Raw genomic sequence first — 109,464 nt, forward strand, 5'->3', positions numbered from 1 at the left:
TTCTTAACATATTGTTTTAATGTGTTTTCTTAATTATAAACACACTGGTTTGTAGTGCGAAAAGTTTGTCCGTTTACTGCACTGTGATATTCTTCTCTATCTAGATTTCCCTATAGCGGCTAATGAATTAGAAGTCTCGTACGTTCACAGAAAACAGTTTACTTCTGCTTTGAAAAATAATGCTGATATGAGATATATTTATAACTTTATATTTAAAAAAGCAGACATTTTTCTTGTATTACTTTTTATTTTGATGAGTTGTTCGTACTGTATCTGTTAAATCAGGTTGTAAGATGGAGGAAGAAATACAGTGGGAATCCCAATTCTTTCAAACACTGCTTGCAAATGAATAAGTAGTTTTACACAAATCAAAACGGGACAGTCTAAATCTCAGTGGAGGATATTACATGCTGTGCAGGATTGTAAGAGTTTTGCCAAAGTCTCCTTTAAGAGTTTCCTAGTTTTTTGCAGCACTTTAACAAGATGACCATTTCCTGCCAGCCCAAAGAATCATGCTACAATTTTTTTAAACTTTCTTTTAGAAGTAATAGAAAGCAAGCAACTAATTCCATACTTTCACACGGTTCTTTTGGAGAAATGGCCCCTCAGCCATCTTCCCTTACAAGCCAGTGATAGGTAGGGCTCTTCAACTTTATTCTCAGCTATTGGACTCTGTAGCTCCTTCACAGTGATCGTTGACTTCTTTCAAACTCTCCTCCATGTTTGTGCAGAGAGGTTTAAAGGACAATAAAGGCAGTTTAAGGTGATTTGACACTTACATTTTTTTGTTTGGTGATTTGTAGCTTACAATTCATTTTAACTGAGCTAACTGTAGTCATGGGACATCCAAAACCTGGATTTTGTAACTTTGGTCTTAAAGTTCACCCAAAAATAAATCATCATTTGTCACCCCTTTTTGCTCCAAACCCCAACATTTCGGTCTGTTCCATACAGAGTTATTGTAGGGCTTCAGAAGACTTAAAGTCATATGGACTACTTTTGATAATACTTTTGACTTTAAAGGCCTGGGTATACTTCATTTTCCGTGTTCCGCTCCCTCCAAGTATACTCCTTTGGCCATGAGTGCAGAAAGACATTCGGCGAGTGCACACTATCCAGTGGCTTTTTTTAAGCGCTTAAGTCACTTGCACATGTGCTGTTGTACGCGCATGTGCAGTCACAAAAATTGGGCTACATGCAAACGGGGTGTGCGGACGTCCGCAAACCCTCCTGATTACGAAAATTACGTCACGCGGACGGCTGAAGTATACTTTGGGGTTAATAGTGCTGACCATTCACTTTCACTGCATAGAAATGAGAAGCCAGGACATTCTTCAAAATATCTTCTTTTGCGTTTCACATAAGAAAGTCACACTAGTCATACTTTATTCAATACTTTATTCAAACGCTCACCACAGAGGGATGTGCGGTTGACAACAAGGAAATTAGCCTTAACTGACATCAGTCCCACAAGTGTTTGTTTGGACATGCATACTCTTGTTTGCACATCTTCTCAATCAATAGGTTAATTGCAGCTTTGTCAGTGTGTGCAAGTATGTGATTAGTTGTATGTTCAAGCTGTGGGATTTTTTTATTTTTTATTGATTGCCTTCAACAATGAACAAGACAAGAGAGAGAGAGACTGTGGGTGGTATTGATTGATTGACCCCAAATTAGCCCCTTCTTTCCATCCTCCTCCCTCAGCCAAAGTACAGAGTCATTCAGGACAGACTCCATCAAAACACTGTAAAATTAAGCAGTGATTTTGTCTAGAATGGCAAAAGCTCATCAGCATTTTGCAATGAAATCACTTAAATATCATAGAAAACATGAGTCAATGACTATAACTGCAAACCATTGTTTGTTATTTAATTGAATAATTGGGCCTAAGTCAAGTCTTTCCAGTCATTTTTGTGCTCTCTTTCTCTCAATCGTGCTCTCTCTCTCTAAGCCCCCTCATTCCTCTCGTTAAACATTTCTTCACCTCTTAATTGTTTTGACGGAAGCAACTGTCATCCTCATTAGAGCTCATTGATTTCCTGGTTGTTAGAGCATTGATTTTTGAAACTTCCCATTGATCCCGGGCTTAAATCTCTCTGCCGTTCTCTCTCTCTCGCTCCCTTATATATCCTGTTTATCCACACACAACGGAGTCTACGGCACTGAAATGGAAGTGATGAGTCAATAGAGAGGTGGACAGATAAATAGATAAACAGAGAATTTATAGAATAATCAACATTTGCCAGCTCGTAGGATCCCAGAGAAGGAATGAGAAATAGTCAGCGAGATGGAAAGGAAGGTGATGGGATATCTATATAAAGAAAAAGAACTTGCTTTTTCTCTTTATTTTCTGAGTGATTGGACACAGCTGAGGGTGACCACTGATGAAAAGGCTGAGAGACCTTTCCTGACCAAATGTGAGTGTGTGGCCTTGTGTCTCCTCTGAAACAGTGTGTATTCATGGGGAATAGAACTGATCTTGTCCATTTGCTGTGATGTGCTCACAGCGGAATGAGAGAATCACACATTTCTTTTTCCCGTCATCAGGATTTTCATCTCGTTTGGAATGAGAATGTTTTTGGGGGGTTTAATGCAATTGATTTCTACTTTTTCTTTGCTTTTCCACACATAAGCAGTGCAATGTGCCATCCCCGATTGCTTAGATTGTCATGCGTCACCACTCCTCTCTGCTTCTTTTCTCATCGTCTTCATAAGCTGATTTCTGTGCCAAATTCAAATGCCCTTTACATACATTCTCTGGTCTGTTTGAATTTCCATTATCACCCTCATAATCAATTATTCTTCAATTATTATGTGAATAAAAGCTTAAATTCAATCTGTTCAGCATAAAAAGCAATCGTGCCTCTTCAGAAAATTCGGACTAAACCGCTCAATTCATATGGAATAGTTTTACGATCTCTTTATGAACCTTTTGAAGCGTCAAAGTGGTAGTTGCGTAGGCTGTCAATGGAGGGACAGAAATCTCTCTAAATATCTTTATTTGTGTTACAAAGATGAACAAAAGTCTTACGGGTTTGAAACGACATGAGTGTGAGAAATTAATGACAGAATTTTCATTTTTGGGTGAATAATACCTTTAATAATGTCGTTTGTTTTACCATATCAGTTCAAGCCAAGTCAGATTCTGAAAATGCCTCAAAATCATTAATTAATTCAAGAAATAAATTCTTGAAAAGATAACCTTAAGTAATTTGACACAATTTAAATGTTATTTTATAAATATTTTATTATTATTAATAATAATATATTTCTTTAATTATTAGGCCTATTTCTTTAATAAAATAATATTTTTCTATTTCAGAGTTAATAACACAAACATTTGTCATTTCAAATCCTTTCAAATCAAAGTCTTTTAAACTTATCATATATTTGATTCTGTATATGACACGACCGAGTTCCGGTTATAAAATATCATGTGGTGCTATTATATAGATATTTATGGATTAATAAAACGTGATAGTTGTTCAGAAATACTTTTTTTAATATATATATATGGCTACACAGCACAGCTTTTTAAATTCCTAATTAAATTGAAATCTTTTTTTTTTTAAATTGTGTAAAAAAAAATTCAAAACCATTTAAAACTAACAGAAATACATACAGAAATACATTTCTATGACCCCGCCACATTTTATTTATTTTTTATATAGATTTTAAAAATATTTTCTACTTTTCTTTAACATGGCTTTTACCTACGCAATTTCATGTATTTGTTCATTTATGTATTTATTTCTATATTATTTTCAGTTTGTTTTTTTTTCTCCGTGGCTGGTTCTCCAATGTGGCCAGGTTCCCATTCGCTTCTGCTGACCAATGAGTTAGCAGCACCTGCTGTGTCCTAGAGAGAGAAAGAAAGCGAGGGAGAGGGAGGAAGAGAGAAAGAGGAAATCGATAGGAGAAGTGATGAGGAAGGGAGGTGTAGATTAACGTCTGAAGGCCTTGGATCTGGGGGGGTTCGTGGGGGGCTGCCTTAGGACTTAGCCATGAGGCTGTAGCTCTCCTCAATAAATCTCTATACGCCACAGGAGCTAAAACACCCCTAAATTATATATCCGCTGAAAAACATTAAAGTGATGCAGTCAAAAGTAAAAAGAAATGAGGAAATCAAATTTAGTGCCACAGTCCTGACCAACAAACATTTCCTTCAAGTGACTGTTGCAAAATGCTTCTTGTATTGCAACCCCACCAAGAATCGCTGGTTGTCGAAGGAGAATATTGCGGTTGCACATTCACGCACGAGCACTGCAGCACTGCGGAGGATAATAAATATATCTAATAAATATCATTATTTTTGGACCAATCTCCCACAATAAAGGAAGAGCAGTGAGGGATGGCACCGGGGACTGGCTGGGATATTGGCAATATATCAGCATTGATTATTGAGAGTACTGACGGAGACAGAGAAGGAGAAAAGGGGAGAGGGAGTTCATAAAAACTAATAAAAGAGACAACGAGTGAGGAAGGAACAGAGGCTTTAGATGGATCTGCCTTTCTGCTCTAAAATAAAAAAGCAAAAAGTGTGTGTATGTGTGGATGACTGTCCATCAGTTTAGATGTACAAGACATAAATGCGTATGTTCACTTATACAGGCACTAAAATTGGTGCTAGAAATGTGATAATGCTCTAAATATGTGTCTCAGAGAATCTTTAAGACGTCAACTCTTTCTGAGCTCTTTGAATGTGTCTGTATGTGTGACGGAAAGAAAGAGAGCGCGAGATGATGTAGCTGAGAGATATTATTGATTAGACTTCCATTTTGTTGATAAAAGCGAATCTAATCTGACTTGCTCATCTGTCAACGTGGCATCATTGTTTAGCAACAGCAATCACAAACCCACAAGCACACATATAAAACTGCTTATTCTTACATTCTCCCAGCCTGCTCTTTTCCTCCATTAAATTAATCATACTTTCCACTCTGCTATATGTCTCTGTCTGGATAATGTGTGTTATAGCCTAAGAGAATTTATTATTTCCTGTGCGCATAAGCATGGAATATTTCTGCAGTTGTCAAGACGTGACAGTTTAATCATCAATAACAAACACAGCAGCATTAATCATGCATGCGTTTCATTCCACGCTCGTGTGGAGTCATTTGAAGATCTGCGTGCTAAAGCTGTCACCGCTCTTTGGTAGAGAGGCAATTGCTAGCAGCAAACTGTGTTTTAAGGATTCTTGTGATCTCATCTAAATAATTAATTCCAGTTGAAGCAATGAGCAAAATGACTGGCGACCGTTTTGTCAATTTTCACAGCACTGTGTGGAAAATTCAAAAGCTATGCTGTTTTTAGTAGTCGATCAATGAAGTTTTTCTTCATTGGGTTTTTGATAAACTCACATTTGTTCAGGATTTCATTTGGATTTTGATAACTGGATAACATGAAGTCATAAGTTGTATGTGTGTTAATATACGCTTAAAAATAAAGCTTCCAAGGTTTTCACAGCAATGCCATAGAAGAACCATTTTTGTGCTGTTGAAGAACCTTTTAGAGAACCTTAGTTGTTTTCTTAGTGTGAAGAACATTTTAATATTCTAAAGAACCTTTTTCCTCTATTGTGCAATGGAAAGATTCCATGGATGGTTCTTCATGAAAGCGGATACCAAAAAATAAAATATATTTACATATTTAAGAGTGTATTTAAGAGTGTTTTTAAGGGATAGTTCACCCAAAAAAGAATTTCATTTCAAACCTGTTTTATTTATTTTTCTGTGGAACGCTAAAGATATATAAGTATCAGTGTTTTTTACATTGAAAGTCAGTGTGGCTCCAGAGTTGTTTTGGACCCCATTGACTTGCATTGTATGGAGAGAAAGAAAGAAAGAAAGAAAGAAAGAAAGAAAGAAAGAAATTCATACATGTTCTGAACAACATGAGGGTGAGTAAAAGATTACAGATTTTTCATTTTTGGGTGAACAGAGAAAATAGTATCGACATTTTGCAAGCATATCACATTCACATTTTAGTCTGCTGTGATTCATTTGTGTAAATTCACTCTTGTATGTGAACATATTTAAGTGTGTATGTCAAGTCAAGCCAAGTCACCTTTATTTATAGCGCTTTTATACAATACAGATTGTTTCACTCAGCTTTAGTGAACACTTGTTCAGCTGAAGTCAGTTCAGTGTTGATTCAGTACCGTTGTAAAGATCATCAATTATTATTTCATTCGTTCATTTCATCTATAAAGCAGTCCTGCAAAAAATAATGTCATCGTTCAACTCAGTTCAGTTCTCATTCAACAGTGTCAGTACATCAGATCAATAATATTGTTGAATATTAAGTGTCCCCAACTAAGCAAGCCAGAGGTGACAATGGCAAGGAACCCAAACTGGTGTCAGAATGGAGGAAAAGAACCTTGGGAGAAACCAGGCTCAGTCACTGGGCCAGTTCTCCTCTGGTGTATGTGAATGAGAAACAGCTTTCCTATTACTCCAGGAAGCCACATAAACAATAGCTAGGTATATTTGGATGAGGAAAGCACAGCTATAGGAAGGAGGTGTTAGCTCCCTTTCCTTCGAACACCATCTTATTTTCCTCTCCCTCAATTTCGCACTCTCTCTTTCCCTCCAGTCCCTCTCTCCTTCTCTTAGATGCGCACAACCACACTATATTCTACAAGAAATAATTGCTTTTGTCTGAAAGGAGTACTGGAGGGAGGGGCCCTAGCGCCCCGTTACCTCAGCGCGTCAAGGGGGGTATGCGAGGGACAACCGGTCACTCCTTTTCATCTCTTTCACTTGACCTGCGGATGTCATCTGTCAATAGCGAGATTCAAGAGATGGACAGGGACAATGAAACACATCCTTTTATTGAACAAAGTAAGGACAGAAAGCGGTTTGTTGCGGACGTAGAGACCCCCCAAAAATGAACACAACATGGTCTTCAACAAGAGGAGTGATTGTATCACTTTTATTAATAATGCAAAACAACACAATGTCTATGTCATTATATGTGGCAATAGATTCCAAAATGCATAATTTGTGTTTTGGTTTACATCTCGGTCATTACCAAGACTTCTGAGCCTGAGCTCACAGAGAGTTTTGCTGCCTAGTGGAATCGATTTACTCCTATCGACTGGAGTGTTTAGCGTATAGATTTTTCTATTTAAAAATCTATATTGACAATAATCTTGTGTGTAAGTGCGCCGCAGCATGGTTTGTAATTGACAGGGCGTGATGAATTGGTGGTCGGAGAGAGAAGCAGCGCCGCTCGCTGATTAAGGCCCCGGGAGGTTTGCTGGCTATGTCGAGATTTCCTAGCACAGTGTTTCCCAACCCTGGTCCTGCACAGAGGCCTCCCCAACAGTACACTTTTTGGATGTCTGACACACCTATTTCAGGACTTTCAGGATTATAATGAGTATAATGAGGAATGTGTGCTGTCGGGGTGCGCAGGAACAGAGCTGAGAAACATAAAACACTGGCTCTCCTAAGATCAGCCAGTTTTGCTTCTGCTGTTGTTCTGTAGCATATTGGTAAACAATGTTTATTGACGGGAAATATATATAACTGTCTGTGGGAAGGGAAATTAAGGGAATTTCAGGTGTGTCCAAAAACAAATCCTACTGCATTTCTGCATATTCTGATAATAATCAGAATTCGGTCGATTTGTAGTTGTCAGTAATAAGACAATATTACAGTTTATAGAAATCTGAACACATCAGCTCACATATGGCTTTGTTAATCAGACTGTGAACACCTTTTGTATACCTTAACTTAACTTTCATTCAGAATTGTAGGCCTGCATATTCAAACAAAGGTAATTATATAATAGGGGGTCAGTCAACCTGAATTTACCCAATTAAATACATTGAAGAAACACATTTTTATCAGCAACTTTAAAAAAATCATGACCCAAATTTTGCCATTTACTGTGCTCTTGTTTGAATGAATCATGAATGAATGACAGTTAATGAGTTGATGTTAAAACTTTTTTACAGTCATTGTTACAAGTTAAATGTAGTAACTGTATTAATAATGATAAATTATGCATAATTAATTACATGCAATTAACCCTCAACCAAACCCTCATCCTAACCCTATAGTAACGTAGTTAATTATTATTACTCAGTACTTAAAGTATAATTACACTGTAATACTGACACCTCAAAATAAAGTGTATCTGAGTTGATTAAAAGATAGTTCACCCAAAAACTCTGTCATCATTTACTCACTCTGATGTAGTTCCAGACCTGTATGATTTTCATATAGGCTATGTGGAGCACAAAAGAAGATATGGAAAACAAAAGAAGAAAAATGTCTTTTGTCCATAGAATTAATGTTAATGGACTCCAGCGTTTTTTGAACCCCAACTATATATCTAAATGTCTTCATTTATGTTTTGCAGAACTAAGAAATGCATGTTTGGAACATGAAAGTAATTATGACAGAATTTTCATTTTTGGGTAAACTTGTTTAGGTTATTGTCCAAAATATCTATGGCATGAATAATTAGTATTTACAAAAAAGAGGTCATGACACCTGTTCGTTTATTCAAAATATTAACCAGCATGGAACGTAAAATGAAAATGGTGTGCATGCAAACGTGGTTACTGGTGGGTTGCCTTTCTTTTTTGTATTAAAATGTTAAAACTAGGTTTGCTGTATTAATGAACACCGTTAACGGTGTTTTAATCTTAGGTGAATTAGTAGTATTGGAGAGAGATGTTTGTAGCTCGTATCAGTCCATGTGTGATTTTACCTTTCAGCGAGGCAAGCACAGGGGTACGGAACCGAGAGAGAGAGAGAGAGAGAGAGAGAGAGTGGGGGTGGGGTGGTGGTGATGTGAGAGTTGTAACGGCTCCGCTCGCGCTTCAATGTTGCGGGCAGCGTGGAATCAGAGCGCGCGAGCGTATGGGAGGAGAGCGTGCACGAATAAGATATTGGGGTTCCCAAATAACGGGAACAGGCAGACAGACAGACCAAAACACGCAGGCGGATGGACGGAAATATAGGCAAGTGTTCTTAAAAACCAGCGACATATCGAGCTATTTTCCCCTGATGTTTTCGTGCTTTATTTATTTGTTTGCCTTATTTAGTCATGTATCGATTGATTGCGTTTTAATTACTGGCGTGTGACAAGGTGCGTGGGAGGAGGGGCGAATCCGGCGAGCACGTTGAGTTGCCTTATTTTTCTATAGATTTTTAATTTAAATGAGCAAAATAAGCAGACGATTTTAACAACGTTTAGTGACTTTGTGTAAATTAATGTGTAGCCTGTAGCTGCTAGAACAAGGAAGAGAGCTATAGAAGAGCTAAACCAAATAAATTCACCAAAAAATGCACCACATATCCAAGTAATAACAATATCCGCTGTCTTTTATACGTTATACAGTCAGGGTGTGAAATCTTTTTTTCCTTTATTATAATAAATGCAGAAAGGTCCGTTTATTTTACAAGCAGATAACCAAAGTTAAAGCGACTGCAACCAAGGGGTGAAGCAGAAGGCCAGCTGAACAGTGTCTACAAGGACAGAAACACTACAGGAGAGAACGGGAGAATCGAGATATGCAGTTAGAAACGTTCGCAAACATAGTAATTAGCCTATATGCCTTTGAGTGACAGATAACCTACATATAGCCTATATGTTCGGCAAGCAGATCGAACAGTTATACCAAATACTGTAGCTTAATACCAAAACGAATAGACAAACGTGAAGTAGGCTAATAGTGAAATAACCCACGTTTGTCTTGTTTCAATCCGTCTATCCGCCTGTGTGCGCGCGCTGGGAAAATACAGTCGGGCTGCGCGCGCGTCTGCGTATCTATGCATGTAGATCAAAAGTAAACTACAAGCGAAAAAGGAAAGTATAAACGCTATATTATGAAAAAACAGTTTTATGTCAGAAACGCCAGGATCACAGACAGAACCCAATGATTTAAGTGAGAAAAAAAGCCTATCTTGCCACAACTGCTAAAATAGCAAAAAAAAAAAAAAAAAACCAACAACAACAGCAAAAGAGCATCTGATAAGAACCAGACAAGAAGACGGATCATGTTTGTTCCTTTGCCGGTGCCGTTTGTCTTGCCAAGAACTGCCTCTGATCTCCACGCCTGGCGCCTCAAGTCCCCGCTGGCTCTCCGCTCTCACTCCGGTAAGGCTTTCTTCCACAACAACCACATTTTTTTTCCTCCAATCCCGAATCCGGTGAAACCTCTTTAGTTCATCCCACTCAACGGCATAATCCCCGTATTCACCGTGTGAATGAAACATCCTCATGTGTCGTTTTCTGTTTGTGTCGCGCGCGCTTGCCGCCTTTTCCAAAATTTCAGTTTAGTCCAAACGACGCGAGTCAAGTTTGTCTACAGCAAAACTAGCACTGCACTGTCGCGCTTCGAAATGCAGCGCAGGTCGGTTTTGTTTTGTTAAGGTGTTTCCTGAATATATTCCTGTCTCTCGTTGGGCTCCGCATCCGTCCGTCTCCTTCTCTCGCCTCTGCCTCTGCCTCCGTCTCCCCCGAACTAAACTCGCGGTGAGCTGGGAATATTCATGCCAACATATCGATCTCCGCAGGATCGATTCCGGGGCCGGCGGATCGAGGGGAGAGAGGAGAGAATCAGAGCAGCTGCAGAGAGCAGAGAAATGAGCATTTGTGCTATTTAAGCATCTTATGTTAGTTGGCTCACAAATATAAATGTATAGTGTGAGGGTCATGTATAGACATTTAGTTGCACGTGTGATCGGCTATAAGCGTTTTGAATTGATGATCACATACATCGTGCATAATGTGATTTGCACCTCGACTTTTGTTATTAGAGACGGGCGAAGTGCAAACGGACGACTTGGTCCGTTATTGTTTTCTTTGCGGGAACTTGCTGGTTGTTCGGTGGCCACGTAAAGATGAAAACAGAAGGAAGGAGGATGGAGAAGGAGGGCGGGGGTGGAGTAGGAGGAGATGGGTGTTGTCTGAATTGAGAAGAGGCATAACTGCATAAGCAAGCTGCTGTTTACTGGGCATGTGATTGTCTGAGAATATAATGAAAATGTTCTGTAATTTTATAAAGAAATTATTTTCTGGATGATTTATGCAGTAGCCATGTATATCCTATTATTTGGATTGCACATGGGAAAATTTACATTTCATTTGGTGTGAAATGTTATGCTTCATCTAAATCTATTGTAAACAGCATTTTGCTTTTTATTTTATATGTATTATTCATGCAGTTCTAATGAGCTCGTATTAATTGAGAGATTGCATGGAATATTTGGAATGATAATATTTGGCTACTTTTAAAAATATATATTTTAAATAGGCTACATGACTATTTGGTTATTAAATGGTTATTAAAAATAAGAGGATTTATGATACAAATTCATGTATAAATTTATTAGATCTTTATTTATGTGATCTTTCTCCTTATGATGAAAATCAAGTTGATGTCAAGTTCATCCATTTTTATGCATTCAGAATGTGTACAATGGAAAGTGTTGTGCCTTATTTTTGGTCAGACTTTTTTTGCAACCTCATTTTACCTACAGTGGTTAGTGGGATTGCATTGTTCTCTGTATGATTTTACAATTTCATCTTTTGCGTAACTTACAGGTAGCCTTAGAGGTATTCATAGGCTTTCTTTGGGACTGAAGAATGATACAGGATGGTTAAGGGGAAGGATAATGAGCCTCTTCCCCTCAGAGATTAACAGGGCCAGGGGAGAGGAGGAGGAGTTTCATGCCCCTTTCGCTGAAAAATAGCGAGTGTCAAAAGAAGATAAAAAAGAGGGCAGAAAAAGAAAAAGCTGTGGACCACTAAAGGAAAGTAGGTGCAGATGACAGTGAAAAATGGGAACAAGTATGGAAAACCGAGTTTGAGAGGGAGAGGTGATCTTGAGCTCTAGACTCAGATTGTATGGCAGTTGCTCATTAGTTATGAATGATAAGCAAGGGTGTAAACTTTGTTGTTTAGATATACATACTTAACACTTATTTCAAGTGGGTGATTGGCATATGGAAAAATATTTCATTAAAAAATTTACAAATTCTGGTTTGCTTAAATTTTTTTTATTAGGCATTAGACAAACCTTCACAGTCAGCTAAACCTCTAAAAAAGCAGTCAGCTAACCCACTACAATCTGAGAGCAGCAGTCCTTATTTCTTCATTTCATGATGTCAAATACCATTACGGCCAGCTGAAATATCCATATCTCATCAAAGTCTCTTAATCACCATTAGAGAGAGCAGAACCTATTTAACTATTATCCAGTTACTAATATATGCAGCTTGTACACCCTATTCCCATTAGAAAGCGGATATAGAAATGGACAGAGGCAGAGAAAGAGATAATCAAGACCTGTTCTTGTAAGTGGTCTCGGGAATTATTGCCATTAACTGCTCCATTAAAGTTTTATGTGTGTTACAATAACAGGCAGCTCCAGGAGGATGAGAAAATATTGACAGTGAGAGAAAAAGAGTGAGCAAAAAAATTTTTTTAATCTCATCAACAGAGAGAAATAACTACTATATTTTAGTCAACTAAGAGAAAATTACTTTAAAATTAGTGAAAAATAATGGTCTCATTGTCATAATAATTTGGTGAAAATACACTGTCAAAAATTACAAGATCAATAACAACATATGTTTTTACATTGCTTGAACTAAGTTCATTGTACATTGTAGTGAATAAGTTAAGCAATTTTCAACTTTTTTTTATAAGTTATAGAAGATTCAACTCATTTTTAAAGTCTGTTTAATGTAATTTAAGTTGAAATGACAAACATCCAAGTTCATTGTACTTAAAAATTTAAGGTAGTGTAATTGTAAATTACAATGACAGGTGACATTGGCAGAAATGGAATCCATATTTTTTGTAGGTATAGCTAAACGCTGTGTTTGTGTGAGCGAATGTGAAAGAAAGTGTGTTTATAGATTAGGGCGAGTCCTGGTGTTAAGATGATTGCCAATGACAAAATGTCAGCTTGGGTTTGTTTGTAACATAATGGGAAATAAATATAAAGAAGATATCAATACAGAATGTTTTACTGCATTTCACTCTTTGACACACACACACACACACACACACACACACACACACACATGTCGTCACGATGTTCATTTAGTGACAGTACTCCCACAGGTCTTTTAGTTACTGTTAGTTTTGGCAGAGGAGAAATGTGTTTGCATCTGTGTGGGTTGACCTTCTGTAGCGTATTAACACTGACGGCACCCTTTCCCTCATTAGCACTGCTGCTTTTCACTCTGTAAGAAATTCCCTAGAGTTCTTTCCACCCAGTGACCATTACAGGCACAAACACACACACACACACACACACATTTGTGCAATTGTGTCTTCATTCTGAGTATATATACAAACAGAAAGACATCTTGAGACTGGTCTCTAAACTGCTTATCAACATTTTGGACTAAACTCTCTCCATCATATATTTAAAGCTTAAAGAGACTCACAAGTGCTTGTAAGGCCGCACTGTATTGATATTCATCAAACATTCTGACTCTAAATATTAAACTTCTGATCACTAAATGTCCTTTTGTGCAGTACACTCTCAGAAAAAATGGTACAAAAGCTGTCACTGAGACAGAACCCTTTCATAAGTTTCTAATACATTTAGGTACTAATATGTACACTTTAGCTACGAATATGTACCTTTGAGGTACTAATATGCAGGTAAATAAGGTACAAAAGAGTATTTTTTAAAAGGTTACCACCCCAGTGACAGCTTTTGTACCTTTTTTTTTCTGAGAGCGTATTATGAACTTAGAAATTAAGAAGGTTGAATTTACATGCACAGTCTTATACCGATTGTACTTAATAAGCAGTGATGGGTGCATTACTAAGTATTTAATTACTGTAATTTAATTACTTTTCCCTTTAAAATTGAAGTAAGGGATTTCTTAGGATTTTTCTGTAATTTAAGTACAGTTAGGCTACTTCTGATGTAATTGCATTGAACAATTCTATATAAAACAAGAAAGATTTAACATCAAAATTTAACTTCTAATGATACAATTTATGTTTTTAATGTAAACTTTCAGTTTAAATACTTTGGTCAGATTAAGAATAATTTATGCAATTTTATATTTATTTAAAAGCATTTAAAGAGCAGTTTCATGTCTGTTCTTGTATTGTTCAACTGGTCGAAGTTGATATGGGATTTCGAAAGTAATTAGTGATAAGTAATGCAATAATTTTTAGAGAGAGTAATTAGTACAATAATCTAATTATACTGTTGAAGATGTAATTTGTAGCTAGTAATTGATGAATTTTTTACAGTAACTTACCCAACACTGATAAGAAGCCGTAATCATGTAGCCTAAACATTGTGTTCTTTTGTCACTTCATATACAGTACATAAACAGTTCATGTTTGTTTTGACATCAAGAATTTCAAATTCAGTTAAGTTTTTATAATGAACAAATTTTTCATAATTACATTTTTTTTTGTGCATGAAAACGTACTCATTGGTATAACGACATTCAAAATGTATACTGCACGTGAAGAGGTTGTAATTTTGCATACTGGGCGTCTTTTTTTAAAGTTGAACAACGTTTAACTTGAGTGCCATGTATTTAGAATCTGCATCATGCATGGGACACTTCAAAAGATGTAAAACTCAAGCAACGGTCCAACATGAGCATCTAGTCCATGTTTACATAGAAAAACAGTGGACTGCAGAATGGCCCCTTACACCACTGTTTCCAGGAGGCACACCAACAGTACACATTTTGGATGTCCCTCTTATTTGACCCATCCATATGGTCTTGGAGTCTCTACTAATGAGTTTAATCTGGTGAGAGTTTGAAAATGTGTTCTGTTAGCTTGCCTTCAGGAAAAGTGTTGGGAAACACTGCCGTACACTGCAGTGATTGTGTTGATTCTTGCGTGCGGTCGGGTAAAAATGACGCATGCAGCTGCAAAGCCGCTGTGGTGCAGCAGTACGCTTAGACTGTTCCAACCTCACATGATATTTAACATTATTATTAATCTCTCTTTCTGGCTCCTCTCTCTTTCTCATACAAAAACACACTCTGGAGGTGTTGGTGGCTTCATGATGGCGCAAAAGTAGGAGAATTGTTCAGACAGGCCCTTAATCAACACATCTGTGAGAGACAGCACCTGGTCAATACACCCCCTACCAGTACAGCAGCACTCACACAGATTCTCCACTGCTGTGTTAATTTAGTGTGATTATCTGGCTGCACATGTGTATTTGTGTGTGTATGTGCACATGCGTTGGAGAGAGAGACATTGTTATATACAGAAATGTGTGTAGATGGATGGAGGGATCGAGACTTGACTGAAAGATGAGCATAAATAGACATGAATGAATGTATTGATATTTTGACATGGCAGGTACATAGTGGCTTTACTGACAAACTGATGTACTGAGAGATATTCAGATTACCGTGTGGGATAATAAGATGGATGGATTGACACAGCAATACACTACTTTTTAAATCTGCCCCCCCTCCCCCCTTTGATGCTGTTAGGTGAAAAATTGGCTTAAACCAGTGTAATTTGTCCTTTCAGCAGCTGCTGTGTCTGTGTGTGTGTGTGTGTGTGTGTGTGTGTGTGTGTGTGCACATTTTGACAATAGAGAATGTGTAATAAAAGCTTGCTCTTTGATTATGTCCTTCACTCCTCATGAACAAGCTCAAGACCTAAATCTGTTCTCTTCCTCCATTTCATTTAAGATTTATAGCGATCAAGGTCTCCTGTTCACATGCAGGGCTTTGGGAATTTATTTCAGGGCTTTTTTTTACCCTTTTAATGGTCGTAAGGTTGTCTGGTGTCATGCTTTGATGATTAAAAATGCCAATTATTAGTATTATTAATCAGCTAAAATTCAAACAGAATTGTGATCTAAATTATAGGCCATAATCTAATAGATACAGTTTTTAGATTACATTAGTGGCCGACTGTTTCAGTGTAAGTGTTATTTATAATAATACATGCATTAATTGTTTGGCATATTTCTCCCTGGATGCTTTTGAGAAAATATCAGTAAATAAACTGTTAGGGGGTGACAGGATTACTCTTCCTTCTTTGTACCATTCCTTCATCCTTTCATGCCCTTTAGTTTTATTCATAAGTTTTTTTTTTCTTTTGGATCCTGAAGTTCCTTTTTCCCTGAGTACATTATTTACTGTTAAAGGGATATAGTTCACCCAAAAATGGAAAACATTCTGTCATCATTTACTCACCCTCATGTCATTCCAAACCTGTATGCATTTCTTTGTTCTGTGGAACACAAAAGAAGATATTTTGAATAATGTTGGTAACCAAATCGTTTTGCTGGCCATTGACTTCTATTGTATGGCCAAAAAATTCAAAATAAATAAAAACAAAACACTGAGACGGTGTTCTCAAAATATCTTCTTTTAATGTCCTACAGATGAAAGAAAGTCATGCAGTTTAGGAACAACATGGTGTTTTAATTTTGGGGTGAACTATCCTTTTAATCCTCACAAAACAGCACAAGCTGCAGTAAAATTAGGTAACAAATACAGTTTTACCCCACTTACAACCACACACATTTTTAACTGACAACACAAGCCGAAACCACCAGCCACCTACCCGTACAAATCTTGTAATTGGCCACATGCTGCCTTGAGTGACAAGTATGATCATCAATCAAATTAAGATGGAGAGAGGAGGGATGGAGCCCGACTCCCCAGACAGGCTCCTGTTAACAGGGTTTCCTTCAATCCGGGTTTATCGATCAATACGTGGCTTGCCAATTTGTACTCTGCACCTGAGTACATAAAATGCCTATTGCATCAGATTACTTTAAGTTTATATCCATTATGCAGCATGTTCTCATCACTTCTTTAAGAGAAAATTGTTTCCATTCACTTGCTGTAGTAAAAAGGCACCAAAATACAGAGAAGTTTCGGCTTTAATTGGACAACCTTACTCGTACCCTACACGCTTTGATGGGATAATTGTGTTCCCCGAAAGCAATTTGCACTGTGAGTTTATTACCATCAATGCATACTAGCTTGATTGGTGTCCAGCATCTGATGATGCAGATGGACATTAAACCAGGAATGTACCGTATCCGAGGAGACGTACAATGAGGGAGCTTAGGCAACATAGCAGAAATGATTAAAGTCGTAAAAATAGGTTGAACTGCAGAGTTTACACTCTCAAATGGTACAAAAGATGTCACTGGGGCGGTACCCTTTCAAAAGGTACATCTTTGTACGTAAAGAGTGCATATTAGTCCCTCAAAGGTACATATTACAACTTTTTTTTAAAGTGTACCGTTTCACTGACAGCTTTTGTACCATTTTTTTCTGAGAGTGTATGAGGAACTATTTTATGGTTCTCCGAAACGTTGATCATGACATTCAGTGGTCTGATATTTCCTAATGTTCGCCGTCATCCATGGCAACGCTGTGACCAGAAAACTGAAACCGGTGCTACTTTTATTTCTCTCGTATCACATCGCGTACTCGCAATCTCTCGCTGCGGCTCAGTTAACGATTGTGGTGAAAATAATCTCAGATGACTTAAAGGGATAGTTCACCCAAAAAAGAAAGTTTACTCAACCTCATGTCGTTCCAAACCTGTGCAGAAAAGAAGAGAATTTGAGAAATGTCTGTTGTTTTTTTTCTATAAAATGAAACTCAATATTAACAAAAACTGTTTGATTACCAACATTCTTCAAAATATCTTCTTTTTTATTATTATACAGTTATACAGGTTTGGAACGACGATCTTATCCTTTAAATATTAATATTACTGAAATGTTGTTGCATTGTTTGTCTGAGCTAGGCTGATTGTTTTGTATGTCGTAGTGGATTGTTTTTATTTTTTAGAGGAAGCTACTATGCAGGTAATATTGTAAAACCATTTCAACTCAATTTAATATGCCATATCTACATATTTCTTTATATATTTTATTGCTGATAGTCTCCCTGCGTCGTGGCCCTTATTTTCCGATAATAGCCGTCTGTCTGTTCATTATCCCTTTCAGACAATAATATGATTTCTAAATGGTGTCCCTCACAAATGCAGTTTGCCCTGTTTGTCTGTTCTCTCTTTATTGTTTTGATGTTACGGTGTGGGATGTTTAATGGGGTTTCTTTATAAAGGCTTATCTTCTACCCTCTGTCCTTCTCTCCGTATATCTCTTGCTCTCTCTCCTCCAGTCTTGGTGTGGCATGATGGAGGGATTTTTAAGGAGATTTTTTTCCGTGTTCATTGGACGTTGATGAGCTCCTCTGTCTGTCGCTGCTGGCCTGTCATAGCCTCAACGCTGCTTATAGCAAAATCAATCGGTCTCAGTCACAGAGGGTGAAAGAGACGAGAGCGTTAGCTAGCGCTCCGTTCACACACACATTCACGTATCCAAAGTTTATAGCCAACAAACATACACTTGCTTCAACTCCTGCCCTCCCTCACATCTTGAAGAGAAGAAGATGGGATGAAGGGATGGAGGGAAAACGCATGAAAGGAAAGGATGACAGAGGAAGAGAGGGAGCTATAGAGCGAGGGAGAGATAGTAGCATTAAAATTCATGGCTTTTTTTACTCTCTGTGCTGAAAAATCAATAGTGTTTACTATGAATGAGAGGAGCGCTGGACAGCAGAGCTGGGGGCAGATAGACGGGGGGAGAGAGGGAATGGGGAGCGGGGGGGTTGACTTCATTACTGGAGGCAGAGGCACGAGAGGTCAAGGTTAAAGACTCAACCTAGCGGGTAGAAGGTGGGGGTAGTCTACCATTTACCCACAATGCTGCAATAGTATTGTGGAGTCAGATACAACAGCCCTATCAGTATAAATGAGAACATGTCGGTTTGGGATCCCTGCTTTCTCTATCTCATGCACCCACCTCATACACTCGTGTTCGCGTGGATAAGCATCTGTAAATTCACATTTGGATGGTCCTGGAACTAGTTGGATGTTTTGTACCCAGCTGTGTTGCAGCTGATAGCGGCATCTGCCACTTTTGTAAGTTTTAACGAACCTTAACGCCTCATGCGATGCGAAACACTCCGAAAAGCTAAGGGGGAAAGTCACATACCCTCTATTAAAGAGCCTGGAAAAGGTTGATTCTTCATCAGCCTCTAGTTTGGATTATATATAGACAGTTAAGGGCCGTTCACACCAAGAACGATAACTATAAAATAACTATATTAGCGCCCACACCAGCTGATGATATCATTCTGTTTATTCTAATTATGGGTGCTTGTCTGCCACTTTAAATACTCAACCTCGGTACAGCAGGGTGGATTCTGATTGGCTGTCAATGTTTTAACGTTCATCAGCTGGATAAAATCGTTTCTCTGTGCCGTTATCGTTATAGCTGTGGTGTGAACTCTGCTATTCTTTAACATTGAGAGCGATTTTTAGAACTATATCTTTATCTTTATAGTTATCGTCCTTAATGTGAACGGGCTTTTAGACTGATTTAAATCTCTGGTGTGGGTTTGAATGCGTTTATATTTCAGTTTAAAGGAATATTTCGGGTTTTGTACAAGTTAAGGTCAATCGACAGCACTTGAGGCATAATGTTGATTAAATCAAACTGATTACATCACTTAAAAAAAAAAAGCAAAAATCTTACAGTGAGGCACTTGCAATGAAAGTGAATGGGACCAATCAGTAAACGTTAGAATACTCACTGTTTCAAAAGTACAGACACAAGACAAACAATCAGACCATTCACACATAACGTGTTTTTGCGATTAAAAACATGAGATGAAATACAAGGTCTAGAGATGCATGAAAGCGCTGAACTTCTTTTAACTTGAGCACTGAGTCATGCACAAGACGCTGCAAAAGATGCCAGCGCAACAGTCAAACACGTCCATCTAGTACGTTTTCAAAAACCAAAGGAAAAGCAGCACAGTGGACTGCAAAAAGGTTTTCTGTGTGAATGGCCCCTTACTGTAGGTGTTTTCATAAATTATAACCTTCACAGTTCTGCTTTTAAATTCTCCAAAAACTGGTCTGCATTTACCATTGTAAGTGTCTCGCCATAACCTTGATCTTTCTGGTATCAACATTATGCTACAAATACTGTTGACTGGGCTTAACTTGTATTGAACCCAGAATAATACTTTTAAGTATGAGATGAAGGGTTATTTTCTTGGAGGTGAGATGGCTACTGGAGTCTGCTCGGTCTAATGGCCTTTCAAATCTCCACCCCTTTATTTTTCTCATTTGGTGGAGAGTATGTGTTTTCATGGTGATATATACAGTACTCAAGCAGTTTGATATTGAAGGAGACTCATGAATGATGTAACAGGAGATGCTTGTCTTAGGCCCGGGTGGATGTGGCTGCAGGAGTATATGGGATATAAATGGAAATGTGAACTTTTACATCAGCATAAATTTACATTAAAGCCATATGATTGGAGAACATAGCACTGAATAATTTCCTCTATGATGGCTGTCAAATCTTTATTAATCAGTTTTCACATTAGTTAGATTGTATGTTGAGTTTTACAGATACTGAGATTAATATCAAATGCATTAGAAGCCCAGCGGCTCATTTCTTTCATTATTTTGTATTAGTAGACAGTAAGATGGATGTGTAGAACAGGTGAACAGGCACACAGGCTGCTCTGCAGGCCTTGACTTATATGCCACTGCTGCTGCCTTAAATAATGTAATAATCTAATATTCAGAATGTCATAATGTCTCATTTAGTTACCTTAACTTGCCCGAGCACATTATCCAATGAGCTGTATTTAATATGACTTATGTAATGTTGTTTATAATGTTCATAAGATACTATATTGTGTGTTACTATCTGCTCTTATGTCTCATCCTCTCTTTCTCTCCCTCTCTTTTGGGGCTTTCCACTTTATTTCCTTTGCACGGCAGCACAGGATGCTTTCTTATTCTCTTTTATTTCTTCCACTCTTTTTCACCTTCTCTCTTTTTCTCTCTCTCTCTCTCCCTCCCTCTCTCTTTCTTCGTCGTCTGTTCCCTTAGCGACCGTTTCCAAGGCACCCACTCCCTGGCTGGGGGAGGGGTCCTGTGATGTCATGCATGCATAACTATACACACCTGAATTCTCCTGTTTTTAATCTTTCTGCTGGACTCTCTTCCTTTTCTTTTTCAACGCTTTAGTATTTCAGACCCAGATGGTTCTTCTAATGTTGTATTTATAGCCTCTATTTATAAATTCCGTACACAAACTGCAAGATTATAGTTATTTGACCGAGTGTTTGTTTGTGCTATATACATGTAAATAAGTATTTACTCTGGTACATTACAATGCACGCAGACTCTGTGTCCTTGCCGTATCCGTTGAGATCTGATTCATATTAAACAGGCCTTTATCAGTGCGGGTGCTATAGTGTGTGTGTGTGTGTGTGTGTGCTCATTCGCTTAACCTTGCCTCATCTTAGGCTGTAAGGCTTGTCCCCGTGATGCAATCTGATCTCATGTCTAAGTAACCTTTAAATTATTTAGAGAAAAAAAATACTTTTCTTTAATTAGTATGAAAAGAGTAAGCTGTATTTGAATAGACTAAATGTAAACACCTAATTCTGGCAATCACAACAGCTGTAAGTGGCTGATTTAATGGGATAGTACTTTCCCTTTAACTCACTCCTGTGTTGACATCGCTCCACCACCCCAATTTCCACTTTTATTTTCTGTTAGTTCTATTTCTATTATTAATTATCTTTTGGTCGGCACCCAACAATGCCGTTAATCAGGAATGTGTGTTTCAGTCAAAGTACATTAAAGCCACAGTATGGAATTTTTCTCCACTAGGGGTCGCTAACCTCTTTACAATAACAAAGGCGTAGTTTGATGACGCAACACATGCTAAGAATTATGGATCTTGTCGTCAACGTCGAACCGACCGATCTAATAATGTTTATGGTTGACTGAATACATCGATGCTTTTATCATGACTGTGATATGAAGCAGTTCGGGATTGCTAAGAGACAGCTATCAGCTCCACACGCGACGCGAGTCCCGCGGATATAAAAGGAATATGGACATTTCATTCTACCGAACTACACGCAAGTGCAGAATTACAACTCGCAGGTCAGTTTATTAGACAAATTAAACTTGTGAGGTAACGCAGCGCTGTTTCATTGGTCTAACATTACACTAGCACACTAAACTGCATTTAAATGTGTTGAAATGTATGTGTTAGTTTGTCTGTTTGAGGCTAGCAGTAAACTAGATCAACATTAGAATAACATACAGATCATATTCTAACATTTTATCATTGTTGAACTATATAACATTGATTAGTTTTATGTAAATGTGCTCACCTGTTTAATAAAGTACATGTAGGAGCGGTCGAAGTCTCGGACGTGGAGCTCTCGTTTATATACTGTCTATGGGAGCTCTCGGCATCTCGAAACCACCGCGCTGATATTGATTCTCGTTTTAGTTCTCCTTTTTTATCCAAAGTCTGCTTGCCATGGTCCGTAATGTTTGAACGAAACAACAACAGCGTGCAAATAGACATTGCGAACTCCACAGTTGTCTGCGTCTGTCGCTTTGGTTAATCAGAGGGCTCTGCTCATAGCTCTGGTTACCATGGCAGTACGAGCGGAAACCATAGGCGGAAACCAGGGACAACGCGGATATGACGCCATTGACTGCGACAAAACGCAAATAAAGAAACGTGCCGTGTCTAAAAATTTAATTAAAATTTCTCCTGGTTTGAAAGTTGTTGGAAACAGTCGGGATAATGTAAGTACACAACTAAAAAAAAATATATAACATAGATATAGTGATTTTTGCTAATTTTAAAGCAAAAAAGTTACATATTGTGCCTTTAATGCGCTTTTAAAATTCTCAAGTGAGGAATGTATAACATGTTTACAGCTAGACTGCCTATAGAACAAGGAATAAATAATTCAGAAATATTTTTTATCAGCACCTATTTAGATAGCTCTATAATAAATAATAAAAGTATGAAATATGATATGCATATGGGTAGTATGTGTTGTTTGTTGTTGTGTAATGATTCTGAATTTATTATCAAAAAGTAGAAATAAAACAATTAAGAATTGTTTCTGCATACTGATTATCTGGCACTTAAATATAATAATAACTTGTATCAGTATTAGTTGTGAATTTCTTTTTTTAATCAGTAACAATGTAAAACAAACAGTTGTAAAAAAAAAACAACTTGATTATTTCACTTCTTCTGTATTATTTGTTTTTAAACATGCATTTAATGCATTGCATGAACAAATGCATTAACATGTTCATGTTTTAATAGTCTTAACCTGAAAACGCTCTCGTTGTTTAAAACTTTGCTTTAAAAACTCCAGCTAAGGTGCACTAATACATGCTTTTTGGACAATGTTACATTACTAAGCAACAACTGAGTCAGAGGATGTAATGAATGTTGTGTTGTTTCTGGTGTTAGCTGATGAGGGTCACGGTTACTAGGCAACGGCCAGCACAGTCCGTAGATATGCATTCAACTCCTAATGGGAGCGGAAAAGGGGAGTGTGTGTGTGTTGGGGGTCAAGTTTGTCTGAAAGGGGATTAATATTTTGAGAAGGGGCAAGCAGTGGCTCTGTCTGCACGGCTTGTGTCTACACAGTTCATTTGATGTTACTCCTCTTTGAAGCTTTTGTCCCGGTGTTTCACGCATTTCCGAGGAAGAGAAGTGGCCTTGGCTACAAAGTTCCCAACTTATATTCAAACTCAACTCACACATTCAGTCTGTATAAGTTGCACGCAAGTTAATGATAATCATGCACCAGTATTTTTTATTTCGACTCACTTTATTGATATAGGCAAAATAATACATGACCTAAGAAAAAATAATTTATTGATTTTGTAACTGTAAAATGTGTTAGGCCTAGTGGTAATTTTTGTTTATTGTATAAGGGCGTAATGTCAGGTTAATCAGTTCTGCATCTGAACATGACAGCCAAATTTAGACATTTGAATGCATGTGCTGGACGCTTATAATCAGTATGATGTCAATAAGAATTCTTAAACCTTAATACAGATCTTTTTATTTCATGCAATAAAAAGGATCATAAATATCATAAGATATTATAAATATTATTTTATAACCTGCCTCGCACATGTTCTCATGTTCACACTTGATTTTGTCCCTATCTCGTTCCCACCCTATTGACCCTCTTTCCCCAAACAATTCCCTCTCTCTCTCTCTGTCTCTCTCTCTGTCTCTCTCTCTATTGATCGACACATAGTGAGCTCTGTTCTTCACTGAGCTGCCTCCCTTTAATCAATACAGATAATTGTCTGCTCTCTCTCTTTGCCAAATACTCTCTCTCTCTCTCTCTCTCTCTCTCTCTCTCTATCAATGAACCCCCTAACCACCCTAAGTCTGGGATTCCCCCTGTCTTAATGACCAAAGGTAACCTGTTCTCTCTCTCTTTCCATCGATTGGCGTGGGAGCGATTGACTCACATGTGTAAACATGGTGCACGATTGTGCTGCGTTGAAGTCTCTTCAACTATTCCCATGTGGTGGTTATAGAGACAGACTTTTCAGTGTTTGTCAGGCTAAAATCATGTAATCAGATTCATATTGGAAGGTCACACCATACTATGACTAGAAAAGAAGAAATATCAAATATAAACCGTTATTAAAGATTTATATTTATAAAGTTTTAAACTTCAGTAGTCACTCTGATCATGCTGTTGCTAATAAACATGTTTAATATATTTTAATATATCACTTTTTGTGGATAGAAATAGTATTGATTAGAATGAGATCAAGGTCAGATTTGAATCTGCATTTCCCAAATGAGCAGGCTCAAACTTGATCGTTAATGCAGTTGCAAATATGACATTTTATTTTAATCATTTATTTTAATATATTTTGATTTAATGTTGTTTTGTTTTAATAATATTTTTTAATATTATATCACTTTTATTGATAGTGTTAATAGAGATGAGAAGAAATATTCTGGAGACTGGGATCCTGACATGTTGCAGGCCAGATTTGAATCTGCATTTCCCACAAGATCACCAAGGCTCAAAGTTGAGGAGTCACTTTGATCATGCTGTTGCAATTATTATATATATATTTTTTAGATTTTACACACACACACACACACACACACACACACACACATATAATTATGTCACTTTGTATTGATAGATACAGAATGAGAGGAAATGGCTTGGGAGACTGGGACCAGGACTTATTGCCAGCCAGATTCAAATCTCCATTTTCCACATGAACAGCGAGGCTCAATTTCTGGAATATGTGCACTAGACCACTGTATCTTTTAACTCACTCTATAAGGACAGAGGAGATGTGCAGATATAACTTTAAATTCCCCAAGGTCAAAGTTTAGTCTCTGCAGGTCAGGCTTTTTCTGCAAGGTAATAGAGAATTAATATTTATAGTGTACTATGTGTGATTTTGGATAGCCATGGAGGTACCAGAAAGCATTTTCTTTGTGATGGCAGTGTGGTTTTGTTTGGTCGAGGTGTGAGAGAGAGAGCAAGAAGGGGTGAATAGGAAGGTGAGATTCTTGTCTTGCCAAACTCTGATTCAAAATGAGGAATTCTGTGAAGAGGGAGATTACAGGTGATATAGGCCTCATTCCAGAGTGTGACATCCCACTGGGATCTGAACGCATAAACATTGTAGAAAGGTATTTCTTTGGTGTTAGACACAATTCAAAGGACCAGTGTACAGTCTTTGTTGTGCATCCTTGTGTTTTCACGGTTTATGTGAAATATAGTGCTAGACTTGCACATGAAATCACTGATTTCAACCAACATATTTTCATGTGCTATTAAGAGAAGATGTGGAATAACAGTGAGCTGAAAGGGGGATAAGAGAAATGTAGCACTTCATATGTATTCATAGGCTATTGAAATATTGATATATTTTCTTTGCTTTGTGTCTCTGTTGCCTCTTTCTTTATCAGATTACGTCTCCTCTCGCTTTCTCTCCCTCTTTCCCAGTCAAGCCTCAAGGATAGAAACCTTGAATTAGAATTTCAGAGGCAAAGAAAGAGAAAGAAGGGGGTAGGGTGGGGTTGTGCTCTTAGGGAGCGGTCGTTGAGAAAGTGCCTCTAATGGGCGTCTGTGCGCTCCCCCCTGCCTAGGGCCCCGATCGATACCGACTCAGAGCAATAAAGCTTTCCCCTGTCATCTCCACAGAATACAAAGCAGTGTGGGGAAAGAGAGAGAGAAAGAGAGAGATAGGTGAAAAGCTGTTCCGCTAGCCAGACCGATTTCCTACACCCCCCCAGCCCATCTACCCCCATCTAAGAACAGTAGAGCCCCTACCCCCTCTCGTTCCCTCTCTCTCCATCTCATAGTCCACCTCTCCTTTCCCCAAATGTAGCACGGGTCCCCTGTGCCGGCTCTGACTAGGTTTTGATATCTCCCTGCGCTCGGGAGGAGAGAAATAAATAATGGCAGAAGAAACTCTTATTTTAGTTATTATCACAAACACAGAGACAAGGACGGATAGAGAGAGACGTCCAAGTGGGGCATAAAAAGGAAAGGAAATTAAACAATAAAAGAGGTAAGAAATGGCAGCTGGAAATGTATGGATAGACAAAAAGAGAGAGAGAGAGAGAGAGAGAGTGATGTAGTTTAGGAAGTGAAATTGGATGAGAAGAGAACGAAAGGGGGAATGAAGTGATACAAAAAGGAGGGGGGCGGAAAGCGAAGGAGAAGGGGATTATGGGAGAGAGAAAGATGGATGTTGTGATAAAGATGGAAGGTGAGTGGGAATATTGATGAGTTGATGAGTAAGAATGCTAGACATGAGACCGTGTGAAGGGGAAAAAGTGCACTAAATAAAACTTTTTACAAAGAAAAATCTAATAAAAAAAATCGAGGTATACCAGTCAACCGCACTAGTTGACCATCGTGACCCGTCCTTCATGTCAAAGCGAACGGTTCCTCTTGAAAGTGACAGTGTAGGTGTGAACGTGTGTGTGTTTGTCCTCCATCACCGTGCGGTTGTGCTTTTTCTGTGTGACAGCTCTGGAGTTGCTCCGTCATTACGCCGCTGTCAACCTAATAACATCTCTTCCTCATCTCTCAAAAACAACACTTTCTGTGTGAATGTGCGTCTCATCTCTTTTGTTGTACCCTCGCCCCCCATCCTCCCCAATTCAATCCCTCATTTCTTCTTTTATTGGAAAAAGATGGGATGAATCCTTCATCTCTCTTGCAATGCTCTTCTGTTATTATACTGCAGTATAGGGCTGGGCAAGATAGCTAAAAATATTATAGTGGTCAATTTCAGGATTTTTACGTTATTTGATATATATCTCAAAATGTGTGTATTTGCTCTGAAATCTGTGTTTATGGTTCAGAGGACCCATAGTTTCACCAAAAAATCACTGTAGCCAATTAGATAAAAAATATTTAGTGCAAAAAAAGGTAAAATAAAGTAAAAAGTTAAAATAATAAATGTTTTCCAAACATTAAATCCATTTTTAATATATAAATATAAAATATCTTATTACTTTCATTTCTATGCACAGTATAGCAACATTATATAACAAATATAACAATACAGCACTATTTGACTAAATAGTAAATTCATAGTTAATTAAATAAATTAATAAGAAACTAATCAATACTAAAGAAATAACTAAAATTACTTGTTACTGAATTTAAGGCAAACCAAAAATTATGCAAATTAATCATTACATTTTGAATGAAGCATCATCAATTCATTGAAATGGAAAGTTTAAACTGATTCACAGACATTAATCAAACTTTCCAACTCAAAAGGTTTTGTGAGGTTTTAATCACAGTTAAAATTATATATATATATACTGTACTTATTACATTGTAAAAGTAAAATCATTGTATAGATATTGTGAATAGTTCAGTTCCGTTTGACCGGCCATTTGTAGAGACCAAGAGCACGGGATTGGTGGCACTTTTTTTCTGCTAACACACATTTCCTTCTACTTTCTAGTCTTATCTTCCAAGTTTTTCATTTATTTTCTCATCTCTCTTCATCTCCCCCATGTCCTTTTCTTTCCCTGTGAGATTTTACTATCAATTCTCCCACTGTGCACTTCTTTTTCAAGTGGCCTGACTCTCTCCTACATCCGCGTTCTTTCCTGTTCTGCCGTATGAATTCCTCTTAGCTCCCCTTATTTCCCCCTTTACCTCTCTGCACAATAATAATGCTACTGATAGAAAGAGGCCCAAGTGTGTGTGTGTGTGTGTGTGTGCGTGCGCGATTATTGTCGTGTCGGGAGTCAGAGGAATCGATCGATGCAGAAATATGAGGGTCTGTGTCAAAAACAATAACCACCTTTTCCCCAGACACACACACTTTCTCACACCCAGCTGCGTTCACACACAGATATAAGCCTAAACATTAAACATGCACACATTCATTCAGGGGAAACGATACTCAGCCCTCACATTACAGGAAAAATGCTCCATTTCAGATAGGAAAACTTATCAGCACAAGAGCTGCTCTCCGTTTACCATTTCACTGTCTGTCACAGGGGTAAAAACATACACATAAGCACAGACACACACACACACACACACACAAACACACACACACAAGAGACCTTTCACTGCTGTTGCCTGGCAACGTGGGCCAGTGACCAATCACAGTGCAGAGCAGTGTCCAGTGATGTCACAGCGTCTGCTGACCAGCAGGGGAGAAAGACAGAAAGAGGGAAAGAAAGAGCAAATGTCTGGAAACAATTTAAAAAGAGCATTTTTATCATTACATTACGGGACACGCTGATAGTTTAACAGCTGGAGGAGCGAGTGGGAAGTGGAGGGAATGGACATTTGTGTTTATGGAGGTGAAGAGGTGGACGTATCAGCCTGGAATGGTGGACGGAAAGAAAGCGTCTCTGTAACTTTATCAGCATTAAAGACTAAGACACATTTGTGTTGGAGTGAACGCGATTGCATCTACAGCGCGAAGAGTGTTTGCTGTGTGAAATAGTTAGTATCTAATCACTCACACACATACGCACGCATGCGGCTCCGAGCTTTGACAGCTGTGAGATTGATGGCTCTCTTGAGGCCTGGAGCTTGCACTCTTAAACAGACAGCTGATCAGATAAACATGGAGGGAAGGAGAGCGAGAGGAACGGACGAAGACTCATACTAGCTTTTAAAAATCATAGGGGGGGCACATTTGCTGGTGGATCATGAGATGTTCCTGTTTGTTTCACACATGCATCAGGCTGCAAGTCATCACATAAACTAAAACTGGTGTCATTACGAGGAGTGACGTTTCCACGTAAGCCATGTGATGAGGGGCCGGCCAAATGGCCTGAGACCCCCTTGACATATGCAGACATGTCTGTGGTGTGTGACCTCGGGGTCATGAACTTTAACCCCACCAGCCGCACTGCATTCGCACGGGCTCTCGATGACCGTGAACCTGACACTCTGCTCTCTTTGTGTGAAACCACAAAACACATAAGCTACCATCTGTATTCATTTGAAAATATATCTATATTTATACAGAGAGAATAAATGCAGTGTGAGTATAACCAAAAAACTGTTATTTCAGGCCTGTATAGGTATGAACTCTATAAGGTTATACAGCTGTCTTTTGTTATATTTGTCTTTGAGTGTGTGTCTGTATATTAATGAGAATCTAAACTAGATATGTTGTTTTCACTTTAATGTTTCTTTGAAATAACCAGTAAATTTGAAATGGAGCGCTTATCAACTGGGAGATTCCAGAAAAACTATGTTCAACATTCATAATAAAGTGGGGCAATGCCGCCTCTTAGTGTTGAACATACAGTACTGCAGTCTTTTATATCACCTCGTATGTCCTGGACTTGGACTTTACCTTGACTGTAAATAATTTCAGCAGACTGTTTCTTAAATCCCCAGAAAGAACGAGTCATTACATCTTGTTATTTTTAACTGTTTTATGTTTAATAAACATTCGGTATTTAAATATATCTAATAGTGATGAATCTTCAGGCATAAATGTAAATGCTCAGATGTAATGCTTTTACATCACTCCATCTACATTATCTATGCCTTAACACCCTAAAACTTAGGGTTTAAACAATATTTACTAAATATACAATATCATATTGTGTATATGTACATGCTTAAATCTTCCTTTCATGGAAATACAAAGCTTTTTCAATATATATTGTATTAGGATTTTTTATATTAATATTATATCTTTATTTAATGTTCAAATTAGTGTGATTAAATAGTCTTAAATTTTAAATTTTAAACATACAGGAGCAGTAAAATGTGACTGTTTCTCATGAACTTTTGTTTAAAATGCTCATGCTTAAATTCATTTTCTAGACAGACTGATTGAGTCGACGTATTATTTTCTTTACAAAAAGATTTTTTTAGTGATTTGAATTGGACCAAATAGTGAAAAGTATCTTCAACACTTCAAAAAAGCATCCCAGGATGTTCCTCTGCTTGTGTTGTTTCATAGCATATAATAACTTTACTAATTTTCTCAAATGTGAAAAAAAAATAAAAATAATAATAATTAAATAAAAATAATTATAATTATGTGTCCACACTGTTCTCTGATGTAGTTAGGACAGTTTAGACCTTTCTATTTCCAGTCACTGAACAGTACAGCTCACATTACACATTACAGTTTTACATCACAAATGTTATATATGCTTGTTTTACTTTTTGTGCTTTGTTTTGGGCTCCTACGGGGTGATTCATGCCCCAGTGTGGACGTGTGAGGTTGGAAAAAAAGCCGCGTGAGCAAAGCGTCCTCATTCTGTATTTTCTGATGGAGGCTTGTGTTGTGACAGATGTGTTGATATACAGTAGAGATACGGCGTGACACGGGTGAGCGAGAGAGACCGAGAGAGTCACCGCAGGACTCGTGAGTGACTCTTTCCAGCAACCCCAGCACTTTCCAGCGGCACAACTCTCCCCCTCTTTTCACCTCTATCTCAACATCTGCTTATTTTTCATCTCTCACTCCTCACTGCCGCCTTCCCACTCTCAACCTCTTTCATCCTCTCTCAGTTCACCTGACCCCACTCTTCAGCCCACCGATCGACAGTGCTTCACTTCCTCCTTCGCTCGCTCAGCATCCTGCCTGCCTTCCTTAGACCTTTATCCTCCAAAAGCGACCGTCACATAAATTCGCCCGATGAAACGACCTGTAACACACTCACGAGTTTAAAATGCATTGTTTTATAAATGCAAATGTGCCGTGTCTGCTCTGACCCGCTCCGTTCTTGCTGTCTCGGGGTCAGGAAGTGGGCAAGGAGAGGGCGGAGGTGTGGGTGGGTACAGCGTAGAGAGGAGGTGACGGAGGGAGGAGAGAAGGAGGAGTGGAGAGTTCCCCCCCACTTGTTATCAGTTTGTTCCTCCTCCTTGGCCGCCAAAGAGAAGCGGAGAGAGTGAGACAGAGAACGAGTGTGTGCATGTGTGAGAGAGGAAGAGGACCTCACTGAACGAGTGCACACATATTCATCAACATGACAAAGACTGGTCCTGTTGCATCCATGGATTATTCCCATATGTGGTTGCCAGGTATGTGTCCAGAGCATCTGTGTGGTTGCCAGGTTAGTCTCTTCTGAGTTTTATTGATGGATTCGTTAGAAATGCAGGGACGTTTGTGGCCATCAGACTAAGAAGGTCAGCTTGTAGAAACTGAAAGGAAGTGCTATGCAAAGTTACACAAAGTCTGAAATTCCAAAATATATATGTCTTGAATTTCAGAGTGTGTGTTTTTTTCTAGAAATAGAGGAGTTTATGTTACAATGCTTTGCGAATGGATTCAGATGCATTATCTGTGATTATTTTATTTCAAAGCACTGAAACTTAAAATGTTGTATAAATTGTTTCATTAAATATTTTTTAATAGTTAGAATTTTTTTTTTTTTTTTTAATTGTATTTAATTTAAATTATTATTAAAAATTATAATATTATACATTTTATTATAAATGTGACTGTGAGACATTTGGCATGCGTGGCGTCAGTGTTCGAATACTTTTTGGAGCCATTGTGAATCTCTTTTTCTAAGAATGTTCCCAGACTTCAGGCTTTTCGGGTAGTCAGATGATGTTTATGCGCTGCAGTTTTCACACGTTTGAATTTGAGCTGAAATCTGGGCCAATGTCGGACATTCACCTTCATGTTCGATCATCGTCCTGCTGAAATTTCAGTTCAGCGGACAGAATACGATTTTTGTGCTGTATTTCTCTGCGTGTTGTGCCATTTATTTTTCCATTTACTTTAAGATGCCCAGTGCCACCGCCCTCTTCACTGTGAGGGTGGTGTTTTTTAAAGTGTGGCCAGTATTAAATTTGCACAACATATATAACGTTTAGCTTTTTGGCAGACCCCAGGGTTTTCTTTTACATATTTTTTTTGGAGTAATGACATAGCTACTGAACTCTGTGGCTTTTCTCGCGAGTCTCTTGTTGCCACAGTGAGGTTTAGTGGGCATTTTTAAACTATGCAATCTAATGTTCTCATTGTAGCAATTTTAATTGAGTAAAATGTGAGAACTGGTCAATGATCTGATTTTTACTAAGCACTGCTTATCCTCTGATTTCTGTAATGCAATCCTCAGAATAATTTACATATCTCTGCATTAATTTTAAAGGCACAATTGTTAATATTGTTAAAAGATATATATTTTAATACCACATACACAAAAAATATTTTTTCCTCTTCTGAAATCTAGCTTTTAAGTGCTTTACATCAACTCCAATTTGGGGTATTATGTGCATAAAATCTTCAGGTTATTAGACTACCATTATGTAGGCTATATCTATTTTTTTATTTAAAAAATGCTGATCCATCAGGAAAATTATCACTTTTAAGTACTGAAGAGTTGATGAAATCATATTTGTTGACTGGAAGTGCGAGGAAACCTCTGGGAAACCCAGTGTGAAGTTCTTCATGGGGTTTCCCCCCTTCCTCCCAGATCCCAACCGACACTTGACCTTATTTGCACACAGTACAGGAACTTTTCCTTTAATATTGAAGGGGACTGGTATTCTAGCGGACCAATATGAGTATAGTGTACTCTGTTAGTATAGTGTGTGCAAAACTATACACACTATACTAAAACAGGTTATGAGAAGCCGTTAGGATGCTTCTTTGAGGATTGTTGCCTTCACTTGCTGTGAAGTGTCCAGCAGGTTGGCCAGCTTGAAACCAGTATCATGTTCCTAAAGAAATCTTGCATTATCATTACTTATTATCTGACATTTCAAACAGACCAGAAATCAGCAGTCAGAAGACTGGAACTCAGATACCTTTATATTATTAATTTGTATCTAAATGCATACACTGATGGAGATTTGAGATTGCCCCGATTATTTCACAAGATAGCTCTTCTTCTTTGCATGTGGCATCTTCGTCTTTAAGTATAGTTGAAAATCATGTAAAACACTATTAGCTCAGAAATAATTTCCAGTATGTGCAAGCAGTGTAAGCGTATTTATTTCAGTTTTATAATAAAAATAGAGATCTTTGTAATACAGAAGTTATGAAATGGAGAAGTTTGGAAAATAGTAAGAAATAGATCTGTGTGTGTCAGCTACTGTATAAAGACTGTATATGATAGGGGCACTTACATTCAAGTGTGTGTGTGTGTGTGTGTGTGTGTGTGTACACTGCAAAAAATGCTTTTCTTACTTAGTCTTTTTGTCTTGTTTCCAGTCCAAATATCAAAAATCCTTAAATCAATATGCATTTACTAAAGTAAAATGCCATAAGATATTATGTCTTGTTTTCTGGGTCAAAATTAAGTGAGTTTTTGCTTAAAACAAGCTAAATTATCTGTCCATGGGGTAAGAAAAATAATCTTGTTTCTGTTTGATATTTTGCTTATTTAAAGCAAAAACTCACTTAATTTTGAATAATTCCCCGAAAAACAAGCCATAATATCTGATCTAATTTTACTTATCTAGTAAATGCATCTTGATTTAAGAATTTTTAGATATTGGGACTGGAAACCAGACAAAAATTCCAATTAAGAAAAGCATTTTTTGCAGTGTGTGTGTATGAGAGAGAGAGAGAGAGTGAGAGAGAGTATTAATAGCTGGCCCGACAGTAAGTGTTTGGTTTAACACGTTGTGTTTGCCCCAGCCTGAGGGGAAACAGAGAGGGAAGTGAGACATTAACACCAAAACCATCAGGCACTCTTTCATATTAACTTCATATGAATGATGAACTGCACATGTACTTCATATAAGACTAAATTTGAATTCTAGATCTGATCATTAAAAACTGTTGTGGTGAATGTATATCAAATAAGCTATCATAGACTGCAAGGTGTCAAATAAGTTTGTGATGATTCACTAAAATTAATCCACGATTAAAAACATTTCTTTGACCTTTTTGCTTTAAATTAACAATACATGCCTCTCTGAAGACCTCTAGGCAGCTTAAAAGACCCTTTATTTTTTTAATTCAAATGAATTATGAAACTGAATCTTACTAAATATAGTCAGAACTTGTGTGAGGCAATCTGAAAATATTCTCAAACTTTTACCCTGAGCTATCAGAGCACCATTTTACCAACAGGCCGTTCTGTGGAAACCCTGAACTCTACGGCCCGCTCCCTGACGGGCCTCAAGAGGGGCTTTCCTTCCTTTTTACTTCCTTTCACCAACCACTGTGGCTGGACCACGGATTTGATCGCCTGAGGAAGTCGGCAATTCATCAGCTTTTTGGTGGCTTTTACACGAGTGACACAACTGATACAAGTGAAACTGGTTTCCTGTGTATCTTTCTCTGGGATTATTACTGGGATTATTATTTTTAAGTTGTACTTCCCCCTGGAGGAGCCAGATATTAATTATCAGTATCTGATAAAGGCCTCATTGATTCATGTAGTTGGCAGGAATTAAATATTGATGCAAGGAACTCTGAAAGTGTGAGAAATGAAGGGTGAAATGTGAGTGTTGAGATAAAGAGGATCAGACGAGATAGTGGTATATGCAGGTGGGTGATATTATTAGTCAGTCGTTGGCTTTATTTGCATTTTTCACAAAAGGGAAGTGAGTGTTTCTGTGTGTGAGTGAGCATGTGTGTGTGTGTGTTTATGCACGTCTATTTGAGAGATTATTTTTTTTACCTCTAATGCTGCTTAGCTCCTTTGAACAATGTGTATTGTAAAAAGTGCCATACAAATAAACTGAATTGGCTTGAGTGCATCAGAAACATACACACATGTTCAGTTGTGTGTTCTGGCTTAGAAGAATATATGTATGTGAATCTACCTGCTTCAATGTAGACCCAGAACTTCATAAAACTCTCAATTTCTTTTATTAGAATTCTTAGAAGATATATTTCACACACGTTAACTTTGCACACTCTGTTTCTCTCCGCTGAGGATCTGGGACAGTCCCATTTGGCTCGGTTACAGTTAAATTTGAAGTGATACGTCTGCGGTGATGTAATAGTTGTTTGTTGGATTAATCACGTCTCCACTTGTTTGAGAATGAAGGAATCTAGACCTGATGCGGCTCTATCATCAAAAATGTTTTTATTCCAAATATAACTTGTGTTCGTTAAACTTCCATTCATCATCATCAAAACTAATAGTAAATTTAATAATATATAATGTTATTTCATTACTCTTGTGTTAAACAGAAATGCATCAGCTCATGACTAATTTTATACCTCTCTGTCTTTTTTTTCCCCAGATATCAGAATGTCAAAGCCAGTAGAGGTTGAGAATCCAGCGGCAGACTCTCCGATGGAGAGCACAGGTATAGAGCTACATTATATTTCTGTATGTCTGAAACAGGGCTCAACAAAAAGGTTTTTCTGCTCAGATATTTACTTGCCCTGATAACATCTTCACTGGCCCTATAACAAACATGATAAAAGTATTTTAGCAGCATATTTTTATATGTTAACAATATACATACACATTTTTTAACAATATAAATAAATCAAATAATATATATTAACTCTTATAATGTTGTAACATTATATTGAATAAAGATTATACATGTATTTTGTTATGTTTGTAGCCAAGTCTTCTATTGTCAAACTAACTCAATTTAACAAACCAACTAACTTAAACTTACATTTACCAATTGAACTAATACGTTGCCTTCTCTTATTGTTTTTCTCAGACTCAGAAAGAAATGGCTCAGATTCAAATAATCAGGTAAGTGACTGGTACCAGTGTTATCTTTTATCTGAATACAGCATTTAAAAAATGAATCATATTTTCAATGTGTTTCCCTCCAACAGGTTCAGCTGATGAAAATCAACCCTTTCTCCCTTTCACCCACACTGAGTAGCGGCAACAAAGTGAGTAGATGTGTGTAAATGAATGTGATTTACTGAGTGTTTTAAGTGAGTCTGCACAGATCTGCACATTTTCTTTTTCGTGGGTTATGGCCAATTTAAAACCGGTTAAAAGTTAGGGTAACACTTTAATTTGATGGTCCCTTTTGAACATTCTGTTGACTATAAGTAACTTTGCAACTACATGTCAACTAACTCTCATTAGACTATTAGTAGACTGTCTGCTCAATATCTGCTATAACTTTATTTTGATGCTCCCCAACAGACATTCTACTGACTATAAGTAACTTTGCAAAAAGTCAAACTTATTCTAACCCTACTAGTCTACTAATACTCTACCAACACTCTAATGAGAGTTACTAGACATGTAGGACATGCAGCGTTACTTATAGTCAACAGAAGTGTCAAAATAAAGTGAAACCAGTTAGTTTTTACAGTTTTTTTCAATTTTTTTTTTCAGTTTACAGTTTTTCCACCTCTTTTTATTATTTCATTATCCTCCCTTTGTCACCCTCATTTAAATACCCCCACTCCCCGTGTCTCTTTTAACCCATGAATTCATCATTGATTTTTCCCTGTCTCTATGTCTCAGGCTAAGGTGGAGGATTGTGGTGAGATGTCTCCCGCTGCACCCGCTCAGACGGCCCTTTCCCACACACAGCTGATGCTAACGGGTGGCCAGCTCGCAGGGGTGAGACAAACACACACTTACTTTTTACATGTGCTGCTTGTGTGTGTCTGTATGGGTTCCTGCGTGAGCTTGCTTGCCTTGCTTAACATGTGCTTTCTTTCATTCACTTTTCTAACTCTTATTTTCACCTCATTTTCCTTCTCTGCTGCTCTTTCTCTCTCTCTCTCTCTAGTTGACTGCACTTTTGCCTGCACAGCAACAGCTGCTCTTACAGCAGGCGCAACTTCTCGCTGCAGCTGTGCAGCAGTCACATGTGGCCCACGCAGCCAATCAACAGCAGGCCCAGCAGCAGGCCAATCAGCAGGCAGCTCAGCCGCAGTCACATGGCCAATCGCAGAGCACACAAGAACAAACCGCCACCCCCGTCCCACCTCCTCCTCACCAGCTCCCTCTTTCTCAGCCAATCCAGCTCACTGCCCAGGTACAGCCAATCAGTGCTGAGCAGCACCTGAGGTGATACAAGGGACAAATTCACCAAACAGTCAAAATCCTGCATCTTATTTGCTTATTCTCAGTGAATTCCCTCCTCAGACCACCTCAGATCAGAGTGAAACCATCATGTCCTCTCAGCATCTGTTTCTTTTCTCTCTTTCAGGACATTCAGCAGTTGTTACAGCTGCAGCAGTTAGTCCTCGTTCCAGGACACACTCTGCCTTCACAGTTTATTTTACCACAAACGCAGCAAGGGCAGCAAGGTAGCTCATTCACTATTTGTATTCTCACGCTGTGTCCTAAATACGTTTCCTATGTCAGGTCATTTGTCCCTCTTCACTTAAAGCCAGACTTGTTGCATGTCAGTTGTCATGATCCAGCTGGTTAAAACAAAACATAGACAAGAATTTATTATTATCACTTTATTTTATAATTTTTCCAGGGCATAGTGATTGGATTAAAAAGCTGTGGTTGTCATTCAGATTTCATTTATGGGTAATAAATATAATCATATGGCTGTGTATGTTTCAGGGCTGCTATCAACACCAAATCTAATTCCACTACCTCAGCAAAACCAAGGAAGCCTGCTGGCCGGTCCACCCAGACTTAGTCTTCAAGCACAGGTACATCATCTAATGAAAGATGTCACATATGTCAGAGGGCACATAAACAGGTTCCAAGGGGTTTTTGCAAAGGTATTTCAAGTTGTTACAAACCTGAATGAACTTCTTTATTCTGCATGTATAGGTACCAAACCGTTGATGGTAACCATTAAAAATATATTAGTGCTTTTATTATGCCTTTACAAATATTAGTGTTGTCAACAGAATAAAATAACTGATAAAGTAACTGTAAAAGAATTGTCCTTATTTTCATTTCCTTTTTAAACAAGAAAAATAATGTCTGTAAACTTTGTAAATTTGTGTGGATACAGTTGTAGTAAAATAAGCACAACTGTTCAAAAGATTGGGGACAGTAAGAGTTTAAAAATAATAATAATAATAACTTAATACTTTTATTCAGCCAGGATGCATTAATTGTTCAAAAGTGACAATCTTTTGAACTTTCTATTCATCAAAGAATCCTGAAAATAAATCACAGCGCTACAAAAAATATTAAGCATACTTATTAATAGGTATTCATATTATTAACTGTAATAATAAACGTTTCTTGATTTCTGAAGGATCATGTGACTCTGAAGACTGGAGTAATGATGCTGAAAATTCAGCTTAATAAATAACATTTTAAAGTATATAATAGTTTTGCACTAATATTTCACAGTATTACTGTTTTTACTGTATTTTTGATCAAATAAATGCAGCCTTAGTCAGCATTAAAGTCCCTGTAAAGTCAAAATTAAGTATGTGTTCTGAGTTTGTCACACCACAGAAAAATGTGTTATTAGCCACCCAGCCAAATTTGAATGATAAAAAAAGCCGGCAAGTAGGCCTACATAAAATAAGCTATCAAAATCTTGAAAAAATGGCTGCGCTGCGCTGAAACCACGCCCACTCGCGGGAAAGCTGGGAAAGCGGGAAAGCTGCCGTCGCCACACTCAACTGTCTGTCACCGCTACAGCCGGAATGGATGCTCCTAGCAATGGTGAAAAACTGTTTAACGGTCTAACTCCACAATTCAGTACTTCACAGTTCACAGTGTTTGTAATATGGTTTAGCAATACATTTCTAACATTTATAATGTGTTTAGAATTTTTTTTTAGAATTGCCTTTACAGGGACTTTAAAGACATCTTTCATAAACCTTCTTACCCACCCCATACAAATATCTTACCAAACCCAAACTTTTGAACAGTAGTGTATGTGCACAACACTATATTCTGTGCTATTCTCTCATGTTTGAGTCTTGATGTGTGTCTGGTTCGTGGCAGAGAGAAAAGGTCGCAGAGAGCAGCGTGAACACAGTGACGCAAGTGACATCTCACCCTGAGGAGCCCAGTGACCTGGAGGAACTGGAGCAATTTGCCCGCACTTTCAAGCAGAGAAGGATCAAATTGGGCTTCACACAGGTACACACACATACACACACACACACACGCATAAGATTTGTATTTCCTTGTAAAGTCATGTTTGGTCTCTGTTTCCCTCTACAGGGTGATGTGGGAATGGCCATGGGGAAACTCTATGGGAATGATTTCAGTCAGACCACCATCTCTCGATTTGAGGCGCTCAATCTCAGCTTCAAGAACATGTGCAAACTCAAACCTCTGTTGGAGAAGTGGCTGAATGACGCAGGTAACCATCACAAAGAGCTCCATCAGATTTAACAGCTATCAATCTAATCATACACAATCCAAAAAGTTTCTATCAGTCTCGAATGCATGTTCTGTGCATACAATAATACTACAGATTAAGTGGCTACTTTATAATTGAAAAATCGAATGTAAAAATAGACTGTCAACCACAAAATGTTTTATATAACATTTTGCAGTTGAATCAACAGAAAAATTGAAATATCTTTTTGTTACTGGTTTACTCAGAAACAATGTCGATGGACTGCACCTTGCCGAGTCCCAGTGCTCTCTCCTCTCCCTCGCTGGGGTTTGAGGGCCTGCCTGGCCGCCGCAGGAAGAAACGCACCAGCATTGAGACCAACGTCCGCATCGCTCTGGAACGCAGCTTCATCACGGTCAGAACACGTGATTACAAAACCATTGCACAACATAAACTACCGTTCAAAAGTATGATTTTTTTAAGAAGTCTCGTATGCTCACCAAAGCAGTAGAAAATATAATAATTATTTATCTAAAATGCTATTTATTCCTGTGACGGCAAAGCTGAATTTTTAGCAGCCATTACTCCAGTCTTCAGTGTCACATGATCCTTCTTGTATTGATTTATAATATATATATATATATATATATATATATATATATATATATATATATATATATAAAACACTGACCCCAAACTTTTAAACGGTAGAGTATAACCAAATAAACATTCATATACACTTTCAAAATGAATGTCCTCAAATAATCCCATCTGAAACCTCTGAATCGGTTGTGTTTTCTGCATTCAGAACCAGAAGCCTACCTCAGAGGAGATCCTGCTCATCTCAGAGAAGCTCAGCATGGAGAAGGAGGTGATCCGCGTCTGGTTCTGCAACCGCCGACAGAAAGAGAAACGTATTAACCCCTCCAGTGCCACCCCTCCCTTGCCCAGCCAACCCCAGCCCACCTCGCACAAACCCCCCTGCTACAGCCCACACATGGTACGACCTGGCTTGCTCCCTTGGCTCATACCCCCATCTCAAATGACCCTGTGCCACAACACTCGACTAGTTTCTCCTGCATGAACAGTTGATAATAATCATTCCCATAATGGCACATCCATTCATTCCTGAATGTGGTTTCACCCGTCCTGCATTGCTTTGCATTTTAATGTGGAATAATCGTAATCCATTCCTTCATAGCCAATTTATGCAACTAGTTCACCGTCATTGTTGTAATACTATAGGAGGATTGAACCTCTGTTACTTACACATGTTTTTTGGAGGAATATTGCATGTATTCACTATTTCTCTCTGTAATTGAGGTTTTGTATAACTGAGCGAGTAGCATCTACAAACAGAGCACAAGCCTTCCAGTGTTTGACACCGACCTCTCTCCTTTTCCTCTTTTTCACCCTTCAATACTCTCTGTCCATCATGTTTCCCTTTTGACCTGTGACATCATATCCACATCTTCCTTACAGATGTCCAGTCAGGGACTATCCCAGACAGTGAGCAGTCTCAGCACAGCAGGTAGGGTGCACAAGTGGACATCTGCTGATCATAGACAAATATAATTGTTTAGTATATATATATATGATGGATGTTCTTTCTGTTATTATTTACTTCTGTCAGTGACCACCATGTCATCAGTTTGCCCTTTGACCTCAAGCGGGCCCACCTTAAGCTCCGCCTCATCACCTGTAACCCCGCCTTCACGTGGTGATGCCAGCCCCGCCCCTCCAACTCACAGTACGCTAAGTCTGAACACAGGGTGAGTTGATTTCTCTCTCATGTTCACACACACACACACACACTTACTCATCACCTTTTACTCCCTCTGGCTCAGCAAATATAGGTACCTGCAGTGTTGGTGTGTGTGCAAATGTATTTTTGTGTGTGGTTTTGTTATCCGCAGTTCATGGCATAAAAAGAATGGTGACGTTTCTAACTACATCACTGACTTTGCTGCAAGTTTGAGGTGAATACAACCAGCAGAGTCTGTGTTCTTACACACACACACACACACACACGTCTGGTTCAATATATTTGTGGGGACTCTCCATAGACTTAATGGTTTTTATACTGTACAAACTGATCTCCTTACACTAACCCTACCCCTAAACCTACCCATCACAGAAAACTTTCCAAATTTTTTTCAAAAAAACTCATTCTGTATGATTTATAAGCTTGTGTACCCATGGGGACCTCAATTTAGGTCCCCACTGTGACACGAGTCCCCATGAGTCTGTGTGCATTCAGGTTGAAGTCCCCACCGGGATAGAAAAACATGTACACACACACACACACACACACACAAATATAAAATAAACACACATTCACATAACATTTGTCATTGCCAAGTATAGGGAAATGTGTTTTAGGGCATAGGGTGAATTCTGGTAAATTGGCTTTGTTTTTGATATTGACTTGACCATTTATGACAACATACACAGTGCATTCAGAGCACCAGTGTTGTCACAATATCACGATTTTAGCAAATTACAGTGAAATATAATGTTCAAGAGAACAGCATTTATTTTATAGAAATATCTATTTTGTAACAATGTAAAAATTTAATTTAATTTTTTTTTAAATTAAAAAAATTACTGACCCCAAACTTTTGAATAGTAGTGCAAATATAGGCCTTATCTTGTTGTAAAGTAAACATTCCTTTATTTAAATAGTTATAAATTTAATATGTTACATTAAAAAATATGAATTATAAATAGTTTTTTTACTACTACAAAAAATTATATTTATATATTTTGATTTTAGTGTCCACTCAGTACACAAAGTGCTAGTATGTTTTGCATATTTGTTCAGAGATTTTCATATTTATTCAAAAGATTTAGTAAAATCCCACTACTATCTTAGTGAACGGGTTGTTACGGACTGATGCGTCACCGAGTTCTGCTGGTATGCGACCTGCATTGTATTACAAGAAAAGCCATGTTTATTCTGCAAAGATTTGTCTTCTTGCACTGTTTTTCCAGCTCTTAACTATGCTTCGAAATGTTTTCTCTTTTTCCCTTCATTCCTTTCTGTTTTCCGTTTCTTTCTGTGTGTTTTGTGGGATGGTTATTTGTTTGTGTGACTCAGGAATACGATGAGAAGCATTAACACAGGAATGAACCAAGCTCTACTTGGCAGCAACCCACTTGCTACTATTCAAGGTTTGTGCGAAAGGAAGGGCGAGAAAGACACTGATGAATTTGCCACCTCATATCAGTCATGTTACTTTGTCCTCTCTGTTTGAGTGTTTGTTTACGTCCTACCACTCCTATTCTTCTTTGCTCCCATTGTTCATATGTTCACACGGCACTAGTGCATCCTGTTTATCGTGTCACATATTATTGTTGTTGATGTTTGTGAGTAACACTGTGTCTCTTCCACAGCTCTAGCAGCCAGTGGTGGCCAGCTGCCCATTTCCAGTCTTGAAGGCAGCAGCAAGGTGTTAATGGGTGGTTCTGGGGCCCAAGGAGCAGGTCTTACCTCTTCCCTCTTCCTCAACCACTCCTCTTTGTTGCCCATGGCAACAGGCCCCGGCATGGGATTGGGCGGTTCAGCTGTTGGCAAAACCTCATTTCCTGTCGCAGGTGGCATGAGTCCCTCCCCTTGCTCGAGCCCCGTCTCTTCCTGCTCTTCCGGTGAATTGCTGCACAGCCCGCACTCGATCGGAGGGTCTAAAATCGAGTGATGTTGCCCAAGTCCAATCACAAACGGAGGAGAAGGAGGAGGTGAAACCTTACCTGTCAACCAAAGCATCTCTTGATCCCCTCGCTCCCTTTCGTTTCCTCTCGTTCATACTCTCTCTCTTCCGCTCTCCCACTCTACTGATGCCAAAAATACACAAGAGTAGAAGAGGGGAGAGATGGAGAGACAGAGTTGAAGGAGGAAGGAAGAAGAGAAGAGGGAAAACGAAACCAAAAAAACACCATGAGGCTTAGCGGGACACAGCCAAATACGTAAATTAAAGGAGAAGAAAAAACTATGTGAGTAGTGAAGTGAGACAAGAGGACAAAAGGAGATCCTTGAGCACCAAAAACAACAAAAAGTACAAACTTTACTGTGTTGTAGAACAACTCTTTGAAGAAAACGTGGAATACTGAATACCAAAAAGTATAAAGGAACTTTGAGAGACTCACTATGACAAAGAAATACAAGCATACCAAAATCTCAAATACCAAAAACAAACACCAAAAAATACGGATGGAAAGCTTTATCCAAAGGACCTGTAAATAGCCAACCGTCCAGGACCAGACCCAGTGACAACAATCCAGCCATCTCTGAGCTCATCACCTCATTTTCCATTAAATCATACCGTTTTCTTTAATTCAATGTTTCAGCATAAAAGATGAGCAAGTCGAGCTCAAACGTTCTTGTGTTTCTCTGGTTCTTCCTCGTTCTAGTCTATTTTTTTTCACATAAGTAGCAGATTTTACATCTGTCTTTATTAAATGTTTCAGTACATCAGTGTTTTATTATCATCATCATTACATGTCTTAACGAGCGTATAGAGAGAATTGGGTGTTTGGTCTTTGATGTTCATCATATTAGCACTGCATAGCTTGATGCACTTGTTTGTCCAATGACATGAATGTCGTAAAGTGTAATAAAAGTGAGACCAAGCTCCTCTCTCTAGCTTTCACTGCTCTAAGTGTAAATACTCTCATTTCTCTCTTAATAATTAAGTGCTTGCATGCTTCCCTCACTCACTTTGTCCCTTTTGAATACCAAAGCGATTCATTCATACATGATCAGTTCATCATTCACACGATGCAGAAAGAGATCGGGGACCCAAACCTTGACAAGGCCGCTCTGGTAAGACAGCATGGTGTGGGATCTGTAGCGGTGAAAGGGCTCCTATCCTCTCTGCTTCTTCTACAAGCCAAAAAATGAAGTGAAACTTCACAGCCAGCCAAACTTCCCAGAAAGGAAAACCAAAAACAAACCAAGCCAAAAAACAAATCGAGGAGCAAAACGAGTCACTGTACAGAAAAAAAAACAGCATCCCTTCATGCATCTCTGGACCGAGGTCACCCAGAACCATGTAGCAAGGGATCTGGCTCCGCCTCCTGTCATTCAAACTCTTTCTGGTCCTGGGTGGCGGGATCTTTGATGACCTCACTGGACTCATCTGAAGATGAAGATGTTTCGGGTTCGTTTGGGGGTTGGGAGGGTTGTTTCTTTTGTTCTGTCTGTCTGTTTTGTGGGGCTTTTCTCAGCTGTGTGTGTAGATTTGTGTGCTTTCATTTGGGAAAAAGGAATTCACGTATTTGCGGAAATCTCATTTTTTTACGTTCCTTACTTGTTCCTATCTAGTTGTGTTAGAGACTCTAATCAGGTGGTTGAAACAATACTGTGAAATCAGTTCAACAGACAAGAAACCAGGATAAACACGCTCAAGTACATCCAAAGAACCAAAGTCAAGTATAAACAAGCTTTAAAGAGAACCAAATATCCCATACACAACTATTCACATGATCTCATCCACCTTACCGTTGTATTTATATCGTGCTGAAACCTGTAGTCGGTGAGCGCTGCAGGTTCAACGATGGATAGATACATGAACTCAGTTCTCTACGTTACTGTATAGTCCGAATGGGTCAGTTAGTGCTTCTCTAGATTTTGTAGTAAATGATCTATGTTATAATGCTTACTAATTGCTTATGTATGGAAGAAAACAATGTGAAAAGATAAAAAAAATGTTGATATTTACTTAGACCAAAAATTCACACTATCTCTCTTTTGGGTTTTTCTGTTTTCTTCCATCCCCGTTTTAAAGAAATTGATTTTGTTATTTATCCTCCTCTTGCTCGTTTGTGAATTTTCTTAACAGACCTTTTTTATTATTAATATTATTATTATTTATTTAATATATTCCAAATGCTGTTTTGTAGTGGGTGTGTTTGAGGCACCAGATTGTATTCAAAATGTAAACTTCCTTTGCCAAGGCGACCTTTCAAACCAAATCCATCGACAAATGCAACCGTCGGTCCGATTGGACCGGCCACTAATCGACAGTGTAGGGGCAGACACTTGTCTTCTCGACCTCTTAGCTGTTCCTTACTGGACAGAGCCTGTGGAGGGAAACCTATCAGGGGAAAAAGCAGCACTGTGGTTCTTCTGCTCAAATGTTTCGGTAGTATTCATTCAACGCTGAAGTAACCTTCCAGAGTAAAAGCACGCACTGCCATGGCTCAGAAGGGATACGGTTCTGTAGGAACCTGCATTGTGTATGAACGTACAGTACCTGTCTCACCACTGCTGATGTTACCGATCGTGTTGCTATGGTTACTGTCGTGATGGCTACCGTGTGTGTGTGTGTATGTGTGTGTGATGGCGTTGAGCGCAGTGCTGCTGTGAGCCTTGACCTGAAAGCTTTAAACAGCTACAAAACCAAAAACTTTAGGAGAGAAAAGATGGGGGCATTTGGGGTTCCTGGAGAGAAAATACAGCAAAATGTATGTATTGTATGATAGCGGAAATGTATCAGTGCTCCATCTTCCTCTCTGCCTCACTCCTCCTCCTCTTTGTCCTACTTCTATTCCTGCTTTTTGTATTTATTTTTTAGCGTGTCTGTTGTTCTGTCTCCTGGCTATGGAGGTGTAGAAGAGAGATAGTTCCTCATATACCTCACTCTCTTAACAACAAACCAAATAGATGAATGTTTTAAAACGGAGAAGCGGGCTCCATCCGTCTGTAGGGGCCGGAGACGCGTGTTCGGATTGGCCAGGGAATGTTTAGATGAAAGATCAGCAGGGGCCAGTTGTATAAACATAGCCATTATGTTAAGACTGTGTCTTAAGAACTAGTGACCAACTAGCAGTTAAGTTAGGGGTAATCAGTCTTACTGTTCGGTATCAAATTAGACCAATCTACATTTTTATGTAACTGACTTAACAAAAGTTATGAACAGTCTTGAAGAGAAAAATGTAATGACTAAAGGCCAATTTATGCTTCTGCGTCGAGTGTTTGTCGTAGGCTAGGCACATAGCTGACGCTGTCATGAGCATTATACTTCTGTGTTAACCCGGTGTTTCACATGGGGTGCCCGCCAAGACAGGAAGAAATTAAACGGCAGGTCTTTTTTCCCGCCTGGGTCCCCACTCCTTGTGGCAAGTTTTTTTACGGAGGCGAACGTACTTGTTCCTGGAGTTCTTCCATCGCTTCATACATTCCGCTACCTCCAAAACAACGTTGGAGGAAATCTCTCTCCACGAATTCGCTGCCATCTGGCAGTGTTTGTATTCGGCTGAAGATGAGTAATACAGATGCCTGTATTTTCGCACCTCTTCAATTAATCGCTCGCTCACTTGGTCAATGTCCATGTTCTCCATATTCTTCACTGAACTTAAAAATGGCGGCGCAGAAGAACACGCCGGAAATGCATAGGAGGAAATGCGATGCTACCAAGCCGACCAATCACAGATCTTGCGTCTGCGACGTGGCTATGTGTAGTTAGCCTACATTTTTGGGGATGTGCGCGTTAGGGTATGGCAGAGGGTACACGACTATGTGTAGGCTACGCCGTACCTCCTCCGTACACTCGATGCAGAAGTATAAATTGGGCTTTACTTGTAAAACTAGTCAGTTTATGCAACCGACTCCAGGGATGAAGATGAAAGCACTCAAAGAACTTAATTATAAGATTGATGCTCTGCCATGTTCACTCTCCCTCGTCCCTTGGGACCACTTTTCCAGTCACCAAACACAGGGCAGGACACATACACACACCTTTATAATATATACACACACTTAATGTGCATGTATGTATATAAGATAGGTGACTGAGAGCGGGCGGTGACTGTTGTTGCTAGGTGACAAATATTATGTCTTAAAACACAGGAGATGTTGAAGAGGAATATAAGGAGAAAGCTTTCAATCTTGCTTTATATTTTCTATAGCTTTAGTTCTTACCGTTAGTCAAAACTTCACGTTGATATGCAAGTAATAACAGCAGCGTAAGGGACCGTGTTCAAAGTGTAAAAGTCTCTCAGTGGCGTGAATCTCCAGAGAATGATACCAAAGCAACACGCCAGTCGAGGTCCGAACACAACACACACGCTCCCTAAAGTCTGTACACAATCCTTGAGTTTGATTCGCATCGGTTTTCACTTTATTAATTAGTAACAATCGGATATGGGTGAAAAAGAAAAAAATCATAGCATTTGGAAAGACCTGACCAAGAGAACTGCAAGTCTGCGAGTCTTTTCCTTCTCACTTCACTCTCTGATTTATCTCTGTCTATATATTATACATAAAAAATAAAATAAAATAAAAATACCAGCTTCAGTCCAAAGGTGTTTGAAAAGATTTTTTTTTTTTTTTAAATAGCAAAGAACTTAAACACATCTAGTTAAACCAAAGAGCTACACTAACACATCCTCAGCTGTTTTCTTTTGTCTCTTTCCCTGGTCACCTAGCAACCCAGTTTCTGAAGGTAAAACCTCAACTATCCAAAGTAACATGAAGATAATGATGAAATGTATATTTTTAATTATTCATTATTTAGGGACAAATCCTTATGATGATAACGATGATCTTAAAGAAAATACTTAGTATGTATGTGAATCTTTTTTGATTATTTTTGGGGGGGGGTTAGTGATGTTGATCTGTCCCCTGAATCTTCTCCCTGATTTCACGTTCACTGCTCAATCTGCGTAATTGATAGCGCGTGATTGCGTCATTTTCTGTGCGTACATGTTCATGTGCGCGTGAACGTATTTTACACTCTAAAACGGAACAGATATGCGGTTATTTGGCAGTGTGGATATGTGCGTGAACGTGTAGTACGTCTCTTTTGCTTGTTGATGTGCGTTGCCATGTTTTTACCCTTTCCATCCTTAGTTTTTCTCCTTTGAGTTGAGCAATTCCTTTTTCTTCTCTTCTGTCCTCCGTGTCTCTTTTCCTCCTTATGGTGACAGGTTAGCCTTTCGGTGTAATTATCTCTGAAACCAAAAAAATAGTTGACAAATAACTCGCTTGTTCATTGTACAGTGTTGTTCATTTAAAGTCATTTTTGTAACTGGAAGTGTTTCACTCATCTGAATAAAAACGGTAGAGAAAAAAACAGTGCATGAAAATGTTGTCTTTTTCTTGTGAGTTCATTTAATCGATGTGTGACAACGATCTGTAGGACTGTGATGCTGTCTCTCCGCCTTTGGCCGCTGGGTGGCAGCAACAGCCACATACTCTTCTCATTCACACGAATGAATCATCCGTAGGAGCTTCTGCCTCCACATGGTGCCTCAACTTAGTCACCTTCTCTTCCCCTTCCTTCTTTCACTCTCTCTAGATCTGTTAGTTTCTCTATTTCTCCCTCTTTTTCCACTTTTCACAGCTCTCATTTGCTCATCTGACTCATGGGACATCTGGTCTTTGCCAGACAGCTTGTCCTTTACTCATGTTCTACTCTCCACTGTAGACGATTAAAAATCTCACCTTAAGATTTTCATGTCCTCACATCTGCTACTGAAAAAAATAAGAACATTAAGTTAACATCAACCAAAGCTTAACTTTATTAACAAAGCTAAAGCTCAGCTACATGATCAAATGTCCCTCCCGCATTCAAATGTAAATTTCATACCTGCAAACTCACTGACTTTTTGTGAAATTAGCATCTGACAGTAGACATGCAATAAATGTACAAGAAATGTTTTTTTGTTGCAATAAACTTAAAATATATTCTTTCTATATACATAATCAACATCTTTAAATCAGTAGTTTTATATCTCCACCATTTATTTTGATATCATTAGCAATGCTTCATGGCCATGGGATTGTAGTTGTTGTTGTTGTTTTTTTGCTTCAAATCAAAATCTGTAATATGATTCATCTTGTTGCTGGTTTGTTTGGTTCCTGGCTTTTTAACTCTTTAATAAAGACTGTCTTAAGTTAAAATGAATAGGAAAAATACTTCCAGAACCAAGGCTGCTGAAAAAGTTGTTCCACTCTATTGATTAGTCACGACATTTACCCCCGGTTTCACAGACGAGGCTTAAAGGGTTAGTTCACCCAAAAATGAAAATTCTGTCAGTAATTACTCACCCTCATGTTGTTCCAACCCCGTAAGACTTTCGTTCATCTTCGGAACACAAATTAAGATATTTTTGATTAAATCTGAGAGCTGGCTCACTCCTCCATAGGCTTCTATGTTATTGAAACTTGCCGGCCCAGAAAAGTTAGTAAAGACAATGTTTAAAATAGTCCAAGTGACTACAGTGGCTCAACCATAAGTTTATCAAGCGACGAGAATACTTTTTGTGCGCAAAAAACAAACAAAAATAACGATTTTATTCAGCTATTCATTTTCTTCTGTGTGGGCCTCTGAGTGAGTTCACGTAGTGTAACAGCGCAGCACAACGTCAGAACGTAGGCTCACTATTTTTCATTTTGGGGTGAACTAACCCTTTAAGCCTAGTCCCAGACTAAAATGCACGTTTGAGCTGTTTTAACCAAAAGCAACTTGCACGGACATATCTTAAAATATGTCAGTGCCACTGTTTTGTCTCAAGATGGACACCAGTATTGCTTTTTTCTAAGGCACGTTTATTAAAGCTACTTAAATGCCGTAATTGAACTAAGGCCTAATCCTGTGAAGCCCAGCCTTACTGTTCAGGTGATAGGCTCTAAAAGTTTTTGGCATTTTCAAATTGCGGATTTCCATTGAGAACGCCAACAGCTAATCAGTCTGCAGAAGCCGTGAGATGGGTACAGATTGGTCACAGGACGCGTCAGTCATCTCTGCTCCCACTCACAATCTGCCTCAGTCTGTACCCGCCCACTCACACAGACAGGTGGCCAATCTGTTGCTTCAGTGCCACAGGTGTGTGTTTGCATGAGTGTGTAACAGTGGTCCAAGATGGAACAGATGATGGTGGCATTTCAGGTGTGTAACAGGAGCACAGTAAATTCCACAAACATGGAGCTGGAGCATATGCTCTTTTGTTTATGTTAGATTATCAACCAATAACACTGTATCTTTGTTATGAAACCCTGCGACAGTGATTAAAACCTAAACAAATGCAGATGTCAGCGTGGAACTCATCTGATGCCAGAAGACGTTCAGTGGTTTGGAGGACATTCTCACACAGACGAGGAAATTCCCTTCCTCTACCTGTTTTCACACCCTGCCCTGAGCTGCCGCACCTGAACAGAGCAAACAAAGCGTCGAAAACTATTCAACACATGACACGACTCTTAAGCAGCCATTGTCATTCGGTCTGAACACACAAATGGTCAGTGATTAGCTCTATTAGTCAAACCTGTGACCTTTGTGAGGAATGATTGTGTGCTCATGATTTAGGCATAGCAGAACATTCAAAACCTCCCAAATGATTTATGACAGGGTTTCATGAAGCAAATTTAGCAGAAACAAACAGCGTCGACTGCTTAATACAGCATTTACAAGGTAACCTTTAATGACGTCCACAAAACCTGCAAATCTCAATGGTAATTTCTCTGTGTGACCTTTGATGGATCCCATTATCTGAAATCTGTTCAGTGCCTGACTGGAAATCCTACAGCATCATTTTATGTTAATTTGAACAGTTTTACACATTAAAAAATAAATTATGTTTATGTGAAGATTCATTTGAATGGTGTACACTCTCATAAGAGTAAAAATGTACTCATCATAATAGTTTTCTATAAAAAGTGTTTTAATTATATATGGTGCGGATCGCCCCCTCACTGTAATTTACCATGTTTAAATTACATGACCCGCAGTGTTTCACTAAATGTTAGAGACAATGCTTATGGTTATTGGCTGCCGCTTCTGTAGATGCTAGTAGCGTATTTGGTGATGTGAACATTAGACAATGGACTCTAAATACACTGGTAAACTTCATAGATCATCCCTTCCTGAGTTTGAACTGGGGAGTTTTGTGTTACTGCCATCTATCTTGAACACACCACCACCTCTTGTCAGTTAATACAGATCCTAAGAGCATGAAACGCAAAAATACACAAATCTGAGAAAATATGGGGGTGTCCCACATTACACATGGACTTGGTGAGTCATTAGGAACATCTAGTGCCCACAGTATGAATTTGGTACCTACACAGATTTCCTATCTTTGTGATTTGCCCACACACAGAAAGAATAATGTACATCTGTCATTGCATGTTACAGCAGAAATGTCTAATGTCTAAACTCTTCAGCTTCACATACCTCTTAAAGTCAATAGATTAATAGTCATATTTTGTTTTTAGGTAGTAGCTTGATGTGACTAAATGCTGAACGGATTTTAAATGATCAGAAAAGGTTTATCAACAGTTCTTGCAGCTCAGGAAATGCTATTAGAGGAAAGGATCAATCAAAAATGAACATAAAATAAATCGTTATTTACTCACCCTCATGTTGTTCTATTCCAGTATGCAGTTTTTTTTTTTTTTTTTGTGGAACAAAGTCAAACCCCCAAATTTACCTAAAAAAACAAAAAGGTTGTGTCATGTATTGGTGCTGCAATGATCGCAAGATGCAGGAAATTCAATAACAAAGTCTTTACTTTAACATTACCACACAAACGTTACCGAACAAAGAATTGAGGAAACAATACACAGGCTTAAATACAGTGAGGCTGAAATACACAGTTAAAGAGGGAACTAAATGAACCACAGGTGAATGTAATCAGTCACTAAGGAAACTAACTAGCAAACAGAAATCAGGCAAAGCAGAACAGGGAACAGAATGAAAACTAAACCAAAACAGAAACATAGCTGCAAGCAATCCACCTTCTGCCAGTTGGTGGCACTATCACTGACTCACAATAGTCACATCCATGTGATCAGCCTCCTACAATGAACACACAGCTGAGGTTTCATCAAAATCAGTCAATGTATGCAAAAGTTATAACACACTTCTTCCCTTTTCTTGCCATAAATTAGTTGCCTTCCTGTTGAGCTGGCATATGACTATGACTATGAGTGCTTGTTTGGCTCGAAGAGATCTATAAGTGTATGAAGTTTGGTTACTGTAGGTGAAAAGGGATGCGGCACAGAGCCCCTCAAAAACAACCATATAAAAGGGTGCGCCACCCAAATTTCATCTTGTATTTGCAACTCAGAGAATTACAAAACAGGTAATGCATTTTGGCAAATGCAGTTCTTTTCTAGTTAAAAATGACATGAATGTCTTTAAATTTCAATTAATTTCAATTCTACTTCCTTACATTCAATTTCAATTCCATAACCTGTTGTGCGCCTCAAATCAAATTCAATTCTGAATGGTGCAAAACGCTGGTGTATAGAGACATGCTTAAAGGGGTCATCGGATGCCCATTTTCCACAAGTTGGGTATGATTCTTTAGGGTCTTCATGTAAAGTTTGTAACATACTTTGAATGGTTAAAATTCCTGAATGGTTGAGTAAAACAACAGCCTTTTTACCTCCTCAAAAACAGCTATGTTCACAGCGACCCGTTTCGGTGCATGTCTCTTTAAATGATAATGAGCAACTGCTCACCCCACCCTCTCTTCAGTGGGGCATGTTGACACAAGACATGTAAAGTGCTGCCTTGGCAGACAGTATACAAAATGGCTGAGGGCAGAAATATGCTAATACGGGACAGTCCGTATTGTTCAGCGAATCCAAACGGCTTGATTCTTGAGAGTGTTTAGGCTTTTTGAGGATTAAAAAATAAGGAGTGAATGGATTTCTTTCATTGTATGGTGGTTGTGTCCACACACAGCAAAGACACATTTATACGCAAACACCATATAAAAGTGTATTTTGCATCCGATGACCACTTTAATATCCTAAAAAACAGCTTACAGCAAGTTCTTCAGATATTTGATATGAATCTGATGCATGTGTAAAACAGAAGTCCATTTCTGTTATCTGTGGTATGTCGTGTAGTGATTTGAGAGCTTGAGTTACATGAAGTTCAGCAGCTGGCATACCATCGGCAGCAGTGAGTAGCAGCCCTGTCGTGACCCCAGTTTAGGCCTGTCATGCTGCTAAATCGGACCTCAGATTAGCTCCACGCCTCTGAAATGACAGCTGTACCGGATACAGATCCATTTCGCGGGAATGAAGGTATGGAAGCTTCAGAGAGACAAGTGATAGTGGAAACAGTGAACTGTGCCAATAGGAAGAGTTTGATCCTAAGCAAGATACTGGAGACACTATCAACACACACTGTGTGCTTAATATAGCAACTGACATAGTGCAAGACATACCTCTCTCTCACTGCTCAAATATCACAGGCCTGTTACTCTGAGGGGCTTCAGGGTGGGTGTGCACCGACATCGCATTCTGTTCTTCAGCTTGTACTCTTTCATTTCCCGCTCCTCTCTCTCTTTCTCTCTTCATCCCCCTCTTTAACCTGTCCTCCTGTCTCCCCCTCCAGTCTCTGTCCTTGGCAGAGCAGTGTGTGGTAATCCTATTACTCTTGTGTGAAAGCCAGCTGAGAGAAAGAGAGGGAGATGGAGAGAGAGGGAGAGTGGGAGAGAGGGATTGTCAGTTCTGTTATAGTGGTGAGCAGACAAAAAGCGCTTTAAACTATGGAACATGACCCTAAAGACTGAGGGAAGAATACAGAGAAGAGAGAGGAGGGGCACTAAAGGGAGATGATGAGATTCCTGACAGTTGGAGCGCCAAACTTGAAAATAAACATGTTCTTTGATGACAGAGCCCATTGATATGCTCTCTCTCGTCCTTTCACTCTCACACAGACACACAGATAGAGAAACGCAAGCAGAAAGGCCCATCTAAAACAGTTTAGTTTTTCTTGTACATTTTCAAATTGTAATTCTTCATCTGTGATCATCAGTACACATATGGCTAAGTCTCCAGCAGAAATGCCTTCTTGTCTAATAACATTCAGGACAAATTAAATAAAATATTCTGGCCATATGGCAACATATGTTTCTTTCTGTTTCTACACAATTCTTATATAATATTATTTAATTTGGTCATTTTTGGTTCAGCATACACTCTGACATGGCAGCATGTAAAAATAAGATTTTTGTTTTATCCCACATTTTCTACATTCGTCATTATGGAAAATTACTACTATGAAATTTAAATAAAATGCTAAAAAATATATCGTTTTTTTTTTCATGCAACAATGTGAATGTCCAATGTACTCGACATTTGCACTCACTGAGCAGCATTTCATTTTACAGTAAAATATTACACACATTGCATGGTGAAATAATCACGAGTCTAACATTAAAGGGGTGGTTGATTATGATTTCACTTTTCTAACTTTAGTTAGTGTGTAATGTTGCTGTTTGAGCATAAACAACATCTGCAAAGTTACGACACTCAAAGTTCAAAGCAAACATCACAAACCATAGAATTTACATAAACCCCGCCCCCGGAACACGATTTATAGATTATCAAGACAGAATATGCTAATCAATGACTAGAAGGTAACTAGAACTAGAACTAAGATGACTAGAACTACACATAAGCTACATAAATTCATCAACTAACCATTCAGAAGTTTTGTCTACATGTTGTCACTTCTTCTTGAGTCTCTCCATGTTTGTTTAAACATAAAAAGCTAAAAGTTTGTGAAATTTTCAGTGCATGTCTGTGTGAGGTAATCAAAGCTGCTAAGAACAAGCTCTTGAAGCTCCGCCCTCTGTGCTGGAAGCAGCAGCTCATTTGCATTTAAAGGGACATACACACAAAAACCGTGTGTTTTTGCTCACCCTTAATAAGTGACAATTTTAACATGCTATATAAAAATATCTGTGGGGTATTTTGAGCTAAAACTTCACATACACACTCTGGTCACACTCTGGTGACCTTGTGAAAAGGGCATTATACCACCCCTTTAATGTGTAAGCTGCTTCATAAAAAACATTATATACATGTTGTTCATCACTCATTTAATGACAATATTATGTTAAAAAATGATGATATTAAACATATATTATTAATTATTTTAGTCAGATTATACTTCATTTTTAGTAATTTTTCAATTTCAATTATGCAACATTGATTAAAAAAAATTATATTCAATATTTTATGTGATCTAAATGTCCAGTATACTTAAATAGAATTTGACATTTGTTCTTCCCACAGAAAAACAAAACAAAACATTTTTCATAATTAAACATTAATTGTTTTTTTTTAAGTTTTCTATTTCGTGAATTTAATTCTACCAATCTAATTTTTAAAGCGTTGGTCTCTCCTTCCATCCCTTGTTTTTGAGGAATCACTTCACTCTCTCTTGCTCAGTCTGACAGATCCATTACATTTGTGTGCTTCACTCCACTAGGAGGCCAAAAGATAAAGAGTAACAATGAGGCCCTCTTAAACAGAGTACTCTCTCTTTTACCATCTACCTTGATAGTGCAAAAGCACTCATGGGTCTTATGAGTGTGCAATGCTAGTATGTATATTTTTAAACACCTCTGTACTCAGAGCTCTAATTTCTGAGAACAAGCGGTGTCACTCGGGACATGACTTAGTATTGTGAGAATGTACCTTCATTAGCAGCAAAATAGAGGGAGGAAGAGCGGCTGAACGGTGCAAGGGTGTTGGAAAGCACTGTATCACTCCAGCATCTGTCTGTCACTCCGATTTTAAATGCTGATCATCTCATAAAGAACAACAGGGAAATTGAGCTGGTGGCGTGGGGTAACAGAAGAGGGGGGGTTCCCCTATAATGCTGCAACTGAGTCACATGAGAGAAAATCACAGCATTACATTAAACAATGAAAAAACACTGACAAGGCCATTTCACAGAACATGTTGCCATATCTAGCATTATTTCTTATTTTAAACTTAATAAACACTTTACAATAAGGTCCCATTAGTTATCATTAGTTAATACATTAACTAAAATTAACTAACAATGAGCAATTCATTTATTACAGTATTTATTCATCTTTGTTAATGTTAATTAATAAAAAATACAATTGTTCATTGTTAGTTCATGTTAGCTTAGGTCCATAATTTTATCCCTTAAAACTCATCTTTTATCACCAAAATGACATATTTAAGCGGTTTTTTTTTTCCTTGAAAAAAAGTCTTCGTGCCTTAAAATAATTTGAATGTAACTCTACACTCTTGCCTCATTTAGTATACGCGGTTCTATGAATATGCAAATTAGCCCCGCCTCCACTCACTCGCACCAGCTCAGAGATACACTTGTGATCACACGTTGACATGATTGGTTACAAGGTAGTTTGTGACGTCAGAAACACCAGCGATTTCAAACCGTGTTTTTGAGACTGCCTTTGTTTCACTGCAGTTTTAAGGAGAAAATACTCAGCAATGGTGTCTTATGCAGTTGCACATGGTTTGTCTTTAAAGCATGTTAAAAACACCACATAGACATATAAACAACATTAAAAGCTTGATTTTCACCACAGGGGGACTTTAACAAATACAACTTTTAATTTAAAAAAATGTATTAGTAAATGTAGAAATTACATTAAGATTAATCAATTCTTTAAAAATAATGTTTACGCTGAGGCGGAAACGGCTTCCACGCAGTAGCACAAATATACAATAGAGTAGGTGAATCCAAACTTTTGACTATTGCGCTAAATGTTTCTCCAGTCACTCCAGCTTTTTCCATGTTTGTGGAAGCCGGTAGACTTGGTGAAAGTGCTGTTGGTAACATAAACACAACTGCGGAGGTGAAGGCAAGTTGTGTGTCAATACATAAACACATAACATATGAGAACGAGAAGAGTAAGGAACCTTTCTGAGAAACTGATTACCGTGAGTTTACTGTAACAGATTTGAAACAAAGATATTTAGGAGAGCGGAGGACGTGGAGGAAGAGAAGGTTGATGGTGTTAAATAACGGTGGATGAATAATACAAGTGAAGGTACAGTACAAGGATGAATAGGATGTATTGTGCTTTGGCAGAGAGATAAGATTTTGTTTGTTTTCGTGTTTAACTTCCCTACACTGTAAAAAAAAATCTGTAGAAATTACAGTATTATTGGCAGCTGCTTGCCAGTAACTTACTGTAGATTTAAAATGATGTTATTTACTGGCAACAGTTTGTTCAAAGTTAAATGAACATTAAACATTAACAAGTCTTTATCTTTACAGAATAAAACTAAAATAACATCCTCATGCAAAGCATTCTGGGAACCAAAATCTGAAGGAAAAAAAACAGAAAAAGGTTGATGAAGATTTCTGGTTCCCAGAATGCTTTGCACTAGGTTGTTATTTTATAGTTTTATTCTGTAAAGACAAAGACTTGTTAATGTTTAATGTTCATTTAACTTTGAGCAAACTGTTGCCAGTAAATAACATCGATTTAAATCTACAGTAAGTTACTGGCAAACAGCTGCATAACTACAGCAATTTTTTTACAGTGTATTTTATCAATGATATGAGCATCCCTCCTTCATCTTTTTTTAAACTCCCTTCAACGTGCAAATGCTGTTGAAGACATTTCAGCAAACTCAGAAACAGAGGTAGACAGGTGAAGAGAGAAGTAGAAGAGTGTGAGACAGAGAAAATGAAATAGACTGTATTTATTGTCTCTGTGGCCAAAGGAAATTGCCCATCCCAGTAACTGCTCTTGTTTTCTTTCCTAGGGGAAAGAAAACGGGGTGTCTCGGACAGATGTGACAGCACTGGATATTTCCAAAACACACACACACACACACACACACACACACACACACACACACACACACACACACACACACACACACACACACACACACACGTTCACACGGACTACAGCAGCAACATTATGGAGCAGAGATGCTTATCTGAGGTACGTCTGTTTCCTGTGACCAGAAATGCCTGCTGACACTCTACAGCCTGACTAGCACAAATAACAACAAGAAGCACAATCATGAGAACCACTACAACACTCGTAACAGCTCAAAGCTCAGTAACAGCGGTTTCCTCTCAAAGGAAAGGGCAAATTATCAGGTTAAGGCTCATAAAACACAGGCCATCATGTCAGTCTTCTCTTTACCTTTCCATCACTAATTTGATGAATTGCTAAAAAAAAAAAACAATAATAAAAAAAACAATAATCCAACCCATGCAGCAGTGTGTTATTCTCACAAATATTTTATGTTGGCCTGGCTGATATGACAGTCATCTTTGATTTATAGTGACGCCTAGTGGAAAAAATGCAGAATCATGAAAAGCAACATTATTAAAGATTATTCACAATTAGCCATTATAAATGAATTCTGTAAAAAAAAAAAAAAAAGTGTCTAATGATGGGGATTACTGCAATTAGGTGAGAAGAATATGGCTGGTCATCTGATCTATATATATATATTTTATGTTTTTTCTCAAAATGACTAAAAAAAATAGGAATATAATATTAATATACGTCATATTTCATGGGGCAACTTTAAATATATTTTGTGCCAACCCTCCTCAGTCCCTTGTTTTCTAGCAGTAGGATGTGCTAATCTAGAACAGGAGACATGCTACACTGCTCATGAGAGACACCACATTTACTCAAAAACTTTTCATGAGGGAGGGAAGGGGGTCCTTTTATGGTTCAGGTGCTCAGCTTTAAAACAGGATGTATATGCTTGAGCAGATGGATCACATTCAAATCATACAGGAAACAAACATACACACTTTCTCACACTGGCAGTGCCACTGCAATATTCTCATCCTCTCTCATACTTATGCACGTGCCAGCAGAATTCAATGGATTGTGGTCAATAGGTCATGCAATTCTGTGTTACTGGTAATCTTCATCTAACCATTGAAAAGAAAATAGAGGAAGAAAATTAGGAAGGTCATGTTATGTGTTTCTGATTGAATATTTAAAGGGACAGTTCACCCAAAAAATTTAAATTCTGTCATTAATTACTCACCCTCATGTCATTCCAAACCCATAAGACTTTTGTTCATCTTTGGAACACAAATTAAGATATATTTAATGAAATCTGAGAAATTTCTGTCCCTCCATTGACAACTACGCAAATACCACTTTGACGCTTATAAAAGTTCATAAAGAGCATAAGTTCATAAGTTCGTAAAACTAATCCATATGAATGTGTCTCTTCAGAAAATTTAGACTAAACCACTCAATTCATATGGATTAGTTTTACAATCTCTTTATGAACTTTTTGAAGCGTCAAAGTGGTACTTGCATAGCTGTCAGTGGAGGGACAGAAAGTTCTCAGATTTCATTAAATATATCTTAATTTGTGTTCTGAAGATTAATGTAAGTCTTACGGGTTTGGGACGACTTGGGGGTGAGTAAATGATGACAATTTTAATTTTTGGGTGAACTAACCCTTTAATACTTCTCATCTTCCCAGTAGCCTATAGATTTTAAACAGCCATTCCTGGGAACCATGGATGAAATGTCCAATTTCATGAATTTATTCTGAAAATGTTTATGGCTCGTTCTTTACCTGTATCTATTAAGCTGTTATCTATATATCTATATCTATCTATATATAGTATAAAGGTATAGGGTAGATATAAATATACATGTTATAATATATATTTTATTAATGTAAATTTAAACAGAAAATGACTTGAACACACTTCTATGATTACATATTTTTCAGTGTGTGGACCAATTTTGTTTTAAAAAACGATTAAAAAACTCTTTATGCGGCAAATCAAAGTAAGTGTGGCGAGAAAAGGATCCCTTATGACTGTGTCGAGATCTTTAAAAAAAATAATATCATCACTGATCTTATGAAAATTTGTATTCAGGTCAAATGTAGAAATAACCCTCTTAATAAAACGTCTTGATTCACGTCAAAATGAATGATATTCATGAAATTATATATATATGTGTGCGTGTGTGTATATATAGATATGTATATATAGAGCCTATAGCTGTATATGTGTGTGTGTATATATATATATCTGTGTATAAATAAATATATATATATATATATATATATATGTGTGTGTGTGTGTGTGTGTGTGTTTGTGTGTGTGTGTCATTGTGTGTGTCATTCATCGTATAAAACAATACATCTGTATTATGATACATCATTTTTGACATTTTATTTTGATAGAAAATGTATGAGTGGCCCTAAGAGTTCAGTCTTTGATCTTGCGGGATAAATTCCGGAAATCATTATTGCACTATTACCTCTCGATGGGGGTAGACAATTATCAGTAAATGAAAGACTAAGAGGGCTAATTAACTCGAAAAACACTTGTTGCTGACGTTCACTGGGACGATGACGCTGATTCTCAAGTTCTCTGCAGCTCGTAGGACGCGGATGTGATGTCATCACGGACAGTGGCTATGGCGGTCTCCATAACGACGCCTCGTGCTGCAGTGACGCCAGCCCCGCTCGTGGTGAGGGGGCGTGACTCAGCCAATGCCCGGGCACCCCTCCCGCCCCTTTCCCCTCCTTCCCCCGACCGTGTGGGCGGCCCCGTGCGGCAGCAGCGAGCGAAACACGACACCCGAGAGAGAGAGAGAGAGAGAGAGAGAGAGAGAGAGAGAGATGGGGGGGAGGAGACAGCGAGTAGTTTCAGACTAGGGAGAGTGGAGGAAGGAAAAAAAAAAGTCGGTGTGAAAGAGAGAATGGGAAACTGACTGATATACTGCGAATGGCGAGCCTCGGGAGAGCAGATGACAAACTAACACAAGGATAAAATGTTGCGAAAATCCTCAACTGGGCACAAGAGCGCGCATATGTAACAGAGAGACTCTGAGTGCTGCTTCTCTGCCGTGTTGGGATTGTATCGATCGCTCCCGGGACAGACGGGAAAGCGCTGTTTCGGAACTCAGTTGCACCCCGTCCCGTCGCGCCAGTGGAAGTAACAGTTACTGAGCCGCTTTCCAAACTCAGCGCTGTCGTTCGGGGGGTTTGGAGGGATCGTGTAAAGAGGCCAGATATAGTAGGACGGGAGCAACAAGAGTGCTGAACATTGGACAAAAGTTTGGCCTTTTGGAGACGGGGGAGCGGGAGAGGCCGAGTCTCACCACTGCTGAACTGACAACTTAACCCAGCTTGCTGTGTGTTAGGGGCAGATAACTTTCACCATGAAAACCCCGGGGGACTCGGGTAAGTTACCAGGCATTCATTATCAAGTGCTGCCACAACAACTTTGACTTGTGAGTTTGTTGAGCCAGTGCATGGCAAAAGTAAGGATTTTACATCAGCCTTATGTATCATTCAGTGTCAAAACTGATATATTAGTAAACTGACAACTGACTTTACTTACTTTTTAGAAAAGTTGACTGTTTTTCCAGGGCTTATTACTCTGACATTCCAACTGATTTACTGCTGATTTCTATTTTTACATTATCAGGTTCATCTAATATATTTGTAACTCTTGAACTTGAAAGGCAGTTTTCACTAATAAATAATGCGGTTAATTTTCCATTCATTTAAATAACCTAAAGTATAGTCTACTCTATACAATTAGTCGAGCTCAGCGTGTCCATTCTAGTAGTTCTAATGTTAGCAAGTCCTCAAGTTTGCGGTTTACTTTAAATAGTTACATTCAAACGTAATGAGCGCTTCAATACTGTTTCTTTCAGTCCTGTCAGCGCAAAACGCACTAAACCTGTTGAATGGCTACTACTTTAAAACAGCAGCTTGTACTTTTGTCGTTCGTTGAAATATGTCGAAATCGATGTTGTGAGTCCCCCACAAAATGTTAAGAGTTTTCTCCCCCAAAATGTTCCCCCTTGCACTCTGCGCGTGCCAGCTGTGTGCAGCTCAAGCGCGAGCTTTGAACCAGTAGCATGGCACATTCAAAATGGAAGCCCCGCTTTTCCACCGGGGTATTTAATAAAAGTTTTCACTACTTTGTTTATAACTAGACCACTTTACAGTCGGCCCTGCTTCTAGGCACTTTTAATATAGGCCTTAAAGCTTGTAAATTGCAGCGAAGCCTAATAATACAGAGCTGCGCACTAATTTCCCTTTAGGTGTTGGATCGCCTACTTTTATGATGAATGCTTTCCAGTAGTTTGAATTCACTTTAATCACTGTTAGCATACTTGCCGTAAGTATTCGTTTTGTAACATGTATCCACTTGTCCAGTATGTACTTGTGAAGTTGTTACTGTCCCGCCAACTACAGGAAGTTTCAGTAGCCGTGTTCAGGAGGCCTATTGTGGCATGTTTGGGAATCCATGTTGAGAGACACTCACACTCTCCCTCTCTCCCTCTCTCTCTCTCTCTCTCAATCACAATCAATTCTCTCACATCACGATTTTCTCAGCGGTCGTACCCCGCCACCCACGTTGCTCTAAGTTTAACGGACTTTTAACTATTACATTCCATCAACACTCGAGCGCGCGACGTCATAAACAAAAGTGCGCGCGCGAGATGCGTTGTAGTTTTGTCTCGCGCCATAGACTGGGCTTATGAAGTTCATCGTGCTCTGTGTGAAGTCTGAGTAGCACGTCATGGTCACTTTCACTTTTATAAACCCTGCCCTCCCCTCCCCTCCCCTCCCTTATAAGTTAAGCTTGTGTTTTTTCCACTCGACCCCAAATTTTTGTATTATGCAGTGTTGTAATTTGCAATTACTTTTGTGTATAATCTTTTAATATAATGAATGACGGTGATATCTTGGCAAAATGCAAATTATTTTATCTAAAATCCCACTAGTCTAGTGCCAAACTTGCATTTTCAGTTTGTGAGTTTGAAACTAAAAGCCAGGTTTAACCAAGCTAAAGCAATTTTCTTTAATAATATTAATAAATAATAATACTTATTGTCCTGTGTGTGCATTAAAACTCACTATAGTGCTAGTAATTTTAAATAGCCATGTAAATAGTGCTGATTAGCCCAGAATGTGTCCCACAAACCTGCAAGGATCATTCCTTTATATTAATTTCAACTTAATTTTTTGGGAAGGGCCTGAAAGAAACATATTACCGCATAATTTCATTATACTCTCTGATACCAGTGTCAACACATGAAAACCACATTTCACTTTCAGCTGTGATTCGTTTAGACAACACTGTCCAAACTTGGAGTGCCCTATATGGAGTGCATTTTTAATTAAGCAAGGTGTGTAAAGTCAAAATTTTATGAAGGTTTAATGGTGACCTCTTGACCTTCTCTAATAGACCTAAATCGTGTCACACGTATGTATGTTGACTTTATGAATTTGAACGTCAGTAATTAAATGCAGATACTGGATGCAATGTTGCTTTAAGTCAGGTGGCAATAACTACTACAAGTACCTTGTGGTTTTATCAGTCTACGGCTGTGCAGGCCACATTCTGACCTCGATAGTTACGAGGTGAGCTCAGCTGCTGAGTATGCAAGAGAGCGAACGAGCAAGTGAGTGAGACGAAGATACAGTACTGAGTATAGGATGTGGTTTCCATGTGCTTCATTCTCTATCAGATTTTAGTATCTCTTCAGTCTGTGTTCTTACCTGCAAACACCCACAGCGGTATAAATTCGTAGTGCATTTCGGTGAGAGAGCATTTTCTCTGAAAGCCGTGGTTTGTTATGAGAACAGGAGGTGATGGCAGCGTCAGTATGGTGTGCATCCTGATAAAAGTCATGTGTGTGTCTGTCAGTCCTTAACACTGACACTATCGAAAGCATCAAAAAAGCTCTCGCCACATGAATCAAATTGGATAAGAGACACTGCTCTTATGACTTCCTCACTCTCTGACTGCCACTTTGCATGAATTCAGAGAATGATGCGCACCTCTTCAGACTTGTTTTGTTTTCCGGGTGGTGTGTGTCTGCACAAACAGGCATTAGCTGACCCTGGCTGATCTCATTTCCTCTTTAACATCTGAAAGTGTCTGTGGTTCAACTATGGTCTACCCATCAGGCCTCAGTGTGTATTTAGTACGGCATTATCCTAAATAGACTAACTCTGTAATTTGTGCGCTGTCTCATGAGATTGTCGCTAGTGAATAGTCAGTGGTCAAGATTGCAGCTTTAATTTGTAATGTTGCCTTATTTCTCATAGAGATAAGTTTTACCCATCAGTGTCAGAAATGTGTTCAATATTATTATTATTTTTTTACCTTTGAGGTCATATACTCTGTGGCATCCTTAAAAAATTAAGTTTACTTTAATCAATTAATTAAAATAAAATTTCAGTCTGAATAATTAAACAAGCTATTAACCATTAAAATAAATTAATATCAACTATTTTATGTGATAATATAACCAGTGCTAGAATAAAATATTAAGAACTATTTCAGCAGATTGTCTGCCCAATCTCTAGTGTGATAGTTTAATAAACAAGAAGATAATACATTTAGACAATATTGCCAGTTACTTCATTTTTTTTCCTGTTTTGTCTAACAGTAGTGGTGTTTAATTTTGTATGAATCAGGGTTTAAGCAAATCGGTTGACTGAATGATTCATTGACTCCCTCATAAACACAGTCCCTTGTTTTGTTCCTGGGTGAATCAGTGTATTTGAATGAATCGGTTGAGTGAATAATTCAAATACTCCGTCATAAAGAACTCCGCTCACCCAATCATATTCTAATTCTAATTGTTGTATAAATACAATTAGGCTATATCAAAACTAGTGGCCGACCGATACTGTTTTTTTGATGGCGATGCCAATATCTTAGAGAGCAGGGTGGCTGATATAAAGCCTATACATAATTTATATTTATTTTAATTAATATTTAATAAATATGAAATAAATATTTAAAATAAATCATTAAAATAATGCTGCATATTTGCTGAATGTTGTCGGTAAATGAGAAAGTATTATAGCCTATTGTTTGCCTGTTACTAATAATATAAATGCTATATTTTTTCGCATAGCGTTTACTTTCTTTGTTTAACAGTTTTATCTAATAACATATTAGATATGACTGTTAAACAGAGACCATAAAGTTTAAACTAATGAAGATGGATAATGTGACCACTGTGTGATCAGGCGCGGCCGTTCTCAGGCATTCTCAGCACCGCCCGTCAAAATAAAAGTCCCGCTTCTAACACATCGGCCAATTAGAAAAACTTATAGGCCAATGCAAATATTTTTTAAAAAATGGCTGTGGCGATATATCAGTCGACCACTAATCAAAGCTAATCACATTTTGACCTGATCTGACCTAAACTGACCTAGTTAATATCAAATCCTGGCTCATTTTGTGTTTTGCTTTATTTTATTTAAAGCCACACCGCGGACTTTGTGACCTAAAGAGTTGACGCATACGAGTTATTTTAAATGATTCCTCAGGCCAATATACAGCGTTTGACACTATTAATGCTCCGAGCGGGGCTGCCTTCTTGAAATACCGCCTATGTAAGTTTGGAGAAGACGGACCGTCGTTGGCCAGGTCATGTGACCTGGAGAACGTATCGCTTTACGGCCATCACGTGACCATAGGCTCTGATATACTCATGGAGCAGACTTTTGCGACAGTGCTGCGGCGCTTGTGGCCTCTAGGGGCGCTAGACGTGAAAGTTACAGGTCTAGCGCCCCTAGCGCCCGCAAAAGTTCCGCGGTGTGGCTTTAACATGTTTTTGTGAGTGTGTCATGCTCACTGTTAGCCGGTTTTCTTGTAGTTGTAATAGATTGCTAATTTGGAATAATTAGCAGCCTTTTATTGCTCGTTCACATTGTCACACAGGAGACCATATGCTCTATTTTAGTCAGTGTTATGCAGCCGCCTCAGTTGTTCAGGTCTCTCTGGAACCAGTTCAACATCAGCAGGCACCTCTCTGTGTTTACATGCTTATGTATCCTGTTCGGCAGCATGTGCGTGTGTTTGTTCGAGACAATCAGCAAGCCAGCGTGTTTTGTATTTTTCCGCACTGCCTGGTTTCCCATCAGGCCCATCAAACGGTTGCTCCGTCATGCTATTTCTCTGAACACAAATGGAACGCCTGTAAATATCACACACATTGGCAGGATTTTTCATTGACATTGATGTGTGAGACTGTATTAAACACTGCAGCGATACAGTTTGTACTTTTTTTTTTCTTACTCTGCTCGCCTTGGGAGAACTTGTACCTCGATTTGGGAGCATTGGGAATAAATGTTTCACTGGAAGTGTACGGATGGTGTGTTTCTAGGGATGAATGAGGTCCTTAGGGGTTGAATAGTATTTTGTTTGTTTTTACCCCTGGAGAACAATAATGGTGTGTCCACCATCAGGGGAGCACAGTGGTTTGTGTGTGTTTGCCATGTCAGTGGGTTACGGGGGCAGCGTAGAATACGAGCGAGAGCGTCCATGTGTTGGAGTCATTTATGGACTGACAGCAGCACAGAGGCCCCTGTGTATGATCGGGGGAGGGGGGAACATGTGTGTGTGTGTGTGTGTGTATGATATGACCCTGACCTCATGACCTTCCATAGCTGCACCCCTTAACCCTGCATTCCACAACACGCCCCTGCCCCCGTTGGTCACATGCCACGCAGCCAATGGCATGAGGGCCTGATCTGCCATCTCCTCAACCACATATGAAACTCAAGAATAGCGTATGAACCACGTCAGCCTGGTTTCATTTCCTTATCTAATTTCCTAAACTCTTCTGTGTAATTCCTCATTTCTTCAAATCAGAAGTACTACAGATTTACAATATTTGATTAAGGTTCCAGTTCGCTTTAGTTAGTGAGGTCAAATGTCATCGCTCTTACTTTCCTTCCCTTCTGTTCTGTTCTTCCTCTTCGAGCATCTGGAGAATGTTAATCATACCAAGGCAAATGTGAGTTTAGTTCATTCTCTCTTTGTACCCACTTTTCTAGAACAAAAGATCAAGTTGATGATTGAAGTGTTGTGCAGAAAGAATAGTTTAACCGATGCTCTATTATGTGGTTGGATATTTGCATGTCTTTCACAATAGCATACCTCACATATCCGAAGAGCCTTCAGTAGGATGTTCATTAACATGACAAACCACTGAAGATGCTCTCAGAGGCCTATATGAAAGCATGTAAATCTGTCAGGGTGCTTATTTTTTGGTTTATTCTCATCAGTGCCTTTTGGTTTCCATTCAACCACAAACCAATTGATCATTGATTTTTCTACTTGCATTTGTAATTTAAATTGCAAAAGTTTGTCAGTTTTCAAACAGGGTTGTATTGTTACACAATGTCATGTATCCCTGCACACAGACAGTCGGATCGAGCCCAGTGCATTATGGATGTTGAAGTATCGCTATATTTTTTACCGCAGCCCTTTCCCCAGTTTTCTTCAGACATATAGCACCGATTAAAAAAAAAAATCTACTGCATAGTGAGGAAAGTTTTATGAAAGCGGTGAATCACTCACAGTAAAAATTAATATGAGAAAAATACACATAATATTGTAGGATTATTTCACATACTTTAAACAAATGTGTATGGTCTTTTTTTATGTACCTTAACTTTATTAATTTTTTTCATGGGTTTTCTAGTCTGGCCTCTTAAACAGTTATGATGGCTGATCATATATTCTGTAAACAAATTTAAGGTATTTTTTCTCTTAAGGAAACATTGTTTCTAGCATTTTTTTGTAATAAAATAAAGCCATTGACTAGGTATATTTTTAGTGTTTTGTTTTTTTTAACACCTGCCTCATCTCTATTAACATTTTATTTGTAGCAAACCATACTTAAAGAAATGATTTTTGACCGATGACGGTCAAAATTTTTGTGCCATTTTTTTAACATATCACAACAAATGATTTTACATTATATCAATGCTGATGATACAAAATTATTGTTAATTGTTTATGCCATCCCATGGCATTTAAAAATGTGTCTTTATTGATAAATTTAGTAAAACCCTGGTTCACTTGCTTAAAACAAAGTAACTGCACTTGGTTTAGAGTATGTTACACAACACCGTTTTCAACTTAAAAGGAAAACTTTTTAAGCATTCTGGCTGTTCATTTACACGACAACAGCGTTTTGGTGGCCTGAAAATGGAAGCTTTTTGAAAACGGGTTTCAAAGTGCAATTCACGCATGCGTATTACGTGTTCGTGGGGTGTTTCTTTGACAAAGTGACATCGCCAACTACTGACTTGGCATGCAAAACACAGCCTTTTTAGTCATTTTCGCAGATCTGTGTGAACGGGCATTATTTTGCCATTATTTAGTCCTGTCACTTTACCTTTCTTTCTTTAATTTCTCTGTTGAACTAATCTGAAAAATCTGCTTTAACAATCGCTTCTTTGGCTGCACTTCCGGGATCAACATAAAAAGGTTCCCAAGACTGCACAGAATAGCTAGCCTGAGAAATGCAATTCATTCAAAAACTAGGAGAAAATACTTTTTAATTAATGATTTTAATGAAATTCTGTGTCTGTGAATGTTAATGTGTGCGTTTTATTGAAACGCTAAAGGTTAAGTGACCTTTTCTGCTGATTTTAAACACCTCTTTCCGACCACTGTTTACACTTCATACTGCAGCTTTCCATTACACTTTCAGAGAAAACCTCCATTAGCCTTTTATTAGACTTGCACATAATTGCACTGTGCAGATAGATTTTAGACATCTGTTTTCACTCATTTAGGACGCTGCAGAAGAGACTCTTTCCTGTACACTACATATATATAGTGAGCCATGTTCATTGATTTTAAATAATGGACAAAGTGTTGATATTGATGGATGTGCCATTGACAACCGATAATGGGGCAATCTTCTCATGGTTGAGCAAACACTCACTCTGTTAACGCTGACACACATGCTCTCACACTAGTTTGTTTTGCAGAAAAAACGTGGACCTCCCACATTCCTGCTCAAAGCTTAAATCACTGCAGCCTGTGTGGCATTACTCATTCCAGGAAAAGCATTCTGCCAAACACACACATTCATTTACTCAAGCACTAACTCTCACACATCGAATCACATTCTTGGAAAAGCTCGCTTCTTTAGGCATTTCTGAACACGGATGCTTCAGACCTTGTTTTGAACACAGATGGCGTTCTACAGATGCGACACACACACAAACACACACACAAACACAAACGTTTAACTTTTAGGTCTTGTCAATCTTTTAACATGATTTGAAATCTTTTTCTCAGTAAGATTAAAGCTTCAACTGTGTTTTTGGACTGTGTTTCCCTCTGTCACGTTGTACTTAGTTGTTTTCCCCGAGACGTTTTGTGCTGCTCATTAGCGCTAAGCTGCTGTTGGATTGTGTGTTTTGGGTCCAGACTGTCATCAGGAGCTTCTGTGCTTCAACCTGATGAAATTCAGCCTGCTGTGGAAGAATGTTGCTCTGTGTATGTGTGTGTGTGTGTGTGTTGGGAGGGAGAAATGTAATACAGGTAGTTTACAGAGGCTGCATTGTCATGAGCATGACTCATTGCAACACCTGCATTGTGCGTATGTGTGCGTTTTTTCTGAGCGCAGCGTCCAGTGACGTTGAGATGTTAAGTGCTGATCGTAAGCTCTTCAGATAAGATTAGGTGTGTTTTGCTCACAATAAACTCTATATATGTGAGGCAGTTTCCTTTTTCTTTGTTATCCACCTTTGATTCACTCCCCGTGAATCCCTGGGTGACTGTTAAAACGTGTTGGTTTTTGTTGTTGTGCTGCTACAAGGTGTGAGTAGGTCAGGTTTGCCTACATTGTGTGGCCCAGATGCCCCTTTTTAAGGATACCGATAGAATACCGATGATTGTAAAAATAGGTTTATAAAATAAAAAGAATTTGGTTTAGTATTATAGATTTGAATGATTTTAATATTATAAATAAAAACTAACTATAATAATACATATTATTAACTCATAATGAAATCAATGAATGCATGTCAATAGAAAGTCTTCACAGAAAAACAAAGAAAAAATGTAAGAACAAAGTTAAAATATTTATAAAGTAAGCTAAATAATGTTGGTTTTTTTTACATTTTAGAACTGCGAAAAGTTTTCTTTTAGCAGTAGCATTAGGGCTAGTTTGTAGTGATTAGCTTAATAAGAAAACAATAGATGTCTGTGGTTTAGGTAATGTAACAGAGTATGAGTTTGTGATTTAATGCTATTCAAATTAAAATAATAAGGAAAGTCAGCGCATACACATTTTTATTCATTATATACACACACTAAACCTGTGTGTGTTTGTGTGGTCAACTGCCGGGAATTCAAATGCTGTCTGGCGCCACTTTAACACCCCACCCCACCCCCTCTACTCCGTACCCCGTTCCCTTTCCTTCTCTTCTGAGGAATGCAAGATCATGTTCGCTCTCTCTCTCTCTCTCTCTCTCTCTCTCTCTCTCTCTCTCTCTGTTCTTCTTTTCATGTGTTTAGACCTGTTCAAGAGCTTACTGGAGTTTGTTTTGAACTTTGAACCAGTTTGTCACTGGCATTTACGGCACTCACTTTCTAATTCATCAGTTAGGGTGTGTATGTGTTTAGTCAAGGGATGGTCTGTGTGTGTGTGTGTGTAACGTATTGGATATGAGCAGGCGAGTGTGTGCATGTGCACCTGTGCACTAAGTACTGTTAATCATATGAAGGCCTGGATGGAAGACAGGTGGAAAATGTTTTCAGAGCTGCGAGGAGAGGATGTCCTACCCTCGCATGCCGCCCGCTTGTTGTGTAGAGTGTTTGTTGTGATATTGCTGTTGCACGTTTATGGAAGGCTGACTGGAATTCAACCCAACACGCCTTCTGTATGATTATATTAAATTACATTTGGTCTGAATGTGAAACAGTACAAATGTTCAGTTGGTTTTTAAAATGTTTTGAAGCTGAAAGTATGTAATTTGTGCATTACTACACCGAATAGTGAATAGCAAAAATAGTTTTAATATTTAAATATTTTTTAAAGATTTCGGCATAGATAATATCATTAGCTCAGTATTAAACAATGTGTGAACATTTAGCTATACGTTGGGGTTAAAATTGCTGGAAAAAGTTGTCATTCGGTTTATTTTCTATGTTTAAATCTAAATAAAAAAAATCTAATCTGAAACATTCCAAAGGTTCAGTGTTTTTTCAAACTGAGGTGTATAATTTGTGCGTTACTACACCAATCAGAATAGCAATAATAATTAAAAAGCATTAAAAAAAATTAATAATTAAAAATGTAAAAATGTAATTTAGATTTAAGCATAGAAAATATTATTAATTCAGTATAAAACAATGGATGACAACATTTAAATATACTTTGAGGACAAAATTACGGAAAGTTAATACAAGTAGTCCATCGCAAGGTTTCAGTTTTGTTTTTGTTTTTTAAAGCTGCTGTGTGCAATTTATGCATCACAAGACAAAATGGAATGGCAAAGACAATTTTATTAATTTTTTATGATTTTATAAAAAATAAAAAAATTAGACTGAAAATATGAGAGTTGCGGTTGACCGGCCATAAATCTGAACTGGCTGGTTTTTATTTTTATTTTGCCCAATCTCAAGAATTAGGGGTGGGGGTGTATATGAATGTATCACTAAAGGGAAGCATGATTTCACAAATCTAAGTCAGACCTTTCTGTTTTTTTCTAATGTAGGCTAAATCAAAAACAACTGCTCATGCTACATGTGTGTAGCATCTTTGTGTGGATCATGATTAAATTCAGTGGTTGGTTGCCTCTAATTTCAAATGGCTACAGGTATTTTTTGTTTAAGGCCAGTTTGGCCTGTTATAGAGCAAATAAACAACAAATAAATTTGCTTGAACAAAGAAAAAAAATCGCAAACAGTATCGAAATCGGCAATGCAATCTCATGAGCGGTGCATCCCAGAAAATATCATTAGGTCTAAATATTAGGAAAAAATTTAAACACTCCTTAAACAGGTGGGTTGTATCTGCTTTTAATTTAGCTATACTTTACATCCAGCCTTTCTTCTACTTAAGTGTGTCATTTTTGCACCACTTCACCAAATTAAATATAATGATTGTTTCCAAACAGTTTTCTCAAGCACTCCTTCATCTATCTGGTCGAAAAGACAGATAGTCCCAAATTCCAATAGAAAATATAATGATTGTTTCCAGGTAGTTTTCTCAAACATTCCTTCATCTATCTAGTCGAAAAGACAGATAGTGTCCCACCCCCATGGTCACGCCATTGCTTGAGGCACTGTTACTGCGTTGGGCTGGTCTGAATGCTCAAACAAAAAGCACTGCAGATTCACAGCCTTTTCAGGGAAATATTTCGAGTATTTTAACATTGAAAAAATGACACTCTTCAGGTTTAAAGTGCCATTTGACTTTCAGTGCACACCTCTGACACTTCCACAGTCAGAAGAGATGATATTGGTGCTTGACATGTACTCTCTCTCTGTGTGTGTGTGTGTGTGTGTGTGTGTGTGTGTGTGTGTGTGTGTGTGTGTGTGTGTGTTCATATGAGTTTTGTGTTTCATAGTGAGCTATGAAAGAATAGTGTGTATGTGTGTGTGTGTTTTTGGTGCGACTGAAAACCTTTTAAACCATCGATTACACCTCCATCCCTCCACTCCTCTTACACACACACACATAACCTCTCTGTCACTAATCCATGCTGGAATACCCCAGTGGCATCTCATCTTCCATCACTCTCTCTTTCTCTGTCTTTTCCCTCCATCCCTCTCCTGTTTTTTAGGCCGGGTGTGGGTTGCACATGCTTGTGAGTATTTGAGTGCCTTTTCGGGCCAGGTGGACTTTGTGCTGTGTCATCATCTCCAACTACAGGCTGTAGCATTCAGAAAAACTCTGTAAATTCCCACATCTCCATCTCTGCGCTGGAAGATGCGACCTCTCTGCGCATGCAAGAAAACAAACCCTTCAAGCTCTTGAACTCAACAGCCTTCTGCCCTCTCTTTCAATGCATATACATGGATGCTTAATGTCTTGTGTGGTTGAATAATGCATATCCGACTGGTCTGAGAGCTGCTGTATTTAGGCGACTCTCTGCATCAAATGTTAATGGCATGTTTGCCCGTCACACACGCGTGTCTTTGCTGAAAAGAAGTCAGGCGTCCATTAGCTCTATTATTAGTCTGTTCATTCATTATTATATTCTCTCGGTTTCTTTCTGTGGCCAGTCTTTTAAAACATCACACGTCCCTTTTTGCACTCTCAAATGCTTATTTCTGTGGCTTTGGGTGATATTCTGGGCTGTAGCTAGATGACATCAGCTTTAATCTTCTTGTGTGTGTTTGTGATCTCTGGCCAAAGTGCTTGCCTCATAATTGTTTTAACTGTACCATATTTAGCCTCAGACATGGTTTGGCTGATTATGCAATGCTCGCACTCACATGTAGGCCAGGTTTTAAGGGACGCGCTCAGTTTATTCTCTCTCTAAAGCAGTGTAAGGCAGTGCAGGGCAGCTCAGGGCTTGCCTGCATAACACTGTGTGTTTGTTGTTTTAGGGGATTAGGGTTTATAACGGATCGGGGCAGAGACCGTGAGGCCCTCGGCACAGCAGCCATAGCGTGGCTTTTAACGTTAGCTTTCAGTCTGTCACAGGAACGGCTGCCCTGCCTCACACTGTTTTAGCACTTTGTAGTGGCATGTAGCTTAAAGTGTTTTGCATCTCTTCTCAAATATACTATGCAGAGACAGTTCTTAGTAAGCCATTGCTCTGGTTCAACGTAGCATGTAGACGTAGAGGTGGAAGTTTGAGGTGGAACTGTTTGTGAAAAGACGCATCCACACTTAATTATTTTCAAAAAAGCTTTTTTCAGCAAATATCATGAGATATTCATTTTATAAATATTGTTAAATTTTTTGGGGGTTGCACCACATGACATTACACTCTGAACTAATTTTATCTCGTCATTAAAAAAAAAATCTGACATCTTAACTGCTTTACTGCTGTTCTACGAAATAAAAATGAAAGATAAAGCCAAACTATGAATTGCATTAATACTGTGTTTTAGGATAATTTAATAGATCTGAACAAAAACTCAGCATCATGTCACGCACTGACAGACAGGTTAATAGTGTATCTATTTATAATACGCTACCATTCAAAAGTTTAGGGGTCAGTACGTTTTTTTAAAAGAATTGAATAATTTTAAGGATGCAATCAATTGATTAAATATTTTACATTTCAAATAAATGCTTTTCTTTTGAACTTTTTGTTCATCAAACAATCCTGAAAAAAAATAAATCACAGTTTCCAGTCCACGAAAGTATTAGGCAGCACAAGTGTTTTTAACATTTAACATAACAATAAATGATTTTTGAGCAGCAAATCAGCATATCAGAAGGATTTCTGAAGTTCTGATCATAGGAATAAATTACATTTTTAAAATATATTAAAATAGTTATTTCAAATGGTAATAATATTTCACAATATAGTGAAATTTCTTACTGTATATTGACAAATAAATATAGTCTTGGTGAGCATAACAGAACATTTTTTAAAATCTTACAGACTCCAAACAGTATAAACAAGGTCCACAATATATTACATCAAATACTGTACATATTGTGTATAATATGCACAGTGATCACAAAACGTATCTATTGCCCATAACTGAAACCTAAACATTTGTGATAGAAATTTGAGTGTTGTAGAAAATACACACTTCACCTGTAAATGTACAACAAGTCGCTACCTTTGGCATGTAAGATAAGACCTGATAAGTACTTTATTGATCACTTGTGGGAAATTGTGAAAGAAGGAAATCTCCCCACTGGGGGAATCAAACCTGTGCACTAAACTAATGAGGAAGATCTGAAAATGTTATGCCACGATTATTTTACAGAACACATAAAACCAGCTTGACTGAGCGGCCATTTTGTGCTAATGTGTGGTGAGAGTTATAAGGTTTACCCTGGCCTGCTGCTCAGAGACTATGTTATTTCTGTGTTATCTCAGGGGCTCGGTTTGCAGCCGGTTTGTGTTGCTTTGTGTGTGCAACAATTCATAAAGTGATTTTAGAGCCCTCTGTAGCACTTTGTTGAATACGTCTGTGTTGTTTCAAGCATCCGTATGCTTTTAGTATTGGAGAATTTGTGTGTGTGTTTGGATGACTCAGCAAGGTGTGTGTTCTGAGAAATGTGCACTTCCATTGTCTCTGCCACTGGTACTGTAACTCAATGCCAGCTGCCTCAGTGTGTGTGTGTGTGGCTGCGTGGATAAAGTACTGTCAGGATAGATGTGTTTTTGGATGGGATTCCCCTGGGCGGGGTACTTTCCTACTATTTTCCGTCCCATACTGTGTGTGTTAATGACTGCCAAGTGTGTGTAGATGTTCAAATGCTTATACATCTCGTACACTCATAGTGTAATATGTGTATTGTGTTTATTCACACATGTATATGGTTTAGTGACAATAAAGTGATTTGATTGGACAATTGAGCTTCTTATCTCTGCCCAAAGGACTGCACTGTGTATATGCATGCATTTGTGTGTGTGTGTGTGTGTGTGTGTTTGTGTACTCATTTTCCCATTACATAATACTGTACACCAGTCCAGCAATAATCTAGTTAGAAATCTCAGTCTCTCCCTTGTTGTAGTGCTAACCTGTTCAGTAGGTTAGCAATGTGACTTTATTTGATAATGATGATGAAACACCCAATGTACGTAAACTTTGTTTACTTTGTTGTACTTAGTTGCAATAAAGTAGTCCCATTTTTGTGACCTAATCAACCTCACTATTGTAAACACTGATACATTACAGACAGAATAATAGTGTTAAGAGCCACAAATAAATTCATGTTGCAGTTGGTTTGCTTTAAAAATACACACTGTTTGGTTGAGGGTCATTGAGTGTTACGTGCGTTTCAAGTGGAATCATGTTTAACAAGGCTGATGCTGTTACTATAGGAGTCATGATGATGATGATGATGGTTGTTTTGATTCTCTACATCCCAGTAGCTGATGCTTGTTGCTTTGGTGAGACAGTGTGTGTTTGAGAGGAGTGAGTGAGCGTGGTTACATCATCAGTGTCTTGCATAATGTAGCAGCCTTTACTTGCTCTAGCTGAGGAGGGTAATCTGTCCCTAGAGGCAGAGAGACAGAGAAAGAGTGAGAGACAGTGGGACTGGGACAGAGATGATCTTTATTGCTATAATTTGTTTTGTTTTGTTTTATTATTATTCAAATTATTATTGCTTTATTATAATTTTATGTATTTATTTTATTTTATTTTTTATAATGACAATGATGTTGATGAATATTTTGTCACTGCTTTTGTTGTGTGTATTCATGCTTTGCAATCTCTCCAGCAAAGTACTTTGAAATTAAGAGACAGTGGAACTGGGACAAAGAAAGAGAGATATGGGACAGAGAGAGACAGGGGGACTGGGAAGACAAACAGGTGATGGAAAGAGTGACACAGAGGTAGGCGATTGGAGGTAGAGAGACAGATAGTGATCAAGAGCGAAAGACAAACAACAGGATGAGAGGAAGATGGATGGCTGTGGTGAGATCTGGACCCAAAACACTCTGCCCTGATAATACAATCATTCCAGCAATTAATGAGATCTCTTCCTGCTGCTGCGTGCGTGCGTGTGTGTGTGTGTGTGTGTGTGTGTGTGTGTGTGTTTCTCCATCCATGGATAACACTGATCCACACACTCAGCAGAAGATCAACACTGACTGAATATCTAGACATGCTGAAGAGACACTGAACTAATACAGTGTGATCAGACACACACACGGCGGTGGCTGTAATCCAGGTCTCCTGTGGTGTGAGTGAGGTGAGTGTTATGTAATGACGAGCAGCAGGGCTTTAATCAGCTTGAGCAGATCCATTTAAACATCTCTGAGATACGGAGCACAGCCGTCCTGCTGCTCACCATCACACCACCATCACATAGAAACACGTCTACCTGTGTGTGTGTGTGTGTGTGTGTATGATGGTGACAGGCGGTATCTCTGCATGTCTTCCAGCTCTGTGCATGTTTACCGTTGGACACACTCTCACACACATACACGCTGTGTCCTGTCCTCTGTCCCCTCGCTCCCACAAACACACACACACAGGGTCCAAAATGAACACTTGGAAGTGCCAAATGCGAGTAAAAATTGGCTTGGGTAAGTAAATAATGTTATTTGCCAGTAAATAATGTTACTTGAATTTTAAAAATATGGTTTATATTGAGTGGTAAGAATGATAATCTGAGCCTCGCTGATGTAAGTGATGCGAATGAAAGATTTATAAACTGTTTACCAATTGAAATGACACGGCTCATGCTAAGCAGAAACGGATACAATTTTATTAAAATATATCATTTATTTTTATTATAATAAATAAAAATAATTCTAAATGGCCAGTAAATTTCATTAGTTCACCCACTATTGACAGACTAGGCAACAACAAGGCCATTTTGGGACCTTGAGCGCACACACATTCCCATACCTCTTATAGAAGTTTCTCACCAACTCAGTGTTACAACTGTGTAACTTGGATAGAAACACTCATATCCCTGTCTCTCTCGCTTTCTCTGATTGTTCGCATATGTGGGAAGCCCCCCCCCCCCCCCCCCCCACTATCTAAAATTAGAGAGGTAGAAGAATAGCAGGAAGAGAGGGAGAGCAGGGCTGATGGAGGTGAAGGAAGGAGGGGTGAGGAATGGGGTGATGGAGATAAAGAAGAGGGAGTATTTTTGGCCGGTTACACGTCACACAGACGCAAGTCAGACTGCCGTACACAAACAAAGATGAGGAGGGTGATAAAAGTGCTGTGCTCTGATGGGAGGGGGTTTGTGTGTACACTTGTTAACCATTTAATGACAGTGAACCATTTCACTGACTACTTTAACAAGACACAATGTTTCTTTATTCAATTTTTTTAATGCCCAAATAGCTTTTGGGGCCACTGTATAGGGACGTCCCGCCATTTGGAGCAGCCATCTTGATGGAATAGAAAATGCTAAACCGCTGGTGATAATACAGCTCATCGCGAAATATTCATCTCTATCATGCCCGAGCGATGCTGTGATACCGATAGCCTGCTAAGCTTTTGTATGCTTTTAATGAAGCTCCGGTGTAACGTGATGAGAATTGAATAAGGTAGCTGTAAATGTCACCGAACTCAATGTCAGGAAGTTTTTCTACACATTAAATGCCTGTAAAAAGAACTTGTGGTGCTTCATATGGATCTATGATTCCTAATTCCTTTATCTTCCTCTTGTATATTTCTTTTTGTGATGACATGACGTGAAGAGTTAGCTGGTGGTGCGCTAATAATAGATAGTGGCAGTGTTCGTCTAAACCAGTGACCGCGACGCTGAAGTGTGTGAGAACAAATGAATAACATCAGTGCTAACCACGAGCATTTATTTATTTGGATTAAATATTTAAATATTAAATTTATCATTCTGTGTCATTTTTCAATGTCAGTCTTTTCACTGTTTACATGTTTATGCCCAAAATGCTATACTATTCAAAGTAGTTGACTGTAATTCTCCTCTACCCTGTGTGATGATAATCCCTTTCATTCGGATGTCACAATATGGAAGAAAAGATCTGTTGCTACTTCTGTTACTTATAAAACACATTCTGATGTTTTGATATTTCATTCTATGTTTGCCCTCAGTTCTAGTTGCCAAGCACAGTGCTTTTGTAATTAATGTGTGAGAAAAGTCTGTCAGAGAAAGAGGTTTTATTGCGTTTGACTGATTTTATTATCTCTTCTTTACGTATTGGATTTATATTTATTTCCTCTCTATCCTCCACCCAGGCAAAGAGGAAGTCTGTGGTGGGACCGCACCGTTTAGATCAGGTGTGCTAATGAAGCATGTGTGTGTGAATCAGGTTTTCTCTGCCAGTATTGTAATCCAGTTAGGAATGCATAAGTGTGTGTTTGACAAGAACACACACTTTGACACGCACTTTGACAAGAACTTTGACTTTATACTTCAGTCAAAACTAAACGAGAGTAGAGTGTTTTGCTTGTTTCTGCTCACATATACTGAATCATGTCCAATTTGTGAGAACTTTTGTAGTGGTCTTCACTCACAAATCGACCAAATCAAATCTAATGATTTGGATTGTTTTTTTAGGTTTAGGTTAAGGTTTAGAAGTGGAGTAAATATCAGTGTCTTAGTGTGAAAACCATTGCGGCTTTAAGAGTTTTCACTTACGTATATAGTGTGTGTTTGTGTGTGTATGTTTGTGTGTGTGTGTGTGTGTTTGTAGACTCTGAGAGAAGCCTGCTTACTTCCCAGCAAGCTACAAGTGCACGAGAAAACTAACAAATACCTGTTGCTGGCTCTCTCTCGGTTTCTTTCATCTCTGCTCCTGGGCCTGGCTTATTTCTTTCGTGCTCCTCTCTGGCTCCTACCTTTTCTATTTGAGACTCACGCTCTGGTGAAAGGATTAATTGTCGTTTATGTTTTATTTCTTGTTCTCTTCATTTCTAGGGGTTTATTTTTAGGCCTGAAGTGTCTGGTTGCTAAGAGACGGTGTCCAAGAGAGAGAGGGAGGGAGAGGATGGAGAAAGCAAGGGAATGGAGGAGAGAGATTGTTTGCGTTGTGAAGGCTGAATTACAAACACGCTCACGCATTGAGTCAGCGCTGACGCACACTCGCACACACACCGACACAATGTGCCTGTTGCTTGTTTTTCTTTATTATCTTTATCACTGCATGCTGCGAAATGTTTGTGTGTCAGTCGGCGTGACTTTCTTTGAAAGTTTGCGACTCATCAGATCTGATTTAAATGTGAGGAAAGTGACAAATGTTTCAGGACAGAAGATGCTCTGAGTCAAAATCTGTCACAAACACACGCGCACACACACGCACGCGTGCACGCACATATACAGGAAGCAGAGATGTTGTTGTGGTGCAGAACAGTTGCTAACTTCCTGTACCGCAATGGTGACACATTCCAGGAAACACCCAGTCACACGTACATGTACGCACACATACACATGTACACGAACACGCTTTACTGTAACTCTCTAGTGCGTTTAACCCTATTACTCCTTCATTACAGGCGTTCAGCCACAGCACTGAAATACTTTGTGACAAAGGGGTGATATAACCTGTCAATGACTCGTCATATGATTGCATCACTTGGCTGATATTTCTTATCTTCGACATGATTGCGTTGTTTGACTGAAGTGACCTTGTGAAAAGGGGTTCCCCAGGGGCAAGTAATGGGTCCTCTAAAAGTCTTACACAAACACTCACACACTCTGAGCAGTAATGTGTTAAGGTGGGAGGGCTGAACTCTCATTTTCTCACCTATCTGTCGGAACATTAACACTAACTGGAGAGAGGCTGTGTATGTGTGTGACTATACTTGTGAGGGTCAAATTTTGCCCTTGCAAATGTATTAAAAACATGCCGAGAACCGACTTGGACATTTTAAGTGGTCCTCACTATTTGAAAGATTCACAAATCATGTTTTGCTTTACATATAATAATGTCAGTTTGTCAAGGTTTTGTGTGAGGGTTAAAGGGATATTTCATCCAAAAATAAAAGTTTGGAACGATTTGAGGGTGAGTAAATAATGACAGAATTCTCATGAATTCATTTCATTAATTTTATTCATTAAATAATTTTCAGCCCTAAATCCAAAATATCTCTTTAAGTCTGGGTTTAGAGGTAGGGTATAGTAAATATTACCTGAAAGCATGAAAACCATCATGTCTATGAGGGTTCTTCTCTGTGTGTGTGTGAGTGTGAGTGTGTGAGAATAAGTGAGCGAGTTAAAAAGAGAGAGTGGAAATAGCATGTAAGTGTTTGACTGCAGGAGTGTGAGAAGTTTGAGATGGTAATTTAAATGAGAGAGAGAGTGATAGGGGACGAGTGGCTCTTGTCAAGGGATTGAGTGAATAAGTGAAGTTCAGAGAGAGAGAGATGGAGAGGAGAAATAGAAGGGTAATGATCGGAGGATGAGAAGACAAATATACTCTGAGCTCTGGGATGCGGGATGCTCCACTTCTCTGTGTACCCATATTTTGCATAAAGAGTGTGTGTGTGTGTGAAGAAAGACATGTTTAGCTATTTAAAAATATATTCCACCCCAAATAAAAGTTCTGTCATCATTTACTCACCTTCAAAATATTTGCTGCGATACTCTGTTACACGGATTACAGTTACTTGGCCGATCATGTGGTACCGCCCCCCACCATCGGTTAGATTTTTTTATAGTAATAAAAATAATTAAGTTCAGTTAGAGAACATACACTACAATTAAAATCTAAACACGTGTGCTCAATTCAGCGTGAGCCGAACGAGAGTCGCAGCACAGATCAGCAGCAGTAGTCAGATTTCATTTATCAGCATGGTGTGTGCCGTGCTTATTCGTTTTGTTAATAAAGCCATCTTATTAATTTTGTTTCTAAAAGTTTGTTAAATGTTTAATATAAGCGAGTTTGTCATTGAACTGTTTTGTTGTTGTGTTTTTCATTAAGAATAATAAGAACCCACCATTCAAGCAATTGCCGCCCCCGAATTGCCGTTAATTAGAAATTGTCGCATTTTAAAGTGAGTGGAAAATGCACAAGGCCGCTTCGGGCATTCATAAGCGATTTAAAAGCGAGGTGGAAAAGAGGGATAAACTCCAACATTCAGGTTTAGTTTTAAGAGTGTGTGGTAAGATGTAAGTAGCTAAACACTTAATATTTGAAACTGTTTTACCATATAAATGGTCAGCGACTAACAGTAGGCTAATATCCAGTGGTTAGCCTTTGTGAGACAAGACAAGAAAAATTTTGCATTTTTTTAAATTCACCTTTTAACCCTATTAATCCTTTAATTTTTTCATTCCTTTGAATAAAAAATTGCCCCATTCCTCCTTTCCACTCGCAAAAAAAAAAAAAGAGAAGAAAAGAAAAAACAAACAAACTTTGGTTTACCCCCCCCCCAATGTTCAAGACATGTTTACGGCCTTGACATGAGGATGAGTAAATGATGACAGAATTTTTTTGTGGTGGGCTAAATTGCACTGAGTGCAGGTGTTTTTGGTGGCAGGAATTTAAAGAAAAATTATGCAAACATTTTCTATTTTAATCGCATACCTCTCCACCCTCTTTTTCTCTCTCTTTCTTGGTTCTTTGAAAGAGCTGCAACTGGTTGGAGAAGCACTGGTGTGTGAAGGAAGAAATTTACAGTGAGAAAGTTAAAGTGTGAAACCCCTTAACTTTTTATTTCATCCTTTGATTTGCTCTCTCTTTCTGTGCCCCCCCCCCCCCCTCCATCTCTCTCTCTCTCTCTCTCTCTCTCTCTCTCTCTCCCTCTCTCTCTCTCCCTCTCTCTCTCTCTCTCTCTCTCTCTCTCTCTCTCTAAAACAATAACCTCAGTGTTTGTGTCTATTTTTGGAGGTTCAAGGCCACCACTAACCCCCTGGTCTTATTTCTACGTTCTTCAAGGCACACAATGAAACCACTCTTGTGTGAGTGTGTGTGAGTGTTTACAGTGGAGAGTTACATTCTACCCTCTTCATATGCGTGTTCACTCTCATTCATTAGTTGTAATATACGCTGTCTAATAAATCTTAAACGGCACTATGGTTTCACTCTGTTCACTTTTTTTCTTGCATTATATATGACATCAGTTCATTATGTTTTGGTGCAGCTCTTTTCTACCAAGAGGTTGCCAGTGCTGCTGTTGGACATTTTTGTATCTGATTTTGTCACACTGCGAAGTTTATTTTTAACAAGATCCAAGATCACTTCAGTCATTTCATTTCAGAGCTTTCAGGGCTGTTTCGCACAGTTAGAAACAGTATTTGCAGCAAACTCACAAGCCGTTGCAGCTCGTTTCACATGCGAAGGGGGCATTTCAGATGCAGAAGCAAAGCTTTTAAAGCAGAAGCAAAGCTTTTCTTAAAAATGCTTTAAAAAAAACCCTGAAATATTTCTTTTTGTGACACAAGAAACATTAGTAACATTATAAGCAGAACTTATTAATGAATAATACATAAAAAATGTATGATATTATCCCTTTAAATAATTTTAAGCTTGTAATGGCATAAAGAGACTAAATTAAATCGTGAAATTTTAAATAAACAAACACTGATGTTTGTGAGCAGGTTATGTCGTTCAGGTCTCGTACGCGGACTGGTTTTAAAAAAAAGATTTAGTAGAAAAGGGATAAGACACTGCAAAGAGACTGGTCTCAACATGCTCATCCACACTCAAAACACGCACTTTGAATGCTGACTTTGTGCTATATTCAGCCCTAACACTCACCTGTTAGTGTTAAACCACTGATGTTCTCTCTCCTTTCTCTTCACACTGAGTTTTTTTCTATCAGTTTACATACACACACACACACACTATTGCTCACAGTCTCAGCAGAGGTGTGAAAATGACCTGGGAATAGTCACAGGTCCAGTGTACTTTACATGAAGATCTACTGCCACTGAAATCACAGGCAATGACGTTCTTTTTTTCAAGTCCTGCTCATTTAGTCCTGTTGGAAACCGATGAAAAGGCTTCAGGAGTTTTGGAGAGCGGCATAAAATTATAGCATTCGAAAACGTGATGAATTTGATTTATCTATCCTCTTTTTCCAAATTCGATTTTTTTGGCTGCTCCCATCTGAGAAGAAAGGAGACAGAGAAAGAGCTGTCTTTGTTGTGCTTTTTTTCCCCCAGCCAACAGCTGAATCCCTCCTCTGTGCTGCCTGACAGAAACTCCTTCAGAACTTTTTGATAAGTCATTTTGAGTCTCTCTCTCGTCCCCTCACTCTCTTAATTTCAATTTCAAAATGCTTTATTGGCGTAGTTTTGCTTGAGCATCAATACACACGCAGATTGTGAAAAAATACGAGATATAATGTAAGAATATACACTGCTGTTCAAAAGTTTGGGGTCGGAAAGATTTTTTCAGGATTTTTAAAGAAAAAATAAAAAGACTAATAACTTTCTTAGTTTAATAAATGTAAATAAAATAAGCGAAGCTTCAGTGTCACATGATTCTTCAGAAATCTTGCTAATATTCCGATTTTTGGAGTACAACTTTTAAACTTTTTTTATTGTTTTCAACGTTGAAAACAATTGTGCTGCTTAAAAAGAACAGCATTTATTTTAAATTGTTTGTAACATTATAAATGTGTTAACCTTAACATTTCTGAATAAAATGTCATATTGACCCCAAACCTTTGAACAGTGTGTATAACATGTTAAATAGGTTACGAATGTGATTTGTTGTTTTTATGAAACAGTCCAGTATATAATTAAATAATTAAAAATTAAGTAACTTACATTCCAGACGAAATCAGACCAGTCAGTCCACTTGGAAATGGATAAAATAACAGTTTGAAATCAAATAAATGATTAAAATATGATAAAAATAAAATGCAACATAAAACACTGTAATTTCATATTAAGATTACTCCTATTAAGATCAGAGAATTGCCTGGAATCTGATGGTGTGCAGTTCACATTTAAATTTGGCTGTGGCATATGCATGTCTGCCATCCTCAGTAACACCTGCATTTGATCTCTCTCAGACATTTTAGGAAAATGTGGAATGAGGTCTTAAAATGTATTACAAAGTGTGAAAGTGTGTCACTCTCTTTCTGTCGGCCTATTTATAAACACGCCACTATGCAGAGCACAACGGTAGTTTCCTCGGATTCTCTGAATTCTTCAAATACTTCCTATGTAAAGACTAAAGTGCTGAAGCGCCTGTGAAATTTACATTCTTGAGTGCAATCGATGCCTGAGAGAGAGAGAGAGAGAGAGAGAGAGAGAGGAGAGAGAGAGAGAGAGAGAGAGAGAGAGAGAGAGAGGGGCAGGCAATTTGACCTGAGTGACAACAGACTACTAGAAGAGCTATGATCTCATCCCTCTCTCTCTCTCTCACCCCATCCCCCTTTCCCTCTCTCTATTGTCTCCCTCTCTCCCACTCCCTCCTCAGGCCCCCTCTTTTCTTTTCCTTCTTGTCCTCTCCTCTCTTTTCTCTTCTTTTTCTTGTCTTGTCTCCTCTTTTTGTCATCTCGCTCTGTTTTCTTCACGTTCTTCTTTCTAAGTTTTCTTCTCTCTTCTTAACTCTCACAAACTCGGGCGTCCCAGGACAGAGAGAATATCTCCCAACAAAACACACTAAGGCAGTCAGGTTGTTGCATTATTGATGCGGTGTGTGTGTTTGTGGGTCTTTCTTCTCTCCTCTGTAATGGGGATCTAGTGTCTCCCCCTGGGGGGTGGAGAAGAGGGCGTATGGGGGGGTGAAGGTCACAAAGGTTAAGTAGGGTGAGGGGGATGAGGTCATACACTCTCACACAACACAGCATGTTATTAAGACACTCGCACAGCTCCTCAGGACACACAACTCATCATTACGCACGTGGATTTATTCACATTCATAAGCTCACCAAGAAATTGTCATTTCTGTGCAGGTTCCAAAGCCATAGAAAATACACAACCTGATGTTTACATTAGAGCTAGATTTTGGAATGATTTTTACATTAGGAGAGCCCTATGAAATCGTTATTTTTATGTTTTAATTTTTCTGGATTTACTATATTTACCGAGGTTTAGTGTCATAAAATCCAGGTTTGAAGGGAACAAAATCTTCACAAATCTCTTCATAGTGCACATCCACAGAAAATAAGACTCGCAGTGACTGACAACAACTAAGTTTAAGGTTGTTCTGATGCAGCATTTTATTTTTCCTGAACAAAAGAGTCTTATACTAGGTTATTACTATACATTCTCAAGCATGCGTGACACTCGTGGTGTTTTCAGCATCTCACTATAAGGACATAAAAACGAACTTCATCTCCAGTGTAGTAAAACAAGTAAAACTTTTTCACACTAAATTGCACTTTAGTTTAGGGTCCAGTTCTCACTATTAACTATGGCTTTTGCCTCAATAAACTCGTAATTACTGCTTATTAATAGTTAGTAAAGTAATTGTTAAGTTTAGGTATTGGGTATGATTAAGGGAAGCAGAATATGGTCATGCAGACAAATATGTGCTTTATAAGTACTAATAAACAGCCAATATCCTAGTAATATGCATGCTAATAAGCAACTCATTAATAGTGAGAATTGGACCCTAAACTAAAGTGTTACCAATAAAACCTTTCATATGGATTTCATTGGACCCTAAAAACGTAATAAAATGATGTCACGGTGTATTTGGTTCATGATTTCAATTAATTACACATGCTTTTTTACTAAAATTTAATTTAACCATTAACACAGAGTATATTTATGTTACGAAAGATTTCTATTTAAAATAAAAGCTGAAATAAATTCCACACTTAAGCAGCACAACCATTTTCAACTAATAATAATAAGTAGAAGAAATGTTTCATGAGCAGAAATCAACGTATTAGAATGATTTCTGAAGGATCATGTGACACTGAAGACTGGAGTAATGATGCTGAAAATGTAGCTCTGCCATTAGAGAAAAAATGAAATGATAAAACAGAAAATGGTTATTTTAAATTGTATTAATATTGAACAATATTACTGTTTTTTTTCACCATTTTTTTTATCAGATAAATGCAGCCTTGATTAACATAAGAGACTTCCTTCAAAAACCTTTGAATGGTTGCAATATGCACAGTGCACATACATCTGTGTGTGTTTGTATGTATCGGTGTGCATTTCTGAGAAATGCAGAGGTGCCATGAGATATGATGTGGGTGTGAAACATGGGCCATTACTGAGCATTGATGCTGGAACCTTCTATAATTATCTGTAGTAGCATGATTAACACACACACACACACACACACACACACACACACACACACACACACACACACACACACACACACACACACACACACACACACACACGAGTGCCTGAAGAGGTTTCATCCTAAAACATGACCTCACTGTCGTTAGTTTTTCTGCATATGTAACAGCCGCCCACTCTGAGACACACACAGAAATCAGTCAACTCACACAGCAGATTCATTCAGATCGCACCTGAATCAGGACTCTCCTGGATGTGTTGAATTATATGTGTGATTCTATGCGTAGATCTGAATGTGAATCAACAACATTTTTGTATGTGTGTTGAGAGAGAGCAGTAACTGTATCTGTGCCTGCTGGTGAGTGAGTGTGTGACTCATGGTGTCTCCTCTTCATTGTTCATCAGGGAGTTTGACACATATTGAATTTAGCTCAAACTTCTTAGTAAGGATCCTTTTCGTGTGTGTGTGAGTGTGTGTGAGAGAGAGAGAGAGAGAGAGAGAGAGAGAGAGAGAGAATGTGAGCTGTGAAACCAGATCCCTGTCTGTAGTTCCTGAAGTCAGACTTTGCTCTCTAGTGCATGGTACATTTGACCTCTTAAAGGAACAATCAGATGTACCCTCTAAGAGAGAGTGTGTGTGTGTGTGTGTGTGTGTTTGTGTGATGTTTTGAGAGCCTGTAGAGGTTATAGGATGTCATACAATAAATGTATTTCTCTTCATTTGCTGAAGGTACAAAGATAAAAGTCGGTCCAGGTGTAAAAACACACAACTGGATTTCACTGGATTCCTGTCTTGTAGAAAAAGAAAAAAAAATCTGGTTGTTGGCAGGTAAAAAAAACAGGAAAAACCACCACTTGAGTGTGTAATTTAGATCTGTTGAGTCACCGAGACAAAGTGATTCGCCCATTGCTAAGAATCCGTAAATTGTCGGAAGTTGTTGAGTAAATTGCTTTAGATAATTTTTAATAAAAAGATTGTTTTAAAAGTGTCCATAGTCTGTAGAGCGTACCAAGATTGTAAGTTTGATTCTCTGGGACAGCATGAACTGATAAAATTTTAAGTTGCTTCGGATAAGAAAATGATCCCAAATGCCTTAAATGTATTCATGAGAATTGTTTTACAGAGCTTTGACATGGCGGAAAATACATCTTATAATACAGGAATGAATTAATTAAATAATGGAAAGAAGGTGTAAATGCAGCTAAACTCAATGTAGCTTCATTAGTGAAAATTCAGACAGTTAAAAACACAAAGCAAAACTGCCTGGTAAAACAAAAACTCACGCAGAAACTCATGTGTGTGAAACTGAGTGTAGAGTAAAGGGGATCAGCTGTGGAGTAACCACTGTGAGCCGTTACCCTATCTGACCTTTACCAGCCTCAACTCAAACCGACCCTGCCTGACCACACTTCACCCGTCCTCACCCTCAGTGACTAGACATTCTTTCTGCAGCCCTTTCAAATCATTTCTTGTTTCTAAAAATGCAAAGAGCTTTCACACATCAGATTGTGTTAGATTGAGAGTGGCATTGCTGGTGACTTTAAAACTGACCTCAAAGTGATTGATGATAAGAGATGTGACGATATATATATAGAGACTGAGAGTGCACAATATAGTGGACATGCCTGCTGAAGAGGATGATGACAGCACTGAAAGGGATGATCATTGGCCTTATTAGCCAATGAATAATATTACTCAACTTTGCATGTGGACATATCAACTAGAGTCTGATCTCTCTTCTCTCTGCAGGGTTTGCGTTCCCAGACTGGGCCTATAAGCCCGAGTCCAGTCCTGGCTCCAGACAGATCCAGCTGTGGCACTTTATCCTAGAGCTGCTGAGGAAGGAGGAGTATCATGATGTGATTGCCTGGCAGGGGGACTACGGGGAGTTTGTGATCAAAGACCCTGACGAGGTGGCAAGGCTTTGGGGCGCCCGCAAGTGCAAACCTCAGATGAACTACGACAAACTCAGCAGAGCTCTCAGGTAAGACTCTCTCTGTCATTTTTGTCTTTGCCTTTAAGCAGGTAATTTAATCTGGAGCAATTTACAGTACACTTATTTCAGGCACAATCCCCCTTGAGCAGCTTGGGGTAAAGTGATTTGTGTACAACCTATGAACCTATGATTTTTCGGTAACCAGGCCAGACCTATCAGTACTAAGGTAGGCCAGGTAAAGGCTCTTTTAAAAGTTGCCTTTTTTTCCTCCTTATACTATCTAACCAACCAGAATAAACTAATAATTTCAAAACATGGTTCAGCTTTAAACACATCCAACCTTTTAACCATTTACTATTTAAATTGTGCAATCCTGTACAGTTTTAGTTTGACCAATGAAAACTGAGGCCTATTTCTGCTCAGTCTAAATATAGAAGAACAGAAGCAGCGAAATCATCCAATTCTTGTGTTGCGTTATAGGATTGACCCTGTCGCTGGATAGTTATAACTGCGTAGAGTCTGATCTTTCACTAATCCCAGTCCATTCACCTGTGCAGGAGCCGATCTCATTAAAGGACAGTCAGGTGAATGTATTCTGAGCCGCTGACCGTGTTAGCCTTCGCTTCATTTTCTGACCTGATCTGCATTTGTTCATTTGTACCTCTATTTTCGTCTCTGACTCACCTGCTTTAGCAGATCGGCTCTGATCCTCAAAGTGGATAGAAAAGTGGATAGAAAGTGATCCACTTTCTGCATTTATCCTGAAGCCTTCTCAGGGCAGACCTCATATGTTAGCGGAGTTACTCCACACAAGGGTTCTGCGCTAGGTTTAATCAATCATTCACTCTATTGATTTCCATCAGTTCATGATCCAGTGCAGTTTGACCACTAGAGTGGATGTGCTATTTGTTAAAAGGATAGTAGTTTTGTCGTCATTTATTCCCCCTCATGTTGTTCTCTATGCATTTATTTCTACTTTGGAGCACAAAATGAAATATTTTTAAAGAACATTGAGGTCCACACAACACAGAACCCTGTTGACTTTCATCGTCTGGACAAAAAAAATGTATGGTAGTAAATGCTTTTACCATAAATTACCATAAATGCTTGTCAATATGTTTGGCAATACAGTTTAACCATATTTCAAAGAACCATTAAACAATGTTGCCTGTTTAATTCTAAGTGTCAGAAAGAAGGTTAAAAATGATGTAAACTAAACAAAATGACTGGTTTGATGCAAGAAACCTTAACTTACATTTTGGCTGCTTAATTATTTATTTGAATGTGCTGGCTATGTTGTTTAACACACAATTGACTGAAAGATTTATGCAAATCAAGTAACTGCATAGAGACACCCAAAAATGTGTTTGCATGGTGCAGTTCCCAATTTTGTGGGCCGGTTCTGAGTGTGAAGTTGTTAATAAAGCTGTTGACTACCACGGCCTGGTGTACTTCAGCGGTTTATTGTTGATTGACATATGTTACTTAGACATTTTTTTTTTAATGTGATTCATTAATTTATCAAGTATTTATTAGTACCAGTGAGTAAGCCTTCTGTTACTGAACACAGAAGTAGAGCCAGACTATGCAGAAATAGTGTGTAATGTTGTGTTATGGGATTTGATTTAAGGAATCACATCATGTAATCCAGGGCAGTTTGGAGACAGTTGGAGCTTTCGTTAGAAAAGGAGATTTTGCATGATCGCAAACATTGACAAGATCCCATGTTATCAGTGTACTGAAGGATTAACGCATGTGGGTGGGTGTGTATGTGTTGCTGTGTTTTTCCCATCAGTTATCCAGACGACATAAACACTGTCTTAAGAGCTCTTCCACTTATGTTGGATAATCCAAGTTATACTCTACTTCTCGTCTTCTCTGTTTTTAGCCTGTTGTTTGTTTTTACCAAATCAGATTTTGAGCTTAAATGTATTCTTTAACAAAATAGAAAGTATAATGAGAGTGAAGTGTAAACTGTTTAAAGGCAGACAGCTGTGTTAAACTATGATGTCAACCTTCCTCTTAACTCTGTTATTACAAATGTGAATGTGTGCCCTGCTTGTACAAATGTGTATTTTGTGTTTGAAAGAAAGTATAACTATGAGGCCAAGCTACTCTCTGCTGTAATTTAAGTGATACTATCCCCATTTCACATAGACAAACACACACACTCACACAAATAAGGGTGCCAAATTTGGTCATTCCAAATTCTAATTTGAGCGTAATTGCAACAACTGGTAACCTTTTGGTTAGGTGAGTCGAAGCTCCCAAAACCAGTTACAAGACCAGACCAGTTACAGTCTGTGTGATAATCTAGAGAAGATCTGCAATCCTTTGGACTGGAATTTGTTTTTGTGTCACATAAAAATGCTCTTTTCATATAATCATTAAATATGGAGGAATGTGACAGCCACAATTGCTAAATTCTGGAAGCATCTTGGAAGCACTGGTTCCCAGCATCTCTGCAGGCCTCTGTCTAAAGCATGGCCTCCCTCCATTGTCAAGTGCTAAATGAGCATCAGAAAGATGACTTACTCCTGTCGGTTTTCTTATATTTCCTCCCACTTTGACATTTAAGATTGCTTTAGTTGAACTTGTTTTATTGCCACACTTAATAAGTCACTTGTTAAAGTCCCCCTGGTGTCAGTAATTTTATCGCTTAAAATTCATCTTTGATCACTAAAATTACATATTTTAAAGTTTTTTCCTGTAAAAATAGCTTGAATGTAACTCTACACCCTTGCCCCATTTAGTTTACACTGACTGAACTATGAATATGCAAGTTAGGCCCTGCCTCCACTCACTCATGCCAGCTCAGAATACCTGATCCACTCGCTCAACTGTAGTAAACGCTACACAATGGCAAGTTAAAACATTGGGTTTAATTCAGCCATATATGTTTGAACTAGATACTGATTCAGAAGAAGACCTGACTTCTCTTGAGACTCCCCTGCTTCACAGCATAGTTAATGATATGCTAAAGCACGCTCTCACGTTAATAGTGATAGGTTAAAACATGTTTGTGACGTAGAGAACGGGGGCGGTTTCAAACCGTGTTTTTGAGACTGTTTTTGGTAAACTGCAGGGAGACTTAAGGAGAAAATACTCAGCAATGGTGTTGATTTGCACATGGTTTATCTTAAAGCATTTTAAAAACACCACATAGACATATAAACAACATTAAAAACTTTTCACCACTGGGGTTCTTTAAATTCTTGTTAAGTATAAGTTACATGTATGGAACATACTGGTGAATTTGCTACACATTTTGTCACTGAATTTCTTCGTTATATAATTTCTTTAAAATGTGCCCAAATCATCATAAAAGACCACCTGCCCAAGCCCATTTTTAAAAAGTTTATAAACACCAGCCCAATTTGGTGAATTCAATCTGCTCAATCTGGCAACCCTGCACACAGAGTGGCACAACGTGAGTTTTGAAACCTGAAACTGGTAATTGTTGGACCGGGTGGACCGTCATTTGCTGTCAGATAGAGACCTTGTCCTTTGATCATTCTCAGCATGAGTTCCTCTCTGCGTTCTGGGCAGGAGATATTTGCATTGCCCTCGTCAGAAGGTCAAGCAGCCGCACATAACTTCTCATTCGAGTCCTCTGTTCTCTCTCCTCTCTCTGTGGACCTTAGTCAGAGTAAACAGCACATTACTGTGATACGCTTACAATGGAAGTCTACAGGGAAAGGCATTAAAAGCAGAAATGTGTAGGTTGTATTTTTGTTGAAGTGCATACATTAATTCTTTGGTACAAATGTGTGTTATTTGACCTATAATGTTGTTACCTAAATTGTCTCCCACATATCATGAAAAAGTTACAGGGTTTACATGACTGAAGAGATATGGTCTGTAACTTTGCATAGACAATGTGATTTTAAGTCTTGTGGCTTGTGTTGTGAAACAGTGTGTATTGTAATGTTTATCCCAGTGCAATACCCTAGAGACTTCCATTGTAAGAGCATTATTTTAAAGAAACACAATTTGTTTTTAATTGTAAAATTTTACTGCAAGTTGCAATTCATTAACATTAGTTAAAGTCGCAATTAAACGGAAGTAAGAACAGATCTTTTCTTCCGTATTGTGATGTAAAATGAGGGCATGGTTCTATCCATTGGTTGTTGATTGGATTTTGAATTGTGGGCATTGTACTCAAAAATAAATACAAGCTAAATATGAATATGAGAGAAGTGTGTCATTTCAACCGAATTTTGATTACACGTTACAAGATCAAGAAATATTTTTAAAAATGCAGCGCATACATGAATGAATCATTCTCAATAAAATCTTACATGCATTTACAAAGCTGAATTTTAATTTCATGCCAACTTTAATGCATTAGGTATCATTAACTAACAATAACAAATGCTGTTAAAAGAAAGTATTATTCAATGTTAATGTTAATTTCCACATATGCTAATACATTTTAACATTTCAAGTTGTATAAATTAACATTAACAACTTGCATTAACTGGTATTAAGGAATTTAACCTTAATGTGTTGCTGTTTTTTTTAACCCGTGAAGTGTTTTACAAACAAGTCGTAATTATTTTCTGTTAATACACCTTCAACTACTTTGAAAATACCTGTAAGACGTCAGTACAGTTTTGTTCCTCATCTTTTTTCCCTGTGTCTTATTTCCTCTCCTCCTTTCTTTTTTTTCTCTTATGATGCCAATGACTCACTGCCATTCCTCCACATCTACACCGCCTCCCTACCCCACACAATCCCACACTGTACTCCTCCATCTGATTCATACCTTCAATCTGAAACTTTTCAACTCAAAACAGGGCTTTCACATTCAACTCTACACATTTGTGACGTCCCTTAATTCCAGAACAAATGCTCCTTTTCAGACATTTCTTGGCCACTCTATGGCATGTATAAAAGTCTGGGCTAATGCTCTAATCCTGACTGGAATTTGACTTGATGTTGATGGAGTTAGGGGTGTTGTTTCAATGATATTCTCCTGCGGACGGCCCGCTGGGACTTGACTCATCACCTTCCTGCCACACACGTGTGGAAATTCTGCAAAAATGGAATTCTATTGTCCCACTGTTGATGTTCCACTGAACGTCAGGACATTTCCCGTCTGGCTCTGGGCACAATGGACGCCCAACTACTCATTCCCTTCCTTATTAGATTTCACCCCACTATTGTCAAAATTGTCACAACTACAGAACTCATCAAAGCCTGTTTATTTAAACTCATAGTGGCTCCATGCTAAGAATTTTTACTTGGCAAAGCCAACTGAGTGCAATTTTAGTCATGTGATCAGTTTGAATGCAGTCTGTCATCATTACTTACCTTCTCACCTTATTCCAAAACCATGACTTTTTTTTTGGAGCTCAAAATAAGATATTTTAAAGAATGTTTCAGTTGTTTTAGAGCATATAATGAAAATCAATGGGGTCCAAAACAGTAATGCCCCCTTTTTTTCCTTCCTTCAAACTTTTCTAACCTTTTTCTTTTCATTGCTAACAGGAAGTCAAAGTCTGGGTCTGTCTGTCGTTATATTAAACATGTCTGTGATGTTATTTTGATGTCAGATGCTCTCAATGCAGTCATCAGCATCAGAACCGATGTGATGTTGATTGAAGTGGCCAGCCATAATTTCTTCTTCACTCTTTGGAGATTTGATTAAGATTGACTCTGTGTGTGAGTGTGTGTGTACTTGTGGAAAGAGTGGGTCAGAGGCCTTGTCCTACAACAGCTCTCTTTGTTTGGAGGAGGATGACGACATGCGCGTGTGTGTGCGCGTGTGTATTTGAGGGCAGTTTTGGGTCTTATTGTCAGGGACAGAATGAGCTCTTTATTAGCTTAGTGGGTGGAGATACACACATACACACGCTAGTGCAACAGTGACACGCGCTAACACACGCAGCGTACAAAACATGATGTTTATCTCTGGCTTCTCAATAGAGCTTATGGATGGAGTGGATCTCACTGTCCGTTTACCATCCGCCCTAGAGCCACACAGACCCATTCGTTCGTACCCCACCCCATCACTTCACTTTTTTCCCCACTGTCTCCTCTCGCCTCACACACACATTTACTATCCAAATGAGAACTTCTATTCATTATATACAGCCTAGTTTAAGAACTGTAAACTAGCCCTAAACCATATCATAACCCTATATAATATTCTTTAGATTTTTTTAAATGACTGTGCCCCAAATGTCCCCTCAGTGAGGTTTTGTCATATTTACTACTTTCTGGGGACAAATTTGCCCCAAAAGTATAGCTACTACATAAACCTGTATGTGTGAGGGGCTCCCATTGACTTGATTTGATTTTCATAAAAATGTGAGAATTCGTTTTGAGTTTTTTTCTTCTCTCAAGTGTTTTCAGACATTTGTGAGTCAGTATATATTTAGAAGTTTGTGAGGATGTTTTAATACATTTTTTGTAACACTTTACAATAAGGTTTCCTTAGGTAATATGAACTAAGAATGAACAATACTTCTACAGCATTTATTAATCTTAGTTAATGTTAATTTCAGCATTTACTAATATAAAAATCAAAAGTTGTATTTGTTAACATTAGTTAATGCACTGTGAATGAACATGAAACACAATGACAGACTACATTTTTATTATCTAAAATTAACAAAGAATAATAAATACTGTAACAAATATATTGCTCATTGTTAGTATGTTAGTTAATACATTAACGTTAACTAAAGAGGCCTTATTGTAAAGTGTTACCGACATTTTTGTATACATTTTCAGAAAGTAAAGGATATTGCAAGGATATTTGACGTGAGGTTGTTTTCAGACATTTGTGAGTATGTACACTCACCTAAAGGATTATTAGGAACACCTGTTCAATTTCTCATTAATGCAATTATCTAATCAACCAATCACATGGCAGTTCAATGCATTTAGGGGTGTGGTCCTGGTCAAGACAATCTCCTGAACTCCAAACTGAATGTCAGAATGGGAAAGAAAGGTGATTTAAGCAATTTTGAGCGTGGCATGGTTGTTGGTGCCAGACGGGCCGGTCTGAGTATTTCACAATCTGCTCAGTTACTGGGATTTTCACGCACAACCATTTCTAGGGTTTACAAAGAATGGTGTGAAAAGTGAAAAACATCCAGTATGCGGCAGTCCTGTGGACGAAAATGCCTTGTTGATGCTAGAGGTCAGAGGAGAATGAGCCGACTGATTCAAGCTGATAGAAGAGCAACTTTGACTGAAATAACCACTCGTTACAACCGAGGTATGCAGCAAAGCATTTGTGAAGCCACAACACGCATTACCTTGAGGCGGATGGGCTACAACAGCAGAAGACCCCACCGGGTACCACTCATCTCCACTACAAATAGGAAAAAGAGGCTACAATTTGCACAAGCTCACCAAAATTGGACAGTTGAAGACTGGAAAAATGTTGCCTGGTCTGATGAGTCTCGATTTCTGTTGAGACATTCAGATGGTAGAGTCAGAATTTGGCGTAAACAGAATGAGAACATGGATCCATCATGCCTTGTTACCACTGTGCAGGCTGGTGGTGGTGGTGTAATGGTGTGGGGGATGTTTTCTTGGCACACTTTAGGCCCCTTAGTGCCAATTGGGCATCGTTTAAATGCCACGGCCTACCTGAGCATTGTTTCTGACCATGTCCATCCCTTTATGACCACCATGTACCCATCCTCTGATGGCTACTTCCAGCAGGATAATGCACCATGTCACAAAGCTCGAATCATTTCAAATTGGTTTCTTGAACATGACAATGAGTTCACTGTACTAAAATGGCCCCCACAGTCACCAGATCTCAACCCAATAGAGCATCTTTGGGATGTGGTGGAACAGGAGCTTCGTGCCCTGGATGTGCATCCCACAAATCTCCATCAACTGCAAGATGCTATCCTATCAATATGGGCCAACATTTCTAAAGAATGCTTTCAGCACCTTGTTGAATCAATGCCACGTAGAATTAAGGCAGTTCTGAAGGCGAAAGGGGGTCAAACACAGTATTAGTATGGTGTTCCTAATAATCCTTTAGGTGAGTGTATGTATGTATGTATGCATATGTGTGTGTGTGTGTGTGTGTATATATATATATATATATATATATATATATATATATATAGTACTGTGCAAAAGTCTTAGGCATGTTAATACCCCCCCCCCCCCCCTCCCAAAAGAAAATGGTTTTAAGTCAGTTATTTATATCTTTTGCTGTAGTGTGTCAGTAGGAAATATCAGTTTACATTTCCAAACATTCTTTTTACCATTTAATTGTAATAATCCAGTGAGATTTGTGTATGCACAAGGAATCTGACAACAGCCGGTATGATCTGATCTCACCATCATCGAGTCCGTCTGTGATTACATGAAGAAACAGAAAAAACTGAGACAGACTAAATCCAGAAGAACTGCGGGAACGTCTCCAAGATGCTTGAAGAAACCTTCCTGCAATATTATATTATATATGGATATTAACATGCCTAAGACTTTTAATATATATATAATATATATTATATATTTGTAAGGATTTCAGAAATATGCAAGGAAAGTTTGTGAGGAATTTCCCCCCACAGTTAGTCCCTCACAAATATAGCACAACAAGTACACACATGACACAATGTACATCATCAGCATCTGACTGATAATCTTCTTCCTCCTCTCTATTCTTCATTCTGTCTCTTTATAAAGCAGGTTGTTAAGGCCCTGATTTGCGAATTCCACGAATCGCTGTAGTGTTTGTTCAGCTTTTGTATTCCCGTCAGTCACGGAATATTGACTCGAACTAGAGCTTTTAATAATCTGCTGTTTAATCCAAGTTCTAACCCAGTGAAATCTGATTGTTTCCTGGAAATCGGTTGACTGTACCACCTAAAGTCATTTAGTCACCGGAATACATGTATCTGCCAGCATCTGTTCAAATTTGGCATTTTATATCCTATCCTTTGAAAATCGGTCAGCACTCTCTGTTTCTGTTAGACCAGCCACCAGCGTGTGGGTTCACAGGTGTGTAAGTGTGTGACAGAAGGAGGGTCGTTGCCACTAGTTGCAGATGCTCAAAGAATCCTTTCTTCTGCTTTGAAGTCAGTTCAAATGCTCTTTAAAGTGCGTTTGAGAGAGCGGGCACACATGTGTGGGGCGGGCAGCACTTCTTACACACACTGTACATTTGTAAATAAAATAACAATTATTGGAGTGTGTTTACAAGAAAATACTATTTTAGTTGTTATTCTTCAAAATTTAAATTTTAATTCAATGTGGTAATTGCCATTTCTTTGTAATGGTTTGTGACATTTACTAGCAATTTCTGGTTGAAAATTGTTTCTACACCAATTTTTTTTTCGGTGCACTGTTCTATACCATAGAAGTATGACTTTATGATGTATTTTTTATGCAGTTTTGCTGATCTGGTTTTAACAAGACAAATATTTAAGAAAGTGTATTTTACTCGCAGGTGTTTGGGTCAACCCTAGTGAAAAATAAATACTATTTGAAATACATTTAGTTTATGCTAAGTATAAAATATATTTTTATACTTCAGAATACTAAAATACATTTACATATTTATGTACTTAATATAAAAACCCTGCAATTGTACTTTTGGTATACTAAATTGGTTTACTTAAAGTCTGCTAAATAAAAACAAATAATTTTGTATTTAATGCACTTTAGTAACCCATAAATAGTTCAACTAAAGATATACTTAAGTATATTTGATTGTGCTAAATTGGAACTATTCCAAGTATACTTTAGGGTACACTATTATACAATGATCGTACTATCCTTACTAATAGTGATATTAAACACATTGTAAGGCTTAATATCAAGAAATGTGCATTGTGCAATAAAGAAGTGATCAGCAGTGGTCTATTCTATGATGTAATTTCAGTTTTATGTTTTGTTTTTTTCCTGGATAGTAGTTTTGAAATATTGAAAACTTTGGACAAAACTTTTCAAATATTAATAATAGATTAATAGCATCACTGCTTATTTTCTTCTAATAATAAGAATGAATGATTATTCCAAACTAAATAAGTTCACTATCAGGTCTACAGCCAAAATGCTTCTGAAATAAACATAGTCAAACTTTACTACTTCTGGGTCACTGAGAATGAAAAGGATGCTTCAAATTGTTGATTGGCTCTAGTTTGCAAGGTATGCTATTGGGTCAGTATACGACTCTTGACTTGGGAATGGCAGAGGATATGTGAGTAATAAAGGGAAGGGATCTCAATTAAATGGATCTATGAATGAATCTGTGACTGGGTTTGAACTTTTTAGGAAAAACAATGAATGATGCAATCTGAAGCTGGTATTGTGTCATACATGATATGAATTGCATCATTTTATTCCTCGAAATCACCGATGATGGCATCACATCACTGCTGAACAAGTTGCCCTATATCAGCTCTAGAAATCATACAGCAAGGGTGCAAAACTCATTTCCTGAAGGGCCACAGCCCTGCAGAGTTCAGTTCAAGCCCTACTCAAACACGCATACCTATAGTTTTCAAATAAGCCTGAAAGAATTGATGAGCTGGATCAGGCGTGTTTAATGAGGCTTTTTTTCTTCATTATGATTTTCGGTTGCATTTTAATGCATTTTTGTAAGAAAACAAACAAACAAACAAAAAACATCCGGGGAATAACTGAAAGTCATGTCTTCATGATCATGTCGAGGAAAGTGCAAACTATGACAATTCAAGAAAAACCCCTGCTTTTACATACTACACTGACTGGTTTTCACCACAGAAAGCACAATGTACTGCAGTTTAACCTGTGCTTAGGAAACCAGCCCCACGTTATATAGAAAGTACATCCAATGATGACATTTTGTGACTGTGTGACTTTTGCTAAGAACCAGTCATCTCTGACAGCCACAGAAATAAAGTGTTACTTTGCCTGGCCTGTTAATTGGAACGTCATAGTTCAGGATGTCATCATTAGATGTTTTCATCTGTCATCTGTCATATAAGCTCAGGTTACCACCTCCAGCCAAACAGTGCAGAAGTAAGTGGATTGTGTGAGCTGGATGTCTATCCATGCAAACACTGCTGCTGCTGGTGTGTTTGGTAGACATGGTAATCCACAGCTGTCTCAAGTATATTTATATCGCTGTGTGACTCAGTGTTACAGTAGGTCACATGATCGCTGATCACCTGCTTACATCTCTGTCTTTGTTAATAGTTATATTTAAGGTGCATTCAGCATATGCTGTGGTGCCCGTTGTCACACGCTTTTCATGACTGGTGGTTGACAGCACATACTTAGTAAGAATTTTTCTTTTTTGCTTGTCTGAACCTGGGAAAAAAACTTGAATCATTTTGACCTCAAATTAAACATATTTACACACGATGACATCTTCATCTGACCACAAGACTGTATCTGTCTGTCTCGGCTTAATCTCTACAGACAAGACTGTCTGATTGATCTCACACACGCACACACACACACACACACACACACACACACACATACACACAGACAGGGTGAGTAAATATATCCTTATGCATTTAAAAAGCTCAGTGTCAGCATCTTCCCTGAAACATGCCATTCACTGAGAATTGTGGCTCAAAGGTTATTGAATGGTCAAAGATGAATTGTTGTCACAGGGATTTATACACACACACACACACACACACACACACACACACACACACACACACACACACACACACACACTTGTGCAGGTCTGTAAGAAAGATGCTGTGTTATTGGAGTTACATAAATGGATGGAGGGTTGTGAGGAGTAGAGAGATGTTATGTAAAGAGCTGGGGAAGGACAAAGGTTAATATATAGATAGGAAGGGAGAGAGAATGGGATTATATAAGGAGATTAAGAAAGGAGAATTTATCAGTGGGTTATAGTATTATATAAACTGGCACTAGAGTGACCTGACAATAGCTCCAATCACACAAATGTACACAACAAATATACAAACACGTATTTTAATATTTCTTTTCTTTCCTTTCTGTCTCTTTCTGATGTATCAGCATTAAACTGATTTAATTTAAAATTTTATTTGTACACGGCACTGGTGAAAATGCAATATATATGCAATACGTACGCATGCATTTATGGATGTGTATGTATATATATATATATATATATATATATATATATATATATATATATATATACATACACATATATACACATACATAAATGTGTGTGTTTGTATATATATATATATATATATATATACGTATAAATGTGTGTGTACGTATTGCATCCCCCTTTTTGTATTTTATTGACAGCAGCGCTCAAGCTGCATGAACTCTACAAGTTTGTCAAACCTGATGTTCATGTTCTTCAGCATGAATTGAGATGATCCAAAGAGCATCTTCAATGGAAGAAAAAACATGGTCGTCTGAACAAAGAGTTCACGTGATCAGTGTGACACATTTACTTATTTGATTAGTGACCTACAAATAGATTAGAATCTGGAATATTTTTATTGATTTTACATCATAACGTTTCTTTGTTTTAAAATGTAGAATAACCTAATACTTTGTTTATTTCCAGGTTTCATTTTGATTTCAATTTGGGCTAATGTGGACTGTTTGTCTTTTGTGCAGGTATTATTACAACAAGAGAATTCTACACAAAACTAAAGGAAAACGCTTCACCTACAAGTTTAATTTCAACAAGCTGGTCCTGGTCAACTACCCTTTCATTGATATGGGGTCTACAGGTACAAAACGATCACACACACATCACATATATTTATTTACACAGTAAAATTCAAAACACAGCTAAGACCTCCTCCCTGCTGTGTTTGTCTCTCCGCAGGAGCGGCTGTTCCTCAGAGTGCTCCACCAGTTCCTACAGGTCCCCATTTCCGCTTCCCTCCATCCGCTCCATCAGACATGCAGGTGTCCGAGGTGCTGCGGTCCCCCAGCAGCGAGGAGCTGCGCAGTCCTGGGATGTTCAGCGGCCGCCGCATCGCCCGCGGGTCCGTCTCTGACTGCAGTGATGGAACTTCCGTCAACTCTGAGATTGAAGACGGGAACGGAGGTGCGTCAGAGGAGAGAGTGACGGAAAGAGTGGCTGAGAGAGGAGGAGGAGGAGGAGGCAGCGGCGGCGGTTTTCGAGGTGCCGTTCACCCTCGTCTGTCTCACGAAGCTATGTTCAGGATGTACGGTGGACCAGGCGGTCACAGAGGTCATCGGATGTCAGAGGTCGGACACAGGGTTCATCCTGAGCCTCTCTCACCATTCACCGTTTCGCCTCTGCCTGGTCCGGGAGGGCCAGGCCTGTTGGCGCCACCTCTCTCACCAGCGCTCTCCATGACCCCAGGCTCTCACCTGGCCTACACGCCCTCCCCTACCCTGTCGCCCATGCCTGGCTCTATCTTCTCCTTCAACCCAGAGGACATGCAGCGATACCTGCAGGCTCACACCCAGAGCGTCTACAATTACCACCTGAGCCCTCGTGCCTTCTTTCATTACCCTAACATCATCGTTCCTCACCCTCAGCGCCCTGACAAAGGCATGCCCGGACCCCAGGCCTGTGACCGCGGCCCTGCCGAGAGGCCCTCGGTGCTCAACAGCCATCACTCCAGCCTCCCGCCGCCTCACGCTCACCCGATTCACCACCACCTGGGGGAGGAGCAGCACCATTCCCCCTTCAAGTTCAAGCTCCAGCCTCCCCCACTGGGCCGAAAACAGCGTGATAGTCAGGGTCGACAGACCTCGCTTTCCTCCACATCTACATCCGGTCTGGGCTCCTCATTGTCGTTTGGTAGTGACCTCAGTTCAGCCAGTGGGTCGGGACTGGTGTCCAACTCCTCCTCAACTGGCTCGCTAAACAGCGCTGGCTTGCCCAAGATTAAGGTAATTACGTTCTGTACGATTACATGCGCAGTTGTAATTGAGCTACTTAGTGTTTTGGTGACTTTAAAAAGTTTTCCCTTGTTTTTCATTAGTCGAACTTTGCAAAAATCGGACTGGTATGATTATAGTCAGACTCAACCATTTACATTATGTTTTAAAAAGACGAATTAAAGCCTGTTTAAGACCAAGGGTGATAACTACAACTGTATACTTTTTCTAATCATTCTAATTCTTGGAGAATAGCAGAGTGCATACATTCCACAGCTGTAATGTGAATGATCTTGACTGGTCCAACTTAAATTTTACTTTCAAATTGCATGTAAAAGTACTGATGGTTGTCCACACTACGTAATAAGTTCTAATAACAAATGCATCTCTAATAAATCCTTGACAAGTCTATATTTTGAACTAATTTAATATTTTTAGTGCTAGGTTGAACAATTCCAAAAAATCCATTCAGCTACTCAAACTTTTTTAAGGAATAAAAAAAACAAAACATTGTGAATATTTTACTTTTTTGTTGATAAGTCTTATCCTAGAAAACTTAAGAATATCGGGTAATTTCAGAAGTGTAATTTGCATATGGAAGCTTGTTTCTGCCACAGAATAAAAAATAAAAAAGGTAATTGTGACTTTTTATCTCACAATTCTGACATTTTTTCCTCAGAACTGCGTGATATAAAGTCGCAATTGCGTGTTATAAAGTCAGAATTTGTGAGATATAAACTCACAATTCTGAGAAATTATTTTTATTTTTTTGCAATTGTGAGTTTATATCTCTCAATTCTGACTTCATAACTCGCAATTGCGACTTTATATCACGCAGTTCTCACCCTTTTTCTCAGAATTGCGAGATGTAAACCCACAATTGTAAGATAAAGTCTCAGTTATCTTTTAAAATGTTTTATTCCGTGGCGCAAACAATCTTCCATATTTGGAAGCCTGGACCACTAATAGAAATTAATAAAGTAAGGTGTAGTTATGCTCAGTTATAAAGTTTCTGGAAATTCCTGGAAATTACGCTAGTGCGAAAACAAGATTTTTAACAATCCTTATCCAGTCATCACAAATGTCTAGAGAAGTCATGGAATGTCATTTTTCAGTAACACCCTACTCTGTTTTGACTATATCCACTCTGTCTCTCTCTACAGGTTGAGCCCATATCTGACATTGAATCAGAAGAGGAAGTCGAAGTGACTGACATCAGTGATGAAGAAGCTGATGAACGAGAAGAAGAGTTTGCCGTTTTCCCCTCTCACTACCGTAATCATCATCATCATCATCATCACCATCACCATCAGCATCAGCATTATCCTCGCAGCCAAAAGCACCAACAGCCCAATGGCACTGATGCCCGTCTCCACCCAGATGAGGACTTGGAGGAAGAAGTGTTCAAAGCCCCCGCCCCTCCACCCTTCTTCGTCCTTCCCTCCTCTTCCTCAGGCGAAGGTCGCCGCGGTAACCCCGTTGTGAAGAGCGAACCTGTAGAGCCTGCGGACTTGCAGCTGGCATCCGGCGGACTGCCACAAATGCACTCCCAGTGTATCCCACTGAAGCTCCGGTTCAAACGGCGCTGGGACCAGGACCAGCACATGGAAGAGGCGGAAGACAAGAAAGTGAGAGGAGAAGAGAGGGGGAGAGAGAGGAACGGGATGGTGGAGGAGAGTGGGAGTGGAAGCGGGAGCGGAGAGGGAGAAAGCCCACCTCCTCTCGCTCACCACAGAGTTAGCGCAGAGCTCCACCGAGCCACGGCACAGCTGTCACTGGAGAACAAGGACTGCTGATACGCATCGACACACGTAGACGACTGCTGATACACAACTCTACAACTGCTGATGAACCCACACTCAAACGTGACTCTTTGTAGATCAATGACTGCTGATACTGACAACAGTAATACTGACACATACACTGCACACTTCGACTAACTGACCCTCGCTTAATCAAATCCTGTTCCCCAGGCTACCCTCGTTCCCCCGCCGCCCTCAACTTCAGCCGAGGGGCTCGCGTTCCAGTACATCTTAGTGTGACCGTGATGATGAATGACTTCACCCACGTGCCCCAGCGACCCTCAGGAGTGATGAACTTTGACCTTAGGCACTAGAGAATATTTTATATTTTTAGAAGAGAATTTTATTTTGCAAAGTGCCTGCGAGCTATCCCTCAAAACCCCACAAAGAGACCTAGAGATGGGCATCAGAACGACTGGTCTGGTTTGAGGGACTTAATCTTGATCTTCATCTCCAGCAACCCAGCATTATTTTCCTCAGTGACAGACTGTGATCTGTCTCTATGTGATGTGGTGGGATACAAATGCACAGAAAGTCACAAATAGACACTGTTCTAAAACCAGCCTGGTCAGAAGTCCGAACCCTCAGGGACAAAACCCCTCAACACGCACACATACACTCAGACATGATCCCTTTCTTGTTCCCTGTACGAAGCGTGTGTCTGATTCGAGTGTGAATGTGTGTGTTTTTGAAATCTAGCTGTGTGTAAGTTCTCAGGATATCTCCCTCCTATCCTTTTCTATCTAAACCAGCTCACCTTAAAACAGCTTTCTTCCATTCTCTTTTTTCCCCCTCTGGGACCATACCTGAATCACTTTCATTCCGATGGGACGAAATGACTCGGGCGTAACATGCGGTTCAGAGACCATACTCTTAAATCTCTTAAATGGCTACTTTCTTAGTCTTTGAAATGACAGTCTGAAGTTGATGCATATTAGAGAGTTTATAACAAGCTTCCCTTGTATAGTCAGTCCTTTAGTGTGAACTAAACCAGCATATCACACACACACACACATACAGCTTGTACAGTGATTCACCAGGACTCCTTGTTCAACTATTTTGGCACTTGACGGACCCTTTAGAACCAAGTGCCAATCCTGTACTTATTTACTGTCCACAGTCCTTTAGCCATATTACAACAGTCACAGGCCCTTATGAGGTCTTTCTGTGGACTGGGGGAGGTGAAGGAACAGTTCCAATCTATAATCCCAAACATTTAAATACTAACATAAGTATAGAAAGACTGTAGAAGGCATGTGGCCAGAAGTCGATCTCGCACACGTGTATACACACACACACACACACACACACACACACACTGCCTCTTATGCCTTGTTTTACTAGCATGTCTGAAAAGGAAAACAAAAATCTTAAAAAAGAACATTATACACTCAATATACCTTAATATATTATGTGTTACACATACTATAAACAGAAAGCATAGCATTAACTGATATATCAATTTCAGGGGGTTTTGTAACCGATTGCGTTTCGAGGGGAAAGTTGACTCTTCTCCTCAGGGATAATGCTGCCGTTCGAGTAAGGGAGGAAACTGTTGCTTTTCTTTTCACGTTAATAAAAGGTAGGGGTAGAGGGAGTGAAAGACTAAATTGTACACAAGACAAGTACTCTAACAAAGCACGAGAGCTTTGCACCACAGATGATGTGGCACATTCGGATCTTTAACCAGCATGCACCTCCTCGACATCCTGTTCTTACTGCCACAACTGATGCGTGTGTGTGTGTGTGTGTGTGCGTCTGTGTGTGCGTCTGTGTGTGTGTGCTTGACAGAGGCTGTAGGTCTCTGTGCATGTATGTTACACCACACCCAAGGCTGTAATTCATTTGAAATCTTGCATCATGAACCTCATAAACCTGTGTGCACTAAAGCCATGTGGAAGTTGAGCACAGGACTTGAGACATCGACGGGGTGGCCAGACACTAGCCATGATATAATGGTTTTCCAGTGACATGTAGTATTTGTATCATGTCTGAAGTGTCTCTGATCCCTAAAATGATACATTAGACAAAATTGAACTGACAATGGTGTCACCTCCTCAAAGTTTTGAACTCTTTCTAGCTGCCTTACTCCCCCTTCAGCCAGATTTGGTTATGTTTAAGATCTCCTGCTTTCTTATTCGATGAGTCAAGTCTTTAAGTAGGCTGCACTTATTTTACGCCCGGCATACCTCATAATGTGAGAGGTGGAGCTGAATTTGAGATGGGGTGAGCAGTATTGACCAGTGCAGTCTGTAGACTTTTGTTTGGGCACAAAGTGAGTGCATTGTTTTTCTTTAGGAGGGAAGATGTTTGTTTTCTCTTAGGCTGCTCTCATTGGTTATCCCAGGATGTCACTTTTTTTAATTATTATTTGTTTTTCACCCGAACTGCTCCTGTTTATTTGCTCTCTGGTGTCAATGTTGCTGTTCATCCTAATTATTATTATTATTATTAGTTATCATTATTTTGTTGACATTTTTTCCTCACGTTGTAGTCATGATAACATTGTATACAATACTGTAAGAGATCCTTTTAAGAATGTTTCCCAACCCCTGCCTTCCCACGAGCAACCCAACAGTGTGTTTAGTGTAACATTTAAAATTTTGTAAATTAACGTAAAACTGTAACTTTAATATGGGTGGTTATTGTGGAGAGATATAGGATGGAGGAAGGGCATTCAGGGGAGGATCGGGCTTATGAATTGTACTCAAGTCATGTCATGTAATTGTTATTTTGTAGTGTTACTGATTTCTTGCTCTTGTAAATTTTTTTCATCGGGGGATTGTATGATTTTAAAAGATATATTGTGTATTGTTTTATTGTGTAAAAGTCTATATCTCTCTCACTTTCTTTCTCGAAATTTATTTCTGTGGTTTCATAATTCATAATAACAGGTTTTAATACCATGATGTAACATTTTAATTCCTCCTTTATTCATTTTTGTGTTCTTTTTTTTTTCAGAATTGTAATTAAAATGTAATCAGGGTCAATTAAACTGGTTAAAAGCCATCTGGTTTCTGCAACTTTTCTTTACAACACAGATTAATCCATTTTAGTCGTACAAGTAAAATCTCCCTTCCAGAGTTTTGTACAGTCTATTTCTTGTCTTTAGTGTGTGTTTCTGTACCTCAGGAGACCCACATATATGTAATGATGCTTGCAATACAAACATGAAAAAAATAAAAAACTACTAATTTCAAATAAATTGATATAAACGAAAAGTAGATGCATACAAGTCCATGCAAAGCAATATGCTTTAGTTTACACCATTAGCATTTGAAAAGTGCTCGATAAAGTCGTGTTATGTATTCAGCCTGTTGATATGATATATAACATAGACACTTTAAGACTGACCTCTGCTGTCTGAAGAGAAGAAGTGCATGCGTTATCAACCATGTCAAATCACCATTGATTTTTGGAGTCATCCCTCAAATCATTTTGCTCACACAAATGATATATACATATTATAAACATAAACGTCCATGTAAACGATGCTGCTAACTGAAACAATTATTACTATTATAATATATTTTTTTATATATTAGGGGTATAAGAAGATCATACATAATACTTTGTAGCCTATCTGTTGACAAAAGCAAAAGAAACATTTTGTTCTATTGTGATTGTATTAAGGGCCATTGCACATATGTGTGTCTTGTCTACCAAATAGCTGTAAACCTTTCTTCTCTCAGTTTTTCACTTTCTTGTTATTCTTTTTTTATTATTGTTAGTGCCTGTGTAACAGGTTAAATTAAGTGAATTTTGAACTTGACACTGACCTACTAGTAACTTTTTTTGTATCCACTACTGATTTAACATGCAGTAAGTTAAATTATACTTTCAATAGACCCGTTGTGTGTTCCAAATGAAAGTGTAATCATATTTCTGCCTCTGGTTCATCTCATCCCTGTCATGTTTTGTTTTGTCACGTTCTCTGTCTGTCCTCTCCCTTTTACTTCATCACCTCAGTTGTCTGCATTTCAGGGAGCTAGAGAAATGAATGCGGTTCCCTGTGGCACAGTGGGAGTGTGGGGAAGAGGGATAGATGAATGACAGCTGATTGACAGCATTGCAGAGCCATAACAAAGGGGTCATCATCATGGTGGGGATCAGGTCAAAGGGCAGTGCTCTGGGGAGAAGAAGTGCTAATGAAGGAGAATGGCACTTTAACAAAAAGTGCTTTTATTTTCAATCAGCTATTTAAATTTTTATCAGTGAAAATGTCTAGAAAAATGTGCCGTAAAGAACTTTGCCTTAGTTATTTGAATAGCCTACATCTACTACACTACCACAGAGTGTCGCGTGCACGTATGTTGATAGCTTTGTGCATTTCAACATAAAACCGACAGAGGTCGCTGTACATTGCCTTAACATTTCAGGATGGCGCTTGTACTTGATTCTGTCTACAACAGCGATTATGTAACGACTTCTTTGCTTCTCGAAGGAAATTCACAACGAACATCCATTCTTTGAATGTAATTATACGCTTCAAGCGTCCATGTGTCTGAATATGACGTTCTATATTTAACTAAAACGAACCGTTTGAAAAAAAGATTAAAATCGGTATTTATATTTCAACTAATTTTTTTAAAGTAAACTAATTTTCCTACGTGTTTTAAAACTGGCTTATGTCACTTTCATCAGTCGCTAGTATGTTGTCCTACTACGCATCAAGCATGGGGTTAGACGAGTACGTCAGGCCACGCCCCTTCCATCCAGCTGGTGGCAACATGCTTGATGACTTCATCGCTGAGTTTGATCATTGGCTCGTCACGGTGGCCCTTCTGGCCAATCGCAAAGCGGTACGATGACGTCACCTCCAAAATCCTGCAAGGGTTGTATGGATGGGGCGGGGCACAACGGCACATACGTTAGAGACAGCGCAACGATTGGCTCTCGCACACGAGGTGAGGGGCTGTTGCTGAGAGAAAAGAGAGGCAGAGTAGAAAAAAAATCGAGAGCGAGAGCGTCAACAGTGTCCATCCCGTATTCATAGTAGTGTGAAAGTGAAACGGTTAGTCGGAGACCCGCACAAGAGGGACGTTATTGTGATTAAACGAATCAATTTAGTGATTTTGCCTTTCTATTTCA

General features: G+C 38.6%; 2 protein-coding genes and 1 long non-coding RNA gene across 5 annotated transcripts; 2 read left to right on the forward strand and 1 right to left on the reverse strand.

Annotated features, from left to right (window-relative positions):
* The first annotated feature begins 31,259 nt into the window (after positions 1-31,259).
* On the forward strand, positions 31,260-44,169 carry pou2f2b (POU class 2 homeobox 2b). Of its 3 annotated transcripts, XM_084088895.1 has the most exons (16): positions 31,271-31,412; positions 35,547-35,612; positions 35,985-36,019; positions 36,106-36,165; positions 36,755-36,853; positions 37,026-37,274; positions 37,449-37,548; positions 37,817-37,908; positions 39,173-39,310; positions 39,395-39,536; positions 39,782-39,930; positions 40,324-40,515; positions 40,998-41,046; positions 41,149-41,287; positions 41,432-41,494; positions 42,912-44,169. In XM_084088895.1, the coding sequence occupies exons 1-16, from the start codon at positions 31,358-31,360 to the stop codon at positions 42,952-42,954; spliced, it is 1,671 nt and encodes a 556-aa protein (XP_083945021.1). In that variant the 5' UTR covers positions 31,271-31,357; the 3' UTR covers positions 42,955-44,169. The 3 variants fall into 3 exon arrangements, with proteins under 3 accessions (XP_083945023.1, XP_083945021.1, XP_083945022.1); XM_084088897.1 differs by lacking the exon at positions 37,026-37,274 and having other exon boundaries at positions 31,260-31,412; XM_084088896.1 differs by lacking the exon at positions 41,432-41,494 and having other exon boundaries at positions 42,912-43,089.
* Positions 44,170-49,013: 4,844 nt separating this feature from the next.
* LOC311067200 lies at positions 49,014-53,888 on the reverse strand. The gene is made up of 4 exons (XR_014603190.1): positions 53,700-53,888; positions 53,421-53,565; positions 51,874-51,947; positions 49,014-50,667 (listed from the first exon to the last, which is right to left on the reverse strand). It is a non-coding gene; the product is annotated as an uncharacterized lncRNA (long non-coding RNA).
* A 6,998-nt stretch (positions 53,889-60,886) lies between these two features.
* Positions 60,887-107,382, forward strand: erfl3 (Ets2 repressor factor like 3). The gene is made up of 5 exons (XM_084088702.1): positions 60,887-61,473; positions 88,585-88,819; positions 101,327-101,442; positions 101,541-102,583; positions 103,735-107,382. Exons 1-5 carry the CDS (start codon positions 61,452-61,454, stop codon positions 104,365-104,367), a joined length of 2,049 nt encoding a protein of 682 aa, XP_083944828.1. The 5' UTR covers positions 60,887-61,451; the 3' UTR covers positions 104,368-107,382.
* The last annotated feature ends 2,082 nt before the right edge of the window (positions 107,383-109,464 follow it).

This window comes from Abramis brama (assembly GCF_963993115.1).
Source record: "Abramis brama genome assembly, chromosome: 17".
NCBI classification, from domain to species: domain Eukaryota; kingdom Metazoa; phylum Chordata; class Actinopteri; order Cypriniformes; family Leuciscidae; genus Abramis; species Abramis brama.

Bases quoted from the DNA above. Each gene is read 5' to 3' on its own strand.
- pou2f2b (XM_084088895.1), top strand. From the start codon at position 31,358: ATGACAAAGACTGGTCCTGTTGCATCCATGGATTATTCCCATATGTGG. The intron at 36,166-36,754 runs GTGAGTAGATGT...TCTATGTCTCAG, and splicing joins CACTGAGTAGCGGCAACAAA to GCTAAGGTGGAGGATTGTGG. The intron at 39,311-39,394 runs GTACACACACAT...TTCCCTCTACAG, and splicing joins TCAAATTGGGCTTCACACAG to GGTGATGTGGGAATGGCCAT.
- erfl3 (XM_084088702.1), top strand. From the start codon at position 61,452: ATGAAAACCCCGGGGGACTCGG. The intron at 88,820-101,326 runs GTAAGACTCTCT...TCTTTTGTGCAG, and splicing joins AAACTCAGCAGAGCTCTCAG to GTATTATTACAACAAGAGAA. The intron at 102,584-103,734 runs GTAATTACGTTC...CTCTCTCTACAG, and splicing joins CTGGCTTGCCCAAGATTAAG to GTTGAGCCCATATCTGACAT.